The 144,179-nt window shown below is 36.4% G+C and overlaps 8 protein-coding genes and 2 long non-coding RNA genes across 13 annotated transcripts; 6 read left to right on the top strand and 4 right to left on the bottom strand.

Annotated features, from left to right (window-relative positions):
- Window positions 1-9,572: 9,572 nt before the first annotated feature.
- Window positions 9,573-12,976, top strand: LOC129742487 (uncharacterized). Its single transcript, XM_055734389.1, has 3 exons — window positions 9,573-12,418; window positions 12,482-12,583; window positions 12,850-12,976. The coding sequence occupies exons 1-3, from the start codon at window positions 9,573-9,575 to the stop codon at window positions 12,974-12,976; spliced, it is 3,075 nt and encodes a 1,024-aa protein (XP_055590364.1).
- Window positions 12,977-38,803: 25,827 nt separating this feature from the next.
- LOC129749870 (uncharacterized) lies at window positions 38,804-40,443 on the top strand. The gene is made up of 4 exons (XM_055744969.1): window positions 38,804-38,912; window positions 38,965-39,102; window positions 39,163-39,303; window positions 39,807-40,443. Exons 1-4 carry the CDS (start codon window positions 38,811-38,813, stop codon window positions 39,813-39,815), a joined length of 390 nt encoding a protein of 129 aa, XP_055600944.1. The 5' UTR covers window positions 38,804-38,810; the 3' UTR covers window positions 39,816-40,443.
- Window positions 40,444-43,338: 2,895 nt separating this feature from the next.
- On the top strand, window positions 43,339-70,919 carry LOC129748235 (serine-threonine kinase receptor-associated protein). 2 transcript variants are annotated; one of them, XR_008737691.1, is made up of 4 exons: window positions 43,339-44,000; window positions 69,718-70,383; window positions 70,447-70,728; window positions 70,810-70,919. XR_008737691.1 is itself a non-coding variant. In XM_055742762.1 (3 exons), exons 1-3 carry the CDS (start codon window positions 43,886-43,888, stop codon window positions 70,650-70,652), a joined length of 987 nt encoding a protein of 328 aa, XP_055598737.1. In that variant the 5' UTR covers window positions 43,339-43,885; the 3' UTR covers window positions 70,653-70,919. The 2 variants fall into 2 exon arrangements, 1 of the variants encoding a protein (XP_055598737.1); XM_055742762.1 differs by having other exon boundaries at window positions 70,447-70,919.
- Window positions 62,085-63,634, top strand: LOC129748236 (uncharacterized). The gene is made up of 3 exons (XR_008737692.1): window positions 62,085-62,753; window positions 62,815-63,119; window positions 63,180-63,634. It is a non-coding gene; the product is annotated as an uncharacterized LOC129748236 (long non-coding RNA).
- Window positions 70,920-73,143: 2,224 nt separating the features above from the next.
- On the bottom strand, window positions 73,144-74,808 carry LOC129747779 (eukaryotic translation elongation factor 1 epsilon-1). The gene is made up of 4 exons (XM_055742125.1): window positions 74,581-74,808; window positions 74,298-74,510; window positions 74,138-74,233; window positions 73,144-73,462 (listed from the first exon to the last, which is right to left on the bottom strand). Exons 1-4 carry the CDS (start codon window positions 74,659-74,661, stop codon window positions 73,310-73,312), a joined length of 543 nt encoding a protein of 180 aa, XP_055598100.1. The 5' UTR covers window positions 74,662-74,808; the 3' UTR covers window positions 73,144-73,309.
- A 4,226-nt stretch (window positions 74,809-79,034) lies between these two features.
- Window positions 79,035-100,607, bottom strand: LOC129745904 (pyruvate dehydrogenase (acetyl-transferring) kinase, mitochondrial). Of its 2 annotated transcripts, none has more exons than XM_055739282.1 (8): window positions 100,055-100,607; window positions 90,436-90,643; window positions 90,158-90,348; window positions 89,932-90,093; window positions 89,572-89,871; window positions 84,400-84,509; window positions 84,239-84,337; window positions 79,035-79,271 (listed from the first exon to the last, which is right to left on the bottom strand). In XM_055739282.1, the coding sequence occupies exons 1-8, from the start codon at window positions 100,155-100,157 to the stop codon at window positions 79,200-79,202; spliced, it is 1,245 nt and encodes a 414-aa protein (XP_055595257.1). In that variant the 5' UTR covers window positions 100,158-100,607; the 3' UTR covers window positions 79,035-79,199. The 2 variants fall into 2 exon arrangements, with proteins under 2 accessions (XP_055595257.1, XP_055595258.1); XM_055739283.1 differs by having other exon boundaries at window positions 79,035-79,502; window positions 100,055-100,606.
- A 1,682-nt stretch (window positions 100,608-102,289) lies between these two features.
- LOC129747765 (dihydrofolate reductase) lies at window positions 102,290-103,166 on the top strand. Its single transcript, XM_055742114.1, has 2 exons — window positions 102,290-102,495; window positions 102,556-103,166. Exons 1-2 carry the CDS (start codon window positions 102,413-102,415, stop codon window positions 103,037-103,039), a joined length of 567 nt encoding a protein of 188 aa, XP_055598089.1. The 5' UTR covers window positions 102,290-102,412; the 3' UTR covers window positions 103,040-103,166.
- Window positions 103,074-103,740, bottom strand: LOC129747766 (succinate dehydrogenase assembly factor 3, mitochondrial). The gene is made up of 3 exons (XM_055742115.1): window positions 103,584-103,740; window positions 103,411-103,520; window positions 103,074-103,352 (listed from the first exon to the last, which is right to left on the bottom strand). Exons 1-3 carry the CDS (start codon window positions 103,645-103,647, stop codon window positions 103,152-103,154), a joined length of 375 nt encoding a protein of 124 aa, XP_055598090.1. The 5' UTR covers window positions 103,648-103,740; the 3' UTR covers window positions 103,074-103,151.
- Window positions 103,741-109,233: 5,493 nt separating this feature from the next.
- On the bottom strand, window positions 109,234-110,700 carry LOC129747767 (uncharacterized). The gene is made up of 3 exons (XR_008737572.1): window positions 110,059-110,700; window positions 109,610-109,990; window positions 109,234-109,550 (listed from the first exon to the last, which is right to left on the bottom strand). It is a non-coding gene; the product is annotated as an uncharacterized LOC129747767 (long non-coding RNA).
- On the top strand, window positions 109,782-140,715 carry LOC129747764 (putative ammonium transporter 2). 2 transcript variants are annotated; one of them, XM_055742113.1, is made up of 5 exons: window positions 109,782-110,246; window positions 139,158-139,553; window positions 139,617-139,849; window positions 139,912-140,168; window positions 140,230-140,715. In XM_055742113.1, the coding sequence occupies exons 1-5, from the start codon at window positions 109,798-109,800 to the stop codon at window positions 140,629-140,631; spliced, it is 1,737 nt and encodes a 578-aa protein (XP_055598088.1). In that variant the 5' UTR covers window positions 109,782-109,797; the 3' UTR covers window positions 140,632-140,715. The 2 variants fall into 2 exon arrangements, with proteins under 2 accessions (XP_055598088.1, XP_055598087.1); XM_055742112.1 differs by lacking the exon at window positions 109,782-110,246 and adding an exon at window positions 117,835-118,417.
- The last annotated feature ends 3,464 nt before the right edge of the window (window positions 140,716-144,179 follow it).

Genomic DNA, 144,179 nt, shown 5'->3' with positions numbered 1-144,179 from the left:
AAATTTTTCTAACTTTTTTTAGCTTGATAAATACAAGGAGCATATGATGCGTATTTCAGTCAACAACATATAAGAATATATGCTCACGCCAAGCGACGACGATGACAGTTGGTTTGAGATTTTTATCTCAACACACATCTGAGATATTAAAAGTGGCCCACGTTTCCCCATGGCCCACGATACCCCACTCTCCCCTATTAAATATCCGGGTTATCTGGCAACCTAAGGTAAAGTACAAGTTATTTTTAAAAGAAAATTTATAATTGTCTTGTAAGTCACATAACCTCCAAGACATTTACCATAGCCACCATTTTAATCCAAAATCCATGTAAAAATGTGTTTTATCATCGCGATATTAAGTTGACGTCTCTGACAAGTTTTAAATCTAAACTTGCAGGAAACGTCAAGAAAAATAAAATCCATGTAAGAACCGAGCTATGCGGCCGGATGATTGCAATACTAGAGCAAAAGGTTTGTAAATGTATTTCGTTTTATCCGAGGTTTCACTCCGAGCCTCGGATAAGTGAAACCTCGGATTAAACGAAATACAAATCCTTTTGCTCTGGTATTGCATACCATCCAGCCGCATAGCTCGGTTGTTACATGGATTTTATTTTTCTATTTAGCAAGTTTAGATTTTAAACTTGCCGGAGACGTCAATTTAATGGCATAGGGGGGGGAGACCACCTCGAATTCCGAGGTGGCCACGAACAATGTCAAAACAACGGTGATAGAACCCCACCTTGGGGATATCCCTTCGTTGAAGTGGCATTGACCGTGAGTTCTCCCGAGTTTGCAAATATGATTTTATTTATAGGCATGGCATTATAGTCCAATCAACTATTATCGAGTGGCACTTTCGTCTGTTTCGATTGAAGTTTAAAATGCGTTGTTGAATGCCCCTTCAATGCCTTGAAAAGAAGCAAGTGCTATTTCTTTTGCCTCTAGACTTTTTTCTAGTTTTTATTTAAGGGATTAAGACCTTAAACGAGGAATACCTTTTTGTAAGTGCCTAAACATGCCGGTATTAAGGCTACCCCTTTTCTGAGCTAAGATGCTGCGAGTTGATGTACTCGTCAAGTATTTTCAAAATAGTAGATGTTAGAATGATAAATATGTACGAATGTCTTAGGTTGAGTTTTATCGTTTTTCCCTGGTTTTGGAATGAAGATAACGCGTACCTTTTTCACTGAGTGAGAAGAAGCCTAAGGGACATACTGGTGACGAACATGTCTACAAGGCGGGTGTCACCATTTGTTTTGCTTGCTGTATTTTAATTGTAACTATTCCATCTTCACCAGCAGCTTCGAATGGCTCGAATGTACTAACTGTCCCTAACAGCCTAAAGCCTTTGACTACGCACAATTTGTGGAGAGCTTGCTTACGTCTGACACTTCGACTGCGATGCGTACAAAGTTAGTTATTGACGCTGCAGTGAACTCCTGATTGTTTTTCTTCAATTGACAAAGTCCATTTGAGTGCTCTTTAGATAAAACTTTTGGAACCTTGCAGTTTCGTATGCAGTTTGAACGGTTTGACACATGTACTTTCAACTGCTCCTCTTAGCTTTTCCAATGTTTTTATTGTACTCAGTCAAGAATTTACGATAGTTTGAGTTAGCTTTTACTTTGTTGAAAGGTTTTCTTGTTCTTTTCCATAACTTTTCATGTTATGTTCCACAGGGGAACCCTTCTGTTTAAAACACGTCCCTTCAGTGGAAAGAGAAATTTTAATATTGAGAAATCAAGAAATTCTGGGAGCCAAAGCGGTCGAAATTGCACAAGTACTGAAAGTAAAAAAAAATTAAAAATAGAACTAAGACTGGAGTTTAACGACGTCAACTTACCAATTTAATAAATATGTATTTAACACTATCGAAGTTTAGGGCAAGTTATCCCAATGATATTCAGAAACGTAACCATTCCAAAGGTAAGAGCTTGTTCCGGCCTTCAACTGCATTCATTAGACATATGATTAGCTACACCACCTTATTTTCAATAGAATTTGAATGTTTTTCCTTAAGAGCACATCTTTATTGCTGCATACGATCCAATAATTGGTTTGACAGACAAAAGTTGATGGCGGATTGTTCTGGGAGTCATCGAAATTACGTTCATTTCAATCTCCCATCACAAATTCACATACTTCCTCATTCTTTTATTTTTGCACTGTAATTCAGGCGAACCATAAAATAATTTCTTTCACACAAATGTGATCTGTCGTTCATTTTATGCCGATTGAAAATCATCCCAAAACGAAATTCTCGCACTCATTTTCTTTTCAAAACACGGAAAAGCACAATTCCTGGACTGATTTATTTTATGTATTTATCCGGACACGAGTTTAACTCAATTTTGATGATTTCAAAATTTCTGCACATCATAATTTTTCACTATTTTGCAGAAATATTTTTAAGACATTCATTTCACATTTCTGTTCCATAAACACAGAACTCTACGGATTCCACACACACTGTTGCAATTATGGGTTAACTTGGCTCTCACCCATTCACAAACGCTTTTATAAGACTTCTTCGTCTCTCTCAATTTTCTCATTCAATGCCCGCTGCTTTGCTTCCATCCATGTAGCCGATGTGTTGTTGTTGTTGTCGCTGTTTTTTTTTTGTTTTGAGGGATGATCAGCTAACCTGAAGCAGCCTTACTTTTCTATTTTTTGATTCCACATTGAATTGGGACCGAAATTTATCGATTCAACGCTTTTTTGTTCACTGATAGCTATGTGTCAACCGGTAGACCACTTTCCAAAGTTTTTATCAGAATGCACAGAATTCAACTTTTCTGAGTGATAATAAACTAAATTGATAATGTTTCATGTGTTTGGGAAACATCAATTATTATTTCAAATCCAACACTCAAAGTGACGCGTTAAACTGTGTTGTAATAAAAATGGCTGCCTGAATCCGAGTAGTTTCTCAGCCAGTCTGGCCGTAGCTTACAAACAACTCACTTCCACTCCACGGCAGAGAGTGTCCATTGAAACATACACACTGGGGGCCGGTTCTCAACTCAACCACCGAGCGAGCGTGTGTAGCTTCAGTTCAGTCAGTCAGAATCGGTTCAATCCGGCCGAAAAGGTGTACGGGTAATTGTGAATGAATGATTCTTGTTGTTCATACGAATACATATTTCCTATCAGTGTCGCCAGATTTCCAGCTGATTGTCGCTTCAATCAATAACATTGCACATTAGGTTATTCATCCGATGATAAGAAGGATTGGTTGTTTTATTTTGGGTTTTTTAGCATCTTGGATTTATTCCTCCCATTCAATTTTCAGCCTATTTTTAGCTAAAACCATAGCTAAAGGACGAATTAAGGAAACGAAGCACCAACAGAACACCTAGGACTTTTAGACAATTTTGAGGTTCGTTTCCCATTTTTACCATTCGGCCTAGTTTTGTATTCGTCGAAACGTCAATTATGCCAATGTCCTGGAACTTCTACTTCTGATAAATGAATACATTTCTCAATAACAAAGTTCTGTCGAACTGTGTGTAGCTAGCTGTTTGGTTTATAATAAAGCGTAGATAACTCTTTGCAATAGTATAATTTGATCAATTGTGATTCAACAGAAAAATATTTAATATTCCTTGTTATTTTCGCACTGGCTTCCAAACCTTACGAGAACTCATAAGTGTTATCGAGTCGCCTAGTTTCATGTAACCGGAATCTGACGCTGGGCTGTCTCTATGTAGGTAATAATAAAAGAACTATGCTTTCAACAGACCGAGGAATAACAACCATAGCCTCAGCATAGCCCATCATAGCATACAATTTGCATGTGGGAACGACGAGCTGCAAAACAGAATCCTCAAGCATTTAGACAGTGACCGGCATCGAGGAATGATGTACCTACGCTGTGCGATTTTCGAGAAACGCAGAAGACTCAATAACCATTTGTTGTAGGAAGGAATCGAACAAGAAGCTCTCGGCGGCCCTCGATCTCGCTTGGAGGTACATATATTTATCTGACCGACCATCATATCTTGCACTACCCAAGTCCTCAGTCTAGGTCTGCTAGCTGTCGCTTGTTAATCATCTCCCTCTCGTTCAGCATAAAAATGAACCACGGACGGACGGATGGAATGGAAGCGATTCTGAGCACTTTTAGAAGAACAGCCTTTACTATCCATACACGAATGGGCGCAGTTGTGTGAGATTCGATTTACAGTAGTGTATGAATGAAATTTCCTTTCTTTGGATTTCCTTTTCCTGACAGTCGAAACGAGTCCATCCGAATTGAGTGTTTCTTTACATTCTCTAATTGCTTCTCTCCTGTTGGGGATGATGATGGTCGGTCGGGATAGGTGATCCGGAACAAAGCAGATATTACAATTCGTTATTAATTGAAATTATCTCTTGATGTCTTTAGTTATTTAATAACTAGCTGACCGGTGTGCGTTGCTACCTCTTCCATAAAACTGAATGTTGTTAAAATTATTTTGATTACATAAAATAAACTTCCTTCAACATTCCTAAACATTTTCAGAAGACCTTTTTCATGCACACTACCAAAAAAATCTGAAAAATTACATCATATATGGTGTAAATAAAAAGAAGCATCACATATGACGGAATTTCCAGTGCGAGTTAAATATTACACGTCTGTAAATTTCAACAAACGTGTACAATTTGAAAGACGTGTAAAATTTTAAAGACGTGTAAAAGTAAATTCGCTTTGAAAATCCGTCATGTGTGTGATGCTTCTTTTTCTTTACATCATAAGTGATGTAATTTTACAGCTTTCTTTCATTTTGAAAAAACTTATTCTTATTTATCCCTGGAGTGTCAATTTGACACTCCTGACTAAAACCAGTATATTTCTCTTGTTTCCTAACCAATTTTTACAAAATTTATAGTTTTGGAAATCTCGTAATGTAACTCAAATATTTTTCTGAGACATTAATTTTTTAGTGTCCAAGAAAGCTAGATCCCCGAGCAGACTTTGATGCCAAAACCGATAGCATACTGTAACCAAAATCAGCTATCAATGCCAAAATGATAGCACTATTTGGTGTTATATTTTTCCCGATGGCAAAATTAGGTTTCATTAAAGTATCGATATGTCGAAATTAGATAGCAAATCACCACAAAAATAAGTATTGATAGCATAATGATAGCACCGTTGGGTATTGATTTGTAAGGAGAGCTAAATGAGGTATCATTGAGGTTTCAGTTATTTTCGAAGTGCAGAAAAATGAGATCAAAATGATAGCATGATTTGGTATGATATTTTTTGTTGAAAAAAAAACATTTTTTTCAAGGTGTTAAAATTTAAACTGAACTAAAACCAAACAACGAACTCAATCTTTACCAGCAAAGTGCGCGCGTTTATTATTTTGTAATGGAAGCAACGATAGCAAAATTAGCCATCTTTAAGGTATCATTATTTATCAGAATATTGAGATCACTACGATAGGTCACTACGGTGGTATTTAGTTTTATAATAAAAAATTAGAAGTATTTTGAAATTTCAACCGTAGGTACTGAAATAGAACAAAATGTTCGGTCGTAACTACTTAGCAGTTCCCACGTTACTCAGTATTGATTTTTCTGTCATAGCTTAACTAGGTATCACCAAGGTAGCATTATCTTATAGAGTTGTTTTTGACATTTCTTACGCACATTAACTGGCGTATACGTACGAGAACGGAAAAATTAACCTCCAAAAATTTCAGTGCAAAAATCGGGCAGCCGGCCGACGAACACGGTCGTTTTTGAGGTTTATGTTGCAAAATTAGAAGTGTTAGTGAAATGCCCTGAATTATGACACGAATATGTACTACTCGCTGCAAATAGGACTGAATACTGTTCGTTTTTTTTTCGACAAATTTATAAATTAACTTTGAAAAAATTATACCCAAAGAAAAATCCTTATAATTGAATTCTATGCAATACCAAAGGGATGAAAACGCGGTGTAAAAAGAGACAAAGATGATAAAATATGTTGTCTGATAAAATACGGTGAGAACGCAAAATACTTAACTCGTGGTATTTAATTGTGAAATATTATCAACATTCATATTTTTTGTTATTTTTTTTCCATGAATTAGATAACAAGTACATAAACTTTACGTTGCACATAAGGATTATTTGCTCTACCAAGTTTAACAGATTAGTTCCATTAATTTTTTAGAGTTTCAATGTTTTGAAAAATTAAATTTAAATGGTTTTAAATAAAACAAAACATTTAAAATAAAACTGCAACACTTTATTGTTAAATTAAATGTTTTCAACGTTTTTTTTCTATGATTAAAATAAGTAATTTTTATATAAAAAGTGTATTTTCAATCATTCAAATCTCTACTAGTTCCACCGATTTCTCCGCTAATTTCAAATGGAAATGGTTCCGCATATCATAAAAAATAATCACAAAAAAGGGGGTGTTGCGAAAATGTGCACTTTTCGATGGACGAGCCTTCCAAAATTGCCAATAAAATACACTAAATGCTTTCTATAAGGCTTCAACAACTTCTACACCTACCATAATGTATGAGACAATTGTAGATCGTGGTTTTTTACAACTTTGTTTCAAAGACAGCGAACCATTTTATGCAACCTACAACGTGTCAGGTTCAAAAAACTGTTTTTTTTTTTCAAGAGATTTTTTTTACTTTGTCTGTAACTCCTGAGGGTGATTTTATTTATTTATAGGCCACTCAAAATCAATTTTTGATTTCCCACATTTTTCCCGACTTTTTCCCGCATGGCCTCACGAAATTCTCGATTTTATAAAACAGAAAACCAGACCAAATTCCGAATATTTATTTTTGAAACTATATAAATGAAAATCGATAAAGCTATCTTTTAGTGGTAAATGATCTTTCAATGTTTTTTTTCAGTAAGTTTAAACTATTAACCCTTCATTTCATGATTTTTTATATTTCCTTAAAAATTATTTTTTACAGCTGGAAATGATGAGTAGGGTCAAGTGGGGTAATTATGAACACGAGGTAATTCCGAACAAGTGCTATATGCGCTGCTGTGGGGAATGAATTAACACAAAAAGTTCCAAAAGTGGTAGTTTAACATCCAATTGATAGATATGAGCTGTTTCCGATCTGTTTTTAAACCCTCATGATATCATTTCCGATGTTTTCAAAAACCATTACCCCGTGAAACGGAAATCGTTTTCGACAATGTTCAATGTTTTGAATATCTGATCTTAGGAAATCCAGCTGGAATGATGTTATCACCTATTTTACATCCAGTTTAAGATGATTTATCTTGATTTTGAAATTTTTTTGAAAAGTTTTATTCGCACTGGTGCACAGATGAGTGTTCATATTTACCCCATAGTTTTCGTCCTATGGGGTAATTATGAACACATATTCTTATTCATTTCCTGCAATTTCTTTGCCTTTTCGATGGTCAAATGTTTTATTCATCAACTTAGGGGACCATTCACTTATTACCCAAGCATTTCCAGACCCCTTCACCTCCCCTTGTAAGAAATTTCTTACAATACTACTCCCCCTCCCCTTCTTCTGTATGATCTTAACACATAAAGGAAGAAATCTTAGCCGGGAAACATCAACACTCGGCATTCTATATCACAGAATCCACTCGACCAAATTCAATAATTTTGATATTAAAATTAGGTCCGCATTTTGTTAAATGTAAGGTTTTGAATTTTTGGTAAATTGATTTTTTTTTTCTAAAAATGAGATTCGGGTATAGAAAAAAAGCTATGCTAGTTCTTTTCAGTCTTTGAAAAAAACTTTTGAACACAATTTTATCAAAACTGAAAATAAAATTTCAAAAGGAAAAAAGTGAATAAAACAGAAATTAAAAAAAAGCTCAATCCGTAATCACATTTAAACAAGTCTTAATTTATTTAAAAAATTAGTGATAAGAACTTGCTTTTTATTGATAAAAAAAAGGCAGTCAAATGTTTTCTTAAATTAAGTGGGTGGTGCGTAAGGATAGTTTAACCGGTAATACCAAAACCGAAAACCTGTATCCCAGCAATAGTTCTCTAATACCGGATACAGGTTTTACGTCCTTCCAAAACCAGTTTATTTTGTATTGATAAATAACAAGGTTATAAACTAAACTTGAAGAAATGTTTGATTTTACTCAAAATAAAATTCACCAAGTGTTTACAAAAGGTTGGCTGCTCGAGCTTTTATTCATAACCGCGTGAAATTTAGCACTATTATGAACTTTAAATCTCTGTGGTCAATGATCGGTACTGTACCGATCAGGAAATAGCATCTAAGTTTTTGTTTGTAATATGTGTCTAGTTTTATGTTCACTTGACACTTTAATCCATTTGCTCGCAAACACCACTTTCTGTACACGTACCCTAGCATTATTATGTACTCTCTCGCAACATAAGAACTTTCGCCGAGAGAGACTCACACAATAGAAAGTAAGCCATTTTAGTTGTTAGAATAGATTAGAACGTTAAACGAATCGCACGGATTTTTACTTCTACTATTAATAAATCAACAATCTAAGTCCAATCAAGCGACTTCAATATACAAGTTCCGAAAATCAAAGTGCAGTGGCAATACAATCGATCGCGACTACCTACAGTTTGGTGCTTTCTCGCAAACAGATCCGAATAGCGCAAACAAAATTTTCCCCCGAACGGGTGATCAGCTGTTGGTGCGAAGTGAAGACGACTTACCTGGAGTTTCTGCTGCTGGTGGATGCCGTCGCCTTAGAGACGGGAAGAAAACCCCGAATTCCGAACCCCCCCATCGGCCGAGCCCGAACATTTGGTCCTTCGAGCCGGATTCGAGGACATCATCTCATCAGGAACCAGCAGAGGAATCAGCATTCGCCATCTTCCGAGCGCAGTAGCAGCTGTGGTTTGTAGTCAATCCACGATAAGGTAGGCCATTTTGTGATACAATTCACTTTGGATATCGAATTCTGGCCAATCAATCACTGCGCCAATAAATAATTGCACTACTTTTGCAATTGAAATACAAGCAATTAAAAATAACTTTGGTGTAAATAGTTCACATTGGAATCAAAACAAACGACAAGTTACACCGTATTACAAACATTTTGCAACACAGTACAGCGCAAAAGTTTTGCAACAAGTAAAAATTAAATATCTTTTTTTTACGAAATTGCATTTTGTGACTAAAAGTCAGTTCTACGGCGAATCGCAAGTGCATCAAGGGTGGTGCATTCTACAGTGTCGTTCAAAAACACATCGACACTTACAAATTTGAAAGTTTTTTGGAAAAATTGGAATTCTTTTCCAGTGGTCACTGAGACACTGAAACATTGCTGAGACGCGTTGGGGAAAGTTGCTAGACTACAGTATCGTGCAAAAGTATAGCGACACTTCAAAAATCGGATTTAAAAAAAAAAATCTAATCGCTTTCGGAGTTCATTTTGAGGCGATTGTAACATTACTGGGTGGCATTAATACAAGTTGCTGATAACAGTACCGGTCAAACCAATAGCAACTCATACGAAATAAAAATAAATTGAAAATATTTATTTATAAAAAAAATCATCCGAAAGTCAATCATTGGTGGCATTTACGGTCGTTTTGGTGTTTTTGAGTGTGATTTGAGTGGTGTTGAGTGATGGCTAGCAAGGCGGAGAAAAAACTAGCAGCGGACCTTCTGACGAGACGACGAGCGTGTGCCGAACGAGATGTGGTGGAGAAGTTCGTAGCGGATTTCACCTATGAACGAGATTGTTGCCAGGTTGCGGTACGTTTGGAGGCGCTCAACAAGTGCAACGAGTTGTTCCTAAACGTGCAGAACGACATCGAAATGGGCGATAGCGAAGAACGGTTTGAAACACACCTAGAATTCCGTGCTGATTTTGAGGATCGATTCTGCAGGGCGAAGGGTTTTTTGCTGTCCAAACTGGAGAGTAGGGAGCATCCGTTGAGTTCGACGATCATCCACGCATCGGCTTCTCATAGCATGTCTTCCAGCTTTCATCATCGTCTGCCAAAAATCGATTTGCCGAAGTTTAGTGGAGATGAATCGCGTTGGATCTCGTTCCGTGACAATTTTCTCTCGATGATCCACTGCAACGAGGACATTCCAATCGTCAACAAGCTGCAGTACCTATTACAGTCACTGGAAGGAGAGGCCAAGAAACCATTCGAATCTGTGGACGTTCAAGCCGATAATTATTCATCGACATGGGACGCTTTGAAAAAGCGGTATGACAACAAGCGTTTCCTTAGGAAAGAGCTTTTCCGTGGCCTGTACAACCTTCCACCTCTTCAGCATGAGTCCGCACAAGACCTCAACACACTGGTTGACGATTTTCAGCGACACGTTAAGGCACTGGGGAAATTGGGTGAACCTATCGAGCATTGGGACACTCCACTCAGCTTTATCCTGACGAATAAGTTAGATTCGGCGACAATTCGTGCATGGGAGCAAGATACTCGACAGAAGGATGAGGTGAAATACGACGAGCTCATCGAGTTTCTTATCCACCAGGTCCGGATGTTGAAATCCGTGGACAGCGATCTCCAGCATCGTTCCTCAGTGCCCACCGTTTCCAAGGTGGCCGGACAAATCCCGAAGAAACCAGTTCCCATCCGATCTGTCGTGAACACAGCTACGTCCGAAACTCAATCCAGTACTTCGCCATGCCACTGTTGTTTGAGAACACATCCACTTCACCAATGTCCAGCATTTTCGAATCTGTCAAGCTCCCAACGGCGAGAGCTTGTGACACAGCACAGCCTTTGCTGGAATTGCTTCCGTACAAATCACCAGGCAAGATCCTGCAAATCCAAATTTATTTGCCGGATTTGCCAAGCGAAGCATCACACTATGTTGCACGACCAAGCAGCACCACCGAATGAGTTCTCACCCGAAAGATCACAGCTCCCACAAGTGAATCCAGGTCCGAGCGGTTCACTCAACCCACCAACGATAAATCTATCCGTGCATTCAAATTCGACGGTTCTATTGGAGACAGTTGCGCTGTTAGTTGTCGACCGATACGGCAGAAAGATTCCAGCACGAGCTCTTCTAGATTCCGCAGCAATGTCCAACTTTATCACCAGGAAGCTGGCGAACGAACTCGCCACCCAACAAACTCCCGTGGACATCGCAGTTGCCGGAATTGGAGAGTCAGTCAAACGCATCAGAAAAAGGTTAGCTGCCAAAATCGTATCCAGGAACAGCGATTTCTCCACCACACTCGATTTCCTCGTCATGAAGAAGCCAACCTCCCATCTTCCCACATCCCCGATCGATACAACTGCCTGGAAAATGCCACAGGTTCCATTGGCGGATCCTCAGTTCAACGTTCCAGCAACAATCGACATGATCATCGGTGGAGAATGTTACCACGAGTTTCACACAGGCGTACGCCACTCTCTTGGTGATAATTCTCCGTTTTTGGTGGACACCCTCTTTGGCTGGACAGTTTCTGGCAAAGTGGATTCCAGCTCCACCACCGCACCGCGAGCGTGCTTCCTCTCCACCGTTGATCAAACCCGAGAAACGATTCCTGGGGAGTTCCGGCCAATTGACACCACCGATGGGAGCCAAAGGATGGACGTTGAACCCTCCACCACTCAAATCCACGACGAAGGATACGTTGCCTGTCATTCCCGGCCCAATAATCCAAAAACCACCCTTGGAGATTTTCGCACGAAGACCACACACCAAAACTCCACCAAAGATACAAGCCACAAGATACCTGAAAACACCACCCAACCCAGAAATATGCACAACAGCGATCCTGTTGAGGACGAACCACACTGCTATCTGCCACATCACCCGGTGCTCAAGGAAGCCAGCAAAACCACCAATGTACGCGTGGTATTCAACGCATCCTATGAGCCCAATTCAGGGTACGCGCTCAACGATATGCTGCTCGTTGGTCCCGTCGCTCAACACTGCCTGCTGTCCAGTACTCCTCTAAGCGCATCCAAGGTCATCGATGAAGGAGAAGGCGCTGCCTGTGGATCCTGCTGCAACGTTGTCCCTTTGGCCAAGCAGCCCTCTGTTACCGTTATGGAGTACTGTGCACCTGTTCTGCAAACAGCACCGTTCCGGATACCCCAACGCTCAAAGTCGCCACCGCATCGTTGGAGAACTGTCGCTGCTAAACGTGCAACTGCTATCCAGATTGGTACAGACGGGCCCAGTTGGAGACTCATTCCGGGAGTGCACAATGCAGTCAGCGAATTCTCCAGAAACCTACAGCCGTCCGACTTACTTGCATGGTGTTACGATCCGTCGTTGCAAAAATACCGGCCCTGTTCTGTCCCCTTGCGACCACTAGATCGCCTTGCACAGCTTCATCCAGGTCGAAATGGAGTCGTTCCGGTTTTAGGACTAGAGACAGCCCAGCGAGATGGTTGTCAAAACCACCGACGACCAGAAAAGGCTACAAAGACCGGTAGAGCACGCCGAACGTGCTCAACGCGCCAATGGAGCGCTAAAAGGTGATTAGCGTTCCTATCATTTCATCCATATCGTTCGATCTACCGGGTCTTTGTTGCTTCCAGATCCTTAGACGTCTTTTCATTCCTCATCATCATCGAGATCCTTCTACAAAGACCGGCAGAGCACGCCGAATGTGACTCACTGCGCATGTCGAGCGCTAATAGGTGATTAGCGTTCCAAATTGTCACATTTTCTCGTTCGATCTACCGGTTCTTTGTCGATTGCAGATCATATCCTACCTATCCTACACTATCACTACATCGTCACCACGTATTCATCGTAGTTTACCAAGCTACAACGCAGAATCTTCTAAGACCGGTAGAGCACGCCGAACGTTGCTCAATGCGCTAACGGAGCGCTAATAGGTGATTAGCGTTCCTATCTTTTTTATCCTATCGTTCCATCTACCGGGTCTTTTTATCGATTCTAGTTCGCCAACTATTGAACATCGTCGCAGCATCTCATCGTATACCATCGAGAACGGCCTACAACAGCAGTATCAACAGCAGAGTCTTCAAAGATCGGTAGAGCACACCGAACGTTGCTCAACGCGCTAAAGGGGCGCTAACAGGTGATTAGCGTTCCTCTAACCTTACTCTACGCCGTTCGTTCTACCGGGTCTCTTTTGTCGTCCACAGATTCTGCACCAGTGCCTAAGTTGAGACGAAGCAGGTTCCTCGATGTGCGACGCATCGAGATGGTTGATGTCGGGTCCAATCGTGTCTCCCGGTCCAACCATGTACCCTGGTTCAACCATGTCGCATGGTCCAAACGACTGAGGAGCCCGCAATCCATTGGTCCGAAATTAGTTTGAAACGGCAGTTTCAAGGTGGCCGGAATGATCGGTACTGTACCGATCAGGAAATAGCATCTAAGTTTTTGTTTGTAATATGTGTCTAGTTTTATGTTCACTTGACACTTTAATCCATTTGCTCGCAAACACCACTTTCTGTACACGTACCCTAGCATTATTATGTACTCTCTCGCAACATAAGAACTTTCGCCGAGAGAGACTCACACAATAGAAAGTAAGCCATTTTAGTTGTTAGAATAGATTAGAACGTTAAACGAATCGCACGGATTTTTACTTCTACTATTAATAAATCAACAATCTAAGTCCAATCAAGCGACTTCAATATACAAGTTCCGAAAATCAAAGTGCAGTGGCAATACAATCGATCGCGACTACCTACAGTTTGGTGCTTTCTCGCAAACAGATCCGAATAGCGCAAACAAAATTTTCCCCCGAACGGGTGATCAGCTGTTGGTGCGAAGTGAAGACGACTTACCTGGAGTTTCTGCTGCTGGTGGATGCCGTCGCCTTAGAGACGGGAAGAAAACCCCGAATTCCGAACCCCCCCATCGGCCGAGCCCGAACAGTCAATAGTAAAATATATGAAAAACTTTAATAAATTTAATAGGTGAATAAGTCCACAAAGCAAAGATCAAAAAGATTAATTTTCCTGTATCTATCTATGATTGAACAACGTGCTGCTAATAAGAACATTAGAATTTCAACAAATAATAATTGTTTATGTGTTACATCAGGAAAACAAAGATCCTAAATCTATTTTCTTGCAGTCTTATTTTGATACTTAGATACTTTTTTCAATGTTAAATTGGTTCGAAGACATTTTTTTTAAAAATTGGTACAAAATGATTATTTTTGGTTTAAGATTTTCTCTTTCAGTTTGGTGAGGAAAACTTCTACAGTACTTCAATTTTTTTAAGAGAATACAGCTACTAATGTGAAATTTCGCAGAGGTGTTAAAAATGTATTAGTGTAAATATTTTTCAAAACAGTCGATCATAGAGAACTGACAAGCCTTGCGAAAAATGACTGTTCACTGATCCAAGATGATTTAAAAGGTTTTGTGTGAAACAGCCATCTTAAAAGATTTTCGAATTTTCTGTATATGTATAGGTTTCAATTTCATGATATCTGAATGAAAAGCCTAGCCCACGACATTTAGGTGAAGACTTAATGTTTGCTGCAAAAACATTTCAAACGGATGTAAAAAATATCGTAGCCTGTCTCGCCTCAAATTTCACTGGTATGAAGAGGTTCTATCAAATAAAAATGTTCTGCAACGACATAAAGTAAAAAAAAAACAAAGCAACCAAAATATAAAAGATGCAACAAAGAAATTTTACTCTCGAAACAAAAGTTAGAAAAAATCAATTAAAAAGAACACTAAATAGCTATTTTTTCTGTTGCTTTCCATCTTAGTTTTGATTACATTTGTTTTTTTTTACAAGTTTTATAAATTAATTGAATTGAGTTTTTATAAAACAACCCATTTTCTTGTAACTGCTAATTATTTTCATTATTTGGTGTTAAATTGAGATTTTCTGACACCATATAAATTATATTGGACAAGTCTCGGGGTAAATATGAACATGGTTCGGGGTAATTATGAACAGGCTTTGGGGTAATTATGAACATAATTGTTTAACTACAAAATCACCATATATTGCTTACTATGGGTAAATGTAACGTATAACTACTGCTACTTTTCAAAAATTTTATACCAAGTTCGTAATCCATGTTCATAATTACCCCCTAGACAGTGGGGTAAATATGAACAGACGGGGTAATTATGAACAGACGTCTCAAGGACGTGGGATGCGACCAAAAAATAAAAGTTGCTCTACAGAATGATGAAGAGTACGGAAACATTCATTGTTGGCAGCTTTTCAGAATTTATGATAAAAAATGAACACATGGTGGCGTAAGTGTGCCAAATGAAGAAATTTTGTTCATAATCACCCCATCTAGCCCTACATCAAGAAAAAAAATAATATAAAATACGATTTTTGACTTTTTCCATACATTAATTGTTGCAAATTTGTTACTTTATGAAACGAAGGGTTAAAAGAAAAATCATTAGATTGATAAATAAGCAGGGGTTTTTTTTATTTTAAAAACTGTCACTCGAGTCGAAAATGTTGAACAAAAAAGATTGTTCATATTCCATATTGAAGAACTTCTTTTTCGGTTGGCCGATAAGTTCCATTCAAAAAATGTCCAATCGTTGAGTTTTTTTTCGATATCCCGATTATGATGTTTTTATTAAATGCATTGCACATAATTGACCGAAATCGTCCCTTATTTTTCCGGCATAAGCTCCACTTAAGTGTTTTTTTTTGTCGGGTCCCTACCACTGCGACCAGTTGTTAGATCTTTTGTAGTTTGTCCCCTATTTACTGTAGCTTATCAAGATAGATCACTCTGATTGATTACAGTAGTGTCTCTTTCTTGTTGATCAGCATTTTCCCAATTTGGAAGAACAACACGAATGAAGTAGACAACCTTATTGGAACCTAAAGAAAATAAATCAGAAGGATCTAAAATTCCTTTACCGAGTAGATTAGTTCTTTTTGATATAAGACAAGGGCATTTACATAGAAGGTGCTACGATGTTTCCTTCTCAGCCTGACAAAAACGAAAAATGTCAGATTGCCTTCTTCCCATAAGTTTTAGATGATATCGACATTCACAGTGTCCTGGAACCAATCCTGTAAAAATTTTTAAGAAGAGCCTTGTCTAGCTAGCATGTCAGCTTTTTCGTTGCCTTCAATTCCGCAGTGCCCTGGCACCCAATATAGAGTAACTGAATTGTTCTGTGCAAGATTTTCAAGTGCCTCAATACATTCCCATACCAGTTTTGATGTACATTTCAATGATTTTAATGATTTAAGTTCAGCTTGGCTGTTTGAAAAAATTGCAATCTTTGCAATCATTCGTGGCGTATTGCAAAGCTCAAAATAAAAAGTTTATAATAGGGTGTGATGCAAATGCTCACCATACGGTATGGAATAGCACAGACATTCATGCGAGGGGGGAAAGTCTGCTTGAATTTATTACATTTAACAATATACATTTATGTAACAAAGGTTCTTCGTCTACTTTTAGAAATGCAATTAGAGAAGAAGTTCTTGATTTAACATTATGCAGTCCATTATTGTCAGAAAATATTGAAAATTGGACTGTTTCTGACGAAATATCACTATCCGATCACAATCATATCTTATTCGATCTCAATGCTCAAAAAGTGAAATTGGAACTGTATAGGGATCCACGGAAAACAAAATGGGACCAATACATCTCAAATTCATCTCAGACTGAATCTCACGTCATGAGTGATATCCGAACATGTCAAGATTTAGAAGCGGCATCAAAACACTTGTCAGACAAAGTTACAAAAGCCTTTGACAGGGTGGCCACAACATTTTCATTTTGAAATTCCCGGTTTTTTCCCGGTTTTCCCGGTCATAAATTCAAGATTTTCCAGACTTTTATTGTGTATTTTCGTTGGAATATAGCAAAATTTTCAACATAATTCACTAATTTGGTAGTTTTCTAACACTCAAATCATTGAACACTTAGACGAACTCGATTCTTTTTTTAAGGTTTTCATTACATTTTCTTTAAATGATAAAAAAACATCCTAAAGCACAAAATCGTTATGGGTTTTTAAGTCATGTTTACAAAAATGATTGTTCATAATTTGTTATTCAAAATACGGGGTAATTATGAACACTTGTTTTTAGGCATCGTTTGATTATCTAAGCTTACCATTAATGATTAAATATGTACCAATAATCAAGATCTTGAAAATAAACCGTTATACATAACTTTATAAGTTTCTAAAAATCTGTAAATATGAGATTGTAGGACATGATTCCCTGTTCCTTTGTGATTCTTAAAATTGTCCATGACTAATTAAGGGTAAACTTTGAAAAATCATTAATCCTATCTAAACAACTCGGCAAGCCCCGTTGGATAAAATAACAACTCGTGCTAAAGAAATCAATTTTTGCAACTTGTTGTAATAAATTGCTAATAAGAAAGTATTCATCAAACATTGTTTTTCCATAGTTTCTATGTTTTGAATGCAGAATATGGAAATCATGATCTCTATATTTTGAATTCTGACTTAACATTTATTCAATTAAGATTCACCCATTGTATTTTTTTAATTTCAAATTAAGGAATTTCAATTTTGAAATGAATATTTAAACAAAATGCACAAAGAATTCAAAATTATGATATCTAAATATAATATCGTAAATCAATAAAAATAAGAAGCATTTATTTTTGATTTTCATAGCGTAGTAAAATTTAAATTTATTTTTTTTTATGGTTCATTCAGTAGATGGTTAGCTTTATTATGTAGAACAATGTGGATTTGATTTCAGTGAAAAAAGTTACAGTTAATTGTTCAACAAATATTGTCAGGGGTTAAATTATGAACAAATAACTGTCCCGGTTAATGATAAAGTTATAACATATTTTGTAGTGTTTAATTGGAAAACATCTTATGCATTTTTGCAAACACATGCTAAGCTAAGGCTAACTCTAAGGATTTATGCAAAAACCAATCTAAAAAGTGTACGAATAAGGTTTTGAAAATCAAAGAGACTTAACAGTGTACGTACAATTTTTTAAGCTTAGTTATAAAATGCTGATTACAATAAATAAAACAATTATTTAAAAAAAATGATTTTGCCGTCTTGAATTGGAATCATTTGTCAGATTTTATCAAATCTAGTGATATTGGGTTTTACTAAGTTTTGAGCTAAATCAATCATTGATAACTAATAAATCGACGACCCTCTTAAAAAAACAAAAACTGATTTGAAATCAATTTATTATCCTTCATTTGATAGAGATTAATCCTTAGCTTTCTAGTTTCAAAGAAACAATACTTGAAAAAATTCCTGAAGTATTAAAATGCAATATAAAAAATATAACTATTTTTGACATCATTGATGAACATCTATAAGCATTTCGTATCAAAGATTCAAATTTCATTGACAACTTTGTTGTTGTTTTTTTACTTATGCGATTTGGGAAAAATATTTGATTCATTTTGATTTTTAAAATATCCAAAATATCTATTAATTCTCATATTCTACTATACTGTGATGAATAAACTTAAAAGACACCTCAGTTTTCTCAAAATATAAACTACGCGGTCTTCGAAAATGTTGATCATTGATTCGAAACCTTCGATTTAAGTATCTTAGAAAAGTTCTAAAATGTTGATGAACAATTAACCCTTGAATTTCAAAAACTAGAGGCAGCAGGAAAAAAAACCAAACTGTATATTTGGATATGTCACCCTCAAATCAGTCAAAATCAGCTCTTAAACCCTCTTCAAAAGAAAAAAACGTGAATTTTTTTGCCTTGTAATTCGAAATTTTCTGGAAAAGTTATGACCAGTTATCGAAAAATGTTAATTTTGAAAGTACAACTTAAAAAATTATTTGGACCCCGTGATGGTTTTTTTTTTCTAACAGTGCCTTTGATAGGAGATGGTTTCCTTTTTAACTTAGCAATGTCAAATTAAGCTACAAAAAACACCGTGCCGTGCGTAAAGATGATTGTCTTGCGTTTAACTCTCGAATTAAACATTATCACTCGAAAATTTAAATATTAGCATCTTTTCAATATTTCCAAATTTGAAACAAAATGATATGATCTCGATACTTGAAAAAAATTTAGGAGACTTTTTGTATTCCTCATCTCGTTCTTCGAGGCAACTCTGGGTTTCGTTAAAATTTGTTTTTTAATTTGTTTTTTAATTTAAAGGGGTAATTGAAGAAAGATCAGAGTAGTTAATAAATTTTAAAACTTATGATATTCCTCTTAGACATTTTTTCAACTGTTCAATTCTGTCTTGGAAATATCTATATATATAAAAATGAATTTCTGTCTGTCTGTCTGTCTGTCTGTCTGTCTGTCTGTTCCCTATAGACTCGGAAACTACTGAACAGATTTGCGTGAAACTTGGCAGGTGGGGGTATTGGAGGCTGGGGAAGGTTCCTATTATGGTTTGAGACCCCTCCCTCTCTCAATAAGGGAGGGAGGGGCCTCCCAAACAAAACACAATTTTTTGCATAACTCGAGCACCCATCAAGCAAATGGTATCAAAATTGGCATGGGGTGGTGTTTGGGTACGAAGAATATTCCTATGAATATTAGGCACCCCTCCCTCCTCTCAGTGGAGTTATAGGAAGGGGGGAGGGGGGCTACCTTACAATTTTTCATATAACTCGAAAACTAATCAAGATATTGAAACCAAATTTGGCACGGGAAGGTATTGGAATACGAAAAATGTTTCAATGATTATTTGAGACCCCTCCTCATTTTTGGTAGAAAGGGGGAGGGGGCCTATTTCATATTTTTTTTACATAACTCAAAAACTAATAAAGCAAATGGAACCAAATTTGGCATGGGAGGGTATTTGGATACGAAAAATATTTCAATGATTATTTGAGACCCCTTCCTCTTTCCAGTAGGGAGAAATAATGAGGGGAGGGGCCTCTTTTATAATTTTTTACACAACTCAAAAACTTATTAAACATATGGAACCAAATTTGGCATGGGCGGGTATTTGGGAACGTGACATGTTCTAATGATTGTTTGAGAACCCTTCCTTCTTCCAGTGGGGAGAAAGGAAAGAGGGAGGGGAGTTTCATACAATTTTTATTGCATAACTCAAGAACTACAACAGCAAATGGAACCAAATATAGCATAGAACGATATTTGGGTACGAGAAATGCTTCTATGAATATTTGGTATCCCTCACTCCTTCAAAGAGGTGGATGAAAAGGGGGAGGTCTCCCTTACAATTTTCAGTATAACGGGAGAGTTGATCGAGCAAATTGAACCATATTTAGCATATGAGGGTATTTGGATTCTCAAAATGTTTCTATCATAAATTGAAGCCCCACCTTTTTTTCAGCGGAAAGATATTAAAAGGGAAAGGGGAGCTTCCATATATTTTTTTTTTGCATAACTCGAGAATTTATCGAGCAAATGAAACCAAATTTGGCATCAAAAAGTTTTTGAGTACGAAAAATACTTTTTCTATGTGAAACAATTCCTTTCTTGCAGTAAGATGATAGAATTGGGAATATAGGAAGGGAAGAGGAGGCTTACATTTAACTTTTTTTTACAAAATCCGAGAAATGAACAAAACTTGACATGGAAAAACATTTTGGTATGATTCTATGATTATCTGACAAACCATCCTCCTTTCAGTTCGTAGGTACATAGAAGGAGGGAGGTGAGCCCAATACAATAGTGTTAGCATAAGTTCTCAATTTATGCTTACGAAACCAACAAATGGAAACAAATATGGCATGGAAAGGTACTTGGTTACGAGATATCTTTCTACGATTGTTATAGATCCTTACGCTTTACACTTTACAGTGTAGATAGGGAAAGAAAGGAGGAGGGTTCATATAAATTTTGTTGTAATTTTTTACGTTCCCAAAAATCCTCTAATATCAAATATAGTTCCATTAGTTGATTAGTTACCAATGGGACTATATTTGATATTAGAGGATTTTTGGGAACGTAAAAATTAGGTATGATTATTAAAATTCACGACCTCCATTCAGCAGGGGGTTAAGGTAAGGACAGGGGAGGGGCTCAGCAGTTTTTCAGCATAAATCCAGAACATATCAAGAAAAAACAACCATATTTTATAAGTTAGATTGTTTGTGTACGATTAATTTGAGACCATCTAGACAGCTTCAAATTATCAGATCTTAAACACAAATTTATAGAGCAAGATTAAGAATATTCGTTTAAGTTATCTTTGTGTTGAAATTCGCAACTCCTGCTGCAGCTCTTATTTTATAGCGGTTGCTATTGAATTATGTTATAATTTGATTTAAAATAATGCCATCAAAACAATGATAATTTAAATAATTTTTGAAATTATCATTTGATTTTGAAAGGTGTAGCAAAGCACACCGGGTCAGCTAGTACTTTATAATTATGAATTTTGAATTTTGGGTTGAACCCCTGATCTGGCAACCAATACTAAATTTCGGTTTCTTTCTGTCAATTTTCCCGGTTTTGGGTCCAAATTCCCGTTTTTTTTCCCGGTTTTCCCGGTTCGATTTTCAATTCCCGGTTTTTTCCCGGTTTTCCCGGTTCTGTGGCCACCCTGCTTTGAGGTAAGTTGTCTAACTAGACTACGCTGTGCGGACAGGGATGTTCCGTGGTGGAACAAAAAAATAGAAAAACTGCGGAAAAATGCACGTTAACTTTTTAATAAAGCTAAATTTACATCTCAGTGGGACATCTATCGAAAGGCCTTAACTGAGTACAATAAAGAAGTTCGAAAATCGAAGCGAATGGATTGGAAGTACACATGCGAAACTATAGAAAACACCTCAGAGGTAGCACGGCTACAAAAAGTTCTTTCTAAAGATCACAGTAATGGTTTAGGAACAACTAAACGTAAAGATGGTACATATAGTGATAATGTAGAAGAGACCCTAAAAATTTGGATGGAAACGCACTTTCCAGATTCAATATTATGCTCTGATGATACAAAAAAAGCTAGTTCTGAACTGAAGACAACCGACATAATGAAATGGAAGAAACCTTAAACATTAAAACCGATCGAAAAAATCGTTACTGAAGGCCGTCTAAAATGAACCATTTCTACAGTAGAATCATACAAATCTCCAGGAAAAGATGGAATTTTCCCAATTTTGCTCCAAAAATGAGTTATTCCAAGGCATGTTAGCGTTTTTAAAGCTCTTCTAACACTTGGGTATATTCCAAGGTCATGGCAAGAAGTAAAAGTTATTTTTATACCCAAAACTAATAAAAAAGACAAAACATCACCTAAGTCATTTAGACCAATAAGCCGTTCATCAGTATTTTTGAAAATAACAGAAAAAATGTTAGATGTATTTATTAAATCTAATTACTTATCAGCATATCCTTTTAACAAATAACAATTTGCATATCAAGCAGGTAAATCGACAGTAACTGCTTTACACACTATTGTATCTAAAATAGAAAAGTCCGTGGAATTTAAGGAAATAGCTCTTGCCACGTTTCTTGACATAAAGGGGCTTTCGATAATGCTTCTCGTAATTCAATGCGAAGAGCAATGCTAAATCGTTCTTTGTACACTTTTGTTGTACAATGGATTTGTACAATGTTGTCTTATCCAAAAATTACATTGGATATACTCGGCCATTGTGAAACCAAGAATAACATATGCAGCTCTTGTGTGGTGGCCTAAAACCGAAGAAAAGACTACACAAAAACTTCTCGGAAAACTACATAGAACTGTTCTATTGTGCATAACTGGTGCTATGCGTAGTACACCTACAAAAGCTATGAAAGCGATTCTTTGCATTCTTCAAATTTATCAATGTGTGCAGCTTGAAGCAAAGAAGCGAGCTCTGAGACTTGAAAACAATATATCACTTACAGGGAAAGCCAATAGTGGTCACCTAAAAATTCTCGACAAATTCAAAATCAATCCAATCATTTGTCGCAATAGAGATTGGGTCTTGGCTAAACCCATTTTCAAACATTCTTTCAATGTTCTAGATCCTTATCGAATAACATGGAGCTCAGGTGGCCCCAAGATACGATCAGGATCTTTATTATTCTATACAGATGGATCCAAAATGGACAATGAAGCTGGTGCAGGGGTAACTGGTCCCGGCGCAAATATATCGATATCAATGGGAAAGTGGGTGACAGTTTTCCAGGCCGAAATCTACGCTATTCTCGAATGCACAAACCTTTGTTTAAAAAGAAGATACTTAAGTGTTGCTTGTCAACGAATACTTCCAGACACAGCGTCAAACGTTTTTTTGGCAATATCTGGATAGTTGGCAATGAAATTGGGTTTAACACACGATAAATACTGAATGATGAGATTCCAATTTCTACGCTTCCAGGTGGTAAAAGATTTATTTTTGAGAGTTCAATTCCAACAAGTGTTTTTGATTTTAAGTCGTTCAAGCTTTCCAACTTTCTCTATCAATGCTCTTATAAGCCCGGTTAAATCATCAAAGATTAACCGAACCATCGGTGCTTCTCGCGTAAAAAAGACTCATTAGTCGAAGCGGCCGTATAAAAAAAAAACTCAATTTTGGTCCCAGCAAATTATCATCTAAAGATGTCGAATATCTTCGACCGGGAAATCGATGGAAACCCCCATTTAAAGTTTGGATGGTTTTCCTTAATCTTTTTCTCCTATTATTTGAAAAAGCAAGTTGAAACTAGTCGAAACCGATTCAACTCGGTAGGTGGATCCGTTTCGACCTGGTAGAAATCGGTCGAAGTCAATCCGAAAGAGACTGGTGATCAACTGTCAATCCATTTCTACTTGTTTCGTTCAAACTTCATTGAACCAACTTTTACTGAGCCAAAAATTCCCGAGTTTTCGAAAGAATTTCCGGCTTTTCCCGCATTTTCCCGTTGGATTTCAAACCCCGTCTTTTTCCGAATGGGTGGCCACCCTGAAATTTTGATACTAGAATATGTTCCATGTAAAATTGAACAATTTTGCTAAAGACATCAAATGTCTATCTCTTCATCCCTGGGCTCTATTAATTTCGTACAGCTAGATTGATGTTCTGCACCACTGTGCAATGGTTGCTCCGTGATTGACCGAGGCCATCAATTTTGTACAAAGGCCAAAAGATTGATGCTTAGAAATAGCAGCTCATTTCCATTGTACACAACTGATGCTCTCTCTTTGAACATCAATAACGGCGCCGGTCACGTCCTAGTAGTCAATAGATAGGTTGAAAAAAAGAGAAAGGGATGAAAGAAAAAAATACTTATGCTTTAGGACCGAGGTTACCTCTGCTTCCTAGCAAAAAAAGTTTTGGTTGGAGGTTGGGGTTAAGGGAAATGACCTGGAGACACTTTTGACAAGTGCTTTGAGATTCACGCAATGAATTTATATTCACCAGAAAGCCAATCTCATACCGATTCTAGTGGTGTAATAACATGAGCGATGCGATACTTTACAAAATATGAAAAATAGAAATGTGAAATATTTTCTAAATATTCATAAGTTAGCGCAAACTACCGCTAGCAGCTTCTTGTTCGTTTCCAAAAGTGGGTGGGACGGGACGGCAAAAACGACTAAATCATCAGGTGGTTCGTACCAGTTGAATATTTTGGCGTTAAACGTTGACTACACTACACTTAGCCGCCGACCGTGGCCTAGAGGATAGCGTTTCAATCTTCTAAGCCAAAAGTCATGGGATCGAGTCTCGGTCACGGCATACATAGTACTCTTTCTGTGGGCTGGTGGTGTTAGCATTAGTAAGATGCTAGCCATTATATCCTGGAAAGATGTTCGCTTTAGTCTTAAGTATAATTTAGATCTCTTCAAAGAAACATGAAGTTTCACTGAGATCATATATATGTGTGTTCGTTCAAAAAAATTTTTTTTTGTAAGAATCGGTTAGGAAGCAAGGGAGATAAAGTGGTTTTAAGCGAGGAGTGTCAAATTGAAACTCAATGTGTGATAAGGAAGTTTTTTTCTGGGCTTTTAGGGTGCGTCCAAAAAAAAGTAATGATGCAAAATTAAAGATTTCAAGAATTCATTGAGGGTCTCCGAAGAAATTGTATTATTTGGATGCACCCGAATAAAGTTACAAGCCGTCAAACTTCCAATAGTGTCAAAATATATTGACACGAGCGGATAAGGGTTAAATTATCTTTCTAATATAGACCCCGTTCGTTTTTGCCAACACGCCATTTTGTGTTGCCAAAATCGAACGGTTTTTTTTATCAACTTTTTTTGTCACTTATTAATTACTACAAAAATACTACTATTATTATCATCAACGTAATTTTGGGTCAATTTCCGAACAGTTATAGTCATTTTTTATTTTTTTTTATCATGTTTCTTGTTTTGTTTATAATTTGTGTTGTTGTGTCATATTTGCTATTTTTGTCATCCTTCATCATTTTTTTTAGCTTTTTTGTCATTTTTAGTCTGTGGTTTGTATTTGTTGTTAAATTTAAAAAAAAAATCATCATTTTGTTTTTTTTTCAATATTTTTCTTTTTCTTTTTCAATTTTTGTGTTTGTTGTTCTATTTTATCACAATTGAAGAACGTAAAAAACATGATTGGTGTTTCTCTAAATTATATAGGTCCTATTATAGTGAAAACCGTGTTTGACCGAAGTTTGAAGGGTTTAAATCAAAATTTTCGTATAAAAAAATCACCCTAGGTTTAGTATTTAAAATTGATCAGTTTTGAATCAAATCTATCTTTGATAACTAATCAACTCAACAACCTGCATGAGAATAAATACAGATTTTGAGTTTTTTTTTACTATTCATCAGCTAATCAAGAATTATTCAAAATCGTCAAAATTTTCGAATTATGCAGAATTGGAAAAAATTGTCAAAAAGAAATCATTGAATACCTAACTATTTTCTTAGAAGTCAAAATAACTCGCGGTGTTCAGGAAACTTGATCATTCAATTTAAGCTTTTATTTTCGAAAGCTTCGTTATGTTCACAAATTTATTTAATAAATTTTTAAGCTATTTTCAAAAGTTATCTCGAAACATGAACTGATAGAAAAAATACATATTTATTTGGGGTCAGCGCCGGGGAAATATTCAAAATTTGCTCTTAAATTCATTGCATATAAGAAAAAAGGTTAATTTTGTTGCCTTATACAATCGATTTTAAATTGGAAAGAAAGAAGTTTTTTTTCTATTTTTAAGGTGTTCAGTGATCGAAGTTGTTTTTTTTTATTAAATTCTTCCTGATATCAAAATTAATATTATTTTTTATTTTATTTTATTAATAATTTATTTTTGGAATTTTCGATAATTACATTTAATATTTAAAATAAATGATATTCGTTCCAATCATCATTGAAACTAATATCGAAAAAAACCTACGTTTTAAAAAAATTGAATTGAAATTAAATGAGCAATATTACCTGGTAAGAAATAAATAATTCCAAACTTAGTTTCAAACATCGAAAGTACAAAGAATACACAAATTAAGAAAACATAACGGATCAAAATTAAGCTTAGAAGTCGCTATGTTCTTCGAAAAAAATTTCGAAAAAGGACATTTAAAAATATAAAAATAATTCAAACTTATTTATATTTTGAATCGCTGGCTTTCATAATTGTAATCCTCTCAGATTAAGATTTTTTTTAAAATAAATCTGAATATTTTAAAATAAAAATCTCATTTTTCTTAAAAACTCAATATTTCGAAATTGCAAAGTAGACTTTTGAATTTGAAATATTAAATTGGTTTATTATTAATATGAATTAAAAAGATTATTATTGTACCATTAAAATAAGAATTTATTGAACTTGCTCATAAATCCAATAAAAAAAACGATGTAATTCTAACCAAATCTGGTCGGGATGCTCAGATAGTGTTTCAAACTTCCCGGATTTTGCCCGGGTTTATTAAGATTATTTTCTAAATCAATTAAAAAAAAACTCAATTTTCTCTTTGAAAAATTTTAGATTTTGTGTTTAAAACGGTTCTAAAAAAATTTCAAACTAAACATAAATTTATGTTTGATCATCAGATGCAATTTCAACACTGCTGCTGTGATTCAATAAAAACTTTAATTTTCAAGTAATTTCCTTTCTTTTTTCCTCTTGTATGTCTTAGAATAATGCCTAGATTTTTTACAGATTTGCCCTTTGCTTTAACAAATTTTTCAATAATGCCCGACCATGTGAATACGTATGATAGAAAGTATGGTTTGCTTTAGGTTAAATTTCATCGTTCTTTTTAACAATTATTTTGAAGATATTTTGCACCATTTCGATCTTTATCTAATTTAATATCAAACAAGCAATTTCAAATGACTTGACACCTTTTAAGACATGTTCTGTCCCAAATTTCACAGGAATCATATCTTGTTGGTGATAAACGCCCTAGAAGCAACAAGTCATCTGATATCTGGTGACATTTTAAAAATCAGAGAGACCCCTTCTCGGAAAAGACCTTGTAATACATCCTCTGGTAATATGATCTGGTTGAAAATAATCTACTCAAAAACATGAGGGGTATTAAAATGGAAGAAATATGAGGAAAATGGAACAAGGTACACCGGGGTAAGTGTGGACGGTTTTTCGTATAGTTCAACTTTCAAAAATCATTGAAGAAATCAACAGTGGATCAATTTTGATAAAATGATGTTCCTTGTGATGCAGAACATGTTATTTACAAACGCTGAAGAAATGAGCTTGATAGAATCAAAGCGAAAAAAGTTATCACGTAACTAGTTATGGATTGCTGGTGTCTTCACTTAGCCTGCTTTATGGGTAAGTGTGGACGGTAGATTTTCTCTTTGATTTCTCAGGAAATTTTCAAAAAAAATTGTGTTTTCTTGGTTGAATACGTTACTTTATGGCTCGAACCGTTAAAAATTTTGAAAAATGTTCATGTTACTATTAGTAAGGCATCTTTCAATAATTATTGTGTGTAATTTATGTTGCACACACGAGATCCGATTTTACCGAAAACACAGATCAAACCCAACTTTTCATGTTCCGAATGCTAAATATAGCTAAATAATACAATTCATGAAGGTTAAAGGACAGAAAATTGAAAAAATGTCTAAAAAAGTCGTTTTAAAGCCGTCCACACTTACCCCAGGTAGGGGTTGGAAATAAAATTTTAGTTTTTTTGTAAATAAACTCTTTTTTCTTCATTTTTAATTGCCATTTCTTTTCCTAACTGGTTGTTTGGAATGTAAGGATTGTTTCAATGTAGAGTTTTTCATCGAGAGCCAGCTAGTTTACGAGAAATTTGCAATTGAAAAAGATGCACATCAACGCGACATTATGCAAAGAAAATAATAAAAAGGTAAAATTTACCGACATAGCAAGGTGAACGCTCGTGGAAGCCGAGAAGGTAACTTCTACCTTTTCGAGGTGAAACTCACCTCGCAGTGAGGTAAAGTAACCGGAATCGAACTGGAAAAAGGAACAATTCACCGAGAAAACAAGTTAATCCAAAAGAGATAAATCTCGTAGCGCGGTGTAGTTGACCTGGATTGAGCTAAACAAAACGGTACAACTTATCTCGAAAAACGTAACTATTTTCCGAACTCGTTTATTGAGGTAAAGCTGATTTGTCATTCGAATGGTAAGTGTTTTCTTAGATATCATTTAGTTGTGCTGGTTCTCTTCATAATACTTTGCTTTTGTTTCAGATCGGCCCACAGTGCTTCGAGGTGTATTCCACGTCATCCTTCAGATATCATTCCGGAAAAGCAGGACCTGACCGGATTAGTGGAACGGAGAAGGGAGGATTCAGCCATGGTGGCTGGGAAGAACACGAAGCCGAATTGCCACGGCATTGGCGAAGAAAGGACTTGCCTCAACAATATTTTTTTCAAACACGGAGATACAATCCAAGAATAAATATAAGGTGAATGCGAAAAAGGTAAAATTTACCTTATTGCTACTTTCTATGATTGTTACAAACCTTTCTGCATTGCAATGTGAAGAAGGGAGGGACAAAGGGAGTTTTATATGAATTACGTTGTTTAGCTTGCTAACTCATTAACAAATCAGGGCTTCCATACAAGTTTTTTGGCATAAATCGAAAACTTATCAAGCAAAAGGAAGAGAGATGGTTTGCGTCCAGGGTGGATAAAAATCAATGATTTTTTTGAAAAAATAAAATAAAATCGGATTTTTTTTATTTAAATAAGATTTTTTTATTTAAATAAAAAATCTACCATCCAAAGTTTCTTCGAGCATGGAATGCAGCTGAGATATTCAACTCAGTAGAATAAAGGCTGTATTTGTGTAAAATTTATGAATCATGATTTTATACATTTACCATAGACAGAAAAATCCAATGCTTTCCAAACGAAATTCACATCGATTCGACATTGTATGCATCCAACGAATCAAAAAGACACGCCTAGTTCTGATTAGCGAGTTTACGATCATTTGAAAAATTATGTCAAATTCCTTCGTACACTCGAAAAATTATGCGAAACCTATTTGAATTTCACGTAGGAAACAGAAATCGCATTACAAACAGAACTCACTTAGTTTTCGTATGTGTTGTAGGTAAATTCCATTTGAAGGCCGAAGGGTATGTGAAAAATACGTAGATCAAATGTGAATAGGGATGCGCTTTGCTACACCCAAAATTCAGCCTCTGTGCCAATGGCGTGTAGTCAATTACATAGTATCATTGGTACAAGAAGATAACGCGACCGGTGCTGATTCGATTTGCTCCCACCGGCATTAATCTCCCAAGTTAACCGAATTGCGTATGTCTGAAAGAAACAAAATAAAAACGCTTTCACGTCCCTCCCTATCGCATCACAAGACGAAGAAGGATGGGAATAAATACCGGCCAACACCAGGCAGCCAGCGAACCGAGCACTGTGCGTGTGAATGTAGCAAAAGCAACAACAAAAACATCCTTCTAATTCAATCCCTTCAATTCACCGGCAAACAACCACGGCCGAAAGTGCGTGTGTATGCAGTAAAAGCAACAACAAAAAAAACATTCCTTCAATTCAATTCGCCGGCAAACAACCACGGCTAAGCTGTGCGTGTGTATGTAGCAAAAGCAACAAGAATATATTCCTTCAATTCACCGGCAAACAAGCACCGGCCAAGCTGCCCGGCTTTAGCAGCTGTGTATATGTAGCGTGTGTATGTAATAGCAGACAGTAAGCAAGCACAGTTCTCATTCAATGGGTTTCCCGTTTCCTTCACTCCCGTTCCCTTTCCCGTTTCCATCGCAAGACAAAGGAATACCTTGAAAGGAGGCCAAACGCCGGGAAGCCACTGTCGTGCGTTTCTTTTGTGATTGATCGGTAACAGAATGCCTATGACAAATATCCCTCTTCCTGCATGAAGCTCAAATAGTAAACTGGTTAAGATGTCGGTCTGGCAAGACCATTTGGTTAGTGATGTGAGTTCGATTCTCCCTACGGGTGCTGTGGTTTATATTTTTATTTTCTTGTTTCTGGGATGAATTATCCAATAGGAACGAAATCCCATAAAATGGTTTTTCTTGTTTTGCTTGAATGTAGAGGTCATGCATCATTTTAGTTGGGAGCCGAGTCCTTATGCCAGTTACGGTTTTTCAAACATATCATCTTCGGCACAGTGCACATTTCAGCGCATTATCGGCACAGAGATGTGCTAAATAGGCATTGGATTTCTGCAACCTCTTCTATGGGTGTATATGGATTATATTGATATCATATGAATATCATGTTTTAAACTTTTTTAATAGATGATTTTTACTCGGAATATCAACCAGGTCCAAAGAAATTTCATTTTAAATTCACAAACTACATTTTTTATTCACTGAGTTTGAGTACACCCATAGAAGAGGTTGCAAAAATCCAATGCCTATTTAGCCCATCTCTGTGCCGATAATGCGCTGAAATGTGCACTGTGCCGAAGATGATATGTTTGAAAAACCGTAACTGGCATAAGGACTTGGCTCCCAACTAAAATGCTGCATTACCACTACATTCAAGCCAAACAAGAAAAACATTTTATGGGATTTCGTTCCTATTGGATAATTCATCCCAGAAACAAGAAAATAAAAATATAACCACAGCGCCCGTAGGGAGAATCGAACTCAAATCACTAACTAATTGGTCTTGCCAGACCGACATCTTAACCAGTGTACTATTTGGGCTTCATGCAGGAAGAGGGATATTTGTCATAGGCATTCTGCCACAGATCAATCACAAAATAAACGCACGACAGTGGCTTCCCGGCGTTTGGCCGCCTTTCAAGGTATTCATTTGTCTTGCGATGGAAACGGGAAAGGGAACGGGAGTGAAGGAACGGGAAACCCATTGAATGAGAACTGTGCTTCGCTTACTGCCTGCTATTACATACACACGCTACACAGCTGCTAAAGCCGGGCAGCTTGGCCGGTGCTTGTTTGCCGGTGAATTGAAGGAATATATTCTTGTTGCTTTTGCTACATACACACGCACAGCTTAGCCGTGGTTGTTTGCCGGCGAATAGAATTGAAGGAATGTTTTTTTTTGTTGTTGCTTTTACTGCATACACACGCACAGCTCGGCCGTGGTTGTTTGCTGGTGGATTGAAGGGATTGAATTAGAAGGATGTTTTTGTTGTTGCTTTTGCTACATTCACACGCACAGTGCTCGGTTCGCTGGCTGCCTGGTGTTGGCCGGTATTTATTTCCATCCTTCTTCGTCTTGTGATGCGATAGGGAGGGACGTGAAATCGTTTTTATTTTGTTTCTTTCAGACATACGCAATTCGGTTAACTTGGGAGATTAATGCCGGTGGGAGCAAATCGAATCAGCACCGATCGCGTTATCTTCTTGTACCAATGATGCTATGTAATTGACTACACGCCATTGGCACAGAGGCTGAATTTTGGGTGTAGAAGCATTTATTTAAATCATTGATTTAAATCAAGCCTTTCTGATCAGTGATTTAAATCAGTTTGATTTAAATCAAATCCACCCTGTTTGAAACTTCCTTATTTCTGGGTGGATTCAGAAAGAAGGAGACAATTCTATATTAATATTATATTTGACACAATTTGAAAACTTATCAGACAAATAAAGCGAAACCTTACACCATTCAGATACTAAAAATGATTTTATAGTAGTTCGTGAGCACTTCTTGCATTGGAAAAGGGAAAGGACTGAAAGTCCATTTAATTAAAACATACATTTTGACATCATTATAAACTCTATGAAGATTATAAAAACAGAGTAAAAGTTTCAGATCTTGAGAAAATATCATTAAACCATTAAATTAACATTTCTCGGTTTATGCCTGAAATATTGTACCTTGCGTAATTTTTGATCCCATCGATATAACTTTTCAAAAACTTCAGACATGCTAGCTTTATATTTCAACAATCACTCTGCAAAATTTCAATAAAAAATATAGCTTAGTTTCTGAGATATTGCAGTTTGAATGAGAAAAGTCCAAAAAGTCCGATTTTCGTAGAACTACTGTTTCTCAAGCCACACAAACTCCAGAAAGCTCAAGTTTTGTGTTGTTATAGTGTGATAGTTGATCTATCTAAAGCAGAAAATTTGATCAAAAAGATCATCAGAGTAAAAATTTATGGAAGTTCGAAGTCGAAGTGACAGTGCGCGTGCTTCCAATTTCTATACAATTATGAACGGTACTGTATATAAAAATGAATTTCTGTCTGTCTGTCTGTTCCCTATAGACTCGGAAACTGCTGAACCGATTTGCGTGAAATTTGGCGAGTGGGGTATTGGAAGTTCCAGGGAAAGGTTCCTATTATGGATTGAGACCCCTTCCTCTCTCATGAAGGGAGGGAGGGGCCTCCCAAACAAAAGACATTTTTTTGCATAACTCGAGAACACATCAAGCAAATGGTATCAAATTTGGCATGGGGTGACATTTAGGAACGAGGAATATTTCTATGAATATAAGGGACCCCTCCCTCCTCTTAGTGGGGTGTTAGTAAGGGGGGAGGGGGCTTTCCTTACAATTTTTCATATAAATCGAAAACTAATCAAGATTTTGGAACCAAATTTGGCACGGGAAGGTATTTGGATACGAAAAATATTTCAATAATTATATGAGACCCCTCCCTCATTCCAGTAGAAAAGGGGAGGGGACCTTTTTCATATCTTTTGACATAACTCAAAAACTAAAAAAGGAAATGGAACCAAATTTGGGATGGGAGGGTATTTGGGAACCTGACATGTTTTAATGATTGTTTGAGACCCCTTCCTTCTTTCAGCGGGGAGAAAGGAAAGAAGGAGGGAAGTTTCATACAATTTTTACTGCGTAACTCAAGAACTACAATAGCAAATGGAACTGAATTTGGCATGGAACGATATTTGGGTACGAGAAATGCTTCTATGAGTATTTTGTATCCCTCACTCCTTCAAAGAGGTGGATGAAAAGAGGGAGAAGAGGGGGAAAGGGGAGCTTCCTTACATTTTTTTTTGCATAACTCGAGAGTTAATCGAGAAAATGAAACCAAATTTGGCATCAAAAAGTATTTGAGTAAGAAAAATACTTTTATGAATATTAAGTTCTACCCCTCCATCCAATGAGGAGAACGGAAGGGGAGATGGTACATCCTTTCAAGTTTATGCATAACTCAAGAATTTACTACGCAAATAAAACCAAATTTGGCATGAGATGGTATTTCACCCAAGTGAAGCATTTTCATAGCTTCCGGGACTGTCAACCAAGAAATTCACGTGAAAGAGTGTTTAAATAAACGTCTGCTGGCTTTGCTGAAGAAACACTGTTGTTCCGTACTGTTTTGGTCGAATTTGGCATCTTGCCATTACGGTAAAAAGGCCATGGAGTGGTACGCCGACAACAACGTGCAGGTGGTTCCCAAGGACAAGAACCCTCCCAACACGCCAGAGCTCCGCCCAATTGAGAAATACTGGGATATTGTCAAGCGGAACCTAACGAAGACCAAAAAACTGCTAAGAACGAGCAGCAGTTCAAGGCAAACTGGCTTTCTGCGGCGAAGAATGTGGACAAGGTGGCTGTACAAAATCTGATGGCAGGGGTTAAGCGTAAGGCCTGGCAATTCGGATTTGGAAAAGCGGAGACCTAACTGAATATTTTTCCTGAATTTTATACTAATTAAACTTGAAAAAGATATTAAGTTTGATTTTTTAAATAAACGATTTCACCGATTTACACGCGTTTTCCCTTGACCAAATTTTGACCGCATCACCATTTAAAAGCACTTTTTTGAGTCCTTAATATCAGGAAATTATTTGATAAACATTAGTCATAAGATAAATATTAATAGTTTCGTGCTTTACAATGATAAACATCTATTCAGAAGAAAAATATGTTTTTTATGACTCGAGGGATCATACAAACTTTTTTTTTCAAATTGAGAGTTTACTATTGCTTTAAAAATATGGCATTACGGAGTTCATTTTATACTCTAGTCTTTGCAGGGTAGCGGTTTGTTGTAACAATGAGTAGTATTGTGCTATGTGAAGTGAGCAACAAATATTGGCCTTTTTAGCAACAAATAGAAGCCTTTGTATGGCTGAGGTTTGTTGTCACATGAATAGTACAGGGTGGCCAGCAAGTTTCCATTTTCAAATTCTCGTTTTTTTCCCGGTTTTTCGATAGAGATTTTATGATATTCCCAGTTTTGAAATACATGAATGTGATAAGCAGGGGTTTTTTTTAAACCAAAATAAGCCCTTCTTTCATATCAAACGTAAGAATATCCTGATAACGAAGATGTTTGTTGGGATTTCTACAGAAAATTGTATAAACAAAGGTTGGAGAAAGTAATTGAGGCCCTTAGAATCAGAGGGTGAGGTGCCAAAATCACAAACTTTGAGTTAAGTACATATACCAATCAATTCTTCATATCTCAATCTACATCTGCTGCAAAACTCTGATTTTTTGGTAATTTTGTCAACACTTTTTGGATTCAATTAAAACGATGATGTTCCAATTTGAAATTACTTTATCGCACATAGAATTGAGCTCTGATTTCTGAATTATGAAATTTGTAATATAATCATCGACAATGAATTTCGGGTGAATTACGGATCTATAAGTCAAACCTAAGATGAGTTTAGTTTCATGATTCGAACTGATTAATACTGATTGATTTTCTAATTTAATATTTTTTCTCTGTAATTTTGAGAACAGAATCCACTTAATTCTATTCTTCCTATAAATTTTCAATTTTGATTTGATTCTCGTCTTAAATACTGAGTGAGCCTGAGCCTGAGTTCTAAGAGCTTGACTTTGAACTTGGCATGTTAATCTAAACTCTGAGTCTGAATTTGCAATCCAACCAGAAAACTTGAATATCGTAATTCAAATTTTAAATTTGAAGTTCTAACACAAATTTAAAAATTATTCTAAGGCTTGAATTCGCTTTTCAAATAAGCCTTTCTATTGTGATAATATCTTAATGTGGTTCTTATATTTAAACAATCTGTATTTTTCAAATTTTTAATCAATAAAGAATGCGATTACCAGTAAAAGCGCAAAATGTTATAGTGTTTTCGTTTATTACCAGTGGTAACCTAGTTATCCACGAGTTTTGCCCGAACTGCTGTTTTTGTGTTCGTTTATTAATTCAGAAGTCCACTAGTTTTGCCCGAGGTTTGAACCTCAAGCAGGCGGTTGCAACCCGTAGAAGTTGTCAGTGTTAAGGGTAAGCATAAGGTTGACTATAGCAACCATATATTTGCATCGTCCCGGGTGACGATTCTGTTTGTTTATTCGGAGAAAGTTTTGCCCCGCGTCAGTGGAAAAAAACGAGAACGGCATTAGATAGAATCACGCAAGCATCTCGTTCTACCTTTTGGACATTTTATGAATGAACCATGTAACATGGTGGCAACTTATTTTCGATTTTTCTGTTTTCTCGCATTTTTTCCCCGCCGAATTTAATGAATTCCCGGCTCTAAAAGGTTAAAAATTGAATTTATTTGTGAAAAACAATTTTTTTGAACATATGAAAGATAAGTTCTTCGCGCTTTTAACGCTTATAAAAAATTTGTAAAATTGTAAATGTAAAAAATTAGTAAATTAACAAAAAAATTTGGAACTCGAACACTTCAGAGCACTAAAAGGTATGTGCTGAGCTAAAAAATCTCGATTTTTCAAGAAACTATCGACTTCTGCCCACATTTTCCCCATGGAATTTAGATCCCAATTTTATTTCGCTTTTGAGAAGAAAAAATAAAATGAATTAATTTTAGAGTTCAATTGGTTAATATAGGGGAAAAATGATCCATAAAAAATTTTCCCGGTTTTGATTTGAAATTCCCGGTTTTCCCGGTCCCATTTTCAATTCCCGGTTTTTTTCCGGTTTTCCCGGTTCGCTGGCCATAGTATTGTGTTGTGTGAAGTGAGCAACAAATAGTAGCCTTTGTAGGGTTGAGGTTTGTTGTCACGGTGTGTAGTGTTTTGTGTTAAATAGCCCATCCCAATACCCGGTCAAACAACCATTATCGATCGGATCTCTCACCGAATGGATGGTTTAAAGCCCTTGGGATAACATCTTAATACCCGGGTTCACTTTCGGTGTTAGTGATCGGGTGGTACTCTCAAGTATCGAAAAACTGTGATATATTGTGAATTTAAATAAAGATTTTAGAAACGTCGCTGGTCAACTGGTAACAAAATACAGACTTCAGACAATCTAGTACTTCACTTGTCTTTGTCGGAAGTCTTTCGGAAGCCGGAAGTCCGGACTTCCGAAGTAAAATTTAGTGCTGGCTGTGGAGAGATGATATTTGGGTGTCAAGGCATCCCCAATCATATCCAAGTGATATAGGTAATTTAGCCTTCATCCATGTCCATGGTTTAGTTATCCAATTTGGGCAATTTACTTATTTTTGAACCATTGTTGATAAGTCTCTCCATGACCTCGGCTATGATTTTTTTTATCAAAGGGCAATGACGTTAATAACAACAATTACAATTATCGTGTTCGAGATACGTTTTCGCTATATTTTATGTATTGAAATTCACTTTGGTGATGGTGATTATTGGAATTGTTTATACTAGCAAAAAAACTTGACAAAAACATTCATAATAATGAAATTTAAAAAAATATATATTGATGTTTTAGTATACTTGCGATAAATATGAGACACACCTATGTAATACGTACCTAATTGATTCAAACGAAATTGAGCGTCCAGTATTTCGTTATCAGACATCCAGCAAATGTAATTAATCCAAGTTAATCCGACGGTCACTGACAGGATTGCATGAACTATGCACTATTTTTTGGTGCTGAGTTCAAGTAATGATTCTTCTTCTTTCACTTTGTTGGTGCCTCTGAATTCTTTTCGCATAAATTTGAGTTTATCTATTTGTCTTATCGAAACACATTCCAATTTGATATTAGTTTATATTTTCACAAATTATCGATGAAAATTTTCATTGTATGAATTGCCAAATTGATGTGTTGAAAAAAAACTTTTCCGGTTGAGGAGGGAAAATCTTAATGGCTGACAACACACCATTTAGCTGGTCTTGTTCGAAGGATGAATGAAGATAGTGACGAAGTCTCCCTCAAAAACACACAAGGTCATCACTTTTCACTGATTGTTATCCTCCATTTTCACAACGATTTCTTTTTATTTGCCGGATAACACTTCAATCAACTCTTTTTCTGATTGATTATAATGTAAGGGTTTAAGCCTGTTTTATCCATCAACTATAAGCACCAAAAACACATTCATTGATTATTTTATTTTCAAAACCCCCACTTCGACAAATTAATCAAAATGTCGAACGCATACATATTTATGTATCCAGTTTATTGAAATTGATGGAATCCATCAAAAGGTTCCTACAGTAGCAATGAATGATACTTTTATATTAGAAACCTAAGACATTTTGACAAATCACGATAGACTTATTGAAAAGCGTACCGCACCTTACCCACATTTTTGCAAACACTTTTTACCGAAAATATCGCTTCCAATTCAGGTCCGAAATAGCAAAATTTTGTCGTTCATTAAAACATTCACACAATAGCACTTGTTTCAGCACAAAACAGTTCAAATATTGCCCAAAAACTTGAAAATTATTCACAGAGAAAATTTTCGCTTTTCCATCGTCCTTTTCCGATAAACTTTTTTCCAATTTTGACAGAACATGCCAGCAAAAGAAGACACGCGATTTTCTTCATTCTTTCACGCACACGAAAGTATTTTGACAGCACTCTCTTTAGCAGTGGGGTAGTACACGGAAAGAATAGACTGCAAAGTTATTCATCACATATTGTAACGAGCCTATAGTAAACTATGTTTACTATAGTCTCTTTAACATATTGTAAATTTACCCGCAACAGAAGGCGTTGTATTGTAAGATGTATCGACGAATCAAACAGTTTCCTGAAACAATTGTTTCAAACATTCTTTCCTTTCAAATACTAAATGAATAAAAACTTACAAACATCCAATATAATGTTTTCAATGTTGCTCATATGTACCGACATTACAGTTCCGAAAATCAATAATTTTCACTGAGCCAAGCTTGACTACATTCAGAGCCAAAAAATCGAATCAGTTAATTGTTCCTTCTCCAACAAATTATAAACAATCATGCATGACAACGACGCTTCTGTATTTGAAACACTTTTGCGAAACATATCAATAACGTTTCGATGATGATTGCCTTCCTTCCTTTCCTTCTAGGATCCTAACTGATACGTATCAGTTTCGAGTGATCTGCAGAGGCTATCAGATGATTTATTTATAATTCGTGTAGTGATTAAAGAGCTGTGGGATATATGATGCGATGAACAAGCCTAATAGCTGTCAGTGATGAATCGAGATGGATCCAATTTCAACTGACCAGTCTGTGAAATGAGTTTAGCGTGTAATTTGAGAAAAACGGTCATTCATTTACACGGAAAAATTGAGATACTCATTAAATGTGTTGCTATTACACCTTCAAAATTACTAATTGACTGTTGTTCAAAATTTGTATACCCCCAATTCAGTTTTGGGTAATATTGGGTAGCCAATATACAGATGAAAACTAATACTCGGTTATTCAGCTCTGTATAAAAAGTTTGCTGTTGTTGGAAAGCTTTGGGCGGGGATGTCAAGGCAAACAAATTTTCCAAATTCGCTACCGGTTATCACAATTATTTCAATTTTTCATCATTTTTGCGTTGAAATCATCATAATTATCTCACGAAAGGTATGTATTCTTATGATTCAACTTCATTGTTTGACCTTTACAATGATTTCAGGGATATTTTTCACACAGTTGCGGAAGAAGCCAACGGTCGTGTTTGAAACTTGCTGAAGTTTGGAAAATGGTTCATCGTTCTGATCTTTATTTAACGCTCCTTATGCTGTTCTGGAAAGTCGAAAGAATGCAACTGGAGGTACGATATTTTCTAAAATGAATACGAACGGCTTAACTAAAAAGTTTATTTTCATTAAAGGATGAGCCTTCTCGCCCGGTTAAAATTATTTCCTCTGATCAAAACAGAGCCTATTTCTCTTCAAACCTTTTACCCGACGGGAGTGCTCTACGAAATACTGCAGTTGAAACGCCGCGGCCGTATTTTGTTCTTAAAGAATTGGTAAGTAGTATATCTACTAAAGGGAAATGGTGGAAATTACGATATTGACCTTTATTTTGTTTTTAAAGCATTTCACAACGAGCGCAGAAATTTCCGATAATATAGAAAGAATTCAAAAGTTATGTGGTTATTCTCAAATTGGGGAACCTGGTAAAGTACTCGACAGCAAAAGATTCTGAAGAAAAATCCCTTACGAGATTTCCCTGCGGGAAACCATCTCGAAGGATTATATTATTTGGTCGGAAATCTGAATTTTGGTTTTTCAGTTTAACCACTTCAACCTTAATATTTAACTAGGCTTTCAATTTCTGATCCCCGGTTAGAACAGTTCTGATTGATTCACCCTGATTTAGGTTTTGGGTCTACTGTAGTATAATACATTTATTTTTAACTCCATTTTATTATTTTTATTATAATTATTAAATCGACTTTAGTATTTCATGCTATGTATTATTTTCTCATTTCGAATTTAAATTTGTAACGTCATTCAATCATTCTTCCAGATATATTAAACCCATGACTGGATCGCACAAAAGCAAATACCGGATGATCGTGCTGGATGATGGAAAAGGTGGAACAAATCGACGACGATAACTTAAGGTTGCCAGAATTTTTTCCACTCCCATCCGGGCCTAGCAATTCCGGGCATTTTTTCAAAAAAACCTGGCAAAATCCGGGCATGGATTTGAATTTTTTAAATCCGAAAACCTGGCAAAAACCGGGCAAAATTTAGGTGTTATTATATATAAAAGCAAAGAAAACATGCAAAAAAAATTTAAATTAATTTTTTATTAATGTAATTGCAGACTTCGAAAAACTGTTAGGAACACTTAAATATTTAAAGGTTTATAAAAGTAAATCAGCGAAATTAGTTGAAACAGCCGTTGAAAATTTCCATACCGTTAATCGATTTTGCTGAAACTTACTCAAAAACTTTGATTTTTTTTTGGTTTCTTTGTGAAAATTGTGAAAAAATCCGGGCAATATCCAGACTTTTTTCACGATATCCGGGCAACCGGACCGGACCGGACTTTCTCGAAATTTTGCATCAAATATCCGGGCAAACCCGGATAAAACCGGGCAATCTGGCAAGCTTACGATAACTCCAAGGAATCGCAACCGACGGTTAAACATAAGCGAGCCTCCAAGTATCGCACGTTAGCTTGAAGGCACCGAAGCTATGGATCTATTTTTATCGTTTAAATTATTGCCTTTGAGGATATAAATAAACATTTAATTCCTGAAAAAAAATGTTTTTAATCGAAGAAATTCCTACCTTTACTTTTGCAGAGAAATTTCCAAAGTGCATGGACATCCCCATGTCAAAATATACAGAATTGACTAACTGGCTGAAAGCTTTCGAATGAGTAAAAGCTTTTTGCTCACGCTCTGTGTAAAGCGCCCAAACATAAAACTAAGTGGAGACACTTTTCCCGAATCTGTATGGATTTTTATACAGAACAGAGTAACTTTGTTTACCGTGTAACGAATTTTCGGAGGAAGGTTGTGTGTCGGAGGAATTGTTAGTAGGATTAGTTGAGAACCATGAAGCTCAATTCCAAGCACGACAATTCGCTTTGGGTATTTCTTCAGATTTTTTCTTCTGAAACAGACGCGATGTTTCAGAATGTAATACTTTGTTTCGAATGTACTTTAAATTTCCTTGATCTTATAAAAAGGTCTGTGCTAAAAGGTTTTCGTGTGTAAATAAATCAACAATTACAATTACGTGATTTCATGATTCATGCGATTCAATTTTTCGAAATGTTCAATTCCCTCGGCATAGTAAATGCCTTATTAGTGAGTTATCGAGTGTAGTAAATGCATAATGACAAGTGAATAGCACTCTAAGCCATCCTAACCCAAAACTAAGTTGTAATGCCGCAAAATCGGATGAAACTGGCTCCCGACGAAAATAAGTTTGGAGGTGTTTTCCCAAACTTGAGAATCGAGCTCTTTCTCACACCCCAAAATCGAGAAAGCCATTCTGACGAGAAAACGATATTTATTTTATGTTCATAGCATTTAGAATGGACATATCATAATTAAAAAAAGTCAAAGGCGACGTTTGAAAAGTTTTTATTATTATTTAAATAAGTTTTAGAGTTGATTTTTTTTATACGATTGATGTTCATTATACTCATAGTGCCTCAATTCAAGCTCTGTAATGAGAAAGAGAAACAAAAAAAAGTTAATATTAAAACAGATTCGAGTTTCGAGTTTAAAAGAAGACAATATTATATATGATTCATGCATGCATTAAAATAATGTAATAAAATTTTGGAAATAATTTTAAACGATCCTATTGAAATTTGAAAAATTCAGCCAAAAAAATATTTTCAAAAGAATCTTACTAGCTGCCATCTTACCTTTCTATTTATGTGGTTCCCCTTATTATTTGTTGATCCGGCCCTCCAATGTTAATGATCAAATTTTCGCAATTGATAATGCTAAAAAAATGTTTTGATTAACACACATGACTTATAAAATGATTAAATTTAATAAATATTTAATGTTTTAAAAACTACTTACGATTTTTCCCTTGAAAAAATAGACTTGCACCAAATACAAACGGCATGGCGCCAACAAACGAAACAAATTCCGAACGATAAAATTTTGGGTCTGTCAGTTCAAGCTGCGAACTTTTTTTTGGGGTGTTGACAGCAACCCAAAATTAAGAACGTCAGACGAACTTTGTTTTGCTGCCCTGCCCTTCTTAATTTTGGGTTGTTTTGTTTCTGAGTGAGGGTTATGCTGATGACATCGGTTTGTCAAACCAGCTGGCTGCTGCCAATCAGCCTCATGTTGTTGTTAGATGCTACTGCTGCTGGTCGGCTTCTTTTCCTTACCGTATATAGTTGAAGGTTCGAAAGCTTTAGGTACCGATTTAAGATAGCTTAAAAACAAGAATCTGATATTCATTGCACATTAAAGTTTGGTTTTGGCACGAGTTTATTTTGGCAACTCAAAGTGTTCCGAATAATGTAAAAAAGCAGCGATATGGTGCGATTTTGTATAGGGATACTTAGAGCAAGTTCATTGGTGTTGGGAAAAAGTGGTAGAAATTTTGACATTTTGAAAATTTTACCATGTAAAAATGTTTTCAAGATCTTTGGGCGTTGTATCTATATCTATATCCCTGTTTCTATTTCAGCCGTATGTGATAGAAATACTGCTATTTTTGCATCACAGCATGCGAAACAACACGTGTTGTTAAAAAACTTAAAGGCCACAGATCTTGAAGATGTTTTTACATGGCAAAATTTTCAAAATGTGGCTAAAAGTGACAAAATTTCTACCACTTTTTCCCAACACCAGTCGTGAACTTGCTCTTAACCATCATTTTGAATTCCGCAACTGATACTCTCAGTAACTCTCAGTGTTTTCGTTTTGAAACTTGCATTCACTCACACACACACACACACACACACACACACACACACACACACACACACACACACACACACACACACACACACACACACACACACACACACACACACACAATTTCGAAGGAGGATGGAATGGAAGAAATGCAAAACAAAACGTCACCTCTTCATTTCAGAAAATGGCTAATGTTAGAAAATATTTCATATACTCTACAACAAAACCAGTAGGGCTAATTTAAAAAAATAAAACTATATATGGAATTTTCAATCCTAATGCGTCCACAGGAGGCAGATCTATAATTTATAAGATTTCTATAACAAATTTGAACGTGGAATACTACACTCTATAAGGACCAATCATTTAAAACATACCAATCAGTACGTACTAGGCTCTAGCCTTGTTTTTTTTACAAATAGTTTTACTGACGCATTTAACTCATAGAGTTTTGTTGTGCCGAGTGTTCTCTTCACTTGTATTGTGTCAGTAAGAAGAGGAGTCGCCCTCGAGAACTACTTCTCTATCCTTGTGTTTTTGAAAATATTTCAATGAATTTTGCTGTTGCGACACTTTGAAAAATATTGCCTGTTTCCTTTCTCCACTTTGCGATCGGCAAATCATCACAATCAAAAGTCATCGCGTCACTCACCTCACTCACTTCTCTGTTGCTTTTCGTCGCGGAAAGATCGATCGATTTTGCTTCGCTCGCACCGTTTCGAAGTTTTCGATCCGCGAGCCTAGTTATTTTGTGTAATTTATAAATTTTTGCATAGGTTTTTCAATTCTATCGAGATTGAAAATTCGTTACTCCATTCAGAACAGGAAATTAGTAATTTTTTGTATTTTTAATGTCCTCTTTGCGATAGCAGGGGAAAATTAGTCAATCTTACCATATTAATTCGTCGAAACAGTGCTCGAAACAACCTTGAAAAATAGGAAGAAAAAGTTATTGCAGCGGTTCATTTTCGTCCATTTAGATTAAATAGAAATTTGATTTCCTTTGTGGCTGAAGATTTCCTCGTGTGATCGTCTATTTTCATCAAGAAATAGCAGAGGAACTAAAGTTGATCGTAAAGCTTTTCCATTCCTCAACTAGGAATAAAGGTGAAAATAATTACGTTGAAAAGCCCATATTGCCAGCAAAAAAAATCATAGGAAGTGACCGTGACACGACAATAACTCATAGAAAGTTAACATGGCTAACCTGAAGCAGATTCCATTGACCTGTTCTGGACATACCCGGCCTGTAGTGCATCTGGATTTTAGTGACCTGACCGATTGCGGATATTTTTTGATATCGGCATGCAAAGGTAAGCAATGATTTTTATTAAGAAAATTCACTTGGGGATCGGTAATTAGGAAAAGTCTTAAGAAGAGAACTGGTGTATCATATATAAATAATTATAATTATTATTCTTTTTATCCACTCTTTTAAAACGAAGTTTAATGTTGTATTTCGTATCAGGATGAAACTTCATACAATAATGGTTCGTTATTTTATTTATTAAATCGTTTGAGAAAAAAAAGTGCTCCTAGTGTGGACTAGCCTTTTGAGTTCATTCTATGCTTACTATTGTATGAAAACCACAAGAAGTTATCTCAACAATATGAACGAGTTGAACTTTCTTCAAATTTCAATTTCAAAAGATACTTTTGTAAAAGTCCTGTTTTTCAGAATGCTTCCCAAAACTTAAATTCTTCTGGCTTTCATTGTGGTGGAAGGGCGTCTGTAGACTTCCTACTGGGTTGTAATTTTAATCCAAGTCAATGTTAATATCATTATTATGTATTAGAAAAAAATTGAAAGAATGTTTGAGAATATTGACCCAAAGCATAGAGTATGGTGGGGTAAAAGTACGACCTTAGTGTTATCCTATTTTTAGAAAATTTTGCCGGTTGTTTTCCAAAAAAACAAGAGTAGCATTTGATTCCTTAGACTTTTATCTCTCTTCTACAAAATTACGAAGATTATCGATCGACGCATTTGATAGCAATAGTGAAAATGCCTAACTGTTATCGAAACATACTTTTACCCCACCTCTGGGGCAAAAGTTCGAATGATGTGGGGTAAAAGTACGACCATTCAAAATTCCACATTTCTGCATGAAGTCAACAGGAAAATGATCTTGTATTAATCTATGCTTACAGCAGCAACTTCTTTGTTCGCTTCTGATACAAATCCTATACATGGGCAAATAACCTGCACGAATTTGGAGTTCTCAACTAACTGTCCATATTCAGCAGGTTTTAGAAATCAAGTTCTCATCATATTTGAGCAATTTTTCGCGCGAGCAAGTCTTGCAGAAACAAAAATATGCACTGATGTTTCCAGAGCATTTAAAAAAGAATTTAACATTGTCCGTCCAGATTTACTTCAGTAGACCCTTCGTACTTTTGCCCCATTTGCAGTTCGTACTTTTACCCCTTCAAGGTTTCTATGATTCACAGTTTATTGTGCAGAACAGAGACAAAATAATCAAATTCTTTCTTCGGCATTTGATAGTGATAGTGAACAACTAAAAAGACACATTAAAACTTTCATTGAAAGCCAGACTTTTGATTGCACAAACATGTTTGCCGTTATTTGAAATATTACATCATTCAAGCAAAAAAGCTGCTTTACCTCATTTTTTCAGAGTATTTTCAATTTCAACGAAAAAAAATTATGGCTGGTTGTTGGCAGTCCAAATCACTATCAATCCACGCCAGAGTTTTGAATTTTACTGTTCTCGATTTGTAATAATCCCAAAACGTAGGGGAGAGTGGGGTATCGTGGGCCATGGGGAAACGTGGGCCACTTTTAATATCTCAGATGTGTGTTGAGATAAAAATCTCAAACTAACTGTCATCGTCGTAGCTTTGCGTGAGCATATATTCCTATATGTTGTTGACTGAAATACGCATCATACGCTTCTTTTATTTATCAAACTAAAAAAAGTTAGAAAAATTTACTTTCATAATTAAAAAAAACACCCGCTAATTTCATCGATGGGGAACCTAAAGTGCATAACAAAAATATGCTCATACGCTTATGATCTTAGTTTTGTCATGATCTTTCACGTGGAAAAGGAATTTTTGATGAAACATCAATAAGTCACACAAACGCCACCAATTTGCAAATCATAGCTTGAGGGGAATCGTGGGCCGCACATCTTAAATCACCTATATTTGTATGTTTTTATACATATTCAGAACTGAAAAAACGTTTTCACTATCTGTAAAGTTTTCTCATGCCAAATGAAGAGTTATGAAACATATTTTGTCCATCCTATATAAGAAATTTTGCCAAAACGTTCGCGAGCCAGGTTTTGGAATCTATGCGATCATACACAGCTTTCTTTTTTATTTCATCATCTGAAATTGCTTTAAAATAACAAAATGAAATAGGGAATCACAGTTTTGGGTTAACTCATAAACTTTGCATGTTATTTGGTCAATTTGGATTTGGTGGCCCACGATTCCCCACCGTTTTTCAAAATCCAAAAAATATAGCTTTTTTTAAACCATCAGAATTTGGGGAAATTCACTTATTAAAAAATTTAAAAAATACCTTATGATACCTTGAAAATGTAGAAAACCATACCATTTTTTATTTTCATTTTATCTTTTATAATAAAGAAGTTATGGAACAACGAAAAAAAGTGGCCCATGATTCCCCACTCTCCCATACTTTTACCCGACTCGTACTTTTACCCCACCTTACTCTATAACTTATAAAAATCAGTGAACCTTTCGATTTGGACGGTCCAAATCAACGGTAAGAACATCCCTAAGCCTCGTTTTGAATTCTTTTGAAATGATCGGTTTGGATATCAATCTCTTGTCGTACTTCCTCAAAAAGTACGAGTGGTGTTGACCACTTTATCAAGACGTTAATTTTCCATCACCTTTGCTTATTTCCTGTGGGGGAGAGAGTCCACTGCGACCATTAAGTTGATCTATTGTGGTATTACCCCGCGTTATTATTTTTAATTTGTTATGCCACTTGACACCCCTGCACTATTGGTTGATGTTGCAGTTGTTTACCGATAGCACTACGAGCAGATACATAACTAGGTAGGATCTCCAAGTGCAATCTAAGTTGCCTTGAAGATCCATCCACATGCATGTGCTGCTGCATCATTGGCGTACACTCAGGCAAATTCTTATTAAAATTTTCATAAGATACGTCTTATGAACCCCTTTTTCGCGTCCAAACTAATTTTCCATAAGAGTCTTATGAAATTCTTTCATTTTTCATACGAAGTTCTTATGAAAAATAGAAGAAACGGCATTGAGGAAAAATAATGAACACATCGATTCCATCAGTCATTTTTCAATCGTCAAACGAAATTGTGGAATTATTAAAGTTATTGTTCCAAGTGGTAAGTTTGAAATGAAGTTTATCTTTAGTGATCGTTAAACATATTTGAAAAGTTTAATTTGTTTTTTGTTTACTTTTCAGCACGTTGAGCGGGAAAAAACCCAAGGTCAAAGGACCGTATGCGGCCAAACAAACCGGAACCGGTGGAACCGGGTGTTGATGTGCTGCTGATGGTGACCATAATGTATGTACCAAACAAATTAGCCGAACAATAAAATAAAATTTTAACATCACTTGTTTTGAATTTTTCGCATCAAACGTGACATATCCTGTTTTATAAGACCCTCTTATGAAAAGCAACAACATCTCATTGAAGTAGGTGTTCATCTGCAGAATTCATTCGCGTCATAAGATAATCTTATGAATTTCATTGATTTTTCTTATAGCGCCACTTCATAAGAGAATCTTATGGCATGTATAATAGTATTTTTCTGAGTGTACAATTCCAAAGTATACCCGGCTAGCGTTTCACTAATGCTAAAACCGCCAACCTTCATCATACTATGTGTGCCAGGTTATATCACGACCGGGATTCGATCTCATGAACGTTGGCTTAGAAGACAAGTATGTTATCCTCTAGGCCACGATCTGCTGGCTCACCTTTGCTTAGAGCAAGTTCATTGGTGTTTGGAAAAAGTGGTAAAAATTTTGACGTTTTGAAAATTTTACCATGAAAAAATGTTTTCAAGATCTTCGGGCGTTGTATTTTTTTTACAGCCCTGTTTCTATTTCAGCCGTATGTGATAGAAATATTGCTATTTTTGCATCACAGCATGCGAAACTACAACACGTGTTGTTAAAAAACTTGAAGGCCACAGATCTTGAAAATGTTTTTGCATAGCAAAATTTTCAAAATGTTGCTAAAAGTGACAAAATTTCTACCACTTTTTCCCAACACCAGTGAACTTGCTCTTATTAATATTAGGGCAGATTCCCTTGCAAAGGTGAGTACGATGGAAGGCAACATTTACCAGTATGAAATCGTCATCAACGAATTCTACTTCTTGGCTCTATTGTCAACTGGCAACGCAGATGAGACGAGGATGGGTGGCTCAACTTGATTATTCCAAGAGTAAACCTTAAGCCCTGGTTTAATAGATTCTTCTTGATTCGAGATTTTATTCGTATATTTTCCCATCTCATGTTCAATCATTATTCTTTGAACGCGGTACTCTATCTTATAAATATTGCTGGCAGCATGTTGTGTGGCTGTGGCCAAGATTACCACGATTGTTAATTGCATGGTGGTCTATTTGGTCAGGTGTAGGTGGTCTTATATTTTATCGCTTAGTTCTTCAAAATTTTTATATTGTAATCAATAAGTTTTTGTTATGTACCATCAAGGCGCCATTCACCGCCCAGTTAAGCGGTTTTTCAACTTCAAACATGTGTAATAAAAAAACGACGGCAGATTTTTATTCGCTTTCTTTTCCAATACATCCCAAAACTGCTCTACTTTAAATAAAAAAATTAGTGGAATGCGAAAAATGTACGCTTTTCAAAATAATTAACTAAACTTTGGGGTGTTCAACTGGCCCTATTACCGCCCACTCGACTTTTTCGGGTATCGATAATGTTTTCTCAAGGAAAAACTATCTAAACAACACGGAAACTGTTCTTTTTAGTATTTTCCATACAACGAACTGTCAAAACCATATTTTGGCTCTTTAGAGAATACATTTTGTGAAATTTTTTCCGCAAATTTAGTACAAATTTTAACAAAGTGCGTTTACTGACAAAATGATGATTCCCGGCAAACAACCTCAAGTAACCGGTTACTTTCAGCGATAAAACATCATTTTCTAACACTATCAAACTAAATGCTTCTTAAAATTTACACATGTGACACAATACATGCGTTAAAAACAAAGAAATTGTGCGTGACCGGTCATAAGGAACCCACACTTTTTTTTATACACCAATTACCTCCCATCACTAAACGCATCAAAAAACAACAACTATTGAAAAAATCGAAAATTTTTTGATGCAAATCTTTTCTACGAAAATAAAACTATCGTTTCAAGTTGATTTTAGGTCCAATAGGTACTATCTAGTAAACAAAAACCCTTTTTGCCCTAGGAGTACAGTAATGCTTAGTTCGCTAACAGGCGTCGAATTCAATAATTTGACCGGAAACGAAAAACCAAATATTTTATTTCTGGCTATTGTTAGCATAATTAAGTGATGTTTTTTCAGTGAAATGGTCGAACAATGATGCCGACACAGAACACAGGTCTTATATTTGGAGAAAAAATCCTAGTTTTTTCAAAATACACACAAAAGGGTGATTTTGGGCGGTAAATGGTGACTGGGCGGTGAATGGCGTCTTGATGGTATGTAACTTTTTTATTAATTTATTTTTTCGTCGGACAGGGAAAGCCCGCTGGAGTTAAGCTTCTCTCAAGCCTCTTTTCCAAAAGGCACAAAACCCTGCCAAAACAATTTTAACCATTCATTTACACTATTATGTGTGAAGGAGTTCTTGGCACTTTTCGTTTGCTATTTTACGATTTTATACAATATATTATTCACACTTGTATTATATATTCGTAGATTATTTTGGCCAGATGAGATTTATAAGTGGTGTAGCACGAAATTTTTTTTTAGCGTGGGAAGCAGTTTATGTTCTGCTTGCAGATCGATAACAGTTGCGCTTTGAATCGCGAGGGTGTTGAAGACTGTTTTAGGGTCTCTGGCAGGTTGTAGAGTTTACTGGCAAAGTAGCTAGGTTTCTTTTTCCCGTATTCCGTCATTACACGGGATAGGCGGAGATGGTTTGCGTTTCTGGACGGTGCGACGCCATTCTCTCGAGGCGCAAATTGTGGTGGGATTCTCTGCTTGTCAGGAGTTTGTGGGTGAATATTAAAGTTTGGAACTCCTTGGCACCTCGTATAGGAAGTACCGAGTTATTCATGCCATATAACAACTCAGAAGGATATAAATAAGGCAGCTTGAAGACAGTCTTGAGGACACGGTTTTGCATGGTTTGCAGTTCCCTAAAGCGGCTTTTACATGCTTTGCCCGACAACAATACTAGGTATTGTAACCCCGAATGAAACAGCGCAAAATAAACGTGTTTCAGCCAGTGAGAAGGAATAAACGCTGATATTTTCCATATGGCACCACAGACCGGAGCGTGTGTTCGTTTAATTGCTCTATATGGGCTGACCAGCATAGGGTATCGTCCAGAAGTAGTCTCAGATATTTGAACTGGCGCACTCATTCAATTATCGTATTGCCTATGCGGATTAATAGCAGCTGTAGTATGGAGCGACGACCGGAGTTGAATAACATATACGAAGTTTTTGATAGGTTCAGCAAAATCAGGTTACAGTCGAAGTAAGTCCTTTACTTGCATGTCGTTACCAACCCGTTCCGCTATCTGGAGGGGGTTGGAGTGATTTATGAGATTGTGGTGACATCGGCAAAGAGCCGAACTTAGCCATGTAGGTTCAGTTGTGGAAAATCGATTATCAAAACTAGAAACATCAGCGGGCCGAGGTTACTTCCTTGTGATACTCCCGTTGTTATGAATATTTCGCCACTTAAGCATCATTTCAGAGACACGAATTGCTGTCGATCTGTTATGTAGCTTTCAATTAACCGATGAGGCTGACCTCGTAGACCATACCATTCCAATTTTTGCAACAGCAAGGCGTGATCTATTGTGTCGAAGGCTTTCCTCAGGTCCAAAAACAGGGCACGATGGTCCAGGTCGTCAAATACTTCTTCCAGGAGTTCAGTAGTTGCTGTTAAAGTACTGCATCTCTTTCGGAATCCATATTGGCGGGGACTTATAAGGTCGTATATCGATAGGTACTCATTTATTCTAGTGATGAGAAATTTTTCCAGAATTTGGTTCAAGACTGAGAGCGTTGAGATTGGACGGTAGTTTGAAACGTCTGAGTTGCCTCTAGACTTGAAAATAGAAGTTACTCGGGCTAGTTTCAATGCGTCGGGATAAACTCCGGCTCCTACTATTTCATTGAAGATATCTGTCAGGATATTCGAGAGTGCCAAGTGGTGTGATTTTAGTTAGGTGGTGGATGTATGATGGTACTCCCTGCTTCGGCTCCCCGGAGCTTTCAACCCCCGGACTTCTCAACCAACTCCCCGGAATTCTCAACCAACTCCACTCCTAGCTCGACCCTAGACTTGATCCTTCAGCGCATCACATCTATTTTGAAGCTAGTCGTGCTTCAAATCGACGTTTCCCGCTCCATTTGACGAGCGATCAACAAAGACATCCCGCGCCGCAGCTGCTCAGGCCAATTTCTCGAACGCCGGAATCATACATCCACCAGCGACAATGGAAGAGAATTTCTCGACAAACTTGACCGCATGCAATTCAAGTTCACTTATGTGTTCCATTCCTTCCTCGGCTTATCGAACGTCGAATCCAACAACAACAACAAAAGAGATAGAACTTCCAGCGCCAGAGCCGTTCATCTCAACGATATAAGACTAATACCGTATTTGTTTATGCCGAGTGTTGCAGTGGTGCACCACTAGGTGCTGTCAAACTGTTTGTCTATTCAGACGGTGTTGCACTGGTTTTGACCTGGTGGAGTTCTGCTTACGGACGGTGGCCCACCGATAATTTTGCCAGAGTGAGGTAGCAATACACTGGCGACGATTTGTGTTTGTTTTTGTCGGGTATGGTGGAACACTGATCGAGGGGAGAAAACAAATACGGTATAAGAGTTGACGTTTCAGTTGATACTTCAGATCATCCAGACATTACAGTACACCCAAAATTCAGCCTCTGTGCCAATGGCGTGTAGTCAATTACATAGCATCATTGGTACAAGAAGATAACGCGATCGGTGCTGATTCGATTTGCTCCCACCGGCATTAATCTCCCAAGTTAACCGAATTGCGTATGTCTGAAAGAAACAAAATAAAAACGCTTTCACGTCCCTCCCTATCGCATCACAAGACGAAGAAGGATGGAAATAAATACCGGCCAACACCAGGCAGCCAGCGAACCGAGCACTGTGCGTGTGAATGTAGCAAAAGCAACAACAAAAACATCCTTCTAATTCAATCCCTTCAATTCACCGGCAAACAACCACGGCCGAGCTGTGCGTGTGTATGCAGTAAACGCAGTAAAAGCATCAACAAAAAAAACATTCCTTCAATTCAATTCGCCGGCAAACAACCACGGCTAAGCTGTGCGTGTGTATGTAGCAAAAGCAACAAGAGTATATTCCTTCAATTCACCGGCAAACAAGCACCGGCCAAGCTGCCCGCCTTTAGCAGCTGTGTATATGTAGCGTGTGTATGTAATAGCAGGCAGTAAGCAAAGCACAGTTCTCATTCAATGGGTTTCCCGTTTCCTCCACTCCCGTTCCCTTTCCCGTTTCCATTGCAAGACAAATGAATACCTTGAAAGGAGACCAAACGCCGGGAAGCCACTGTCGTGCGTTTCTTTTGTGATTGATCGGTGGCAGAATGCCTATGACAAATATCCCTCTTCCTGCATGAAGCTCATATAGTACACTGGTTAAGATGTCGGTCTGACAAGACCATTTAATTAGTGATTTGAGTTCGATTCTCCCTACGGGCGTTGTGGTTTATAATTTTTATTTTCTTGTTTCTGGGATGAATTATCCAATAGGAACGAAATCCCATAAAATGTTTTTCTTGTTTTGCTTGAATGTAGTGGTCATGCATCATTTTAGTTGGGAGCCGAGTCCTTATGCCAGTTACGGTTTTTCAAACATATCATCTTCGGCACAGTGCACATTTCAGAGCATTATCGGCACAGAGATGTGCTAAATAGGCATTGGATTTTTGCAACCTCTTCTATGGGTGTACATTCCGTTTCAGACTCCTGTGATGACATCGCCAGCCATGTACCTGCTTCTCCGTCATCTTGCGCACGTGTTTTTGCCACAACCCTTGCCAGCTCGCCACACTAATCATTGCTAGAATTAGCCCTGCTTGTGCGAAACTCGGCTCTACATTGACAGATTTTTCGAATATTAATCCGACTGTTTTGCTAAATGTGGGTCTGACTTTTATCTTTAAACCGACAACCAATTCTGATTGATTTTCCGATAGTTTTCAGAACTTTCTTCTGTCCAGACTTCTGAATGTCCCGGCCGTAATTCCAAATGTGCTTCTGACGTTGTTGATGAATGAGTCCCCGACCGTTTTGCTAAATGAGTTTCTGACTGTTTTGCTGAATGAGTTTTTGACCAATATTCTGAATAAATTTCTGATTTGATTAGCCGAATGGGCTACTGACTGGGTAGCTGTATGAGTTTTCGATAAAATACCGAATGAATTTCTCTGACCAAAATTCAGACTAAAAAAAACTGGCTCATCATAATTTCCGACCAATGGTCAAACCGTATTATATGTAAATTGTACTATGATTGCTTCATTCGGATTGATTGAATGAATGTGTGAGTGTTTGTGTATGTGATGCAGAATTGCTTTAATAGAGGGTCCTGGTTTTTTCATGCCCGACTGCATGAGAAACAGATTTGCTAATGGATCCCTTCATGCAGCATGCAGCATGTCTGTGGTATAAGCTAAAACGCTTTGCAGTCTTCGACAAAGAAGTAAAAAATAATAAAAAGATATCAATTAATGATTTATCTTAAAACTGTTTTTTAACGTTTTATGAATAAAACTAGATGCTACAGATAAAATCTGACAGAAGATTCAAGTTCAGGACGCCAATATCTTCTAAACCCAGTTTTAAAACTTTGATAACAAAGTGTGAAGTAATCGAGTTCAATGTTGGAGTGACGACGAGCAAGCACTGAATTTCTATTGAGTTTTGAACGGAACTGTACACATGCAGTTCTGCTTACTGAAACAGGCAATTTTCTGTAAGAACGAAAAAATTAGGTAAAATCAGGCTTATTTACAAAAAAAATCGAGGCTTTTCAGGTTATTCAGATGCACCTTCAAAAATCAGACAAATCCTGAAAAATCAGGCACATTGCCTTAACCACTTTAACCAATCCCACGGAGGGAGAAAGTGATACCAAAATGTCAACCATCCTTTCATTTCCCGTTCGGCAACGAACGCGTGCGGACTTCATTCGCATGACGCTTGGAAGAATACCCAAGTAACATTCAAAGTTTTATAGCAGGCTGCTAGATGAAGTTTTGTTTTGATAAGGGGCTTGAGGAGTCCAATAAAACTATCGATGTTACTTGGGTATGTTGGTGCCTTCATGCTCAGTTCGTTTCTTACTAAGACGGTTTCGAAAGGAAGTGGTACCCAAACTAGGGTGATTAAAATGAATCAGCAATGCAATCACCTTTGAATGACTTTCTGAACGATTTGAATCCAACTGCTTCCAAAACAAATCTGAGTGATTTTCTGACCAATGTTAATCCTACTGATTTCCGAAACAACTGAATGGTTTGCTGAATACCGAATTAAATCAGAATGATTTCTGAAAACTCTGAATGGTTTGCTAACCAATTTGAATCCATTTGATTCCCGGAATAACTCTGAATGATTTGCTTTTCTAAATAAGTTGCGCAATAGTTTACTGACTGGTTTAGACACTGTAAATTTTTGCCTCGATTTCCAGCAAAAAAAAATTGCTGGAAACGTTCAGCAATCCAAATTTTTGCTGGAAACCAGCAATCGGTTTTCTAATTGCTAGATTTTTCAGCATTCGGTTTGTTGTGGTATGAGCCTACTTGGTTGAATGATTCAACTGAATCAAAGCAATCGAAAGATTCCTTTTAATTCAACCACGGTACCGTGGTTGAATTAAAAGGAATCTTTCGATTGCTTTGATTCAGCATTCGGTTGTGTTCTTGTCATTTTGCTGAAAAATCAGTAATCGGTTTTCAAATTGCTGGACTCTCCAGCAATTGATCTAGTTTGCTGGAAAATCAGCAATCGAGTTGTCACATTGGAGTCTATTTGTTTTCGTACGCTGAAGCAAGGTGAGACTTTATTTTACGAGTTTTGGTTGGATTAATATAATAATTTTTATTTTCCTCTATATTCTATCAACCAGACACAAGTCAAAGGTGAGTTTTTATTGGACAGATTTCATAAAAGATACTAATCAGAACTCTTTTCTCAGGTAGCGAATGATCAACACTCTGGCACAAAGCTGCCACTCCAGAGCCGGTGTTGGAAAATTAAAAAAAAAAAGTTCTTGAAAATAAACAAAACATAATTTAGAAATGAAAGAAACTAATTCATAGCTCATTATATGCAAAGCCATTATTCAATATTTAATTTAGAATTGAAATATAAATTTGGTACTAAATACAGCCGGTTGTTTTGAAAGAAATAGCTGGTTTCCAGCAATCTGGATTGTTGATTTTCCAGCAATTTGAATTGCTGGAAACCAGCATTCACGTTTGCTGTTTTTTCCAGCAATTTAAATTGCTGGAAATTTTGCTGGAAAGTCAGCGGGACAAAAACCAGCAAAATTTTGCTAGATTCCAGCAAAAAAAAAAAAAAATGCTGTGCAGACTGCATGATTTTCAAAATGAGCAACTTAACGTAATTGGAGAAGCAGAGGCAAATCTACCAAGCAAGCCTCTCTAATAAAATAAATTGAATTAAATTGGAAAGGAAAAATTGAAAATAAATTAAAAGACGTTGCTCTGCCGTATTCGAGGTACTCCTGGCTTGCGGTGACCCGGCCGTTTGATTTAAGTGACAAAAAGTCCATATAAATTTCCGGAAAACACACACTAAAATGCCTGCAATTAATAAAGTACCTTTGATGATGGATTTGAGGTTTAATCTTATTTCGTCAATGCTATTTTGGCTCTAGTGTTTTGTTCCTAAAATTTCTCAGAAGCCGATGCGACCTGGTTTAACGTAAAGCTCATTTTAAACTTAGCCGCATTGTGTACTGGTTTTTGGAAAAGCGTGACGAGACGACGAAACTTTGTGCAGGTGTATCTCGTGAACTGATACTTCTTGAAAAGCTCTCGCCAAGATCTCGATGACCACAAAGTTTGGTAGTTTTTCAAATTGTAACTTAACCCTCATCCGTCCCAGAAATTTTAACCCGTTAGAGTTCTTGAAGTGTCAATTTGAAACTCCTCTTGTTTCTCAACCAGTTTGTAAGAAAAATTTACTTTCAGAAACTTTGCAATGTAACTCAAATGTGTTTCTCAAACAATATTCTGCTACACCACATCAGCTTTCCGTTATTCAAAGTCTAAGAAAAAATCCGAAAAACATGCTTCGGAAAAAATATTGTAGATCAGCTAAGAAAAGCTCCAACAAATTTTCACTTAGAGCTGAAGTTAGAAGCTTGCGCACAAAAATGTATTTCTTAATTTTTTAAGATCAAACCACAAAAATGTAAAAAGTGGTAGAAAAATCGTATTTTTCAAACAAAATTGTTTTAGTTATAGTAGATAAATTAAAAAAAAATGTATTGGAAAGTTGACGTATTTTAACACATTTTGGCATCTTTAGATTAAAAAAATACGGTACACGAATTTTTGATGAATTTGAGATACTCCAATTATTTTTGCAATCACAAATTGGGTTTTTTTACTCTTCGTGAGGCATGCGAAGGCCTGCTGTAAAACCACCTGCTAAAACTGAAATGAAGAATTGTCCACGGTTCGACGACATACCGTGGAACTAGTCCCTATACGTAAATTTATTGACCTCTTCAGAGTGTTCAATTGATCTTTCCCAGGGTAGTACGGGTGATTCCGGCCCAGACCTTCAACAATGGTGGACTTCAGCAAGTCTGCATAGGTTCGTGATCTTTTGGCAACCAAAATCTGTTGTTCTGTTTTTTCACGAGCTGTTAAAGTTATGTAGCATGTCAATTGCCGGACTCTGTACAGATGAAAACATCATAGGACACGATCGGTTTTGTCCCACTTCAACCCGATGAAGAAGATGTCAGGGTGACCAGCGAACCGGGAAAGCCGGGAATTGAAAATAGCACCGGAAAATAACCGGGAATTTAACATCAAAACCGGGAAAAACCTTTATGCAGTGCAAATCATTTTTTCTATATAAATTCTACGTATATAAAAGGATAGCGTTAATCAAGAGTAAACTTTTATGGAAAATTTGGTGTAGACGTTAATTGTTTTTCTTTGATGAAAATACGAAATGGGAAAAGTTTATGCGCTTTTCCAATTCTAATCTCAGAATCCAAATTTTGGATTCAGAATTTGTATAGAAAAATGATATTTCAAATTTAGATTCTGAATACAGATTTGAGTCAGAACTCAGATTTAAGAAGGTCGAATTAAGTTCACTGTATTAAGACTTTAATCATGCATTCAAAAGGTGGACTGAAAATGCAGATGAATTTTTAAAAAGATTTTGGTATAAGTTTGAGATTTCAAGTTTTGTAATCGAATTCAAAATCAAAATTTTAAAATGACAAAATATAACAGAGCTTGAGATTCTAAATTCTGACTCATTATCTGGCAGAATTTCAATACTTAGTTGGTGTTTCAGAATTTGAGTTCAAATTTTCAAGTCCGAATTTAAAAGTAAAATACATCAAAATCAAAAATAAGCTTGTTTATTTCTCTGAATATAATGATTTATCAGAATTATTTAAAAATAAATTTAGTTCGTTCTGGCGTTTTAATACGTTTATTTTTCGAGATAGTTGAGATTGACTTATCATTTTTCATATTCAAATTTGTAACTTGATAACTTCCCATGTAAAATCAAATAATAGCATTGAAATTTTACCAGGTTTTGAATCAACATATTGTTAACTTCTACATGAGAAATCTAAAAAAAGGTATCACCTGTATCATCAAATATTTGGCCAAATATATCATTACCCAGACCTTTTGATTGCAACTTTCATTTCAAGACATCATAATGGGCTAACATGATTTTTCGAAGAATTTATACAAAAATTTCAATAAAACTTTATGTTCCCCCGACATTTGAAAATGACAAAATTTTTGGATTTCAAATATCCCAAAAGAAAAAAAAAGATTTCAAATATTGTTTAATTATGTTCACGAAACACCTTAAATGTTTCGGAAAATATATTTTCCTCACAATAATTTTAAACCTTTAAATCTCAAAATTGTTCTATTGGCAAATGGAAGTTTCAGATGTACCACATGATATCATAATGTGGTTTTAAAATGATGCAATGCGATATTTCAAGATTCCAAGATGATTTAACTTTAATCTTCAGATTTACCGAGAAAGTACAGGATATTCAATTTTGTATAAGAATTTATCTTTTCAAAAAGCTAATTGACTGAATACTATTTTTTATGAAGTCAGATTTTTTGTAATGAAACTGTTGTTTGGAACTTTTTGTTATGAAACTTTCACATCACATTGTAATGATTTTAAAAAACATTCTAGCTGAAAAGATTTTTTGATAAAATTTAGTTTTTCGTACCCAAAGCGAAAAGCAACAGAAATCAGTTTCAGGAAAAAAAATTCTGGGTAATTAGGTCCAAATAACTCTTCAAGTCTTCACTCGTGTCTCCGGTCTTTTCAGATGGAAGATTTGAATTCTTAAGAAAAATTCACATAACATAAATAGTATTCGGGTACTCCAACCAGCTGCTTCCAATTTTTTGAGATTCTGAGTCCAAATTTTCCATTGTGCATTGGAAGATTCAAAATAAATACCGTTAACTGTTAATAACTGTTTCGTCTAAATTTCTTCAGATCAGATCGCACAAAAAGGCAAATTCAAGTCGATCTAGTATATGGATATAAACAAATCATTTCCTAAACCCAGACAAGATCAAGGTCTCTGCTTACAGCAAGCTCATTGACCCGCTCCGAGAGAACTCGTTCCTACAGTACAGATCGAGAGAACGGGTTAATCACAGTAGTACATACGTACCTACCTACCTTTATTATCGATTCACCTAGTGGCACCACCTTTTACATCTCGGAACTCAACTCGTTTGTAGCTTTGTAGAATAGCAAAGGCCGGTTTCAGGAAGATAAGTTGTCATACCACCTATAAACTGGTGTTTGCACATGCTTTCTGTTGCAGTTTGTTCCTGTCTCGACTGACAGTTCATACTGTATGGGCTTTTGCTTGGTCCAATCGGCTTGATTGCCTTGAGCTCCCGTGAAATCCAACACTTACAAATGACAACATTTTCAATCTTCAATTTTTATTTTTCAGGAGTTACCATGAATCGAAGACTGAGATTCATTCACCACTGATTGTAAAGTTTGCATCAATTTTAAGCCATGAGTAGGAGTTACTTCTTTTACTCGAATTGCATTTATATAAAAATTCATCAAGAAGTATGATTATCACAATGCTATAGTGATAAGGTGCACAAAAATATTGACTTAATTTATTATTTATCTAGGTATCTAGTGTAAGATTTTTAAAATTCCATTTCTTAAATAATGTGCCTATTTAGTCAAGAAAGTCAGTATCAAATCAAAACGATCCGTTTGATAAGAACATATCTATCAGAGCGTACATATCGGTGGCGCTGATTCGTCTCATAACGTATGTAGGCTCGCGCTTTAGTACACCTATAGGGATCGAACGCCGGACAAATAAACATTAACGAATGTCTTCCGCACTGGATTCACCCCACTCAAGCTCACAAAGGCATCAAAACGTGTATGACCAATTCAGGAACTTTGTTTTTATCTCACAGCTTCTCCAGAAGCCGACTAAAATATATAGAACTCGGAATACAGGTAAACAGCAAGAAAGATAGAGCAAAAAACAAAACGGAACAGCGATTGTCGCGTCGCGCAACCTGCTGACATTGAAAATCGATTCCAAGGTAGTAGAATATAAAATAGTAAAAAAAGTGCGTCTTACAACTGTTTGGTTCTTCCCAGAACAAAAATACTGAGGGAAAATTTATCGAAACTTTAACTTTTTAACTTTTTAACATCAAGTCATCGATACTTGAAAAGGTTTTATCAATCTTTTATCAACCTTAAAGGAAGTCTATTTATTAAAAACAACCAGATATCGGAACGACTACCCTCACAATTGCCGTAAACCAGAATCGGGAAGAGTTTACGGAAGACGTGTGCCTGTGTACGCATTTTGACTCTGAGTGGAGTAGGAATAGAAGTCGTGGTAGTGATTTTTAATTTTGTTATTCTACAATGCCTTGTTAGAGTTCGCTGTGACTGTCCATCAACCTTGGGCAACAGAACTAACCCAAAGGGTTTCCGGGTTGAGTTGTTTATTCTGTAGGCAAAATGATCGAAAACAACATTCAGATCTGGCTAATTTTAAAGTGCTACAGACGTTTAAGCAAAACGAACAAAATTCAAAAACAATCATTTAATTTATTTTAATTTTTAAATAAATGTTATTGAATCTAAACTTTGTTTTTATTATTTTTTCGATATACAGATGTTTTCAAAATAAGGCATAACACTCCTAGGGTACATACAGCAACAGATCCAAATTACGGAGCACACATCGGTTGATAGCCATGCGAGTTTCCTTTGCGTGCTGGACCATATCAGCAGATGCAGCTTTTGTCATCGCGGGCATGATTCCCATCGACATAACTCTGGCGGAGGATATGGAAAGTTACAAAGCAAGAACTGTTAGAGGAGTGCGTAAAATTCAACGAGCAGCGTCAATGCTCAAGTGGCAGGAGCAATGGGACGCATCGAACCAGTGCTGCAAATTATCTTCAAGCACGAATGATACTGACTGTGATTTTCTATCAGTGTAAAAAGGTTCATCTGAAATGAACGGAATAGAAAAGTCAACAAATATAAAAGCTTCTGATCGGCTCGGTCATCCTCGTGCCTACAGAAAGCTGTGTGAGTGTGTCTATCAGTCAGTAGAAAGCTCACTCGTAAACCCGAACTAACTTGTTTCACTCGAAAGCTACGAAAGCGTCTTTCGCTTGGGCATTTCTGTCGCTTACTGTTTTTGATCAGTGACTGCAGCTTAAGCATTCAATCAGTGTCAGCGAAAGTTGCTGATAATTTCAGTAAGCATTTGTTTTTGCCACTATACTATACGTTTACTTGAAGGGGGACAAGAGGATGGATGTATATAAAAAAAAAATTGAATTTACGGTAATTAATAATGACAAAAATATGATAAAATGAGGTCAAAAAATGACAAAATTATTACACAATGTGATATATATGTTGAAAACATGATAAAATTTTGACAAAAGTATGAGAAAAATCTGACAAATATAACTAAAATTTGACAATAAAATGACATCAGTCAAACAATTATGTCATAAATATGATAAAAAATTGACAATAAAATGACAAAACATAACAAAAATAAGACAAAAATCCGACAAATGAGACAAAAATGTGACAAAAATGTGACAAATGTGATAAAAATATGAAAAATAACACAAAACGGAAGCAAATTATTTACAATAAAATGACAAAACATGACAACAAAATTATAAAATTATGACAAAGTCTGACAAAAACGACATAAATTTAACAATAAAATGATTTAACTTCGAGAAAACTTTGTCAAAAACATGTGTTATGTGATAAAAATAAGACAACATTATGACATAAATCTTATTATTAAAACAAAATTATCACAAAAAATTGGCAATAAAATTATTTATGTGGTTAAAAAATGACAACAATCTGGAAGATTTGTAATATTTAATCATTTTGTCAAATTTTTACATAGTTTGACGACATAGTCGTATTTTTGTTCTTTTGATATCAAATTTTCAAATATATAAATTTGTCTGACTTCACAATTTCATGTCATGATTTTGTCAATTTATTGACATATTTTTACCACGCTTGTCATAATTTTGTTATATTTGTCATATTTTTGTCAAATGTGTACGACATTTGTCATTTTTTTTTTTGCCATGATTTTGTCTTTTTTGTCATATTTTTGTTAAAATATTGTCACATTTTAATCAGATTTGTCATGTTTTCGACAGAGTTGTGTTAGTAAATATTTTTCCATTGTATTGTAAATTTCATTCCTATTTGTCAGATTTTTTTGTCATAATTTTGTCATACTTTTACCACATTTGTCATGTTTTGTCATTTTATTGCCAACTTTTTGTCATAATTTTGCCCCCCACATTCGTCTACACGCTCCCTCGCCAGCGTTCGTCTCGCCAACCCGAACACTCATTTCTAAACCTTCCCACCTCTTCACACCATTTGAAACAGACGTATTTTTTATCAGAATCCTTCAAAAATAGCGATCTCAGCAGTAATTCTGAAATTTGCGCATGTCTAGCGAGTCGAACAATCTTTGTCACCATTCAACTAAACTTAATGATAATACACCCAAAATTCAGCCTCTGTGCCAATGGCGTGTAGTCAATTTCATAGCATCATTGGTACAAGAAGATAACGCGACCGGCACTGATTCGATTTGCGCCCACCGGCATTAATCTCCCAGCGCAACCGAATTGCGTATGTCTGAATGAAACAAAATAAAAACGTTTTCGCGTCCCTCCCCATCGCATCACAAGCCGAAGAAGGATGGAAATAAATACGGCCAACACCACACTGAACCAAATCTGGCAATAAAATTTATAGGGTCAATTTAGTGAATCTTAAAGTTCAACGTGTAATAGGAACTACTGATACATCCAGTACAAAGTATATGAAATTCCAATGAATCTCAGCAGCTAGTTGAAGTCAATAACGAGTAAGAGAATTTCCTATAAATTCAAGCAGTTCTATGTTAATATACATCTTAACAGATAGTTATCCATTCGGTGGTCTTGGGGTTCGTTATTTTTCAGATTCAGTGCTACTCGATTGGTAAGTTATAAGTTTCGTACTTCAAACAAATGATTATAATTTGTCTTTAATTTTGTTTTAGGAAGAGGTAGCTGTTCTGTTGGACAAAAACATCAACAATGCTAAGGATGCGAGAAAGACATTCGACTTAAGAACAAATGCAGCATGTTTAAAAAATTGTTCCCCCGCTGGGAGAAGAGGTGTTGAAATGGAACACCACCATCATCAGGGAATCAGTAAAAATGCTGGCGACAGTTGGATTGCTGGAAGAATTATTGTTATACTTTTATCTGCTCTGGTCAAGAATCCTCTGGCCTCCCTAAAGCACTGGGTTGGAAAAATCCGTGTTGAATTTTATGAAGAGGATGAAACTATAATTAACTAACGGTAAGTTGTGTTATATACACAAACTTGTGCATTTTTTAAAAAACAAAATTACGATTTCAGACATCCGAATGACCGTCGAATGTGCTTTGGATTTCCAAGGAAAAGCGCGATATGATGCTGCATCCAGTTCCTCAGGGTTCACCGGAATGTTTCTATGCCCGAAAAAAAGCGCAGGTCATAACCCAGCATACAGAAATTCTCAACTGGAAACAACCGATTCCGTTGGACTCACCGGCGAACTGAGCTACCGTAATACTGGCTCAAGATTCGTGCACCGGGAAGGTTTTACTACAGCAAGAGAGAAAACAGCAGTAATGGAGCTGGAGCAGGCGGAGTCCCGCAACCGAATACAAACTACGCCACGCGTGTTCCGTGTTCCCGTGCAGTTTTCCGATTTTCAAAGAGATGCCTTTTTCGAACTTATTTAAAAAAAGCAAAATTGTATTGCATTCAATAATAGAGTTAATTTTAATTTAAAGCTTACAATGTAAATAACATTATTGATAGTACATACGCCAACAAATACAATTTAAAAATAAAAATCAATAAATTAGAAAAAAATACGAGCATATTTTATTACACTGATTAAACAATTCATTTTACTACCTTAAACAATATTTTTTACCAATTTGACTCGATGTTGCATTCATTGAAATTTCCTATAAAACCAATCTATCGTCTACATGGTAAAAAGTATTGGATTTTCCTTTAGTGCGAAAACACTAGAATTCCTAATAAACCTTATAGCCGGATTTTGTTCAGTGCAGGCAGCCAGCGAACCGAGCACTGTGCGTGTGAATGTAGCAAAAGCAACAAGAAAAACATCCTTCTAATTCAATCAACCGGCAAACACGGCTAAGCTGTGCGTGTGTATGTAGCAAAAGCAACAACAAAAACACTCCTTCAATTTACCGGCAAACAAGCACCGGCCAAGCTGCCCGGCTTTAGCAGCTGTGTATATGTAGCGTGTGTATGTAATAGCAGGCAGTAAGCAAAGCACAGTTCTCATTCAATGGGTTTCCCGTTCCTTCACTCCCGTTCCCTTTCCCGTTTCCATCTTAAGACAAAGGAATGCATTGAAAGGAGGCCAAACGCCGGGAAGCCGCCGTTGTACGTTTTTTGTGATTGATCGGTAACAGAAAGCCTATGACAAATATACCTCGTCCTGCATGAAGCTCGAATAGTACACTGGTTAGAATGTCGGACTGGCAAGACAATACAATTGGTGATGTGAGTTCGATTCTCGCTACAGCGCTGTGGTTTTAATTTTTATTTTCTTGTTTCTGGGATGAATTATCCAATAGGAAGGAAATCCCATAAAATGTTTTTCTTGTTTCGCTTGAATGTAGTGGTCATCATTTTGGTTGGGAGCCGAGTCCTTATGCCAGTTACGGTTTTTCAAACATACCGTCTTCGGCACAGTGCACATTTCAGAGCATTATCGGCACAGAGATTTGCTAAAAAGGCATTGGATTTTTGCAACCTCTTCTATGGGTGTAGAAGGAAGCTTTTTTCGCTTTCAGCAATGTTCGCTTGAAACTGAAAATGAAGATTGGATAACCTCATGAACCTGCAAAGAGCCTGAAAGTATACTAAGCACCGATATTGCCGATTGGTGAATGAGTGTGCAGAGAGCTTTCAGGACTGAGCTTTCAGTTCATTCTCGTATGGATCTAGTTGGAATTGAACTGACCGATACACTGCAATAAAGTCAGCTGATAATTTCTCACTGACACTGAAAATTTGCAGCACTGCATCGAACAACGCAAGATGGACGCATAGGCTAATCCCGCGACTTTCAGACTGGGTAAATCGGAAGTATGGAGAGGTCAACTTCTACCTGGCGCAGTTCCTTTCGGGTCACGGGTGCTTTAAGCAATACCTTCATCGGTTTAAGCTTATCAGCTCGCCTTATTGCCCGGAATGCGTAGAGACGGAGGAATCGGCAGAACATGCTTTCTTTGTCTGCCCCAGGTTTAATTCAAGGCGTCAACAACTTCAAAATTTGAACGCTGAACGCTGAACGCTATCGTCGACGAAATCTCGCAAATCAACCAAATTTGACAAGCTAATGGAAGGTCTTGGGCCTCGTATGACACTTCAATTTAAAAGCAACGCGATCTTAGGGCGCGGTATAACCCTAATCTGGACTCATATGTGTGGGGGGACTTAAAAGGTCTCAAGTACTCAGCTACGATCTTTCCTGCAGCAAAAAGAAGCGGAGATACCATTCGGCGTGGTCGTGTCGGGATTCTAGCTTGGTAGTTTCTCAATCGGCCATGCCTTGGTGGTAAGAAATCCTGCGAAAGTGGTTGCTGTGACGGGTGCGAGTTACTTTGAAAGCGTTACCTAACCGGCACACGTTTCGAGGTCCCCGGGATAGTGGATAGCCCAAGGTGGTTTTAGTGGGACGAACCCACTAACGGCAGCAAACCCACTCACGGCAGCAAACCCACTCACGCCAACAAACACCGAGCAGCAGAGGTGATTTTTTTTCCACCCATTTTTCTCGGTCAGTTTTACCTTTTTTTACATCCATAGAAGAGGTTGCAAAAATCCAATGCCTGAATGGGGGGAGGGGGGGGGGTGGGCGGAGGTATGCACGCTTGACAACGGAGATGGGGGTAGGGGTGTGGGTCATGTTCACGTGGACAAACTTACTTTCAAAATATTTTCTAAAGGTGAATAAATATTATGATGTTTAAATCAAAATCTAAAAATGGCATACCTTTCCAGTTTAATTTAAGTAGCTACTTGAAAGCAAGTAATAAATATAATAATGAAGAAATTTAAAATTTTTATTTTTTTTTATATCAGGACATTACTATTCGGTTTTACAAAATCAGCCATTTTTATAATAAAATGGCAAAAAGTGGTGTTTTCTAACTGTCAAATTATAGGTATTTAAAATAAAAACTTTTTGAAATGTGTCCACGTGGACATCCGGGGAGGGAAGTAGGGATTAGCCAAATGTCCACGCTTGTCTACGGAGGGGGAGGAGGGGTTCAAAAATCTCATTTTTCTGTCCACGTGGTATCTGAGCGGCCCTGTATCAAAATTTTGCTCGAGCATCGCAAAAATCCGAGCTACTCGCACGCAAAGCTGACAAAATCGCTAAAAGTTACCAAATCAACCGTTACAAATGTAATTAAAGTGTTTGGGGAACGTTTGTCGACTGCCAGGAAGTCTGGATCGGGGGTAAATCGAAAACGGGAAGCCGCTGAGACGACTAAGAGAGTTGCCGGTAGTTTGATTTTTTAAATAAACGATTTCACCGATTTACACGCGTTTTCCCTTGACCAAATTTCGACCGTATCACCCTTTATTCCAGATATAAGAAAATAAAAAAAACCACAGTGCCGCAGGGAAGTGAGAATCGAACTCACAACACAATTTTTATATCATCTTATCAATCACGAATCTTAACCAGTGTACTACCTCAGCAGATGGAGGACGAGGGATATTTGTCCTAGGCTTTTTGCCACCGATCAATCACCAAAAAAACGCACAACGGTGGCTTCCTGGCGCTTGGCCTTGGGAAACGCCAATTTAATGAGAACTGTGTTTTGCTTACTGCCTGCCTTACATACACACGCACAGCTGCTAAAGCCCCATGAGCTAGATGTAGAGGTGTGGATGAACTCGGTTTGCCGTGGTATAGGTGATCGAAAAAACGTAAACATTGTGTGTATTACAGTGATGACGTCATAACATCATCGGGGCTGCAGTGCGTAATACAGTTTACTAGAAAACTTGTCAAATTAACATGATTCAAGTACTATAATACTGAAAATAGTGAACGCTCGTATAAAAGGTGAAACATATATCCTTGTTGAGTGAATTTCCCATCTCAAAATGAGTATTGAATGGCTTTTTTCAGCGTGATTCGGTTGTTACAGAACGCGTTTTTTTCCGTGGATTGTTCCGTCGTCGTGGAATAACATCTTAGAAGATCCTTTATTCTAATCGAGGGCGATGACTTCAACTGATCCCCAAGTTTGCATTTCTCTGTAGAAGTTCTTCGACCACTTGCTTCCGGTTCCTCACTTAGCTCTGATGGATCGAGCAGACTCAGTTGGAGGGCAACGAATGGATGGCAAAGCTGAGAGAAAAAACGAAACATAAAGAATATTGCGATAATGGCCTAAGTTAGAAATACTTACCAGATTTTATAAGAACCCTCCTTGCGTTTTCCATATAAAAATTGACAAACTCCGTCAATTCGAAATGCTGGGAGCACACGTATATGCCGGATCCATCCTTACGGCCACAGAACGCGAGCCATTTTTTGCGTACCGCGGGTTCCTTCAGTAGCTGATGAAAACTCACTGCTCTATTTTGCTTCTTAGCGTCGACCTGCGAAATTTTGCAGGATTTTATGCAGCACTTGGTCATTTTTTCATTAAACAAGAGTTATCTAAATCAAAAACTCTTCCGTAATTGCAACCCAAACAACTCTTATGACGTCATTGATGCGAATCAGACCGCATTGCACGCACACCAGTCTGAAGATACTGATGTATTTGTAACAGCATCAAAATATCTCCGCACCTTATGTAAAGCTCATGGGCTAAAGCCGGGCTGCTTGACCGGTGATTGTTTGCCGTGACAGATCGTGAACGTTCCCAATAACTTTTTTACTCTTTTAAGGAGTTCCGCTAAATTAGGGTTACCATATCCCGCGGCACCAAAAAGAGTACATTGGGATCATTTATCCAAAAAGTCAGGAAAACGATAAAAAGTAGAACCCCGCTTATCCGAACTCCAGTTTTCTAAGCTCCCGCGTTATCCCAGTTATCAGGTTGACACAAGGTCCAAATATTTTTCGATCTTTGCGCCCGGAACATTTGCAAAAAGATGTGCAATAGAACCCCGCTTACTCGAGGTAGTTGGAGGAGGAACCAACTCGTATGAGTGAAACCACGGATTAAACGAAATACTGGTTTTGCTTTTCTATTAAATAGACGATTCTGGCAAGATTAGATTTTAAACTTGCCAAAAACTTCAATTTACTGTGCATATTTAGTGCTATCTGAGGTGGCACCGGGATATTTCAGTCTTATTAAATACTGGTAATGTCTTGGAGGTTATGTGACTTACATGACAAAAATAATTTTTTTTTCAAAATATTCTTGTGCTATAGAAACCTAAATTTTTTCCATATTGCTCTCTGTTTGCATAGTCAAGTGCGGTTATCGCACTCACTGTTTATAACGACTAAAAGTGTATGATTATTTAAAAAAATATTAAAATAATTTGTTGCAAGCTGTATTCCTTTCGTAGTTTTTTCATAAGATATGAAAAAACTTCATAAAATGGAATAAACACGTTGGTTTTTCTGATCAAATGTCTTTCAGCAAAAAAAGAGTGCATTTGGTAAAATTTCACAAAAAGAAGAGTACGCACATTTCTCGATCGGAAAAGAGTACATGTACTCTAAAAAGAGTACGTATGGTATCCCTACGCTAAATGAGTGTGCACAATCCCAGACATAGTGCAATTTGGGGCCTTATGAACAGCTTATCGTGGAAAAATCTATCGTGAAAAATAGAGATGCGAGATAGGTGTGTATCGATGAAACATCCAACAGTCGACCGATGAAGCTCGACTTGTACTCATACGCTCATTCCGTCACGTTCACTGTGGTGTAATTGGCTAAAGCGCCGTTGTACTGAAGCGGAGAGTGTGGGCTCAAACCCTGTCGGGTGAGCCGTTGTATCTTTTTCTAAAATTTTCCTTAAAATTTTTCATGATCCTCGAAAATTTGATGCAGAGTAAGTTATTCAGCTGGGTAATATTTTCTCGGACCAAGTAACTGTAATTATGCTAAGTTGCCATGGTCCGTGCGACACTAAAGTTTTACTGAACAATCTATACCTCAAGAGAACTGGTGCTCCGTAGATATTACCGAAATACGTCCACATTTATCGAATAAACTGTTAAGAGGTTTTCAATTCGACGTTTCTACCGCCGAAAGTTCTGTTAACTTCTACTGAATATTTTTTTACCGAGTTTTCGGTTATTTTAGCCAAAGAACTAAGTAAAATATTCAAAAAAAATCTGTTGAAGTTCGGCAAATAACAAGTCGGTGAAATTTTTTTTACCGAACTCGTCATTTTCCGGTTTCAGGCGTTCTTAAAAACCAGATGTTTGCATGGGGGTCTTTAATTTTATTTCATACTTCTCTCTCTTTTTACTCTGATTGTCCTCTTTGTTTTGCGCAAAATATTCATGCATAATTGGAAATTATGAGAAAATAAGAAACAAGGCAAATAGAAAAAGTCCAAACTGATTGTCCACCAGCTGTTTAGCAAATGTTTGTCAAATAATGAGGCTTTTTATGTACGGATCATGGACGTTGGGATCAATTTCACGTAGCGGACGTAACAAGGGGACATGACGTGCATGAGATACAAATAATAAACAGCATTCCTGTGTTTCTATGCTTCGTTTCCGTTTCCTCAAAATGTAGACAATGTTCTGTAACATTCGATGGCGCTTACAACGTTAATTTTCGTTAGTTCGTTTAGTTTTTTTTTTACATTTCTGCTGATTCTTATTACATAAATTGAAATATTTTTTTTCCTTTTCCTTTCAGATGGCAAACCAATGCTGCGTCTTGGTGACACCGGAGATTGGGTTGGCACATTTGAAGGTCACAAGGGAGCCGTTTGGGGCGTTGCACTGAACAACAAGGCAACCTTGGCAGCATCGGGCGCGGCCGATTTTACCGGTAAAATATGGAATGCTGTAACGGGCGAGGAAGTGCACAGTTTGCAGCATAATCACATTGTTAAAACGGTTGCTTTTGACAGCAACAGCCAGTGCTTGGTAACCGGAAGTAACGAAAAACTAGTCAGAGTGTTTGATCTTAACTCATCAGGGTCAGCCATCGAGTCTTACTCTGGTCATGCAGGTAACATCAAGCGTGCAATTTTCGCTCGTAATGACAAGTGCGTGATCAGCTGTGCCGATGACAAGACGATGCGTGTATGGGATCGTACAACTGGACAGGAAACAATGCGTGTCGAATTCACTGCTCATCCGAACAGTTTAGAGTTATCCCGAGATGGAAATATACTGACTGTAACATACGGCTCGAACGTTGCCTTCTTCGAAACAGAAACGTTGAAAAAGTTGAAGGAAATCACGGTGCCGACGAAGCTCAGCTCGGCCAGTTTGCATCCGGATAAGCAAATGTTTGTTTGTGGTGGTGAAGATTTCAAAATGTATAAGTTCGATTATATAACTGGAAATGAGATAGGTATACGTTGGAATGATATATGCAAAGCTGTAGTGTGAATAACGAATCCTTATATTTTTACAGAATCTTTCAAGGGACATTTTGGTCCAGTTCATGCCGTAAGCTTCAGCCCGGATGGAGAGTTATATGCTAGTGGTTCTGAAGACGGTACTTTGCGATTGTGGCAAACTACAGTGGGAAAAACCTATGGTCTATGGAAATGTACCGAACCGACTGATCTCAACAATTCGGTTAACTCCTCAGCCACTCGTGAGGTGACCGCAAACTGAGTTCCAATACTATAGGTGCCTAAATTATTGAAACATTCTTTAACCATTGGATTTCCTCTACGATGGAAAATGTTCGGTAAGTTATCTCGATTATTTCCATCCCCATTATGAAATTCAAAGTTCCAGAAAAAAGCGTTCATCCCGCCAACTATTACAGTGTAACCATGAACAAACAGATTCATCCCTCTAAAGCATCGTAATTATTATTTAATAAAAATGTAACAAGTAAGTAATTTATTGATTGCATCACTTACTGTATACAGTAAATCTGAAGCCTATTACTTGGTAGAATAAAAAAGAAACCACCTAGCTAACCTTTGAAACCGATCTCTAGAAGCTATTATATAATTCAGCCGCCTCATTTTATGTCATTCTGATCCTATTTAGGTAGCTTAGGGTGATATGATCAGTGATCAGCGACATAATATACTGCCCCTACTCGCATAACAGTCCCATATGAATTTTCGTCATTTTTCATCTAACCCGACAGTTCGTCATTTTGAACATAGGGCTTCAATATAAAACAATAAAAAAAGAGGTTTTGTTCTAGAAATTTTGAAAAAAATATCAACTCGTGTCTGTCCCATATGAAATATACCCGCATAACAGTCCCATATGTGAAATACCACGGATTTAGGTACTTTTCAATGTTTCTTTCGGCGAAATAGTCTTTGATTAAATGCTTTGAATCATTTAAAAAAGATTCAATTCACTTGATGTCGAATTATCCACACTAGTTTTCGAAGGCAGACCAGTAAGAAGGAAGAATGTCTTCCTCAGCGAAAAACGATCAGATGCAATCAAAAATCGTAAAAAGATTGAACTTACATTAAGAAATTCACGATATTTTACCAAAAGTATGTTTGTTTTTCTCATAACTGCATTTAGAAGTTCGAAAATGATCAAATTTTAGTCTTAGGAAGTAGCTTGGTGAGCAAAACATATTCTGTATGGGACTGTTATGCGAGTAGATTTGAAAAAGGTCTCAAATATGCTCGCATAACAGTCCCATAACGAATAAAAATGTTGCTCCCGACATTATCAATGGCCCAATTTCGAAAATTTCAGGTCTAACGATTTATTATGACAACCTAGAACACCTTTCATCAAACGATTTTCGTTTATACTGAACGTTGTGGTCACAATTCAAAAATATATTCCAAAACAGAAAAAGCCGATTTTCTCACTTGCTTGTTTTTGCATATGGGACTGTTATGAAAGTAGGGGCAGTATAGGGGGAAGGGAATTTCTGTTTTATTTTTCGATATCGAAGATTTCCTGAAAGCCTTCATTTTTTTTATTGGTGCAGTGGAAACCTTATCAATTTTCAGTTGATAGTACCAATCAGAATTATTTTTCATTCCTGTCTGATCTCAAATTCAATCATTTCATGTACCTTCAGCGACAATTCAAAATCAAACTGTCTCAAAAACATGTGAATCTTTAAGAGTTGTTTCTGTAGAAAAGTTATTCTGAAAAAATTGTTCTATGGAGGGCTTAATTATCTAACAAAATTAAAATATCCTAATTATACACAAACATCCTCCACTTCATGAACAGTGCAGTGCAAAATCGCAATTTAATTATTTTTATATCTGATTAATGACAACTTTTATAAAACTAAAAATAACGTTCCTAAATTGGTTCAGTTTTTTTTAAATTGAATTGCTTATTTACAAATTTACAAACAAAACAAATTTTCTATATTACACTTGGGTTTTCTCTCATTTATGGTCTTGATCAATATCGAAATTACAATGAAATAAGATTTCAGAAGTGCTGACAAATAGCTAGTTTGCAAAATACATAATCTTATCTGTTATTTTAAGGTGTACGTTATCATTAAAAGTTATTTGAAATTACAATAATAAATAAATTTACTACATCTGTAGTGGCTAAACCCATGTATAAGCTATGCGTTCTCAAGTGTTGAATATTTATTTTTATACTTGTTAACTTAACTCTGTGTTCGTCAAATGTTTTTATTTATATAGATAATTGAGAATCTGGGTATTAAGTTTCACGTCCTTGTTTTAAGTATTATATTTCTGTTGCAAAGTACAGAATATTCTAAAAAAATCAATTGTGTTCTTCAGAAAGTTGACGAATCAGACCAGTTAGTTTTGTAATCAAAAAAGTTGTTCAAAACATTCGTTTAAACGAAATGACAGAATATTTTAAATAACAGTTGAATTTTTAAATAATCGATTTCATTTTATTAAGTCAGCTTTTCTATTTTTATCTAGAAGAGTTTTCTTTTAATAAATCTTTCGCTTACTTTTTTTGTGCAGAAGTTTATTTCAAAGCAAAACAGAATTTATTGCAAAAATATATTTGTTGTGCACGAGACTTCTGTCCGATGAATTGTGGACAATATTTAATGCAATATAATTGAATGAGATACAAAAAAGTATTACTTTTGCAAAATCTAATCAGAATTTTCAAAGATATTTTTTTTTATTTCTCGAAAATATCAAAGTAAAACACTCTATTATTTTTTCAAATATGTTTACTTATGCATAAATGACAGGAGATACTGTAGGCTTTATTTTTTTAATTGTTTTAAATAGGAAGTAATTTAAAATCATTATTATTGAATTGGAGAAAAAATCCCTAGATTAATTATTGAAGTTTGGGAAGTTCCGCTACGAGAAGATTCAAACGTGTGTTCCTGTGGCCCAACCGAGCAGGTGTAATGTAGAAAAGTTGATGAGCACGTCATTCTGGCGAATTGCCTTCTGTTGTTGTAGGTGATTAAACCAACGCGACACATTAAGGTAGTGCTCCTTGTCCAGTGGTTGTAGATTATTCTGTAAAGAGTAGAGAAATAAAAAAAAGATCAGATGAAATTTGAATGATCTAACGCATACAGAAACATGGAATTCTAGCTTAAGTTGTGTTCTATACTACAATTGCTCAGCATAAAAAAAATACGCTAAACAAGTTATAACTTCAAACTTAGATGCAATTGTTCTTAAGATAGATACCTAGGTACATATAGGAAAAGTGAATGACATGAACTGATTCGATATGATTATTGATCTACATGTAGTTTATAATAATGTTTAAATAGCTTATTGGATATAAGTATACTGATATTTTATCAAGCCATATTCATATGCGAGAAAATGGTTAAAAACTATGTCCACAATTTGTTATTTATCTGTATCAATGATACCTTTGTATAACAGATATCCACATCATAAATGCCTTTGAAATTCAGAGCTTAGAGATTTACAGGCTGAGTTCATTAAAATTAGGAGTTCTTAAAGCTCACTATGCCAAAATTTGATGTGACCAAATAAATTTAACTAAATTGATTGATTGATTTTTTGATTAGAGATTTTAAACTTAAAAGTTCATTAATCTCTGACTAACCAAATTATAATTATACGTGCCAAAAAGATAATCTTACATGTTTCTCGTCAACCTGGTCAAACTCGAATTATTACTGCTATCTAAGAGATAAATCAAATGATACTTACCATGGTATCCTGAATGGCATAGAATACTACAACATCAGCAAGGCTCAGAGTGTGGTTGACTAGGTACGATCGCGATTCAAGGTATTTGTTCAGTTCCTAAAAGCACACAAACTCGTTATCAGAAGTGTTGTTAACACGTTATTGTTCATATCGCTCATACCTCCAGCAAAGTTTTGGCAACGTGTTTGTCTTTACCGGCAGGAGAAATAAATAACACGGAATAATCAATCCATTGGGCAACCTGGAGTTCCGTCTCTATGTCATTGAAGCTGTTTCGAATTATTTCATTTTTACTCTCCCGTGCAAGCGATTGGATAATCGAAGAAAATCCGGATATACTTTCACTTTTTTCAGGAATATAGCGTGTGATGATCTGATAAAAATAAAGCAAAGGTTAACATTTTTTCCCGATATGGTTATCAAACCTAGAATTGAATATATACCTTCTCTGAATTATATCCGATTTTCCCTGGTGCCACTTTCATGAAGTTGGCAGCTTTATTGACGTTCTCTACACTTGCCATGGTATTTTGTTGCGTAAAAAGGATTTGTAGTTAAAATATTGAATATTTGCAGTAGGTACTAATCGTTAAAATGCTGCTGGTTCGTCAATCAAATCGCGGTGTTTTGCACATGCTTATGTCAACTGCATGCGTGCTGTTTACTCAACCTGTATACACATCTCAGGTGGCGATGGAAATCCCGTGCTAAGTGTTAGTAAAAGTTTTTTTTTGTAAACATTGTAACCAAGACAATTCGTGACGTCAGTTGCATTTCCAAACAAACAACCAACAGCGAAAACTATAGAGAAAAAAATCATTGCCAACTGCTGTTTACGATTCTCGCCTAGGATACATAAACATCCTGGCAAGTGACGTAGGCTTTGTTTACCTTTTTACTTCTTGAATAACGAGTTCTGTATTAGTGTGCGTGTTTCTTCATCACCTTCTTTCCACCACATTGCTGTTTACTGTGTTGCACAAGGTTGCCAGGTGCACTGATTTGTTTGTGTTTAACAAATTTGGCGTCTCTATCAATTTTATGAAATTCCATCACAACGATCACTACATCTAAACAAGGTAATGATCAGTTCAATGAGCAGATCGGAATACCATAGTTTTTTTTTTATTAATTTTTAACTGGAATTTCATACCTGACAATGCATTCATTACGGATCGGAATTCTAACTTGGTACTCGCTATTTTTTATTTCTACCTTCTTGGCGATTAACGGGAGTTGGTTGGTACGTTTCTTTACCGAATTTTTGCTGTAACTTTTTATCGAGTAGATTGTACAAACTATCTACGCGGTTACATATTCCGATAATAACTCTATTTCGGAATCAGTTAAAAAGAAAAATAACAAAATATTGATAACACTATCGATACGTTTAGGGATCTTGATCGTATTTCGTGATCACTTTTTGTTTTTCTTAGCGTTGTTTATTTATTTGATTGAATATTTCGGGGTTTGGATGCTTAATTTATTAATTATTTTTACGGCCTTATCGATGAAAGTTATGTTCTTTCAATGTAAGAAAATTCCATTTTTTTAATTTTTGACGGACAGAATTCACGTTAGAAGAAATGAAGAGGTTTAACACCATGAGCCTTTAGAATTTTATTTAGAAACATTTCCATGTCCTTCTTCTTGATTCTTCCTGATTCCCTCCGCAAGTCTAAACTTGCGAAAACTTCCTATCCTTCCTATTCCTATTCAATGCTCAATTTAGAAACTTCGATCGAATTTTGATGGTTTGATAAAAAAGCCTGTTCATTTGTTTTTTTTTATTTTATTATATTTCATATTTATACACTCATACCTCGTTGAACGGCTTAGATACGTTCCACAAAACATGGCATAACGAATAACTGATTTTCTGATTTCACTGATTTCTTTTTCGCCGATAAGTAAGGAAAGGTTTGGCTTATAATAAAGTGGCACGTTGTTTCTATTTGTCCATCTCACCCAGTTCTTTGTAACAGCTTATAACTGGGTTGATTTCTTTGAGAGAGCGCTAAATTCGACGTCTGGATAGTTTTCAAGGATCATTTTCATAGGAACACGGCTAAAATAAGAACTTTAACAAATAAGGTGCAATTTATTTTTAAAGATTCGAAAAAGACTTTGTCGAAACCAATAAACCTCTTTGAGGAATGATATAAACCTTATGACGATTTCAAAGTGACTCCCAAATATCGATGTAAAATATGTCACAAATCGATCATTTCCCATCGATTTCATATGGTATGGTAGAAAATCAAAAGAAATAGAGAAAACCGTGTTTGAGCTGTAATTGTATTTAATTTTGTATCGTTATAGCGAAACATCTGAGGCCTTATATTAAATCCGTGCCATAATTGATGAAAATTTTAAGTTTCTGGAACCTACAGTTGCGTTCAAAAAATAATGAAATCGCGTGAAGCTGCGCACCCACTTCCAACTTTGACAAGCTGCCATTTCTCTCTCGGTTGATATTTTTTCAAAAAAATTTCACACTATCTAGTTCAACTATCCAACAAACACTCCACAAAATTTGAAGTCTTTACATTGACGGAAAACAAAGATACAGCTATTCCCGTAAAAAAGGGAAATTCGGAGCTGCTTCACTAAATTTGCTGTATCTTTGACAATTTTCATTGAAAAATCTTGAAATTTGGTCCAAAGATGTAAAAATGTTTTATCTAATACCAGGCCAAGTTTTGTCAAAATCAATGAACGTGATCAAAAATGGTGCCGGGTTGAAAATGAGGTTCATTATCGCCCAGTAGACGATTTCATTCTTTTTTGGACGGATGTTTATATGGAAAACAACGTTATCCATGTATTCTTGGTATTTTCTTTCACAAAACCAAAATTTATCACAAAGAATTTTATAAATTGATAGGAACTTTATTCTTGCTTTGTTAAGAAACAGAAATTACTTATAACTTTTTACTTTGATGATATTTTTTGATCAAATTTTCTGCGTAAAATACATCAATTATCACACTATCATGTCACAAAATTAGAGATTTCTAAAGTATGGTGTGGCCTGAGATACAGTAGTTATACGAAAATCGGACTTTTTGAACTTTTACCATTCAAACAGCAATATTTAAGAAACTACGCTATGCTCTTTATTGAAATTTTTCAGAGTGATGGTTGAAATATAAAATTCGCATGTCTGATGTTTTTGAAAAGATCTATTTTTTTTTTGTTTCGATTATAGTCGTTTTACCCCCGTTATGGTATTCGCGACTTTATCAACGTTACAGTTGGCGGATCGTTATTGAAAAACTTATCCGGTACAACTGTGTTCTTGGGCTTCTCTTGGGCTCGAACTCGCGGACATCTGCTCAGGAGACAACAGATTTGCCAACTGAGTTATATCACAAGCCCAAAAAAAAAACAAAAAAAAACTACTGATGGGATAAAAAGTTACATGAGGTACAATATTTCAGCCATGAATCTAAAAATGCAATTTCTATAGAATTTTGGACGAATATTAGGAAAATCATATTTTACGTTCAACAACCAGTAAATCTATTTCAGTCAAAAACTCAAAACAATATCGTGAGATTCTGATTTCAAAACACAAATAGATCATTTATTCTTTATTTCTTTTGACGACATTTTTTGTCTGATTTGTGGATGGAAAAGATTTTGTTCTCATGAATCGTCAATAGAAATCGCATTTTTAGGTTCATGCCTGAAATATTGTACCTCGCGTAACTTTCGATGTCATCGATAGAACTTTTCAAAAACTTCTGACGTGCTAACTTTATATTTCAACAATTACTCTGCAAAATTTCAATAAAAAGCATAGCGTAGTTTCTGAGATATTGCAGTTTGAATGGAAAAAGTCCAAAAAGTCCGATTTTTGTAGAATTTCTGTATCTCAAGCCACACATACTTTAGAAAGCTCTCACTTTGTGACATGATAGTGTGATAGTTGATCTATCTTACGCAGAAAATTTGATCAAAAAATATCATCAGAGTAAAAAGTAATAGAAGTTCAAAGTCGAAGTGGCTGTGCGCGCGCCTCCAATCTCTATACAGTTATGAACGGTACTGTATTTGTACAGGGTGAACCAGCACGTTTAATCAAATCAGATTCGATTATCCTTCAATTGATTTTTATGAACATTTTTTATTTCATTTTTATTATAGATGATATAAAAATCATAAAAAATATATATTTAGTTAAAGTCCCTTTACTTTTGAGTGGATAAGAAAAAAATAATGAATCATGCTTTATTGAAGACAACGTAAAAACAGAAATGAAAACATGAAAAAAAAATACGTTTCACGGATAATCGATTCTAAAACATTTATAATCTAGTTTCGACAATCGAGTCAACGGATAACCGAGTCCGACCTGGTTACCAATGAACTAAGTGGAATTTTTTTTGAGCATTTGATAGCTGATAGCGTTTTTTTTTCTTCGTCTTTGAATAATGTAAAATATATTATTATATAGCGGAATATTGTCTGAAAATCTTATTTCAGTTATGTCACACGGGTTCCAAAATTTAATTTTTGAGTAGAACGATTGAAACACAGAAGATACATCGGTTTGTCAGGCGTATTAACCCTCTTAGAACTTTAACGGATGAAAAATTTCTATATAACTAGAACAATTTTCCCCAGACCTTAGGACCGCGCCTGATCATGCCCCTTAGCAGATTGTGATTACAGAAAAAAAATCTCAGAATGGTACTTTACGAACAACGTCTACACAAGAGTTCCATCGAATTGAAAAATATTGGAACACCGTCGAAGTAACCAAACAGAATGGAATTAGTACTCTGAAAAGATTGCCCGAATAACTTGAAGACTTGTTGAGATCCGAAAAAAATGATGTCATCATTCAGCAAACGTTTTGAAGAAATTCTAATTAAAAAAACAACAAATATTTGAAGATATGTTTTATGCTAAACATCATCCATACAGTTTATTAGCCTCAGTTTTGTATTCATAGAGATGCGTTCCCTTAACATCGAATGCTCACAAGCGCTTAAATCGTTCAACCAACCCGAAAACATGCTGTTCAAAAATTTCCTACAACATTACTTGTGTCCTAAATCCCATTGGAAAGCGTTGTGTTACGTCTAGGTTGGGCGTTCATTTGCTTTGAATTCATATCCGAGTTCTGGCGTATTAGAAGAAGAACGTTGTGAAGTTTGTTAATAGTTATTTCCAGTCAATGCTATCCGAAATTATTGATTTGATAAGCAGATACAATAGATAAAAGTAACGGTACTGCATGCGAAAAAAAACCTGCCCAACATCACCATACATTTTGAGGCTGAACTTAAAATCGTTAAAAAGCTGATGTCAACTTCGTAAATCATATTTTCGTAGAGTTGTAGTATTTTTGATTCTGGAAATAAAATAGGAAGGTTCCGTACGACGTTTAATAAGCGCTTATTTAAAACCAAAAGTGAACGTATGATAAAACAAGACACCAAGCACTTTTTTTGTGAAATATTTAACAGCTCCATGCACAAATAAATGACCTCCATTACCGCGGAAGGCATGTATACAAAACTTGTTTTTATCATTTACTTATGATACGATAACAAGTTAGCTAGTCTAGAGATGTTCTTTTTTTCAAACGAAAACTGGAAAATGTTGGCAAGTGCAAGAATTTTCGTTTTCAAGTTTTAATTTGGACTGGACAATGTATTCTTTATTGTTTAGCCGAATTAATCGAAACTGAACATTATTTATTTACATAGTATTCCGTCTCACGACATAACTTGACGAACATAATTCCTAAAATTCACTCGGTTCATAGCAACCGTTCTCCAATTTCTCGGGCACCCCACGTTCGCCAGATCACGCTCCACTTGGTCTAACCACCTCGCTCGTTGCGCCCCCGCTCGTCTTGTTCCTACCGGATTCGTAGCGAACACCTGTTTTGCAGGACAGTCGTCCGGCATTCTCGCAACATGTCCAGCCCAGCGTATCCGGCCAGCTTTCACCACCTTCTGGATACTGGGTTCGCCGTAGAGTCGCGCGAGCTCGTGGTTCATCCTTCGCCTCCACACTCCGTTCTCCTGTACGCCGCCAAAGATGGTTCTTAACACTCGTCGCTCGAATACTCCGAGTGTACGCAGGTCCTCCTCGAGCAATATCCATGTCTCGTGCCCGTAGAGAACAACCGGTCTAATAAGCGTCATATACAGGTTACACTTCGTACGAGGGCAAAGTCTTCTCGACCGCAGTTGCTTGTGGAGTCCATAGTAGGCACGACTTCCGCTGATAATTCGCCTCCGGATCTCACGGCTGGTGTCATTGTCTGCGGTCACCAGTGAGCCGAGATAGACAAAGTCTTCGACTATCTCCAGCTCGTCGCCGTCGATCATGACCTTGTTATTACTGGACAAGCGGGTTCGGTCGGTCTCGGATCCGCAGGCCAGCATGTACTTCGTCTTGGACGTATTAATCATCAACCCAATCCTTCCTGCTTCGCGTTTCAGTTTGCGGTAGATCTCCTCCACCGCCGCAGATGATCTGCCGACTATATCAATGTCATCGGCAAAGCAGATAAGTTGACTGGATCTGTTGAAAATCGTGCCCCGCATTTCGCCCACCGCTCGTCGAATAACACCTTCTAGCGCCACGTTGAACATCATGCAGGATAGACCATCACCTTGTCGAAGCCCCCTGCGCGATTCGAATGAACTCGACAATTCACCCGAAATCCGCACACAGCACTGCGTTCCATCCATCGTCGCCTTGATCAGTCTGATTAGCTTCCCGGAAAAGCCGTTCTCGTCCATGATTTTCCATAGCTCGTTACGGTCGATCGTGTCGTATGCGGCTTTGAAGTCGATGAATAGATGATGCGTAGGGACTTGGTGTTCACGGCATTTTTGGAGGATTTGCCGTAATGTGAATATCTGGTCCGTCGTAGACCGTCCCTCCATGAAGCCGGCCTGATGACTTCCCACGAATCTGTTTGCTTGTGGCGTGAGGCGGCGGAGTAGGATTCGGGACAACACTTTGTAGGCGGCATTGAGGACAGTGATCGCTCGGTAGTTCTCACAGTCCAATTTGTCGCCCTTCTTGTAGATGGGGCATATTACCCCCTCCTTCCACTCCTCCGGTAGCTGTTCTATGTCCCAGATCCGGACTATCAACCGGTGTAGGCAGTCGGCCAACCTGTCCGGGCCCATTTTGATGAGTTCAGCTGCGATGCCATCCTTCCCAGCCGACTTGTTTCTATTCAGCTGGCGAATGGCTTCCTTAACTTCACTCATCGTTGGGAGTGGCTCCTCTTCGTCGTTGGCTACGCCGGCGATGTACCTTCCCCCACCGTCTTGATCTCCTGCATGTGCGCCGTTCAGGTGTTCATCGAAGTGCTGCTTCCACCTTTTGATCACCTCACGATTGTCCGTCAGGATACCCCCGTCCTTATCCCGGCACATTTCGGCTTGCGGCACGAAGCCTTTGCGGGATGCGTTGAGTTTCTGATAGAACTTTCGTGTTTCTTGGGAACGATGCAGCTGCTCCAGCTCCTCGAGCTCCTCCTCCTCCAGGCGGCGCTTTTTCTCCTGGAAAAGTCGGACTCGCTGCCTCTTCCGCTGTCGGTGATTTTCCACATTTCGACGGGTGCCTCTTTGCACTACTGCCGCCCGCGCGGCATTCTCTTCGTCCATCACCCTCCTACACTCCTCGTCGAACCAGTCGTTCCGTCGAGATCGCTCCACATAACCGATGACGTTCTCCGCAGCACTGTTGATGGCTGTTTTGATGGTATCCCAACAGTCCTCGAGAGGGGCTTCGTCAAGCTCGCCCTCTGCCGGCAGCGCTGCTTCGACCGATTGCGCGTAGTCTGCCGCGACCTCAGGTTGCTTCAGTCGCGCGATGTTTAACCGAGGCGGGCGCCGGTTTCGCTTGTTGTTCACTACGGAGAGTTTTGGGCGCATCTTCACCATCACCAGATAATGGTCCGACTCGATGTTGGCGCCCCGACAGGATCTGACGTCGATGATGTCCGAAAAGTGCCGGCTGTCGATCAAAACGTGGTCGATCTGTGATTGAGTTTGGTACGGTGATCTCCAGGTGTACTTGTGTGGGAGGCGGTGCTGAAAAAAGGTACTACGTACGGCCATTCGTTTGGAGGCGGCGAAATCAATGAGTCTGAGGCCGTTTTCGTTGGTCAGCTGGTGCGCGCTGAACCTTCCAATTGTCGGTTTAAATTCCTCCTCCTGGCCGAGCTGAGCATTGAAATCCCCGATGACGATCTTGATATCATGTTTTGGGCAACGGTCGTATTCACGCTCCAGCTGCGCGTAGAATTCGTCTTTGTCGTCACCGGTACTTCCGAGGTGAGGGCTGTGCACGTTGATGATGCTGATGTTGAAGAACCGGCCCTTGATTCTCAACCGGCACATTCGTGAGTTGATCGGCCACCACCCGATCACGCGCTTTTGCATCTTTCCCATCACTATAAAAGCTGTTCCAAGCTCGTGTGTGTTGCCGCAGCTCTGGTAGATGGCACGACCATCTGGATACGTTCGTACCGTGGAGCCCTTCCAGCATACCTCCTGCAGCGCTACGATGTCGAATTTGCGGCTCTTCAATTCGTTGGAGAGCACGTGGGTACTGCCCACAAAATTTAGAGATCGGCAGTTCCATGTTCCAAGTTTCCAATCGCTAGTCCCTTTTCGTCGCGTGGGTCTTTGCCGATTTCCATCCGAAATTTGTTGTTCGTTATTCGTTGCTTATGTTTTTTAGTAGTCACAGGCTCGCAAGGCCCGCAGCTAACCCCACTATCTCGCAGGAGGACCGTCGTGATGTTGCTGTTTTGGGTCCCGAACACCACCAGGACGTTGTTGCACTCCGCACGCCGCCCCTAACATGGAGAACAGACGCGTACGAAGCCCCCTAACTCATTCTGCATGCGACCAAAGCATCCACCGGGGTTGGGTACCCGATCTCCGCTAAGGTTGCTCGCACCCCAGCTAGTACCACGGGGAGGTAGAGAATCGGAGTTGCAGACAAGAGGTGATATGACCACTACCCGAAGGTTGGGTGTATGGGGTCTCGAGTTGCACATTGTCTACTTCACTAGCCAAACTGAAACTGAACATAAATTTACCATAAAAGCATTTTTTTGCAAAAAAAAAGTTTTGATCACGAAAATGAGTTATTCAAAAGGATCGTTCTTCGAATTTATTTTACGATATTTTATTCAAAATCAAAAACAAATCATACTAATATTTACACTCAACAAACGTTGAATGAGACCTGTGTTACCAAATAATAAAAATGATAATAATAAACCTAGATTGGGCTTATTCTGCAACTCAAGTGATGTGACTCACGAAATTTTACTTTTTCGTCCCGACTCCAGAAAATGTTCCAGGGAAGAAATTTCAGTATCGATGAACTATGAAGACTAATAGCAGCTCATCTGAACGAAAATTTCAAGACTAACAAAACTATATAAAATTTTCTAAGTCTCGTCACTTGAATCGCAGAATAGACCCATTGTTACTGTGATTGAAGCTTTGCCTTTGTTTCAATTAAAATTAAGAATAAAATGTCACCGATTACCGGAGAGAAATGCAACGACAAATATTTATATGTAATATTCGTTAGCAACAAATACACTATTGATTTGAAATTGGAATATCCTCGGCAACAATGGTTAGTTTGTGCTGTGTTGTTCTGATGATAAGTGCAATTTTAATCATGAAATAGATGTTTCATTTATTTACACATGTGAATTTTTGCAAGTGTTGAGAAATATTTACACAATACCAGTAGTGTAACGTGTTTGGGAAAAGAAACAATAACCGATTTTTTTGCTAATCATCGTTTTGTTATATTTGGCGCTAGAAATTTATATTTTTAACACAATTCGATAATGTACAACATCTAAAACAAACAACTAATATTTTTCGTACACTTTTTAACCTAATCCTTTAAAGCACAGTGTAAAAGCTTAACTAAAAAGCTTGTCAATTAGAGGGAAAGGGCGTGTTTGTTCTGTGATGTGTAACGGAAAGCATTTTGCAACTCGTGATAAATCATATCCAACAAAACAAAAGGGAGGAAAAAGCTCCATTATATAACGATTGGTTTCACCTTCTTTGGTTTTACCTGATTGGACCAGTCTCCTGTAGGAACGGTAGCCTTGTAGAATCGAGAGCTCGTCTTGTTGTAGATGGGCAACAGTTCATTAGCCTCATCAGACAGTGCCTGTGGGATAGAAGCATATTTTACAGCTCTCAGGTGTCATTCAGATATCAATGTTAATATACCTTCAAATATATCACAGCATCTGACCCATAACCTTCGCATGAAAATAAAACAAGATCTCCGTGGAAATAACGAGCATAGAGCCTTGATATTGGTAATCCATAGCCGTAACCTGTAAAATATAGATAGAAGAAAATAAAACAAATTTAAGGCTTTAAATGCTCCTCCGAGCCATGTTTCGTCACTCTTCTTAGTTCTTTAGGAGTGTCGATTTTTTACTATTTATTTTTTTGAGGAAAAGCATATTTTTTTGTCTTAAAAACGGTTTGTTTCTTCTACACAATAAAGAAGTGTTTGTTGGCTTCGAAAGGTATTATGCAAATTGCGAAAAAATCAGTCAATATATTTTTAATGAATTATTTTGTAAAAAGTATAAAAATTTACACCAATTGCGATTTGTTTTTGTGTTTTTGATAAGATAAATTGTCTTTCTGTGATTTCAACCGAACAATTTTTGACGGTTTCCTGTGACGCTATATCTATGATTTTCATTAACACGTCATGTCAAACAAAAACTAATTGCATTAGAAAAAAATCATTGGATATTACCTAACTCATGACATTTTCACGAATAAGTTTTAATAAAACCAAGTTAAACATTGACATTAAAATTTATAATTTAAAAAATGCGAGAATAATAACGGAATTCTAACGAAGATTTTATGATGGAAATTTACTCATAATTCTGTGTAATTAAAGATTTTCCTTTGATTTCCGCAACCTTGGTTAGCACATGTCTTGGTAATATTATCACATAGGACGGTCAAACAATGCTTTTAGAACATAGTTGAATTGAGAAACTTCATGCTTTGGAAACTACAGACCCCTCATGAACTCAAAGCATGTCTCCAATCCCCAAAGAAAATATGAAAAATACTCTAAAGTGACCACTGCCCTAGCTGTCCCTTCAATGTACTTTTCATAGGAGATATTATAGTAGTTGATGAATGGTCTGTAGATTCTAAAGCATGAAGTTTTTCAACTCAACGATGTTCCAAAGCGTTGCATAACCATCCTATAATATGACCTGCAACTTTTCATTAAAAAGAACAGGGTTAGCCACATGATAACTACTTACAACACGACATGGAACCCAAGAAAAATCGCTCATTTTGTACGATAGTAACTATTGAGATCCACCCTTCAACGCTTCAAAGTATGTACCTCCAAATCGTCGAAGCTCAACCCACGGCGGGTCAAAATTCCTAAAAATACAAGAAAATTTGGGAACAACATTTGACTGTAAAAAAAAACAGTCTAAACTTTATCAATTTTCTAACAGCTCTGGTTAAGATGGTGGAAATTAAAATGGTGCAAAAAATGGTCAATTCTAGTGTGAACGCTCAAAGAATCGATCGTACTTTTTTGCCAAAAATTTAACACTTTGTGGCATTCTTCTTTGAATCGATCGTATTCGCGAAACAAACACCTTAAATTTTTTAATTATCAAATCATTTACATTTCAAAGAAAAACTCAATTTCCAAACGTTTGCTACACCCATAGAAGAGGTTGCAAAAATCCAATGCCTATTTAGCACATCTCTGTGCCGATAATGCGCTGAAATGTGCACTGTGCCGAAGATGATATGTTTGAAAAACCGTAACTGGCATAAGGACTCGGCTCCCAACTAAAATGATGCATGACCACTACATTCAAGCAAAACAAGAAAAACATTTTATGGGATTTCGTTCCTATTGGATAATTCATCCCAGAAACAAGAAAATAAAAATATATACCATAGCGCCCCGTAGGGAGAATCGAACTCAATTCACTAACCAAATGGTCTTGCCAGACCGACATCTTAACCAGTGTACTATTTGAGCTTCATGCAGGAAGAGGGATATTTGTCATAGGCATTCTGCCGCCGATCAATCACAAAAGAAACGCACGACAGTGGCTTCCCGGCGTTTGGCCTCCTTTCAAGGTATTCATTTGTCTTTCGATGGAAACGGGAAAGGGAACGGGAGTGGAGGAAACGGGAAACCCATTGAATGAGAACTGTGCTTTGCTTACTGCCTGCTATTACATACACACGCTACATATACACAGCTGCTAAAGCCGGGCAGCTTGGCCGGTGTGGTTGTTTGCCGGTGAATTGAAGGAATATATTCTTGTTGCTTTTGCTACATACACACGCACAGCTTAGCCGTGGTTGTTTGCCGGCGAATTGAATTGAAGGAATGTTTTTTTTGTTGTTGCTTTTACTGCATACACACGCACAGCTCGGCCGTGGTTGTTTGCCAGTGGATTGAAGGGATTGAATTAGAAGGATGTTTTTGTTGTTGCTTTTGCTACATTCACACGCACAGTGCTCGGTTCGCTGGCTGCCTGGTGTTGGCCGGTATTTATTTCCATCCTTCTTCGTCTTGTGATGCGATAGGGAGGGACGTGAAAGCGTTTTTATTTTGTTTCTTTCAGACATACGCAATTCGGTTAACTTGGGAGATTAATGCCGGTGGGAGCAAATCGAATCAGCACCGATCGCGTTATCTTCTTGTACCAATGACGCTATGTAATTGACTACACGCCATTGGCACAGAGGCTGAATTTTGGGTGTATTATTTTGTTTTTTTTTCTGATCCCTCCAGTCTAGAATCATAACAGTGTCGAAAAATCCTTGGAAGTCAAGGCCGGATTGAGGGGAGAGGGGGCAATGGGTGGCAATTGCCTCGGTCCACCGGTGTACACAGCAAAAAATTTCTAAAAGGACACGGAATCTAAAACACGAGTGATCTATTTTTTATTGAGTGTAATTACAAAAAGATGTAATTTTAAACTTCTTTCGATGTAATATTAGTCTATTTTCCAAAATTGAATAGAAATAAACTGTTTTGATTTAATTTTACACTGCATCATGCAAAAATCAACCGGTCAATGAAATTTATATCACAAACAGTGTAAAATTATATCTGTTTGGTTTAAAATTGAATGCAAGTATTTAAATTGTGCCTTTTTATATTTCAAGTAAGTTTGCGCATCGGGCACAAAGTAAACAAGTCGGAAAATTATTCGGAAACGAGTCATTCAAAGGCATAGCTACAGGAGCACTTTAAGAGTCTTTAAAGTAGTAAGTTTATGAGACGTGAAATAAAGAATATGGTTGAAACTGATAAGTTTTCTCTCCATTACAGCAAGGTTAGATTTTTCGCAGCGGCTGATATCCGGCCAGTGATTATCCGGAGAAACTTTTGTCAGAACAATTCGAGTGTGCTGACCGAAAAATTATGATTTCCGGAACCATTCGAGGATGCTGATCATGCTGATTCGAAAAACGTCCCCGTGCTGGGAATCATCGGATGCAACAACAATATCAGCCTGACGTTTTCCGAATGTTTTTTTTATGTTCAGTTTCGGAAATAAATGTGAATTAAAAATGATACATGCGGCGTATTTATTCAAGACAAAAGCAAAAACCATAATATTTAGAAAAAATATCAATATTTACGATAATAAATTTTAAAATTTACATCCCTGTGTATTTTTACACGACGGCTTTTGTGATCCAATCTCGTGCATTGATTTCGATCTAAATTTACACGCCTCAAAAATTACATCCTCGAAAAAAATACACCGTGATAGAATTTTACATCAAAATCGATGTTCCGTTTTCGTGCATCGTTTTCGATCTAAATTTACACGAATTTTTCTTGCTGTGTAGGGTGCAACTCACCGCCCCCCCAGGGGAATTATTTTATAAATTGCTTAAAACAAAAAACTAGAAAACCAAAGATCTCGCGTGCGCTTTCATAACGTCGTATGAACAAAATGTATAGGTACACAAAGTTTAATTATAAAAAAAACATACAGAAACAAACATTAACTAGCTGCTTCGTTTAGAATATTTGTTTTCTGGAAAACGTATTCTAGATGTGAAACACAAATTTAAAGTTGTTTTCCACATCACATCACACATCAACTAGACACGGATAGAGTAGGGATGAATCATTCCAGATGATGAAAATCCTGTGCAAAATAAAAAAAAATCCTTAAGATGTTTCATACGACGTAAGGAAAGCGCACGCAAGAAACATAAAATGAAATTAAAAAAAAAATCATTAGTAAATGTTAAATATAACAGTTTAAGGGACCCTTTTCGAATCTGTGATTTTTTACCCGTTAATATAATTAAAGAGGGGGCCTAAGACTCTTTGAATGTGTTTTTTGGAAGTTTGACTTCGATCTTATTTTAATTTAACCCTCGACTGTACAATAAAACATTTTGAACTATTTTGAAGCAGTAAAATAGCATTTAAAATAATGATAAAATGAATGATAATAATGAAAAATTCATTTATTCAATTGTTATTCATTTCTTCAACTATTTGAACAATTGAAACTGTTTAAATAAACATTTTCTTAATAAGACAAAATCACACATTTTTTTTTACTATAATGTTTTCATTATTCATAGTTAACATCTTTCAAAGATTATTCATTTTCAACGAAGCATCATACTTCCAAAAATAAATTCAGCCATCTACCTAATAAATTGTTTGGTACTGAATTTTTTGCAGAGCTCATATTTTTCATTTAAGATTTTGTATTGATTTTCTGAATTGTGAACTGATCCTTTTGATTCTTATATTAAACTTTTACTTTTGAGTTAAGATTTTCAACGGATTTTTATCTAGACCTATAAAATTGATAATGAACACACACATATTAGGATCTCAGTGAAACTTCATGTTCCTTTGAAGAGATCTAAATTCTACTTAGGGCTAAAGCGTACATCTTTCAAGGGTTTAATGGCTAGCATCTAACTGGCTAACGCTAACACCACCAGCCCACAGAAAGAGTACTACTTGTACTTGCAGTAGCAAATAAAATTTAATTCTAAGACGGTGTAGAATTTAAAAAAAAATGTAAGGGTCCCCTCGAGAAAAATTGTCAACCCCGAAAGCTGACCCTGAGAGAAGCGAATTCATGTCAAGGTGGAATGGGTCTCTTTTCTCCGAAGATTTTTTTTTCTTTGCCGTCAAATAACAGCAAAACAATTCACCATATTTAGAGTTAAGGAATTTAAAAAAATATATAGGTAGTTTCTGATATTTGGATTTTTCTCTGTGTTTCAATCTCAGTAAAAGGGGTAAGAACTAAGTAGAGATTGAATTGGCTACAGAGATTAAAATCAGGACTTGTTTGAAATTTGGGATTGTAGATAGGCTAAACATACCTGCTAACGGTACCAGCGGTAGATCGGACTTGGACTTTGGCGGTTGTGGAGCAGTGCTGTACATGTATTTGAACAGTTGGTCGACCTGGGATCGCGGAATACCTCCACCGTGATCTGACATTTTGACACAGATATCCTCCTTTCCTTTCACGATGGTCACCTTGATGGGTGGAATGTCGCTACAATCGGCTCCATGGTACTCCATGACGGCACGCATCGAGTTTTTAAACAGCTCAAACAACATGTGATACAGGTGTGATGGAACGTATACAATTTTGATGGGCTTTCCTTTTTCCTGATCTTTATAAAAATAAAAAAAAATCAATACACGCAAGTAAAAACAATGCATGGTATCCTTACCATTATGCTCGATCACTTCCAGTTCGGGACTGGCTAGATAATATTGGTCGCAAAGAAATCGAGCATTTTCATAGGCATCACGTACTACCATATGTGGATCACATAACGGATCAATGCATCCCACGTGTCGCCCGGATTGCGGAATCTCTCCAAACAGAATGGCTAAAAAAAGTGTACTATGAATTGCTTTTCTGTGACGAGAAAAAAAACATTTTCGAAAACTTACTGTGCTGGTTGATTAGCATCCGGATGCTAATACGAGACATGTACAATCTGTCTAAAAAATATTGCATTGATATTTCAGTTGATGGTTCGATGAGACCGTTGCGGGATTCCTTGAGTTCCAAAATACCTTGCGCCATAGTTTGAACAACATCTGAATGCCGGTCTCGAATTTTTATAAGTGATTTACAGAATCTAAAGTCGATAAAAATAATTTCAAAAATAAACATATGAGGTTAGCAATTGAAGGGATTTGAAATTAATGTTCAATGGGGTAGTTACTTTTCCAGGTTCTCATTGGAAGGGTCAATTTTCTCAAATGCAAGTACTTCTTCGAAACTTTTCACGTACCATGCACTGACTAGACCTACTGATGGCATTCGAAGCAAACCCTCTGGTAGCAGGGTTATTTCTTTCATAATATTAGCCAGTCGTACAGGTAATTCCTTCCGAAGAAATATGAACGATTTGGTAGGGCACGCATTAAGGCCTGAAAAAGTTGAAAAAAAAAATATAATCAATACTTTTTGTGAATAGTAGATGTGTTGTCCAAGGCCGTCAGAGTGCGTGCTTTTCATTGTATGTTGCAGGGGCGGTCCTAGAGTTGGCTCTTGGGGGGGGTGATTTTCTAAAATCAGTCAATAAGAAGAATCGTAAATATCTGGCGGAAAAACGTGTATTTTGAGAAACATAGTGGTGAATGAAGGAGGGGGGGGGGGGGGGGGGGACTTGTTTGCAGTTGCAAATAAGTCTTTTATTTAGTAGGTTTATATACTTGTAGGTTTGTAATTTGAAAAAATTGAAATTTAAGAAAAATAGTGAAAACTTTTAACAAATTGCCTCATTATACTTATTTTGAAATCTTTTTATTAAACAATCTGCGCCAAAAAGTGTTGATAAAAAGATAATTTTCGTAATTTTACATTTGGAACTTGAAAAAATATAACTTTAAGAATAATTAAAAAAAATTTCCGATATAAATGTTATTTCACAAATGAAAATTAAACACAAATTGTCTTTGAAGAAAATTAAAAAAAAAATCACAATTATTTGAGAAAAGTGTTTGTTAATAATTGGTATGAATTAAAAACTGAATATTTAATTATTTTTCTGAAGTATTTGGCTGAATCGTTGTTCGAAAGTATCAAATTATTATTAATTCTTGTTCAAATTCTTCAATTTTTAATTATAAATTTAATTCTAAATTAAGATCTTCATAATCATATTCTTAGGTATAAAGCTTTTGAAACTTCATTTTCATTTGTTTTTCTCTTGAGTTTCAAGCTCTCATACTAGTGTAGTAGATATGTTATGGGTTTTGTTGAAACTGAATCCAAAGAAAAAGTAACTAATCTGCAACGAACTATTCATGAAAAAAGTGATAAGTAGATTTTTCTTCATGCTCTCAATATTTTTAAACTTTTTTTATGACGTTTGAATTAAATAAAAACATATTGAATAAAGAGTCAATTTCTGAAAGTTTAAACTATTTCAAAATTTCAGTGAAAATTCATATTCAATTGCAATTGAAATAACCAAACTTTCAGATTCAGAGTGGATTTTATAACCTTAAAAATTAAGCTGGATTTCTACCTCAAATTTTAGATATTATTGTGTAGATGAACTAAAAACAGTATCTTCGATATAATTAGTGTAAATCCTGAAATCCAGCCTTGTTGGTCAAAAATTAGAAAAATGTCTTTCAAATATTCAACTTGAGCGATTGTCTTGTTTCCGAGAAAATAGTCGGGGATTACGGATTAGTTTTATCTCACCTGGTAAAAATTTAAACATAGGCAAGTTTTTAGAGCCTATGTTTTATAAATTGGTTCTGGAAATAAATTTCTGAACTCGATTTTAGCTTTCATTCATCACCTTTAGTTTCAGAAGTAGTATTTTCAGTATTTTTCAAAAATTGAATAGATATCATTAGAGATGTACCGAATAGTGCGAACGGCCGAATACCAACTATTGGCCCTTTTCAAGTATTCGGTGAAACGAATATTCTGAAAATGAAAAATCGTCAATAAGCTTAAAATGTGTTCATAAGTGCCGTCTGCATCACCGAATATTCTGCAAAAAAATACCATTGTGTGTAATATTTTAAAAGTGATGATAGAATTTCAAAGCAAAAGTGCTATTCAAAGCAGGTGAAAAACACTATTTTTTTGTGCTTTGTATAGAATCTGAAGCATAACTGATATCAGGTTTCAACCAATAATCTAAGTTTCACATTTTTAATGTAATTTTAAATAACCATAAAATCCCCATAAGTAATTGAAATTTATTTTTATACTTTTAATCATAATTTGGTCTCAGAACAACTTTATCGAAACCATTTCTTACTTAATTAACTTAATTTTGAAAGATTTAAATTAAATAATTCATTTTTTTTATAAAAAACTATTGATCATTATTCAAATTGTTTAATTGTGATAACGGCTAAAATTGAATGAGCCAAAGGGGTATAAAAGCATAAAAGCTAATGGAAGACGTAAAATATCACAGTAAATAAAAAATGGAAAGAAAAAAAAATGATTTACTTAAAATAAACTTTAAATTTGATGTGTTTGCCCATTTTCCATATATTTATCTTAAATTTTAATTTCTTTTTCAAACTTCAAAGTATGTAGATTGAAATTCTAAATATCAGAAAATAGTTTAAGTTATGAAGAATGATTTTATATCAATAAATAAAAATCGATCATTTTTGCTACGTCGAGGCGAATACAATCCAAGCTCATTTTTTTCAAAAAAAGTTCCAAAATAAGAATTTATTTTTTAAAATAATCTTCTGAAAATTAAATGTTTCATTTTAATTAAAATTGTCTAGACAGTTTCGGTATCTTCAATCCGGAAAACAATATGAGGTTTTGAGAATCTCAAATTGAGATGCATTCTGTAAATCGGAGATAGCAATGAAAATTAAACCAAGAAATGGAAATGTAGTATTAGGAAATGTAGATGTAGGCAATAAAAATCGAATCTGTCCAGGTGGACATCTTTGGGAGGGGGTAGGGATTGTCAAATGTCCACACTTTTGCACGGAGAGAGAGAAGAGGGTAAAAATCTCATTTTTCTGTCCACGTGATATCTGGACGGCCACAAAACTAATTTTAACCTTTAAGTGCTCAAGTCTGTTTTACTTCTAAAAAGGATCGAGATATGTTGATCCATCAAACATGGAGCAAACCGATCTGCAATAACTCGTAAGATAATAAAGTTATGGTGGAAACAAGTTTGCTGGCATTTATTGAATAAACTGGCTATTTGGTGAACATAATCAAAAAATGATTAAATTATGGCTAAAATTTTAACGAAGGTAGTCTGAAAAAAACATTTTCACTAAATATCCAAAAGCGAAAACAACTCATGAGCTTTAAATATAACTTATCAGATTAGCGATACGTTGTTTGATGACAGAGACCCGCACGAAAATAAATTGAATATTTTGCATGATCCCAAACTTATTGAGGGGTAAGCCCAAGCTTTTGATCGATAACTCAAGTAGCTATTTTATTCGTTTGAAGCACTATGTAAATTTTGAGCACAAAATTTAAAAACATGTATTTTTACATTTATGAAAAAAGAATCAAATGCATTTCCCTACCCTGAACTGATCGGGTTGAAATATAAAGTGCGATTTTTTGGAAATTTTCCAACGTTAAGCCAAGTTCAAGTCATATTAAGTAAACATATACATTTTGCCAAAACATACGAAAAAGGTTTTGATCATCGACTTAAGAATGAGATCAAAAGATATGCAATATGTCATAAGATGACTGAGATATGACCAAACAAATTTTCTTGTTTTTGAGGGGGTGATCCCAAACTTATGGCCGGTAGCGTATATGGTCAGCAAATTCTTATTCAACGCTGTAAGTACCTCAGCAAAAGTTATTTGATGTAATTCGTTCCAGAGAATTGCAAGTTACAGCTGTTTTAGTTTGGCGGACCGACTTTTCTTTTCAATTTTAAGCTATTAAGTGATTAATAAATTCATTTAATGTACAAACAACCCCACGGAGTGGAAAAAATTGAGAATTCGAAAGTACACCTACTATGAAAAGTGCTTAGTTTTTATATCTAATTCAGCGTTTGCGAGTATTTCGTAACGGTTTTTTGCCGCTTGGGGGGGGGGGGGTGATCACCCCGATCACCCCCCTCATAGGACCGCGCCTGATAACTTGTACTCAAGAGATTAGCTCATAAACCGATTCCAACAAGTTTGATGCGAAATACCAAAGAAAAATGGGAGAGGGATCTGATACGACTGTGATTGTTGGGTAAAGCGAAACATCCTAATCTTATCTGTAATGATGTTTTTCTCTGATTTTTTCAATGTATTTATTTCAATTGGTGTATGATGATAATTCGGATGGGAAAGTATGGCTATCTCTAGTCTTGACCTATTTATGTTTGAATACCGTTGGGTATGTTTGTCAACCCAATAATACTACGCAATTGAATACCTGGAAAAAATCCAGAGAAGGAAATATTAAAAAAAAGTTATTATTTTCGTTTCAAATGTTAAGTCTCTTAAAAAATATACATTAATTGAAATGCATAAATCAATTATCATAAATTGGTATACAAAATACTTAAAGAGTACTGTGAGGTTCTAAAATGACATTCTTCATTCTTCAATAAGATTCTAGTTTTAAATTTTAATGCAATTTTTACATATTCAATGTTTCAATGGTTTCTATTTTCTTATTCTTTTTTTGAAATCCCTAACTTTGAGCAAAATTTTAAACTGAAAATACTCTCCGTGTCGTAAGATTTGGTATATAAAAAAAACTTTGAATTGAAAAATAAGTAAATGGTTGTATGGGTATTAATGATAAAATTGAACAACATTCCAGATACATGTAATTGAAATTGCTTGAAACAGCTTGTAGCGACGATGTAGCGAAAAATATTTGATTGCCATTTTCGAGTTTTCGACTTTACGGCGTAGAAATTGAAACCTAGCAGACATAAGGACGTTTTTTTTTAGCTTTTTTTTTATATTAAAGATTTACTGTACAAAAATTTACAATATTTATTTAGAAACTTTGTAGAATATTGTAAATGTTTTACTTATGCTTTAAAAAATAAAAAAAAATCTTTTCTCTTCGAAAATTGTGTAGACTTTGCGTTATTTTACCGAACGAGGAAGAATGAACAAAACTTATTTTTAATTCAAAATGTCTTACAGACTACGAGAAAGTTGATAATTGTGTTTAAACCTTCAGATAAAATATTTTACGATACAATATACTGAATTTAAAACATGAATCTCAGGAAAAAAAGATTTCATTTGCTGTTCGCAAAATATCCGTTTCAGGAAAATTTGACCTGTTCTTTGTTCGCGTTCTCCAGGCCGCAAATGCTGGCCTATTTTTGTGATATTAGATACATTGCGTAGGTAATTGACTCTAGTTTTTCAATATTTTTAAATTAAGTTGATATGTTTTACCGAGTTATCTGTTGTTGAATCCGAAAGAAAAAAGTCACGAAAAACAATTTTATTTTTAAATTATTTATAACTTATAGCTTATGAAATGTCAAGAATAAATCAATCTGACGATGTTTAAGTTTTTTAGGGTTCGCATTCTTGACCGCTATCCCGGATTTTCCGGTAGAAAAAAATTGTACTTAGAAAAAATGACATCCAATTAAGGTTTTGCATCGCTTTATCTTATTTTGTTGAGACGAATCTCAACACTCCTCCTCAACACACGCTGATGTGGCTACTCCTCCTCGACACACACCGAACGTTATCGCCTTCAGCACGACTAGGTTTCGCTCGACGACCTTCCACCGGTTTCGCCCGACGACCATTTCCTGACTCACTCGACGACAACTTGCCTTCGGTTCGCTCGACGACAACCTCCCGTCGGCTTGACGCTCCTTGCAGTCCGTAGCCCGTTCTCAAGACTTTTCGCCTTCCCAGCGGCCTGACGACCCTCTTCGAATTCCCGGCTCGACCACCTCCAACGGATTCCAGGTTCGACACCTCCGCACGGATTCCCGGTTCGACTGCCTTCCAATTGGATACCAGGCTAAACCACCTTCCAATTGGATCCCTGGCTCGACACCTCCGAACGGATTCCCGGTTCGACGCCTCCGCATGGATTCCCGGATCGAAGCCACCACATGGATTTCCGGCTTGGTTTCCCGTTTCGACGCCACCGAAAGGGTTCCCAGGTCGATCACCTCCGAACGGATTCCAGGCACGACCACCTTCCATCGGATTCCAGGCATATCACCTTCAAATGGATTCCCGGCTCGACGCCTCCGAACGGTTCCAGGCTCGACGCACTTCCAATCGATTTCCAGGCTCGACTCACTACCAAACGGTCCAGTTCCGTCTCGACGCTCCTCCTGATACCTGACGCCTCCCAGTGGCTCCAGCCCAACGACCTCCACTTGGCGTTCCGGTCCGACGCCCTTCCATGGCACCGGCTTGACGACCTCCCGTGCTTCTCGGCTCGTAAGTCCTCCAGAGGTTCCAGATCCGACGATCACCACCTGGCTTCCAACTTGACGACCTTCCACGGTTCGGGCCCGCCAACCTTCCATGGCTTCCGGCACGACGACCCACAAGTAATTGCGGTCCGCTTCCAATGGCCAAACGACCTTCCAAAGCACCTGTCCGACGACCTCCCTCCCGTGTCTCTTGGCTTGTCGACCTCCAGCTGGCTTCCCGGTCCGACGACCCACCAGGCTCCTGGTCCGACAACCTCACACGGTTCTGGCTCGACGACGTTCCTCTGGATTCCCGGCACTGGCTTGCCCTTCCATTGGTTTCCTCCTGGCTGGATACCACCACCGATTCCACTCTTTTCCTCCTTTCCACTAGTGCTGGGCCCATAACCTGTTGGACAGGGAGCACTTTCGGAGTGGAAAGGAGAGAAACGACTTGTTTGAAGGTCAATACTGGAATAACTTTATTTGCAACCTTAACTTCTATTTATACTAATCAGTTCCCTAGAGATTCATAGGGAACCATAGTTACAATATTTGTTTATTGATAATAATACCAACATGCGTGTTCTGGCCATGAAAAGCCATAGGACTGTAGGACGGAGGGGCCTTGGCAAAACTACCACTGCTTGCCTTTTCCCCCTCAGGGATAAGGCTTTGACAACCCCTGGTGGTTGCCAAACAGTGGAGGCAGGTCCAAAGACTGTCTGCCTGGGGGCCAAGGCCGGGACAATGTGAGCGCTCGGGAAAACTACCACTGATGGTCCGCTCCCCTCGTGGGATTGGACCTGAAGAGACAACCACGCATGGTTGTCCCATCAGGGGAGGCGGGTCCTCATGACGCTGCCTGGCGGCCGAGGCTCGGGGGGATCTCGATCGCCTGGTTGACCGAGATCCAAAACTCTTTCTGGATGGGGCTCTGAAAAGAGCCGATTGTGGCAGCTGGACCCGGGAGCAAGGCGACGGAGCGAAGCAGCGGAAGAAAGCACAAGACACTCTTTCTTGAATTACTTTCTATTTTTTCTCTATTAACTTAATTCTATTATTTACACTTTATCTATATACACTTCCGCCCTTCTTGGCGGTTTGATTACGGCTGACTCGCGGCGCATCAAAGAATGCGCCCTTAAATAGGCTGACGAGCAAGCACACAAGCACGTGCTCGCGCCAGATGGAACCGCCTAGAACTTTCCAGGCGCAAACATCTTGCTTTCAGTGAGAGCAACCGTTTCGCTCTCTCGGTGCGTTGCTCTTGCGTCTATTCTCATTTCTCAGTCCGCTTGTCGGACTGAACAATGCGTGTGTTGTTATTCATCTCATCGATTACTTCGATGAGACGAATCTCAACATATTTCTCAATAAGCCGATTTATTAGAACCAAATTTTAGTATTTCCTCTTTAATTTGATTATCATTTTCATAGAACATACTTGGTCTCTAAAAAATCTCAGTTCTTCAGTATATTGGAATGAAGATTAAGATGATCTGAATGTGCGTTTCGGGTCATATACCCGAACAGCTTTGGATGGTTAAGAGAGATTTATTTTTAAAACAAATTTAACAAACAAAAAACTTAAACTACAATCGATTTGACTAATGCTTTACGAAAATCTAAAAAAGTTTACTACAAAATAATAATAAATAGTTAAAATATAGGTAATTATTAAAACGTTAGAATTGAAAGAGTTCTAGAGCAATTTTCAGAGCTGAACAACAAATTACGGGTATTATTTGTAGAGTTTAAATTATCAAACACGTACATTCAAGTTTGCAAATTGCACAATCTGAATAAAATGAGGAAGGGAGGAGAGGAAGTTCGAAGAGTGTTTTTATACAACAATTTTGTAACGTCTATTATAATCGAGCAAGAATAGACATAGACATAGACCACACTGCGATACGATATTTTTCAACTGGGAGTGAATGACTTTTTGATTATGTTGTTGATATATTTGTAGAGAATCTGTAAGTCTTTTTCTAATTATAAACTTTGGACAGTTTTGAGAATAAAATGTTTGGGAACGGCGTTTTATGGACAATTGCTTAAGTCGTGTGTATAGTGAGAAAAGCAATGGCCCAATGTTACTTCCTTGTGGTACACCACACAGGAGAGGGGGGAGCTACCTGTTTGGTCGATCGAAATAAACTGTCGAAAATCAGCATTGTAAATCATATTTTGTTCATTTCCAGCAATAGGAAACTCAAAATAACCGAACTATTGAATAACATTTCTTTGTCGTTACCTGGATTGCGAGCTACTAATTTTTGCTAAACAGGGCGAACTAAAGCCCTTGCGCTAAACAGAAGTAATTAGCGTTGTTGTTTGAATCTTGGTTCTATTTTATGCAAGAATCAAGATACCCTTGCATTCTAAACAAAAGAAATGTGTTAGGTATATGCCATTTATTCTAAAGAACTTGAAATCATAAAATAATAATTTAAAAAAGTTTTCCGTTGCTATTTAGCCTGTGAATGGCAATGAAATTTATTTCGGCGGCAGAAAATTTAATTGCAGAGAAAGATTTCAATTTCAACAAATTACTTAGTAAAATATTACGAAAAAAAACTCCAATTCTGCTAACCTGACAAAAATATTCAATTTAAGCCCGCTCTAACGAAGGTTCCTTGATCTGCCATGAACTGTAGAAGTTGGATTTCCTAGAGCGAAGAACGATCCCAAGTATACAGCTTTGTGAATGCAAATAATTTTCCCTGCACTTGCATATAAATAAAAATGACCTTCATGTACTGCACTGTGGTCGTATCCATGTGTTGGCACTTTTAGGTTTAAATCGCTTAAGTGACATAAAAATCAATTTTTTTTCGCATGTATTACAATTTTCCAACAATAGTCGAGCATAAGTCGAGCGCTAGTAAATCAATCGTATGCTCAACGGATCGAAATAAGTTGATTTTGCCCAATGGATATGCGTTACTTATGCCGCTCTATCTAAACGAGAAGTTTTTTCGTGTGATTCTTATTTTATTCTCACGAAGGCGATGTCCGGCCAAGTTCATCATCACGTATGAAGGAAACAGCTGCTCGAGGTTTAATTTAGTCTATACCTATTACATTTTGTGATGATGCAGAAATAAAAAAGCACCACCTTTCGTTGAAGCGTATTTCCGACCTGTCATGTGTATTGTCCCACATTCGGAGTGCCGAACGTTTATGTGTATGTTATTTATGGATGTAACAATTAATGGACGTATTAATAAATTCAGTCATGAGTGACTAATAAAAATAGATGCTCAATTAATTGTAAAACGTTCAACAAAAAATCCTCTTCGTTATTTTTATATTAGTTCGATCACTTATGGCACTGAATGGATTTATATAATGTCGTCTTATCTGTGTCATTTGAGGCAATCCATGGAATATGTAGAGCGTAGTTGCTTGTTAGTTGATAAGAGTATCCGCAAACACTTACCGAAATCAATGAACTGTTTGATGCTCAAGGGCGAAGGGTTAAACTGGGAATAAAAGTCCAACATCTTGTTGATGTTGGACATCCGAACCGGAAACAGGCGCATTGTGGAAGATGAATTTCTTACACAAGCCCTTTGGTGAGAATTTCCAGCCTTAGATATCCAAATTGTTGCACCAAAACTGCACTTTCTTCTTCTATCTACGACAGATTAGTCGTAAACGCTTCACTTTAGCACTGCACCCAAAGATATCTTATTGCTAGTAAATGCAAACTTGTTAAACCAACTCTTCTAATTATGTTTGGAACGAATGTAACGCGAACGCAAGTAAAATGGAAAAAAGAATACTAAATAAAACAATCGATACGCCGCTACCTGACCGGAGTTACAAAATATAATCAACTGCATATACCATAGTGCTTGCAGAGTGTTGGAATCTATCTGATGGTACCAGATGCTTCAATGACATCTCAAAAACAAGTGGCACTGAGCCTGTGCAAGTTCTGCCTGTACTCTGTAGTGCTGCTTGTCTGTACTGTCTGCCTGCTGACTGCTGGTTGGTCGCCGACGTCTGGTTTCGTTTGCTTATTCGTCTGATGATGGCGATGATGGTTATTTGTTGGTGTTGATTATCTGTTCAAATTTCTTTAGCACCAAGGTATCTGTGCTAGAACGAAAGGTTCATACCTAAATGGGTTTAAATGTCTAATGTTGAATTTTTTTTCATCGTAAATTATAACGGTCCCCATATGAACGGATACTTTAGCGTTTAGCGCGTGTTCGGAGTTCGGGAAAAGATTTTTAACAAGAGATGACACCAACTGACAATGTGACGATGGCATTGGAAAACCAATAAAAAGAACAGGCACAGATAATGGATTGCAGATTGCTTACCTAATTACAACGAAACAAAAATTCTTGTAAAATATTCTATTTATACTATTTAAAAAAAATCTATTATTTGAAAAATGTATTTTATCGAATAAAAAGATTTTCTTTAGAACATTTTAAAATAACTGAATAATCGTAAATTTACCTGCATACATGTTTCTATGTTAAGTTAACCTGCGCAAAAAATTAAAAAAAAAACAGTAGGGGAGAGTGGGGATACTTGATCCCCTTTTCTTATGTTCACCATATCTTTTTGGAAAAATTTTGCAACTCGCCGTCTTTGACATTTTCTGACAGCTTGTAACTTCAAGTGTCTATGCTCTAAAAATTAGAACGATACTTGAACCCGTTGATGAACTAGAAGCATTTTCGTGGGAGTAAAAAAATTGCGATTTTTCTAAAGTTAGGGGAGACTTGATCCCCTTTTGAAGGAGACTTGATCTTTTATTCAGGAAGCCCTAATCCTTGTATAAAAATCAAACAAAACCCCAAGATAGAATGTTAATTGACTATTTTGGTCATGTTTGTTCTCATTTCACAATTTAAAGCAGACTTAAGAAGAAAATTCTATAACTTTGTCTCAACGCTAATTACATTGCATACTTAAAGGCGCTATTTTTATAATAAAGACAAAATTAATTATTTTTGTTCTTTTCTTCATACAAATGTTTGATAAATATTATTTTTTGGATAAATATTAGTAATTTCGTAATCAGCAATCATAATGATCAATTCAGAAGAAGAATATGCCGTTTGGAAGGGGGATCAATTGTACCCAATTCTAGGGGATCAATTGTACCCATAATCAACATTTTAGAAAACTTTTTTTGAAAAAAGTTGAGAGTTTTCCATTGCTTTGAAAATATGGCATTATGAAGTTCATTTTACGCTCGAACGATTGATACATTGGAACAAATATTTTTTTTATAATTTTCCCATGTGAGGAACATTATAAAGTGATGAAAAAAGATCTTCAAGTTACATGTTGTGAAATTTTTCAAACAAAGTTCAATTACTCAAACAATTATTTTGTTAAAAATTTTTTAACTACAAGCATTGTTATTTTGCTCATTTTGGCACATTTTTCTAGAACATTTGATCTTTGTAAGACATTCCAGTTTCGAGATATAGCTAAGGAATCAAGTATCCCCAGGGATCAAGTATCCTCATTCTCCCCTAAAGTTAAAATGCGTTATTTACCCTTCCAATAATTTTATTTCGTTAAAGCCTCCGAAAAGTCCGAAAAATACTTCTTAAGTGTAGTCTGGCAGCGCTGTCGATTTACAATATACACATATGCAATGCTAAAATCAAAAACAAAATGGTATACCTGTTTTAATTATATGTCACATGCTTCTTTTCTTTATTGTTGAGTTGATAAAATACCGGCTTTTACAGCTGACTTTTTGAAATAGTTTTTTTTAATTTAAAGTTAGATTCAGTTTTGTTTTAGTAATTATTGTATCTCCATGATGAAAAATTTCAGTTTGATTGTGGCCGTTTGTGAGAATGGTGGTATCGGGATCAAAGGAGATCTCCCGTGGAAGCTGAAGTAAGTTCGCAATTTTAACTGTTTCCTACGAATTCAATTCAAAATGACCCCTTCTTTCAGGCAAGAACTGAAATATTTTTCTCGAATGACCAAAAAAGTACAGAATCCTGAGAAAAGAAATGCTATCATCATGGGTAGGAAGACATATTTCGGGGTGCCGGAATCGAAGCGACCTCTACCGGATCGTCTTAATATAGTATTGACCCGCGATCCAGCTGCTAATCAGTACCCGGATGGCGTGATGGTTTGTACCAGCATGCAGGAAGCTTTGAGCGAACTAGACAAGGGACAAGTGGCCAACGAAATTGAGAATATCTGGATCGTGGGAGGGAATGCTGTGTATAAAGAAGCGATGGAATCTGATCGTTGTCACAGGATTTATCTCACTGAGATTAAACAAACCTTCGAATGTGATGCATTCTTCCCTAAAATCACCGAAGATTTTCGTATCGTTAAGAACGATGATGATGTACCAGAAGAAATACAGGAAGAAAACGGTATCAAATACCAATACAAAATTTATGAAAAATCATCCCAGAAATGAAAGGAACAATGAAAGTTAATTTGAAACTAGCTCATTCCACTTTTGTACGTTTATTGTTTAACATAAATAGGTGATGTTAACATCCCATAAATACCTACAAAAATAAAATTTACTATTTTTCATTTTTCTCATTTTGTGTAACCTGTTCTTCTTCGTTTAGTCCTTTCGTTGCCAGCAGTAATTCATACAGTTGAACAACTTGCTCGTCTCTGAAATCTCCTAACTTCGCTGTATCGATATCATTGCCCAAAGTGTCGATAGTTTTTGGTTTTCCTTTCAGTCCTAATTGGTTGGCCAATTGAATAGCGTAGTCCTGTAATAATTCGTGTCAATTTTACTAAATTTAGGATCAGATTTCAAATAAAAATTACCGTCCATTCATGCATAAACAATTTAGCTTCTGGTTCGCCACAGGTTTTGTGCCTCCGAAATTCGTCTCTTACATACTGATTGCCGAGAGGTTGCAATGCTTCTGGTAAACCTGCATTGAAATAACAGCTTGAGATTTTGCAGCAACTTTACTAGACTACAAAGCTAAACCAACCTCTGTGCAGCCTTAATATCGTTTTGTATAAAACGCGTACCCTTTGTAGATGAGTAGAACTCATTTCATTGATGTTTTTCAATTTCTCTTGGCAAAATAAATTGAATGCGTTTTGCCGTGCTGCTTCTGAACGTTACGTAAACAAAGTATTTCAAATGTGAGAAAAGAAAATCAATTTCATGGAAAAACGTGTAACGCTTTCAGATCGTTAGTGCTTGTATACAATATCGCATGGAAGTTTATCAAAGTGGAAATGTGTCAAACAAATTGAATGAGTAAAGCCTTGTCCATTCTACAGGCGAACGCTCCTCGAGTCGAGACTGTTTCTGCAAAAGTCAATGGATTCTCATTTTTTTTACTAGGGAGCACAGATGTCAATGTTGTAAATAGTAAATATAGTAATAAATAACTTTGTTATATTATACTGAAAGACACGTGATGAATAACACGTGTTGAATTATGTTAAAGAATTCGGATCAATCGAAATTTTTTTGAAACTCTGATATGATGGAATACATGAAGGCGATGCTTTGGGATACGTACGCCGCCTTTATTTATGCAACTGAAATACTTCAAATTTTTTACTAGAGCAAACCAGGATAACTGGAGTAATAGGTATAATGTTCCGTTGCTTGCAACACGCAGACTAACAAAAAAAGTTATGAAAATTCTACAGAACTGAATGATTTTTTTTAAAATATTATTTAAAAATACTACCATTTCATAATTCTACAAAAAATATAACGGTGTTCATCGAAGTATTTTCAATACATGAAGCGCTTATGTGGATAGAAAAAATGTTTTAAAAATGGCTTTTCGTCAAATTCCTCTAAACTGACACATTTTTAATGTTTGTGATATTTATTCAAAGCAGCATTCTTTTACTAATGGTAACAAATCATGCAGTTTAGGCATATTTTTACTACTGCATTCGAAAAACTGCTTCCGAAATTCGTTCGAAACTTCATAACTATTTTTGATACTGCTTTCACTGTTGATTGAAGTTAAGCTTTTTTTAAGACTTCTAATTTATACCTCAGCAGCCATTTAATGTTTAAAAACAAAATGCGAAAAGAAACTTTTAATCCCGCACCGCTCGTCGAGAACCATTTTCCAGTTTTTTTTTTCATACAGACGGACGAAATCCGTGTATGATGCAGACAGTTCAATGTCTCTCGTGACCTATTTATAACGTAATCATTAAAGTGACTTTGGATGGCCAATTTGTGTAGGCATCTACTTGAAAAATAAAAAATGATAAACTTTCCAGTTAAATAGTTATAAGTCTGCTTTCGACGGGATGTTGAATTGAAGGTGCACAAGTTTCAAGCTGCTGCTTCATTTCCTATTAACTGTGCGTTGTTTATTCATATTCATGCGTGTCTTGATGACTGAATTGGATTTCGTTCTGTTGGAAGTTTAAGTCTGTTCCTAATTCTAGAAAGAACCCATAAAATGATCATTAGATAATGATATTTTGCCAATTTTCAGCACGATGCAATCAACACGTTCTCCTGTTCAGAAGTTGGGGTATAATTTTTAATGGCATTTTCTTATCATTGGTTGAAACAGGCAATTTTGAAGGCAGCGTACAGATGATGTGCTATGTTGTGTTTGTTTTTAGCACATCACCCCGACAGCAAATTATAGATCATCCTATTTGGTATTCTGTTCTAGTTTACCGCTACGTTTGGCAATTTTGAGCATTTTAAGGTCACATCAGTAGTAAACATAATCAAGATTTTCGCTCTGCAAATGCTGACATATAAATATCACAAGGCAGACCGATTTGCACTGGCATTAAATTTAAAACTGGTAGGTAATAGATTCACATAGATACATACATTGGGGTGGAAGCAAAATGCTCATATTGAATTTGTGCATTTTTGTTGGTTGGCCCAAAACAGTTCTTTGCAAAATTTGAGCTTATTTGGACTTGATTTAAAGGTGTCTGTTTAAATTTTTTACCTTTACGAATCACCTAAGAGGGGACCTAAAGGACCTAAGGTATTCAGGGAAAACGAACTTTGAGAAATCGTTGATCGCACGATGAGATGCAACAATTTTTCATTATCATACAACAAACAGTTTTGAACAAAAAATACTAAAACAGCAATAAAGATAAAAATAAAAATAAAAATTAATATAACTAGGAAAACGACAGAACGTTGAAAGTGACAAAAAATACAAAAGTGATTCAAATGACAAAATAAACGAGAAAAAGAAAGAAGGCAAAAATGAAAAAAAAACGAAGAAAAACATGACGAAATTTTTTATTTTTCGGTATTACACCAGATATCTACGTTTTATGCATTTTTAAGTCATTGGCATACACAGCCAATTTTATTTTGAATGGCAACCAGCAAAAATTTCCAGCAATTTTGATTACTGGAAAATCCAGCAAACTAATTTTTTAGAAATCTAGCAATCTCAACAGCTGGAAACAAGCTATCTTAAATGCTGGAAACCAGCAATTTTTTTAAAAAAAAACTGGATTTTTTGGATTCTAAATTAGGTTTTAAATTTAAACCCCCATGGTAGTCTTATTTATAAAAAGAAATTCGAGTCTGACAGATCGATTGCTGGTTTTTCAGTAATAAAGATCAAGTGCTGGAGAAATCAGCAAGACGGAAAATTTTTGCAAGCTTCCAGGAAAAATTTGGATTGCTGGATTTGCATTTTTTGCTGGAAATCGAGTCAAAATTTTACTGGGTGATTTTTAATTGTCGAAAAATCAAAATTTTGAACGCTCCTCCACCCCTAAATCAGCTCCGATCAGCTAGAAAATTTGCACAGGTTTGTTTATAGGGCCAACAACATTCATATAGTAAGTCTCCGAAACATGATTATGAAAACTTTCTCATACATCCATTGCCACTCTAAGCTACATAAATTTCTGTACAAATGGAGCTTCTTTATTACTAACAAGAGTGGAATTTTAATTACTGTTCATGGATACTTATGTACACCACAAATGTATCCCACAGAAGTTTGTTAAGATACTGACGCTTGGTAAATTGTTTTGCACAGATGTGCTAATTTTAATATGTGGAATCTCACAATAAGCAGATCAAGTCCAAGTAAATAAATCAAAAGTGAAATTTGTAGCTCGTTTTAAACGTTTGAAAGTTTGTATTAAAAATTGACAGTTAATGGAAAGATTTTAATCTTCTAAAACCCATTTTTTCGCTTGAAAATTTACATAAGTTTATTTCAAAGATTACCTACTTGCAACTTTTTTTTCTATGAAAAAATCGTTAAGAATAAAATACATAACCACAGGGGCAAAACCAGATTTTTTTTAGTTATTGTTTCCAAACACTTCTATCATATTTCCAAAATCCATCTAAAAAATGCCTCAAAGCTATATGTTTATGCTATTATTGTAAAAATGGTTCATCACGTAACGGAGATATTTCAAGTTATTTTTTTAGGAGTAGTTTTTGACAACTGCTTGTCAAACTGTTGTTCTTAAAATGGATCGTTAGATTTACATGTTTTGTGATAACCTGCAAAATAGTAAATTGAAGTAATGATCGTCTTTGGTTTTATGCCGATTTTAGTATATCCCGTATAAAGGCGGGGTTCGATTTTAGAGGGTTAAAATTCTAAAATCGTTCAAAGCTGATGTTACTTTGAAGTATTTTTTTTTATCCATGCATGAGGAAAGCATAATTTTAAAATTGTAGCTTTGGAACAAATCGAAACAGGTTGTTAGATCAAGAAAACAGATTTATTAATATTTCATTGCCTACTTTTAGGCGCGAGAAAAATGTAACGTTTATAAAAACTTTTTTGGCAATATTCAGTGACTTTGTTTGTATAAATTTCAGCGCTTTCTTGCAGTATTCACATGGATGAATTTCAAAATTGCTAATCTGTTGGAACAAAATAAAGAACAATGAATATAGAAAAAGATGCTTCATAAAGCTAATTTGATTCGTGTTCGAAAAATTATCTATGATTTAACGTTCAGTATAAGTTTTTAGTATTTCCTAAACAGGGGCTTGTCTTATTTAACGTTTTTTGAGTTCTGTTTCAGAGTTGTATACTGTTCAATTTATAACGGAAATTATTTTAAGAAATAATACATTTTGAATTCAAAACACTGAATTTTTATTTTAAATTTATGTTTATTATCCATTTTGGGTTTAAACTTTTATTAAGATACTTTCCTATTCTTTAAATAAATGAATCATTTTTTTCTTAGCAGAAGTTTTGACAAAACTCATTTGTAACCGGTAGGTTACAAATTGTTGGATTTTTGTTTTAGTTTATATATTTATATGTTAGATTCTAGAAAATTCATGTTTTTGTTAAGTCTCACAACAAGATAGCACCACAGTAGGCTACTTTTCTGCAAGCTGCTGTCAATTGATATTGGAGGAATAGTTGGAAAACGAAACGAAAAAGCCGAAAAGGAGGCTTGCTTCCGTTTTTCGAGCCCTCTTCTGTACCAGGCGTCCGTCAGTTTAGTCAAGTTTCTGTATAGTGTTTGTGAACGTCCACGGAATTCACCCGAATACCGGTTTGACCTCTTCACGGTTCGGCCCGCAGATCCCTTGTGGTCTCGCGCCTCAACGTAAAGGACCAGCAACAACGTTCTCGGGGTCTGAGGACCCCTAAATACCGAGGAGAACTTCCCTTCTCGGTCTGTCCGGATACGGGGCACTCTCGTGGGCAGACCGATTAAAAGCCTATGAAGGAAGACGCCTGCAACGACCCAGTCCAGCAACGCCCGCTGGCGCCGACGGTTTCGGCACTCCGTCAATACGCCAATACATTGACGGCCCTCCTGCTTCCGGAACTAGATATCCGGAACTACGTTAGTGAATCAATTACACGCCACACAAGACACAGAACATTGTTTTATACACACAGACAACACGCCACATAAAAACATTAATAAAAAAAATATAGAAACATGAAATTTCCGGTTTTCTGTATTTTATCCGTTAAGTCCTTCGTTACCCAGTAGCCAGCCGGCCCTGAGGTTCCGTACTATTAGAGTACCTTGCCTTGGCTGGTCCAGCCGCTGATTATCTATTAGTAACACATTGTATTTTTGAATTAAGTTTTGTTCGTTTTGGGCTAAAATTTTTATCAAGAAAAATTTGTATTCACTCAAAAATTGAAAAAAATAATGAAATTTTCCTTCCCAGAACTATTGACAAATCTCACTGAATGTAATACATTTACTTATGCGGTGTGTTTTGTACTTTGATTGTGTAATTTACATGGTCACGGGCGGTCGTTTGTCCACACGAGGGTAACCACCGACCTGGCGAGGCTTCTTGAATGATAAATGTTTAAGTGGGCAATGATTAATATTGAATTAGGAGCTCTCTTCAAGGTTAAAAACGGCGGAATAGTGAGCTCCAAAAGAATCTGTATGCAAATGCTTCGAATTGATTTTTTTTTAATTTTTAAAAATAACTTGAGTTTGGTGGAATGCTTCTACTTTTGAAGACAACAATACTCAAGATTTGGTTGGCACATAACAAGCAAATACCTAATAATCAAGGTAGAGTGCTTAAAAAATCTCATCCAGTGAAGCATTTTAATACAAACTCACCAAACGAATATTTGTTGCAGATGTCATGTTTTTTTTAAAATTAAAATGAATATGTGGGTATTTTGATGTCAAAACTACATTGTTGAGGATGGCCAATGAATGATTAATAATAAGCGGAAGAATGAAAAACAATCGTTCAGCTCACCTGTATCCGAAAAAGTTGAATTAAAATGCCTTTTGTTTGCAAAATTCCGTCGCCAATAAAATGACGTGATGTCACTGGGAGGGCATGTTCAGTTCATGTGGATAATATGTTCTTTAAAATCAGCTTTCCATTCAGAGGCACACAAAATAGGCAAAAATAGTCGCGGCGCAGATAAAACGGTTTGCATGTCAACCGCGGCACGGCAAGCAATTAAGGGCTGATCTTTGCATGCTCGTTCACTGACCAACTGTAATGACCAGACGATATATTTATTTAGACAAATTGAAGAAATTGATTTGTCCCTACCCTTGTGAAGTTCCAGATTGATGAAAATTTAATTTTCGATGGGAATGCCATTTCTTGAACTTACGAAACTTTTGTGGTCCCCGAAGAATCAGTCTTACTTTGATCTTTTGTCGATTTGGTCCCAAAAAACATCGTTAGGTTGAAGAAGATTGGCTTTGTCATTACATAAGTAAAATCTGCTTTCGGCTATGAAAAATATGGCTTCCGTTCCAAATGCAACGGAATCCTTCGGGGAAACCCCGTCTTGGGCTAGGAACAAGAGCTACATAATTCCGGGTTTGTACGATTTGAGCCTCGAGGACACCAATTGGGTCCTTACATCATCGTTCATCATATTCACAATGCAAACCGGCTTTGGGATGCTGGAATCGGGATGTGTATCTGTGAAAAATGAAGTAAACATCATGATGAAGAACATTATCGATATTGTGCTGGGTGGATTCACCTACTGGCTTTTCGGCTATGCCATGTCGTTTGGGCGTGGAGAACTGAACAATCCATTTGTGGCCTTGGGAGACTTTTTGATAGATCCAGCCGTGAACGATCCGCTGCTGGGGCCAATATTTGCAGCCTTTTTGTTCCAATTATCGTTTTCAACAACCGCGACTACGATTGTTAGCGGTGCCATGGCTGAGCGGTGAGTTTCAAATGTTTTAATAAAATTGATAATATGTTAGTACGTTTCACGTTAGCACGTAAGTTTTTTATCAGTTCTGAAAATAGAAATTGAAACTTGTAAAACATTTCTCCCGATTACTGTGTTTAAAATTTTCCGGTTTGAACAAAAATGGTCATTATGAAAACAAAAATGTACAGCCTACTAACAGGCGCTTCGAGGTTAGGGACTCAGGACTCAGGACCCACGAGATACTTTACCTATACTGCCGTGATATGACGAAGTGACGCATATCCATTTTTTTTCGATTTTGACTTTTTGACGCCATTTTGTGCGTTTTCCTATGAGCTTTCAAATGCTTTCAACAAATCTAAAAAATATCAAACAGTTTTTGAGAAAATCGACAAAAACGAATCGCCAAAAGTGCGATTTATACGCCGAAGTGACGCATATCCATGCGCTTTTGTAAGTGATACAGAACAATTCCAATAACCCGTATTATTTTAAAGTGACATTCCTCAGTTTTGAAAAAAAAAATCATTTTTGAGCGTGACGATCTGTTTAAAATCTCCATCCCTCCCCTCTCCACAGAAAAAAGGGGTCTCTAAGATTAGACTCTTAAGATTGCCCAGATTTTGCCTAAATTGTATTACTTTATTTGCAAAAGCAAACAAATATTTCAACTGAGTCATTCTTATAATGCATTTTGCTTAGAAGTTTTTTGAGCAAAATAAGTTGGGGAGATGAGGGCATAATGGCCACCTTAAGGAAAACGCTTATTTAACCATAGAGAAGAGCTGTAATATGTGAATTACATCATTGTTTCGTGTTCAGACACTCAAATAGTCTATGGCCTAATTGCATGAAACTTGAGAAAGTAGATAAAAACGTTTAAAAATGCATTTTAAAAAAATTTCCGAAAGCTGAAAACCAGTCACTGTAGAGGCATGATGAGAAACCCCCCGAGGCAGTATAAGCACCATTAATGAAGGCTTAATGAGCGTTTTCTGCCGGGGAATCTAGCAGCGAATTCGACTCGATGAAGTCAACTGAGTAATAGAGCTACAGCTTAATTTGTTTCGTCTGTCGATTTGGCCTATTGGTTAGATGTCGGAGAGGTAATCAGTAGGCTCGAGTTCGATTCCTGGTCGAGGTGATTTTTGTTTTCATTTATCATTAATGATCATGATTGCACTAAACGGTGAGGCGTAGATTCATCAAACAAAGCAATAACAAAAAATGTAGGTCTGTTTGTAGAATGCAAAGAATGAACACATGCTCATATATTATGTTTCTGGTGTTTTGTTTGACGGATGATGCTTTGATGCTATTAGCCGTATAATGTAACAATAAAAAAATCAATCATGAATGGTATATGCAAAAAAAAACCTCTCGAACAGGAATCGAACTCGAGTCTACTGATTACTTCTCCGACATCTAACCAATAGGCCAAATCGATAGACGAAACAAATCAAGCTGTAGCTCTATTATTCAGTTGACTTCATCGAGTTGAATTCGCTGCTAGATTATACAGCAGAAAATGCTCATTATGCCTTCATTGATAGTGCTCTGTTCGCCTCTAGTGAACTAATTAAAGTAAAAAAGCGTTTTAAAATTGATTAAAGTGAAAAATCAAAAAATTTATGATGTTGAAAATTGAGAAACAATGTGTAGATCATGTTGCAGTGCGTAAATTTCAGATAAAGATGATTTAAAGGTCATAAAAGCTTATTTGGTGGTGCTCAACAATTATAATATTTTCGTCACTTGAGAACCTAGCTGGTTTTTATTTAATATTTCTGTAAATATGAAAAGGATATTTCTTTTTTGGTGAAAAATTAATACTATAGGTAGTACGAAACAAGTCCTCATGAAAATTTGTTTAAGAAAATACGTACTTATGTAGTAAAAAGGAGTGCTCATTATGCCCTGGGTGCTCGTTATGCCCTTATCTCCCCTATTAACGATTTTTGGAAGCATAAAATGTGATTTAAAATTTCCTGAGATGTTTGTATAAAAAAAATTGTTTTTTTTAAATAATTTTGATTCAATAATTTTGATATTGGCGGATAATTAGAAAAATAGCTCGAATTTGCACGTCCGGGATATATCTAGAATGCTTAGTTTAGAATTATGTACTCCAGATTTTTGTTTGTTTTAGAGCTGCTTATGAACATTAAACTTCGATGTTTGTAATCAGATTTCGGATTCCGTATCCAGTTTATTATTCTTGAATTTCAGTTTTTTATTATTGACACAAAATCATGATTTGAATGTTGGTTTTGCATTTCAAACTTAAATTGGTTGCATTTTCATTATTCAAATAAAACTCATCAATTTGGAATATAAGATTTGGATTTAAAATTTTTATTTCTAACTCTTATGAATCGGAACTTCAGAAACTTCCATTATGGTGATCAAGAATTGAAGCGGTGTCATTATTCGCAATTTTCATTCAAACTCACAAGTTGAATTTCGAATAAATAGCTGAAGAGTGAAATCTAGAAAATTATAATCCAAATAAGAGATTTCCGTTTAAGGGTTCTAAGACAAATTACGCATTTTGGCTTATTCTCAATATTTAGGAATTATTATCTGGAACTTAGATGTAAAAATCGTTTTCAAACTCAGTATCAGATTTGAACTTAGGTTCAAGAGGTGAGGTTCAGACTCGGAATAAAAAATTAAAAACTCAGATTCAGATTCAACTTGAAGATAAGTTTTATAATCAAGATTGAAATATCAATTTGAGAATTTTATTAAAGATTCAAATAGCATGAGTTTGTTGTTTCATAATTTTGATTCAGGATTCAAAATCAAATTTATATTCAATCAAAGTCAGTTTTGATCCACGAACCAAAAGAAATCTCAAATATAATATAAAGTTTGGATTCATTTTTAAAATTAAGTTCATTGAAAATCAAGATTTCATTAAATAAAAATATTCTCAAGTTTCTTATCATGGAATAAATTATTATTTTCAAATTTTTGTTGGTGAAAGAACTTGTGCATACTTTATCTTTAAGTGCAAATTCAGCTGAAAATATATTCTATGGGTTTCATAAAAATAACAAATTTTCATACTAGAATCCTAAATTTAAATCGAGTTTCAAGTGTAGAAAATAAATCTTTATTGAACCGCAAAATGTTTATTTGTGTGGTTAAAAAAATTAGCTCATAACATGCTTTATTATGAATTATTATAATATAATTAATTAAAAAAAATTTCTTATAAATGATACCTTCAAATCCCTCGTTTATTTTTTAAAACTTCATTAAACAATTGGCAACTTCTAGGACTTTTTTTAAAGTTTTAAAGGCTTTATAATAAATAACCATCTTTTAATGTAAACTAACTCAAACCTGAATAATAATTTTGCACCTTTTAATGTTTAACTATAAATTATGTATGCAAAAATGATATAGAAAAAAAATTGTCACCAAAACACCTCCATGAACCGCTTTTTCCTATGGCCCTGCAACATGTACTTTAATTTAAAAACTGAAGAAATTATTTAACATTTGTAGAATAAAACTTGTTTTTCATAAATTTGAAATTGTTCTTTATTACAAATTAATTTGTTTGTGTGGTGAAATCAATAATATTATTTATGTTTAAAGCTGTGCACTTGAGTTTTATAAACTAGAAGAATTCCAGTTTCAAAAATGAGAAGAAGATTTTCAAAACTTCAAATATTTATTTAGTAAGAAAATCATCAAAAAGAAAAAAAAAACAATAATCATAAATAAAAACTCCTCCAAAAACTCTTTTTCATCGAGGTTTTCTTATCATTCTTATTATCTGGCATTAGTGGACAAAGTTTTTTTTTAAATCGTTTTTTTTCAACCTCTTATTTCTCTGTTTTCATTTCTAAAGTGAAGCGAAGATTTAAGGTCAAAGTCCGGGCACGATACTTCCTTGAGTTGTTTCACTGTGAATAATTATAACGCTTCCAATCTCCTTAAAACAAGATTTATAATTAAACGAAAACGATCCTTCGACGAATTTCAGCTCTTTGATTTCGGCCAGTGTTGGTCGCTGGACACCCTATTTTGAACACCCTATATTTCTTCCTCACTCGAATACAATTTAAGAAGATCCATCGCACTGGCCATTTTAACTAAAGAACGAAATTTTTTCCGGTTACACGACAATACTATGGATAAACGTCACTCCGACGGAGAAGCGTCGAATAAAAAAAAACGTTTATACGCCGAACTGACGCATATCCATTTGAATCAATTGTACGTATTTTAAGCAAAGTGAAGAATTTGGTTTCAAAAGGCTGCATTTGTCATCAATCTTTGCATAAATTCTACAGATCATATTTTATGAAAAGTCCCAGATTAACGAATAAAGAGGAAAAAGAGAAAATCGCTTTTATTCGCTTAAAACTAAAATGGTTTATGTGTCACTTCGGCGTAATACGGCAGTGGAGGTCCGCGTTATTTTAAAAGTTTATTTGATCTGATAAGAAACTTTAAAAGATGTGGTATTGTTCAGTTGTTAAGTCCATTAAATCAAAATCGGTATTCAAACAAGCTTCATTATCAAGTTTTACACTAAACAAGTAACAAAAAGGAACCTCCTAAGACAAACCGTATAAATTTTCGAAATAAAAGCAATTTAAAATTGCAACCAATTAAAAAGCAAATCAACGAAGCTTATTCTGTGAGTCAGTCATGTGATGTGGGTCGCAAAATTTCTAGTTAGGATGAGCTCTGGGACCGATCTGAAACTCATCCGAGCTAGCATTACTAGTTTGCATTACTGGGATGAGCCCTATGAGGTGAAATTTGGCAAGTCATAGCATGTGACTTGCTGAATGAGGTCCAATGTTTCAAGTTATATTAATTAATCTAAAGTTATATAAATTAGTCTAAATAAAATCTCATCTTTGAATTTTGTTCAATTTTTTTTGTTAAAACCAGCTCAAACTGAATTATTACGGGATTCTGCTAAGTCAGGGGTGAGCAACCTTTTTAAGCAACGGGCCACTTTTGATTTGAAATTCTTTCGGCGGGCCGCATTAAAGACAACATTTAGGTAAACATAGTGTGTAAAGCCTTACGTATTATTTTACTCACGAGAAAAATTTCTACCAAAAAGAAAACTGAAAAAGGATAAATAAAACGAATTCATGTTCTTGCATAAACATTTTTTCATAAATAAGGTGATTAGACCAGCCGAAATTGAATAATCACTAATCTTGATTAGGGATCCATCATGTTTGAATTGATTTAAAATGTTAAACGAAAATTCTTTTTGACAAAAGGGAATTATCATTTACTTCCCTTTTATTTATAAAAAACGAAAAATGTTGAAAGCCTTTCTGTGGTTTGTAAAAAGATTTGAATTGTTTTCTGAGAATACCCCGTTTTTTGTTCGAACAAATGCGATTGTATTTTTCGTCATCATTTCCATTTAAAAGTTCCATGGAGCTTAACCATAGCCATTTTTTTCTGTGCCCATTTTTGAAAAATAAAATCACAATTTCTTTAAATGTTGTCGTCTCTCTTTTTTTTTTTAGAAACGGTGATACTATTTTAATTTGAAGTTCCGTATGAATTCATTGCATTGAGATATTTAGCAAGGTTTAAAAATTATGAAAAATTCATAATTTTCAGATTTTTATCCAGATTTTTTTAAATATCTGGGATAGGTCTTCTAAGGCTGAAACATGAAAATCTTATAACTTTGGTAATGTGAATTGCTAATTTTTAAGAGAAATGACTCAATTCAATCGATGATTGGCATGATTTACCAATGAAGTTTCTTAAAATATCACCACAACGAGCAAAACAACGAAATTCACATTTTTCCGATGTGCAAGGAATCTCAGAATCGGGGGCGCTGAATCCAAATATTCAATAAGTTTTTTTTGTCAGCTCTAGTTTTCGAAATAACTTTAAAAAGAGGTAAAAAATAAGTAGTTCAATTTGTGTACTAACTTGACAAAACTGCAAAAAAAAACAAATACTTATTGACTCAATGATCAACCTTCCCAAAGGTCGCGAGTAATTTTGAATTCTGAAAAAAAAGTTATGGAATTTTTTTTTCTAAACCTGTAAAATCGGGAGTTTTGACGAAATTTTAAAGAAAAATAAAACTAAATTGAATCTTTGATATTTTTAGAACCGTAAGTCAAATCATTTCGCAGTCTTCAACAAAGTTATTGAATGAGTTAAAATCTTTAATATCCAATTTTCAATAAGTTTCTGAAATGAGGTCAGAAGAAGTTGACTAATTTTTTCGAATATCTATTAATTGTAAAATTCAATGTTTTGATAGCGTTGGATCTCTCTTACAAGAATATCTTGGCAATATCTGAGACCTTGATTGAATGAAGGATATTAAATTGATTCAAAATCAGCTTTTGATTATTACGAAGGATACGATAAACCAGGTTATAAAAGATCGATTTTAACAAAAACTGATCAATTTTAAAATTTCCACACGCCATATCACCGAAACCAGAAGTGATTGATAAAATCTGTGAAATGTTTGAAATTCAGGACGCCAAAATTTAACAAAATCAGTTATTGAAACATAGGCACAAAAAATGCTGTTTTCCTGAGTAGTCGTTACAAACTTTTTGGGCTGAATTACAGAACTACAGATATTGTTTTTGTCGTGAAATCCTACAAAAAAATGAACAATCTGAATGATTATGGGGCTAATGAAACTGCAAATAAGCGACGTGCATATTTGATCAAGTAATTAATATATGATTTTCGGTTCAGTAGGGACTGCTATTTAATGATAATAAAAAATCTTTCGTGGAAAAAAAAAAACATATTAAAAATATAATTTGAGATAAGCTTCGCGGGCCGCACAAACATGTCTCGAGGGCCACATGCGGCCCGCGGGCCGTGGGTTGCTCATCCCTGTTCTAAGTTATTTATGATCTTCATCGTGCAGTGCCATAGAATACAACCCTTATTATTAAAAAAAAAAAATAATACTTTTCTTGCAATTTTCATGAGAATACGCCTTTAGCGCCCAATAAAATGCCCTTATCTTTGGATTAAAGAATATTTAAATAACCATTGTTGGCTGCAATATTTGGACGTCGATTTTTTTTAGAATATTGATTAAGTAGCTGACACTAACGATGACAAATTAAAACATCTCAGATATGTTATTGTTTCCATCCTCGTTGGCGTTTTTTTAAAATAAAAATTATAAAAACTCTGTCTTGGAGCGGTGTTGAGTCGTAATTGGTTATAACTGACATACCATTATTGTTCATAGTTTATTTACCATAGTACTTAATTTGTTATTGTTTTTGCAACTTTGAAAAACAGAAAAGTAAATGCAGACGCTACAAAACAGTGTCACGTGATTCAACCGACGAAAGCAGAAACTACTCCATATTCCATGGGACCGCGTTTAGTACCGCCCCAATGCAATAATGGGTCGGTCATGTTTCACGCGTGTGTGGAACTATGATTGCAATTTCTGCACGAAAGGACTACTGGAAAGATTGTAGTCTTTTATCATTTCCTTTAATTATCGTCATAGATGTCCAGTCCAGCCAACACTACAAAATTATAAATGGTGCCAAAGATAGAAAACAAAGCTATTAGACTTGGGATGAGAATCGTTACAGGTGTGTTTGGTCGTTCGCGGACACTGCCCGAGTCAGTACAAGTTTAGCCGTTGACCATGGTAGATAGATTTTACAGTTTGAAGAATATTGAAGCTGTAGCTTTTACATTTTGATGTGTTGTCGTCGTTGAAACGTGTTTTTAGACATGGCTGAAGTTATAGAAACTGCCGCAAATATTCTAGTGAACGCAACTGAAAATGACACCGTTACAATTCCCAATCTGTACAATTTTGGAGAAAGTGATGGCACATTCATCATACTGTGTTCCTTCCTCTTGGTGGCTCTACAGACTGGATTTGCGCTACTGGAGTCAGGATGTGTGAATGCCAACAATGAAGTGGATATGATGCTTAGAAATGTGGTGGATATAGTGCTGGGTGGCTTATCGTTTTGGTTGTTCGGATATGCGTTCATGCTCGGGCGCAGTGACTATAAAAATCCATTCATTGGTTTGGGAGATTTTCTAACGGATCCTGCAACGCATGATCCATTGATGGGTCAAATTCTGGCGGTATATCTGTTCCAAATGACCTTTTCCGCATCAGCGACTACCATCGTTGGAGGGGCCGTAGCAGAAAGGTACGTCGAGGACAATTTTTGTTTTTGCAAAAATGATTATATCGAACTAAACTAACGTTAGGTTGTTTTCTAAGAATGCTTTCTTTTTTTCATATACATAGATAGCTTGGTATTTGGGGATTTTTTTTTATTATCTGACGAGTTTGCGCCGGGGGTCTTCAGATTTTCCCCAAAATTGAAAATTTGGTTCATTTTTGCGACTTAAAATCACATGTATTTTTTCAGATTTCTAACATTTTTATTTTTTGAGTTAGCTTCGGTTAGATTTTTTTGTCAATAAAAAATTACCATTTTTCAAAGCTACATAACTCTGTTATTTTTCAACGGAAATTATAAAATAGCACATCAAAATGCATTGAAATTTTATCAGCTTTCCAAATAAAAAAGCTGGAAAAAAATAAATAAAGACCTTCAACATGAAAAGTTGTAAATAAACTTTAAAAGGCGTCTAAAAGTACCGGCTGCACCACCGAATATTTTGCAAAAAATACCATTGAATAGCTCAATTTATGATGCAACTTTCATCTGAAGACACCAAAGTGGGCCATCAACTCCTTGAAGAGTTATGAAAGAAATAATGGCAACAAATCTGTTTTTTTGCATCGAAAACAAACAATGGTCGAACAATTGCACTAACATATGGAGGTAGCGCGTACTTCTAACAACATGGAAACAAAAGAACTTTTCAAAGCAGGTAAAAAACACTAACTTTTTTTGGGCTTTGTAGACTGCCCCTACTCGCATAACAGTCCCATATGAATTTTCGTCATTTTAGGTCAACATAGGGATTCAAAGTAAAACACTAAAAAGAGAGGTTTTGTTCTACAAATTTCGAAAAAAAAAAATCAATTTGTGGCTGTCCTATATGAAATATACCCGAATAACAGTTTCATGAAATACCACGGATTTGGTTACTTTTCAATGCTTCTTTCGGCGAAATAGTCTTTGATTTATTGCTTTGAATCATTTAAAACAAATTCAACTCACTTGATGTCGAATGATGCACACGAGTTTTCGAAGGCAGGTCTGACTTCCTTAGGAATGACTTTCTGAGCGAAAAACTATCGGATGCAATCAAAAATCGTAAAAAGATTCAACTTACAATGTGGAATTTACGATATTTTGTATGTTTCTTTTTCTGACAATTGCATTTAGAAGTTCAAAAATGATCAAATTTAAGTCTTAGAAAGTAGCTTGGTGAGAAAAAAATATTCTGTATGGGACTGTTATGCGAGTAGATTTGAAAAAGGTTTCAAATATGGTCGATTAACAGTCCCGTTATGAATAAAAATGGTGCTCTCGACCTTACCAATGACTTAATTTCGATTTATTATGACAACCTAGAAACGATTTTCGTTTATGCTGAAAGTGGTGATCACAATTTTAGAATGTATTCCAAAACAGGAAAAGCTGATTTTCTCGCTTGCTTGTTTTTGCATGTGGGACTGTTATGAAAGTAGGGGCGGTACACAGTGGTTCAAATCCCCAAAAAGCCGGAAAAAGTCAATTTTTCAAGTCAGCGACAACCACATTTTTTATGTTGGAATCGAATCTCCAATATTCTAGGGTAGTTATGATGTATTTAGATATTTTCTAGGACCTTTTATAAAGCTTCTATGAAACAAACATGAACGACAACCTTAACACAAGAATTAAAAACAGATTTTTTTTATTCCCAGCCCAAAATATCTTAAAAAAGTATTTAAATCTTTAAAAATTTATAAATGTTTATACCAAAGTGATGTATTACAATCATTTTCACAGTTTGGAGATAAAAAAGTTCCTTAATATCATGAACTAATAAAGTTTCGCTTGATTGAAAACCCAAAATTAGATGGTTAAAAATTTTCGATTTACTCTATTTATTTTTCGGAAGCAAAAACAAAGCTTGCGCTGCCGATCGCCGTGGTAAATTATACACCGTTGGATAGGTAAAAGTCTCATCAAAAACATATCTTAAAATCAGCTGCTAGTTTTTGCTATATTTTGAATACGATGTCATTGAGTGTAACGCTGTTTGGTTTAAAAATGTAAATTTTGAAGTATTTTTACGGAGTAAACCAAGCATTGTTTGCTTCGATAAATATGCAAATTCACCTTAAAACATGAGTTTTAATATTCATCCAACCAACCTACAGGAATTTAGGAGCTAATACTTAATTTGAACAAAAATATTCATAATTAATTGAAAAATATTCAATTTCCCAGTATAAAGCTCAACCCCCGTTTTAGCAATTATTGGAAAAAAAGCAAACTTTGAAAAAAAATCTAATTTATTATTTTTTTCAACTTTCCGCCTATAATCTTTAACAAAATAGCTTTTTAATAATTTTTTCCCAATTTTTTTGATTTTGAACCACTGTGCGGTAGAGTGTTGCAGCTAAACTGATTTCATGTTATATCCAAAAATCTAATAACGTATTCGTTTATACCCAGTTTTGCACCAGGTCACAACAAGTTTTGCAAATTTTGCTGTCATTTTTAGAAGTTTATGCGCTCAGTTTTGCATCCGTAATTCAACAGATTTGATTTAAAATGGACGGTGGAACACTGAAGATTCGTTTGATCGAGGTAGCAAAACACTGACGACAAATTATGTTCGTTCTAGTATGGTAAACCTCAAAACTGGGCGAATGGAGAAAACGAATACGGTAAAAGTATCATATTTTCAATGTCATATTACCTACAATGGGAATGATGCTTTCTACAGCCTGGGCTGGCCATACTGAGCTCTTCGATTATTTCTACATTTGTGCCACACCCTTTGTTAATGATCAATGGGAAAGGATTTTGGTGTCCAGTGCTTAGCTCCCGATATAAAAACTATGTAAAGCACGTCTATATTTCATATTTTTAATCACATTTTTGTGATACCAAACACAGTGACTGAACCTTCTACTATTGGCATTGATTATGCTTCACAATGATCTTTGATCGAAAAGTTAATAAGTTATATAGCATATGACCAAGTTGTAAAAGCAACATTTCCATTATTTGTTATATCACATTAACAATACGATACTAAGAATTTTGGTTAAAATTTTAAGTCAGTTATGCTGCAAATACTCTACAAAGCACGGAAAAGTAGTGCTTTTTACCTGCTTTGGTAAGTTCTTTTGTTTCCATGTTGTTAGAAGTGCGCGCTACCTGTGTATGTGAGTGCAGTTGTTCGACCATTGTTTGTTTTCGTCGCAAAAAAACAGATTTATCGTCATTATTTCTTTCATAACTCTTCAAGGAGTTGATGGCCCACTTTGGTGTCTTCAGATGAAAGTTGCATCATAAATTGAGCTATTCAATGGTATTTTTTGCAAAATATTCGGTGGTGCAGCCGGTACTTTTAGACGCCTTTTAAAGTTTATTTACAACTTTTCATGTTGAAGGTCTTTATTTATTTTTTTCCAGCTTTTTTATTTGGAAAGCTGATAAAATTTCAATGCATTTTGATGTGCTATTTTATAATTTCCGTTGAAAAATAACAGAGTTATGTAGCTTTGAAAAATGGTAATTTTTTATTGACAAAAAAATCTAACCGAAGCTAACTCAAAAAATAAAAATGTTAGAAATCTGAAAAAATACATGTGTTTTTAAGTCGCAAAAATGAACCAAATTTTCAATTTTGAGGAAAATCTGAAGACCCCCGGCGCAAATTGTCAGATAATAAAAAAAAATCCCCATTTCACTTAAACTCCCTCGAAAATTTGAAAAAAAACAATAAAGCTTCTATCTTAAAAAAAGTGGATCACACTAGGGCACAGCATTGTAAGTGCCTATGTTTAAATAACTGTTTTTGGAAGATTTTGGCGTCCTGAATTTGAATCATTTGCCAGATTTTGTCTATCAGCTCTTGTTTTAGTGGTATGGGGTGAGGATAAATGAACAACAAAAACTGATTTTGAATGTATTCATTGTTTGCCTAGATATTCTAGATTCACAGATATATCGCTTTAAAAAAAATAAACTCTACAATTTTAAGAAATTTAAATAGATTAAATTAGGGTAAATGATCCTGAGCGGATCTAAATGGCTCAATTCGACGTAACTCGGAACAGTTTATCAAGCGGTATGGATAGGGGTTATAACCGAACGATTTTTTTTTACAGTTCAGCGGATAGATCTTGGTTTCTGCTTTCTAATGATGACTTGTAGAATATTTTAGAATTAAATCTAATAACTCTAGAGCTGGTTTACTGAAGAAAGAATTCTGTTCTTGATTGGCACTAAAATATGATCTTGAGCAGAACCATTTTGTACTGTCAACATCTTTAACAGCTATCATTCCTATTCTTTGTGTAACTGTGGAAACTTCTAACAAATTTCATCTTGAAAGATTTTCAGGTTCAAAAACTAATGTTTTTACGTTAATAACTGAAACATAAGCCTTCAAAAGTTGTTCGCAAAATATCCGCTCAAATTTATTTCTTACTTCAAAAAAAGATATGCAATTTTCACTTTGTTTGCTGTGTCTTATTTTGAGAGAATCGATTCTCTATACGCAAATTTGAGATTTTTTTTATCACTCAAATTCGATTTTCAAGTATATTTGAATGATTATTTGAATGTTTGCGTTTAGGGTCATATATTGCCCTGAACAACTTTTGAAGGCAACGACAAAGTCAGTAATACAAAAGTACCGTCAAACGGGGCAGATGCAACAATAGTATACCACAGCACAGATATAATTTTGAATTTTATATATGTAAATTAATCGAGTCATCTTTTAATGAATACAAAATTATGATGATAACATAATTTTCACGGGCTTGTGATATAGCTCAGTTAGCAAGTCTTTTGTCTCTTGAGCCGATGTCTGCGAGTTCGAGCCCCAGAGCAACATCGAACACAGTTGTACTGGATAAGTTTTTCAGTAACGATCCGCCAACTGCACCGTTGATAAGGCGCGAATGCCATAAAGATGGTAAAACGACTATAATCGAAACAGAAAAAAAACATAATTTTCACATCTTAAGCTAGAACTTTAAAGTTTTTCATTTTCATTTAAAATCCAAAAAATCCATCAATAAATGTTCAAATTTTAACATTTTTCGATGCCGTAAAAAATGTTACTCAGAATGACGGATTGGCTTAATGATATGATCTACAAACCTTTTCCTGTAAAAATATTTTACGAACAATCACCAATTTTTTTGAATAATTATTTTTATAATTCAGTCACTTGCCTGGGATAAGATGCAACGAAATGCAAACTAAAGAGACACCTTGTAAATCCCGTTGCCATATGCTCGATTACGATTGTTTTGCATCACGCATTTGTCAACATTTATTATTATTATTTCAACTAGGTAGGGGCCGTTCAGATACCACGTGGACAGAAAAATGAGATTTTTGACCCCCTCCTCCCCCTTCGTGGACAAGCGTGGACATTTGGCAAACCCCTACCCCCCTCCCCGGACGTCCACGTGGACAGATTTGAAATAGTATTATTTTAAATACCTATGTTTTGACAGTTATATAAAACAACTTTTAGCCTTTTTGTTATTGAAATGGCTGATTTTGAAAAATACCATATAAGAATTTCCTGACATAAAATAATTTTAAAAATTTTAAGTTTATGAATTATTATATTTATCACTTGCTTTCAAGTAGCTTCTAATTGTTTAGACTTTAACTGGAAACTTTTTTATTTTAAGATATTGATTTAAACATCTTAATATTTATTCACCTTTAGAAAATATTTTGAAAATCAGTATGTCCACGTGGACATGACCCAAACCCCTACCCCCCCCCCCTCCTACGTGGACAAACGTGGACATTTTCATACCCCCCTCCTCCCCCTAAGTTGTGCACGTGGTATGTGAACGGCCCCATAGTAGATTAAAAAAAAGACATGCGCCGTCTTAGCCGATTTCGGCTTTGCAGACTGAATAAATAACGTGGACAACTTAAGATTAACATTTAACACCCAGTACCGAGACGGAAATCGAACCCATGCCATCAGTGGACCAGCGATTACCGTCTTGCCACGCTAACCACTCGACCACCGAGACGTAGTATTTTGTAGTATTTTTTTACCCCTAAATGTATGCAATATCCTTATGTTTGGAAAAAGTGTAAAATTTAGTTTCAGCAGAACCAGAAATTCTTGCAATTGGTGTTTTTATGCGTAATGGCTTTTATGGCCATACAGTTACATACGTTTTCATTAGATTTTTTTTACGTGAGTTTTTTAGAAGCCATTGAAGATGAAAAGTGTCCCAGTTGACGATATGCCTTAAATTATAGATTTTGCAAAAAAAAACTGTACATTGCTCTAAATCAAGGTGTTTTCCAGAAAAAAATCCGTTTTTTTGTGATTTTCTCTAAATGTTCTGTGATGGATTAATATGATGTTGTTTCTTTGAATTTCATTGAAAATTCATTGGGGTCTTTTTGGGGTATTTTAGTTGGGAAAAATCAGCTTTCATTGAAAATCTTATCATACTTTTCTAATTCAAAGTAAGGAATTTAAATTTTATATTGTATGTATGTATGGTAGCTACCTTGGGTGTACGGTCGTTCCGCAGTTGTGGCTAAGGCTTCAGCAACAAGTCAGCATAGGTTACCACATATCCGGTTAATAACTGCTGGATGAGACGTTCAAGGGAGTGGATTCGTAAGAAGAGGATCTCACGACATCCGGAGGGTTAGGATGGAGGGTTTCGAGAATATATTGCCGAATATATAACTAACCTATTATGCAAGTCTTTGTAGTCCCCGCCCCCAAGATTTGTTTTTAGAAGAGCGCGCCAAACAGCAGGAGAACTTAATGCGAGTAGTACTGCAACAGATACATACACACAAAACTTTCGGGCTTCCACTTTCCACAATTTCGCTGTTACTTTCCGTTAGCAAAAATATTTTTTTACTGTTGAATTAGCAAAAAGCTAAATTTACTTGATTTTAGTAATAAAAAAAGTCATTTTACTTGATTTTAGCAAAACGAAGGTTTTTCAGCCGCTTTGTTCACAGAAACCAGCCGCCGAGCCAGTTGGGAGAAAAATAAAAAGCTGTCGCGATTAAGTGCGGTTCCGGATGTTCGTTGCTGGTGGTTCTTGTGGTGGCCAACTCCACGACTAAATGGTAGCTGAATCGACATCGGATGCTTACAGATAAGGTCCGATCTTAAAGTATTTAGATTCTCCAACTTTTTAATTTCTAATTTGTGTGTTTGTTTTTTTTCTTCCAGGTTCAAACTGCAACATGAAACCCGCAACAGTCCGACAACTGGAATTTCAACAAGCTGCATCCGGAGAACACCCCGGTGCTTTCTTTGACGAAGGTGGAATGGCATTTCGCTCGCCAGTAGGTGCGTTCCCAGGATCGGAACATCCGTTTTACGAAAAGTTTGAAAAAAATATTAAAAAATATGAAAAATAAATTATAAGTGAACGAAATTTGTGTATTCTATTCAATATTCAAACATTCCCCTGATTCTCCAGAGAAAACATTAAGAAACATGAAATAACGGATCCGGGCAATCTTTTTCTCCGGTTTTTGCTAAAAATTTGAGTAAAAACTGCGGCGGCTAACTTTTTTCTAGTTTGCTAAAATTTTAGTAAAAAAATATTGCTAAATTGATTGCTAAGTTTCTAGCTGGTCAAATTTGAGCAAAATTTTGCTAAATTCCGGTCTCGAAAATTTTGTGTGTACCCATGCGCTCAATCCCTTTGTTTGATGCCCTGATGCATCCCACCAATCCCATGAATATTAATACAATTTCGAAATCATGTAAATTTCGGTTATATGGTTTATATAGTGATGTGAATATATTATATGAGCATAAAAATAAATATGAACATGAACATGAATTTTAAATTTTATACATGCAATTAATATGATATTATATAATTCAACAGCATATAATATAAAACAAAACAATATGAATAAATATTAAATAATATTAAATAATATATATATTTTTTAAAATAAGTCTTTATTAGCCTTTTAATCATTACATTCAAGTAATATTATTACAGTACATTAAGTGTTCAGATCAATTATGATCAGTTCAACTCTTTAATTAAGTAAATGTTAAACATTGTTTATTTGATTTAAATTTGCTAGAGCAATAAATTATTTAATTTATAGGAGAATATCCTGTATAGAAAAAAAAATATATATCATCTTAAGCCTAAACTATATCCTAAAAACTACCTTAATTGTAAAGAAAACGAATCTCTGCGATGGAAGACTGCATCGATTTGCCTCTGAAGTTGGAGATAATTTTGTTGGCCATCTCTTCGATCGATTCAATGCCCGCAATCCGATGAAGATCTTCGGTGCTGTGCCAAGGTGGAAGCCGCAAAATAATTTTCAGAACCTTGTTCTGAATCCTCTGGATGGCTTTCTTCCTCGTCGCGCAGCAGCTAGACCAAATCGGAACTGCATACATTATCGCTGGTCGGAACACCTGTTTATATATCAGCATCTTATTCCTCAGGCAGAGTCGGGATTTTTCTGAATAATTTTAGTGAGATATACAGGAAAATCAAATCGAGCTAATTTAGCTACTAAACCTTTGTGCCAAACACTGTCAAAAGCTTTTTCAATATCTAGAAGAGCAACACCAGTTGAATAACCTTCAGATTTGCTAGCGTTAATCATATTAGTTACACTCAAAAGTTGATGTGTAGTAGAATGTCCATGACGAAAACCAAATTGTTCATCAGGGAAAATAGAATTCTGATTAATGTGAATCATCATTCTATTCAAAATAACTCTCTCAAATAGTTTACTTAAAGAAGGAAGCAAACTAATTGGTCGATAACTTGAAGGCTCTGAAGCACTTTTTCCAGGTTTAAAAATTGGAGTTACTTTGGCATTTTTTCATTTATTTGGAAAATAAGCCAAGTGAAACCATTTATTGAAGATTTTAACTAAAAAAGTTCAAGTGCTTTCAGGCAACTTTTTAATAAGAATATAGAAAATGCCATCTTCCCCCGGGGCTTTCATATTTTTAAATTTTTTGAAAATCAATTTAAGTTCATCAATATTTGTCTCACAAGAACTTTCAAATACATTTTGTTTAGAAAGAATATCATCAAATTCAAGGGAAATTTGAGAATCAATTGGACTTACAACGTTTAAATTAAAATCATGAGCAGACTCAAATTGTTGGGCCAATTTTTGAGCTTTTTCTTCATTAGTTAAAAGAAGTTTATCCCCGTCTTTCAAAGTAGGAATTGGCTTCTGGGGCTTTTTCAGCATTTTAGTTAATTTACAAAATGGCTTTGAGTAGGGTTTTATGCTTTGGCTACTGCTTTGGCGAAATTTTCATTACGAATGAAATTTAAACGACGTTTGATCTCTTTTTGAAGGTCGCAATAAATAAATTTCAAATAAGGATCCCTAGTACATTGATATTGGCGTCGACGAATGTTTTTCAGTCGTATCAAAAAGTGAAGATCATCATCAATTAAAGGTTGACTAAATTTATGTTTAACTTTGGGTGTTGAAGCGGCTTTAGCATTGACTATTGAAGTTGTCAAATTTTCTACAGCCAAATCAATATCTTCTATTGAATTAAGTGGAACGTTAATATTAAATAATATGATACGATGTATCATAATATGACATAATGTAAAATTTTCTAATAAAACTAAATACAATAGAATATATTGCAAACATATTAACATTTATAAAAAATCCAGTTTCTTATGAATCACGATAAACTTTAGTAATATTTAAAAAAAAAATTGGATGCATTGGGTATTTAGCTCAATTTAAACACAACGGAATCGGATAGGTTTTCAATGCCAGGCTACCAATTGAATCGTTATGTATTTAAAAAAAGATGACCCGGTGTGCTTTGCTACACTTTCTAGAATTGAAGAAATTTGTTTTAAAAATCATTTGAATTTTTTTTTATTAGTATATCGTTTTCAATTGGAATTTCAACATCAAGAACAACCTCTTTTATGAAAGCTGTTTCTTAAAGTTCGAATAGTAATGGTAAGGAAGATTGATGGCTTCATAAATTCACGAATTATGCCAAAAAATATGTATGAAAGCCTTCCTTCTCTTTCCCGTCTTTCCCCGGAAAGAAAGAATCAAAAAACATTTCTTGAACCCCATAAAATTAAATATTTTTACATTTTACATTAGTTCTGTCCCTCTCGGCGCACCGCCTTCTCGACTGCAGCATGAAAACTATCTGCAATCATAAAAATGTGTCCCGACTCAAAACAATTTTAGAACTATTGTTTGCGTTTGAACTTAATCCGAATTGATAAGAAGAATCAAGTGCAAAAATTGGGCCCAATTTTCATTTTGCGCGCCGCAGTTGTCTAACCAAAATGTTACTCGCTTTGAATATTCGTAATGAATCAGGACACGGTGGAAACAGCTTCATATCCCGGATAGAAATGCACCGTGAAAAGAACTTGAATTCCATATTCGCAGACCATAAATATTATCGTCCTCGATACCATGAATGCACATTGGAATTCAAATTTTTCGACCATACATTCCATCGTTTTGACGAAAATAACCATGAAAAAGGGGTATTGTTATGCAGCGTGACCATGAAAAAAATGGCGATTTTCCATACATTCGGGAGCCCAAAAATATAAAGTTCATGGTTATAACATCTTCCAGTTTTTCATAGTAAAACCATGAAAATTCGATGATTTGCATTGTTTACCCACTGAAATAAAAATCTTTGCTCATGCTGGAATTTTTATTGTTATTTTTGATTGTCATCATTTTCATAAAATGGTTCAATTAAACAATTAGAGTCATTTATATTGATTATTTATTCAATTAATGATTAACACTTACTTGATTTTCCCGCTTCATGATCCGGAGTTTAGAGAAATAAAATAAAATGTTTAATGCACTGTGATACACTCATTGACACTTATTAAATCTCTTCTGCACCTCCTGCCCAACCATTCTAGAAGACGGCTCTGGCACTTCGTGCCCCAGGCTCCGGATGTGCGAGTATTTTAGAACGGGTTGTTTGTGGGATCTGATCCAAGTTTGGCATTGCATACGCCCAAATCTGAAGCTGCAGAACTCTGCTTCTGGAAGAAAATAATTTACAATTTATGTTGAAGCCTCATATATTTTCACTTGTGTTCCCCCAGGAATTCGAATTTCGGGAATTGTCCGGAATAATCAGGTTCTAACTGCAAGAACCGAAAAAAATGGCACGCATTGGATGAAAATTTTTCTCTACACGAAAAAATATGAATGCGTAAAAAAATATTTAGTTTACCGGTTTACCATTGTTCGAATTTCGATTTTACCATGAAAACTATGTAACATTGAAAATCATAAGAAAAATACTGAAATGCGGTAAGTAAAGTGGTTGACAGAGATGAGGATATTACGATGAAGTTCATAGTTACATTGGAAATCATTGTTCGGTTAAAGTAATACCATGGTCTTTGCTATTCGGGATGTCCGCAAACGGATTCATTCCACAGGCACGCTATCACGGGGATTGCAGAAGCACAAGCCCCGATAGGTGCAAAAGTTTCGTTAAATGCTAAAAGGCGCTGCTTTTTTTTTTGCCAGGAATTTACCACATCGTGGCATTCTTCCCTAAAAAAAGGTGCTGCGAAAACATTATGGTTTTTAAACAGTCCAAACGAGGAAGCTGTATCACCTGAAAGAGAAAAAAACAGAACAAAGTAGGCATTTACTTTTAATTACCGTTTGCAGGTCATCCGTAAGGATCACTTCGTTTGTCAAAACTTCGGACGCATCAGCGCGATATTCGACTCGAGGTGCTGTGGAGAGTGTGATGTATTTATCGTTTGATTTGCAACTTTCACAATCATTGAAATCGGTCTGATGAGCGTTTTTTTTATTTTGATTATTACTGACACACAAGTCTAGCATTCTTCGTGCCCAAGTTTGACTATCGAAATGTTCATTATTTAGTTTGATTATTCGACAGTAATAATGGTATCTTACTTTTATGTAAGGATACGTTTCTACAAAGTTACTATGCATACATGTTTACGTAAGGTCTGTTGGCAAGAATAAACAATTCGGCGCATGTTCTCGTCGGTAATGCGAGATAGTGGGGTTGTTGTACGAAAGAACGTGCTCCCGCACAGCATCCCTCTTTCTGATATCTCGCTTCCAATTCCCTTGAAGTTTGACTTCGGCTACACTGTTTTCGCCACTTTTTAAAGCTCGATGAAAAACATTCCTTAAATCACAAATTGTTAACATATGAAGAATAAATAAAAAAGAAAATACATACCTGCAGTAGTCTCAATAGCCTAGAATATTCAAAAAAATCCTACACACAACGTCGGCTGTTTTATCAGCAGTTGGTAGAGAAAATTTGTAGGTTAAAATTTTTACGCTGGTCTTGTATTTTGATTTCTATGGATCTTCGCTTAACGGCAACTTGTTCTACCCATTGGCGAAAATAATAACTGCGGTGGATTTCGACTCGAACATCCTGGCTTATTGGACGATAACACTTTTTGGCACAGCGGCATTCAATCATTTTTTGCTTATGCGAAAGGCGCTGTTTTCCCGCAACAACAGATTTTTGTTCAAGTTTTTTTTCCGCTTACGTTGTGGAACCGCATGCTCACAGCGACTTCCATCCGAAAAGTTTTCCCAAAAACTGCTAATGTTGCCATCATTTTTCCAAAGCGATGCTGAACGAGAAATTGACGGAGAAAAAATCTTCGAACTCCGAACTGTCGTATCCAATAAAGTTGTGCTCATCAATTCCACTTTCAACACTTGGGTACAACTCTCGTATGTAAGCGATACCGGACATTTTAAAACCTTTATTTTTCTTGTGTTGTTGTTGTATTTTGGGTTTATTTTGGCCTGAGGAACGGTTTTCCTTAAAACAGCCGATAACAACAAAACAAAAAAGTTTTCAAGATAACATAAAAAGCACAATGGGACAGTTTTGCGGGTAGAGTCGTGTCAAAATATACCAGCGTAACTGTCCCATTGCTTATTTTTCATTAGATAAGCTTTTGTTTATCATAAATTTATCAAGAACCATATTTTTTAGCATTCATTCAAACATTCTGTGCAAAGAGGAAAAAAAGTGGCCTTCTAGACGCAGAATCAACTAAAGTGTTGAAAAAACTTTGAAGCCGTTTTTTCTCGATTTGATGTTTTTCCATATGGGACATTATGGGTTTTAAACTGCGTTGCAAAAAACACCCTGCCAATGAAGAATTTAAAGACACTTTGTTTCAAGTATCTAAAAATCTCAATCGAGCTAAGGCTGAGGCAAAAAAAAACTACTACCACAGCCTTTTTCAAAAATCTAATCAGAGAGAAATGTGGAAAAGCTTGAACAACCTGATAGGTGTGAACGAATCGAAAAAAGAAACGATAAAGCTAGAGCTAAATGGAGAAGTAACGGAGGAAGGAAAAACGGTGGCCAACGCGTTCAATCACTATTTCTGTAACATAGGAATTCAACTCGCTGCCACAATCCCAAGAAATGTCCACAGAAATGATCATCGATATGTCGGCAACAGCAATAGTATTTATCTTCGACCGGCAACAGAGCAAGAAGTTATCCTTAGAATAAGCAAACTCGACAACTCAAAAAGTCCGGGACCGGATGATATTTATTTATTTTATTATTAATGTCTTTGATAGTAATCACACAAACATATCTTAAACTAAACATGTATTAATTTCTAGAACTACGTATACTATTCTTAAATATATCTTTGGAAATGTTAAAGTTAAAAACGTTTGACACTTCATTGAAAACACGACAACAGTTATACAGAGGATGATTTTGTGCGAAGACGGTGCGGCTGTATGGTATCCACAGAAAGTTCTGTTGACGAAGTCGTCTAGCTGGCGCGTGAATGTTAATGTTTTGCAGCAATTGGGGACAGTCTATATTATTCGTTAACAAGTCAAAAACGAACATTCTTTGAATGTACGTTCGCCTCAAGCGAAGGGTTTCAAGAGATATCAGATTGCATCTTTCTGCATATGGTGGCAGTCGAACGGCATCATTCCAAGGCAATCGACGGAGTGCAAATCGTAGGAACCTCTTTTGTACCCTTTCCAGTCGTTCGATTTGTACTGCCTGATGAGGGGTCCAAACTGCCACGGCATATTCTAAAACGCTACGCACCAGAGCACAGAAAATCGCTTTCAGACAATAAATATCTTCAAAGTCTGCAGTGTTCCTACGGATGAAACCCAAAATAGCAAAACCTTTTGCAGTAGTAGCAGATATGTGTTCCGAGAATGTTAGTTTGCGATCGAATATAACGCCAAGATCTTTGATCGAATCCACTCGTTCCATTTCCACTGTATCCATTGCATAGTTAAAACGTAACGGTTCTCTCGTTTTACAGAACGTAATGCATCTGCATTTACTAGTATTAGCTACCATTCCATGACACCTGCACCAATTCAGAAGAGTCGAAATGTCTGCTTGAAGTGCTGCACAGTCCATAAGTGATTCGATATTTCTGAATATTTTAAGGTCGTCTGCGTACATTAGTTTTGAGGATTTGAGTATCCAGGCAAGATCGTTCACAAAAATAATGAAGATGAGTGGTCCTAAGTGGCTTCCCTGAGGGACGCCGGAGGGAACTTCAAATGGCTGAGACTGGATTCCCCGTAAATTTACAAATGCTCGTCTGTTTGTCAGGTACGAGAGCAGCCACTTTGTAGACCACGATGGGAAGCCGTAGCGTACAATTTTACGGATTGCGATCTCATGAGGAACCTTATCAAATGCTTTGGAGAAGTCAATATAAACGGCGTCCACTTGTTGTTTTTTGCTAACAGCAGTATATAGTGTAGCGGAATAGCTCATAAGATTTGAAACCGTAGATCTATTCTTCATAAAACCGTGTTGATATTCTGATAAAATTGGTTTAGCAGCATTATAAAGTCGCTCGTATAGTAGTGTTTCAAAAACTTTTGACAGACAACAGAGTATCGAAATGGGTCTATAATTCTCCACTCCATGAATATTTCCCGATTTATGGATTGGGGTTATGGCAGCGGTTTTCCAGATACTAGGAAAAATACCATCATTTAGAGATCGATTGAATATAATGCGCAGTGGTTCGGCGAGTGTTTCTGCGATCGCTAGTATAAAAGACGGTGGAATACCGTCTGGGCCGGGTCCTTTTGTTGGATCAACAGATTTAAGGGCTGTCAAGACTTCACGGTTGGTTAAAATAGGCTGAGGAAGGTTTATGTCAAAGCTAGGCAAAGCTTCGGAATACTCGTTGACGGCCGGTGGGCTATGTGAAGAATATACACTCTTGAAGAATTCAGCAAACAGATCAGCAGATTCACGGGTAGTTTCAGATGACCGACCGTCAAGTGAGACTCGCGATGGAAAGCTGTTGACGGAACGTCGAGATTTTATGAATTTCCAGAACTCTGATGGCCTATTTTTCATTTCCCGTTCCACATTATTTATATATCGTCTGACTGAATACGGTATTACGTAGCGCTGAATATTCGGCTTCCATTGATACTAGGTCAGCTTTGTTTGCTGCAGTTCTGTTCCGAAAATATCGTTTACGTATTCTGCGCAATCTATTACAAGAAAGGCGAAGCTCTGTGTTCCACCACGGCTGTTTGTATGATTTTCGGGAAGGACGTTTTCTGGGAGTGTGAAGCGCAACTATCCTTAGCAGATGATCGTAGAAAACGGAAACAGCTTCATCAGGGCAGAGATGTTCAATAAGGTGTGTCCAATCTATTGATGCTAGTGTTTCAATTACTGGGATAATAATTACAATAATTACAATAATTACATCTTCCAAAATCAAGGTCGTGACGGTAATCGTCGTCAATCAAGACATTATCGTCGAAGCAATCAAATATTATAACATGTGGTCTGTGATGGCGATCAGTGGGTAAAATTGAACTAGGTGGATCAACAATGTCAGTTACATCTGGTTTGTTCATAAAAATCAAATCCAGAACTCTACCGTTGACGTTCTCTCGAGAGCACATCTGAGAAAGGCCAGTAGCTAGAGTGGTTTCGATAACAGCCAATTCTTGTTCGGTGGATGCATTTACGGGAAGATATCCATTGGAAGTTTCGTCGAAATTCCACGAAAGATTCGGGAAATTATAGTCACCAGCAACAACTACAATATCGTTTACAGCTGTGGATTGCATTATGCCGTCCATGGCCGTACAGTGCGACGCATAGGTAGACAGGTCGGTATTGGATAGATATTCCAGCACATTTTGTCAAAGCGAATCATACCATTTTGGCACCCTTGATTAGAGACGTTTTCAACGATTGCATACAAAACGGTGAATTCCCAGAATTCCTGAAAATAGCACGAGTTTTACCCATCTATAAAACAGGAAAAAAGACTGATTGCAGCAACTATCGCCCGATTTCTATACTATCGGTGTTCAGTAAGATCTTGGAGCAGCTAATAGCTGATCGTGTCTCGCAATTCCTGAAGCACCACAATATCCTGTACACCTATCAATATGGCTTTCGCGAAGGATCGAGTACCCTGACAGCAGCCTCTGAGCTAGTGGATGCAATCCACAATGCCCTTGATAGCAGAAAATTCATGGGAGTTTTGTTCCTAGATTTGAAGAAGGCTTTTGACACGATCGACCAGACTATTCTTCTCCGCAAACTAGAATCTTGTGGAATCAGAGGTAGTGCGAATTCCCTTTTTGGGAGTTATTTAACCAACCGGAAACAATACGTCCAAATAAACCAGTCAACCAGTGATCTATGTAACTTGTCTGTTGGAGTTCCTCAAGGCAGCAATCTAGGGCCTCTTTTGTTCATCCTCTATGTAAACGATCTGCAAAAATTACATTTACATGGTAAACCCAGACTGTTTGCTGACGATACTTCACTGTCCTACGAGCACACCGATGTTGGAACGATAATTTCCCAGATGTCGACTGATTTAGAAAAACTTCAGGAATATTTTGATGCAAACCTCCTCTCGCTCAACCTGGATAAGACAAAATATGTCATCTTTAGATCCACGAATCGACCTTCTGAGAGCCACAATCAGCTGAAAGTTGGAACCACAATTATTGAACAAGTTAAAACTTTCAAATACCTAGGCCTAAAGTTCGACGAGCAGATTAGATGGAACGCGCATATAGATGGCCTTAGAAATGAACTAAGTGCCATACACAGCATCATATGGAAGATTTCGAGATTCGTTCCTTCTAAACAACTAACCTGTGTGTATCATGCATTTGTGCAATCCAAGTTACAATACATGGTCTCGATTTGGGGAGCTGCTAGGAAAAGCTACATCAGACCTCTTCAAGCCATGCAGAACCGATGCTTAAAAGCAGTTTATAAACGGCCAAGACTTTACTCCTCCCACGATCTATACCAAGAAGCCTCGCACTCGATACTACCAATAGCCGCTTTAAGAGAACTTCAAAGTGTGATTCAGATCCACAACAAACTGTACAATCCGCTTTTCCATCACAACCAACAAATCCAGCAGCTGAACCACAGATTTCCAACACGCTCAAGAGGAAATATAGCAACTAGGAGAGCCAACACGGAGAAAATGAAAAGATCGCCTGAATACTACAGCAGAATGAAGTACAATAATCTCCCAGCATTCCTGAAACATGTAACGAACAAAGCTAGTTTCAAGCGTCAAGTCAAAATCCACCTTAAAACCAACCTCACAAGCTTCCTGAACTAAAGTAAAGCAAAACTAATTAAGTTGTGAACCAGCTCGAACTAGTTCCCTTAACAGAGAACAATCTCACTGGGGACTTAAAAAAAATCAAATTCCTCACTTGGAAAATATCTGCCACTAATCGCCACAATACAAATTTTCTGTATACTCCCTCTCCGCTAGCCACCACCCGCCACCACCCGCCACCAAATCGCCCCACCAAACCGCCACCAAGCCGCCACCAATTACCACCACCAAGCAAGAAATGTGAAAATTGTTATAGTGAAGAAAAGAAATTATGTGCGATCGAAATATTGTAAATTATGAAAAGAAGTAACAAAAAAAAAAAATAGTGAGGAGGTTTTATGCCTTCGGGAGCATGGTCTTCCATTTTTTAAATAAGATCAACTCCCGGGGGCTTTTCCCTGCTCTTAAAAAAAAAAAAAAAAGATGCCTTAATTTCAGAGCAAAGGTTAACGCTTAATATGTTTTAGAACTGTTTTCTAAAATGTTTAATTTATCGGCCTTAGCGGTGAAAAGTGATGTCCGTTTTAGTAGGGACATCTAAAGATTATGATTTTTTTTTATATAGATGGATAGAAGGCTAGATGAAATGAAACATGGTGAAAATGAGCGGGTAGGATTTAGGATTTAAAAGCATTTTCATCACATATCAAATTTTTGTTCCTCACGGGCCTACTACTATAAAGTGGTAGATACAGATAGAGTTGCATCTATCACCACACATTAGTAGGCCAAGCGTGGTCCGCCCCACAAGGGAAAACTTGCAGTGTGGCCGAACAAAAAGATGATAGGTGATCGCTCAGATAAGCTCCCTTTAACTCAGAAACGCATCTATCGATAGTCTTCTCAGTTTGTTATCTTCGCATTCGTTACATCCGAGGTTTCTCATCATTCAGGTATACAGTAGAACCCCGCTTATCCGAGGATGTCGGGGGAAGAACCACTTTGGAATAGTAAAACTTCGAATCACATGAAACATTTAGAAAACACTCCTTTTACTATAGATTGCAACCTCTAGGCGCATAGATCGGTAAACACATGGATTTTGTTATGCTATTTAATTGTCGTCATTCGGAAATTTAGTATTTAAACTAGTCGAATACGAGCAAAACAATAATAGGTAGTATCACTATGTTTTTTGCTTGTGATAATATGAATGATTGAAAATCATCAAACATTTTTTTATAATATGTTTTAAATTGTTCAACGGATAAATCAAGCATAAATTTAATTTTTTTCTGAAGAAGCAATTGGCGTTGAGGACCAAAAATATGAAAAAAGTGCCTAATAAGAATAGAACCACTAATGTTATGCAAAAAAAAGAAAAATTCAAAATATTTTTTTTTTAATTTTAGCGTTTTTGACAGCTTGTTTTAAATTTGTTTAACCGTAGGATGAAAATTAAAAAATCTCAAAAAACTGCTTTGCATTGCCAATGAATTTGTTGATTTATTTAACCTTGGCAAAATCATTTCTGGAATTTTGTGAAAGCTCTAGCCTGCAAAACATGCCATTTTAAAGGTGCTGTCCACTAGCTGACATGCACATGACAGCAGTAGTAGGATGTGATGCAGCCTACCTGTTTCTTTCCCTTTAATGCTGCTACCTTTAGCTTTTTTGGAGGAGCCTGGAAGAAAATATGAATAACCATATTTTATGTCATAATCAAAATAATAAAGCAAAATCTAACCGTATAAACACCAGTCTCATCAGCGTTATAATTACGATCTGGTAGTAATCTCGCATCCGTTAGCACTTCTTCCAGTAAATGGTAAAATAGCGAGGCTGCTGGCTTATTGAACCCTCTAGCTCGAGCAACTCATGTGGCTTCTGGCTTACGGAAAGACAGTTTCGGATTCCGTTACAATAAATTGCTCAGCCAATCTTTTCCGGTCATCTAGTTTGATGCATTGAACCGGTGCTTTTATCCGTTTTTCTCGGCTAGGTCATAGGCCAGTTTCCGAACGTTGGTCATGGCTATGCCGTAGAATCGTTTTTCCAAATCTAACAGATGCTGGACAAGTTCCTGTTCCTGTTGGGGATTGAAAACGGGATCGACTGATGCAAGACTGGTTGAAATGTTGGGATTTGAAAGGTAGCGAATCAAAGCTCTAGGAAGATCTTGGAATCCCGAAGTTAGCAACCGCCGTCTTAACTGGCGATCCATTTTTAGCTGCTTACACGACCTTTCCAGCAGCTGGAAGCTACATGACTCTCGTTTAGTCTTACGGTTATATTTCGAAGGAATCTGTAGGATAATTGCAACAAGGTATTAAAATAACCATTAAAAACAAATTTGTGTACGTTTTACCCGACCTCGCTAGATTTTTTCTTGAATCCTCGTTGCTCTAATCCTTACCAAAAAACTTTCCCGGTTTCTCCTAAATCGTTGCCAAACACCTCAATTGGTACTTCACTGTAGAAAAAATAAAGATTAATTTAATTTAATAAGTATTTTTCGCGAATTATATGCTATTTTCTGAACAGAGAAATTTACATAACTTGGCACATCCGCAATTTTTTGTTTAGTTTATTTTTCAACTGTTTCAAAAGCCTACTTTCTGTAAATCAACAGTACGTCTCAAAAGCATTGCTATACAAAAGAGAAAGTATTCTCATGGTTCGTGTCCGTCTTGCTCGACTTTTGCCCTAAGATAACTTGTCGCTTCTAGGGGTTTAATAAAAAAAATGAATTCCACTGCAAACTGAGAAAAACATTTTCAAACAGTTAAGACACGAATGCCACATGGATGGTAAAGTGTCATTAATAAAACTTTTAACAAAAAATTTTTTCAAACCGTTGCAAAGCAATTTGAAAAAGCATAATTGATACCGAGATAGATGAAGGTCTAATTTGAGCAAGATATGAAAATAACATAACTGTTAAGCATTATGAGCGCGATGTGCGATGAAAACGAAAAACACTAAAAAACCAGAAACACATTCAACACTGATTTAAATCAATACAGTCCAAATTTTATGTGTATTATCTAAAATAATCTGTTTCACGGGGACCACTTTCACTGTGAAGGCTAGTGTAGTTTTCCGACATTTTTTAATTAATCGTTTACTTTTTTTCATGTTTTCTATTCCAGATGCAACTTCAAAGCCTACTGTTTGTTTTCGTTCCTCAATACCATCGTTTACTGTATTCCTGCCGGTTGGGTATGGGGTGAGCATGGATTTCTGAGTAACCTTGGAGTAGTGGACATTGCCGGGAGTGGACCGGTGCATCTGATTGGAGGATCATCGGCATTTGCATCGGCTGTGATGCTGGGACCGCGTTTGGGACGTTATGCCAAAGGAATAGAACCACTGCCCCTGGGAAATCCTGTGAATGCTTGCATGGGGCTTTTCGTTCTGTGGTGGGGATGGCTGGCCTTCAATTCCGGCAGTACGTATGGCGTGAGCGGCGCTAAGTGGATTTACGCAGCTAGAGCAGCAGTTATGACAATGATGGGATCTTTTGGCGGAGGTTGTTTCAGTATTGTGTGAGTATTCAAATGAGTAAAATAATATGACATTTACATCATTAAACTTATATATCATTTCAGATATTCAATGTCTCGCAATGAAGGACGGATGGATATTGTTGATTTGATAAATGGGATTTTGGCATCGTTGGTGTCTGTCACAGCTGGATGTTTCCTGTATCATGCTTGGGAGGCAATCCTAATCGGGTTGATCGGGTCTGCTCTGTGCTGCCTGAGTATGCCTCTGTTCGACAAAATGGGTGTCGATGATCCAGTAGGTGCAAGTGCAGTTCACGGTGTTGCGGGAATTTGGGGTGACCAAAAAATAATGTTGGTAATGACATGTTAAAAGCTTGAACTTCTATCTTCTTTGTAGGTGTTCTTGCCGTAGGACTATTTGCAGATAATCCTATACCACTTGGAACCACAAATGGACGATCCGGTTTGTTCAAGGGAGGCGGCTGGTACTTGCTAGGTGTACAGGCCCTTTCAGCACTATGTTTATCGTGTTGGGCTATTTGTTCTACATTTGCTTTGCTTTGGGTCATCAATAAAATAGTTCCCATTAGGATGGATCCGAACGAGGAACTTTTGGGAGCGGATTTGATGGAACATCGCATTAGACATTCACAGGTAATTTAATATTTAAAGGTTAGTTATAACAGTAATAATTGCGATTTTGTACGCTCTTCAGATTGGAATATCCAGAGCTCTCTCGGCCCTGGCGCCACTAAAGGTTGATTTGGATGATGCAAAAACGGCGCCGCCAATTGGGCGAAATCCCGGTCACGATCAGTGCGTGGATGAAATTCGTGCTGCTAGTCAAAAGTTGTACGAATGGCGATCGTTTATGGATAAAATGTCTCCTCAAAAAAAGGTTGAGGAGCAACAGCCCGAAGCTGGTCAAGCTGAAATTGGTAAAGGCGGTTCCTTCAAATTGCGCAACATAAAGAAAAAATCCAAAAACGATACTCAATTTGGAAACGATGGAAAGTACACAAACACAGCTGGCAATAACCAAATGTTTGTAATATCTGGAGCTAATCATAACAATTTACCTGAGAGAAATGATCAAAACTTTGCTTGGATTGATTAAGCCGTGAAGATAAGTTTGATTCACTTTCAAACATAAACAAAGCAATATTTGCTACGGAATAATAAATGATATTGTTAAAATAAATAAATTAGAAAGTTTTTAGTTGATTGCTTAACACATTTTCTCGAGGTTTACGAAAAAAACGCTTGTAAAGTTTGAAACTTGTTTTCATGAAAAAAACGCGTGCACCATTTGTTGGTAAAACCAACAAACAACAGACAGAAAACACATCAAAGAATACTTTTGTTTACGTTTGTGATTCTGATGACTAGTATTTATGAAAAAATTACAATTCGTTTCAAGTTGATGCGAATTTATCAAAGTTCAATTTAATTAAACCTGTATTGCGGATACACGGATAGTTTCTATAGAAAGTTTGATGGATTCCAAGCGAAATAAGGAGATTTCTTTCAAAATTATTCACGGATTATCCATCATGGTCGAAAAACAAATCTATTGAGCTAATACCATTTTAGGAAAGTTTATCTGTTCCTAATTAATGTTTTATTACGATAATTATTACGATTCACGACGATATTGACCATGGGACTAATATGCGAATATTGAATTTTGGATTATAGATACCTGAATTTTTCAAATTTGGATTATGTAGTATCTTGCCCTTCCGTACCCGTCTTACATCAAGACTCAGGCATAGGCTTTAACTGACTAGAGTAAGAGAAGTTAGATGTGTTTTAGAAGGCAAGCACGAAAGACGTATTTCCTCCCTGACGGCACACTACGATTCTACACTGGCGACGAGAATCAAAATGGCGAACCAACTAGGTAAGTAATTGTCTGTAGGAAGAATATTATAGAGAAAGAGAGTTGAAGTATCGAAATGGTACAGTCGCTTTAATGCGAGAAATCTGTTGCCTGAAACCATTCTGCTTGAAGCAGGTATAAGCAAACGAAATAGACCAGTCGCTTAAATGCGGATTGAGATAAGTACTGGTCTATTCTGCGAAAGAGCAGGACAGCGTAGAATCGCTTCAATGCGGTCAGCCGGAAAAATAGTTCTGGCTGGTAGTTGAATCGTACATGTGATGTATGGGAAGAAAATGAAAGAGGAAGCTTTCCATTTTCTGCCAAACATGTTGGTTTGGGTGAAAGTGTATGGTGCTATATACGTACAGAAGTACTCTTGTCTATGCTAAAGATTATGAGGAGAGAATAAAAGGAATGACAAAGCAGTGTCACAGTATGAGTGAGAGGTTGATTAAAATTGAGGAAGAAAAATTTCTCTCTGGCTCATTTGTCAAACATCCGATTTCCTTGTTTACATTTTGCCACCAGCTAGGTTTGTTCCCTATTCTCTCGCTCATACTCGAATAATTGATGAGAAAGTTATGAATCTCAAAAGTGATGTGAGTTCATGTTTGTTTTTCAGATTTGATTCGGTCTCTCGGTTTGCATTTGCAAGCATTTGACTATGCGGCTCACACGGATGACGTCGGTATCGAGTGGCGCAAGTGGGTGAAGGCATTTGACACTATGATTCGCGCCAGCCGCATTGATGATGACGAATGGAAGAAGGACTTGCTGCTGCATTATGCTGGGCCCAGCGTTCAGCAATTGTTTGATACGTTGCCCGACTTACCTGGAAGTAGTATGCGTGGCCCACTTGCGAATGTGGATGTGTATTTCCCGAACATGTCTTGTTACGAGGAAACTGTGGCTAAATTGAACGCGTTCTTTCTCCCTAGAGAGAATTCTACATACGAACGTCACTTGTTTCGTCAAATAAAACAAAAAGTTGACGAAAGTATTGATTCGTTTACCGTTCGCTTGCGTGTTCAGGCCGAAAGATGTGGCTTTGGAGATAAGATCGAAGAGAACATCAAGGACCAAATAATTGAAAACTGCCAATCGTCGGCTCTGCGCAGGGATTTACTCAAAAGAGATGATGTGGATCTGCAAGGAGTTTTGAGAATGGCCAAAGTTTTTGAAACTGTAGCAGTGCAAGAAAAATCGTTCACCAAAGCTGACGTGATGAAGCCGCAAATTACCGAAGTAAACAAGATTGAAGTCAAGCCATCTTACGGTGACGGTAAGAGAGCTCGTTTTTCTAATTCGATGCGATTGGAATGTCATCGGTGTGGTTATTTTGGCCATATTGCTCGAGATGAAAGTTGCCCAGCTCGTGGTAAATCATGCAAGAAGTGTGGGGGAAGTGACCACTATGCTAAGAAGTGCCGCAAGCGGAAGCAACCGAAAGCAGCATCTACTCGGGACATACCAGAGGGTGTTAGCCGCAATCGAGATTCGACAGTTAATCAAATCGTGGAAACAGAGGTGGAATATGTGTTCCACTTGACGGGCACCGACTGCGAAGGCGAGGTACAATGCGAAATAGGAGGTGTTTCTGATACAGTTGTGATTGACTCAGGCTCAAAGTATAATTTGTTGAGCGAGTCGGTTTGGAAATTTTTGAAATCTCAGAAGGTGATTGTGACTAACCAGAAAACGGATGTGACCAAAATCTTCAAGGTTTACGGCGGACAGGAGTTATCGGTCCTCGGAGCATTTACTGCAGCTGTGAAGCTGGGCGATCAAAATGCATTGGCTGAATTCTATGTCATGAAGGGTAGCGGCAAGATTTTAATTGGACGGGATACTGCAACAGCTATGGGAGTTTTAAAAATCGACGTCGTGAATGAGATCGAGGCTGAGAATAAAACTGGTGTGTTGGGCACCATTAAAGGCATTGTCGTCGATATTCCTGTAAAACCCGGGGTTACTCCTGTTGTTCAGCCGTATCGGCGAATCCCTGTAGCTCTGGAAAAGCTAGTAGACAAAAAACTAGATGAGCTGCTGAGTCAGGGAATAATAGAAAAAGTGGACGAACCATCCAAGTGGGTGTCCCCGGTTGTGGTTGTACCCAAAGGAGATGATGTGCGTATTTGTGTCGACATGCGTCGGGCAAACGAAGCTGTTGAGAGGGAGAATCATCCTCTGCCAACGATTGAGGATTTTTTACCCAATCTTGCCAAGGCAAAAGTTTTCTCAAGACTCGATGTGGAAAACGCTTTCCACCAGGTGGGTTAAAATTTTATTAAAATTTTAGCTAACAGCGGTAGTCTTTCGATTGAAATGAAGAGTGGTTTTATTTTGTAACAAGCAGAGATTTAAGTTATGTTTTCCAGCTGTCAGTTTGAAAAGACCTGTTAATAAAGACGATTATTTTTCTCGAGAATTGATGTAGTAAACTTTATTCTAGGTGGAAATATCACAGAGATCAAGAGAAATAACCACTTTCATCACACGTCGAGGGCTATTCAGGTACGCTCGCTTGATGTTTGGCATCAGCTGTGCCCCTGAACTGTTCCAGAAAATTATGGAACAGGTTTTAGGTGGATGCGAAGGCTGTGTGAATTTTATTGATGACGTGATAGTTTACGGATCCGATGTACTGGAACATAATACGCGGTTGGAGAAAGTACGCTGTAAGTTACAGGAAATGAACGTTAAATTGAACAATTCCAAATGCGTTTATGGTGTGACGGAGTTGAAATTTCTGGGACATATTTTATCTGCTAATGGGATTC

This window comes from Uranotaenia lowii, chromosome 2 (assembly GCF_029784155.1).
Source record: "Uranotaenia lowii strain MFRU-FL chromosome 2, ASM2978415v1, whole genome shotgun sequence".
Lineage (NCBI taxonomy): Eukaryota > Metazoa > Arthropoda > Insecta > Diptera > Culicidae > Uranotaenia > Uranotaenia lowii.
The sequence above is the reverse complement of the archived record's forward strand: the minus strand, read 5'-3'. Positions and strand labels throughout refer to the sequence as shown.

What these genes read in the sequence shown, in the direction of transcription:
- LOC129748235 (XM_055742762.1), top strand. Translation starts at nt 43,886, where the DNA reads ATGGCTAACCTGAAGCAGATTCCATTGACCTGTTCTGGACATACCCGG. An exon ending in TTTGATATCGGCATGCAAAG is followed by an intron (nt 44,001 to 69,717) that starts GTAAGCAATGAT and finishes TTTTCCTTTCAG; the next exon opens with ATGGCAAACCAATGCTGCGT. An exon ending in TATAACTGGAAATGAGATAG is followed by an intron (nt 70,384 to 70,446) that starts GTATACGTTGGA and finishes ATATTTTTACAG; the next exon opens with AATCTTTCAAGGGACATTTT.
- LOC129742487 (XM_055734389.1), top strand. Translation starts at nt 9,573, where the DNA reads ATGGCTAGCAAGGCGGAGAAAAAACTAGCAGCGGACCTTCTGACGAGA. An exon ending in CGCCAATGGAGCGCTAAAAG is followed by an intron (nt 12,419 to 12,481) that starts GTGATTAGCGTT and finishes TGTTGCTTCCAG; the next exon opens with ATCCTTAGACGTCTTTTCAT. An exon ending in CGCATGTCGAGCGCTAATAG is followed by an intron (nt 12,584 to 12,849) that starts GTGATTAGCGTT and finishes TATCGATTCTAG; the next exon opens with TTCGCCAACTATTGAACATC.
- LOC129747779 (XM_055742125.1), bottom strand. Translation starts at nt 74,661, where the DNA reads ATGGCAAGTGTAGAGAACGTCAATAAAGCTGCCAACTTCATGAAAGTG. An exon ending in TTGCCAAAACTTTGCTGGAG is followed by an intron (nt 74,234 to 74,297) that starts GTATGAGCGATA and finishes GTGTGCTTTTAG; the next exon opens with GAACTGAACAAATACCTTGA. An exon ending in ATGCCATTCAGGATACCATG is followed by an intron (nt 73,463 to 74,137) that starts GTAAGTATCATT and finishes TACTCTTTACAG; the next exon opens with AATAATCTACAACCACTGGA.
- LOC129745904 (XM_055739282.1), bottom strand. Translation starts at nt 100,157, where the DNA reads ATGCGCCTGTTTCCGGTTCGGATGTCCAACATCAACAAGATGTTGGAC. An exon ending in CAAACAGTTCATTGATTTCG is followed by an intron (nt 90,644 to 100,054) that starts GTAAGTGTTTGC and finishes CAACTTTTTCAG; the next exon opens with GCCTTAATGCGTGCCCTACC. An exon ending in GGAAGTGATCGAGCATAATG is followed by an intron (nt 89,872 to 89,931) that starts GTAAGGATACCA and finishes ATTTTTATAAAG; the next exon opens with ATCAGGAAAAAGGAAAGCCC.
- LOC129747764 (XM_055742113.1), top strand. Translation starts at nt 109,798, where the DNA reads ATGAAAAATATGGCTTCCGTTCCAAATGCAACGGAATCCTTCGGGGAA. An exon ending in GGAGGTTGTTTCAGTATTGT is followed by an intron (nt 139,554 to 139,616) that starts GTGAGTATTCAA and finishes ATATCATTTCAG; the next exon opens with ATATTCAATGTCTCGCAATG. An exon ending in CGGTGTTGCGGGAATTTGGG is followed by an intron (nt 139,850 to 139,911) that starts GTGACCAAAAAA and finishes TCTTCTTTGTAG; the next exon opens with GTGTTCTTGCCGTAGGACTA.
- LOC129747766 (XM_055742115.1), bottom strand. Translation starts at nt 103,647, where the DNA reads ATGAGTTCTACTCATCTACAAAGGGTACGCGTTTTATACAAAACGATA. An exon ending in GATATTAAGGCTGCACAGAG is followed by an intron (nt 103,521 to 103,583) that starts GTTGGTTTAGCT and finishes ATTTCAATGCAG; the next exon opens with GTTTACCAGAAGCATTGCAA. An exon ending in TGTTTATGCATGAATGGACG is followed by an intron (nt 103,353 to 103,410) that starts GTAATTTTTATT and finishes GAATTATTACAG; the next exon opens with GACTACGCTATTCAATTGGC.
- LOC129747765 (XM_055742114.1), top strand. Translation starts at nt 102,413, where the DNA reads ATGATGAAAAATTTCAGTTTGATTGTGGCCGTTTGTGAGAATGGTGGT. An exon ending in GATCTCCCGTGGAAGCTGAA is followed by an intron (nt 102,496 to 102,555) that starts GTAAGTTCGCAA and finishes CCCTTCTTTCAG; the next exon opens with GCAAGAACTGAAATATTTTT.
- LOC129749870 (XM_055744969.1), top strand. Translation starts at nt 38,811, where the DNA reads ATGTCAAGGCAAACAAATTTTCCAAATTCGCTACCGGTTATCACAATT. An exon ending in TCATAATTATCTCACGAAAG is followed by an intron (nt 38,913 to 38,964) that starts GTATGTATTCTT and finishes CAATGATTTCAG; the next exon opens with GGATATTTTTCACACAGTTG. An exon ending in TCGAAAGAATGCAACTGGAG is followed by an intron (nt 39,103 to 39,162) that starts GTACGATATTTT and finishes TTTTCATTAAAG; the next exon opens with GATGAGCCTTCTCGCCCGGT.